At 42.0% G+C, this 144,179-nt stretch overlaps 1 protein-coding gene across 2 annotated transcripts; it reads right to left on the reverse strand.

Annotated features, from left to right (window-relative positions):
* Nucleotides 1-17,151: 17,151 nt before the first annotated feature.
* Nucleotides 17,152-89,855, reverse strand: LOC124551081. Of its 2 annotated transcripts, XM_047126007.1 has the most exons (8): nt 89,765-89,855; nt 89,606-89,671; nt 82,627-82,740; nt 73,428-73,513; nt 63,541-63,648; nt 37,172-37,478; nt 27,280-27,426; nt 17,152-17,405 (listed from the first exon to the last, which is right to left on the reverse strand). In XM_047126007.1, exons 1-8 carry the CDS (start codon nt 89,768-89,770, stop codon nt 17,328-17,330), a joined length of 912 nt encoding a protein of 303 aa, XP_046981963.1. In that variant the 5' UTR covers nt 89,771-89,855; the 3' UTR covers nt 17,152-17,327. The 2 variants fall into 2 exon arrangements, with proteins under 2 accessions (XP_046981963.1, XP_046981964.1); XM_047126008.1 differs by lacking the exons at nt 89,606-89,671; nt 89,765-89,855 and adding an exon at nt 89,182-89,380.
* Nucleotides 89,856-144,179: the final 54,324 nt, after the last annotated feature.

Here is a 144,179-nt window from a genome sequence, read left to right on the forward strand (position 1 = left end):
CACAGGCAATTCAGATGGAAGCTGAACGAGCCTCCAAGGGGTTTACAGTGAATGCTTTGTGTCTTAGTCTCACAAAGACTACTCCTGTGCAATTTCAAACTGGCAGTAATAACATGTTAGCAGTGGAAGTACTCATTAATGGTCATACACTACGTGAAACACGTTGCGTAACATTCCATCGCATCAAGTTACACTGAGTCAAAACAGAGTCAATATACTGATAAACTAATAGAGACCATAAGTTCATTGCAACTTGCCCTCAGAAGCATCTCTCACTGTGTTGACCCAAAGGCAAGAGTGTTGGCTTATTCTGCATATATTCACTCCCACTGTCTCATGGGATTATCTTCTGTGACAATGCACAGAAAGTAAATAAACTGTGGAGCAAAGAAACACATAAGAGACATTCTTCACACCAGCTTCCGAGTTCTTGCTCTTTTTCTAGTGGAAGCACACACATTCACAGCTTCTCCACAAAGTGTGCATTTGGGCATCAGTCTGATTTGTGTGTGTGTGTGTCTGTACTTTTAAAAGAAAAATAACGAGAGCTCAAAAGCTAGTGTGAATAGTATTCTTGTTATGTGTTCCTATGCTCCACTCATCAGTCTGCTGTAGGTGAATGGTTGCCTTTTCCTTATTTTACATACTGTTTCATATAGGAATTTTCGTTATTATTATTATAAAGTAAATAAAGTCTTTATTCAGAAGAAGTGGTCATAAGAATACTGTGTAAAGTAGATGGTGTACATTTTGAAGAAGCCTGTGTATGGATCTTCGAATCCAATACATTTACTCAAAAAGGTTTTAATTGGTTATGATAAAAATCAGTTTTACCTGAACTGGTATTCACAGTCACAATACAACACACAAAAATAATTTTCATTTGGATGTTGTCTCCTTGTCCTGTGTTCGGAATGGAGTTTCCACACTTCAGTGATAAGATGCTCAACAAGCTCCTGTCTATACATAAAGCAGGAAATCAGGAATCCCTACCATTTCAAAAAAAGAGTTAAAACATTCCTTAGTAACCACTATTTCAACATGTTATGTGAATATCTAGATTCAGTGATTGAAAAGTTCTGTTAGCTGCATTGCAAATCACTCTGTTTCTTGTAAGGCTGTATCATAAGTAGTAATGTGCAGTAAATAGGACTGAGTATTTACAAACAGGTACATATTTTCTTTGAAAAATATCACTGAAATCACGTTAACTATGAAGCTACCAAGCAAATAAACAGTGTCTTTCGGTGGTAATTGAGGAGGCAGCAGCTTTTTTCAAAGTAGAAACTTCGATTCTTATTTACTTGCTTCAGTTTAGATATATTAGTGTGAATAGCATTATGCAATATACAATGACCAGCATGAAAAATACAAAACCCAATAAATGATGTATAAACATTGTGTAATAATCTGTTTAATCAAAGTGAACCACTTCAACCAATTTTTTGAGACAGGGTAAGTTACTGGCATCACTTTGCGAGCAAACAATAAAGTGTTGATTGTTTATTGCATAAGCCTCAGTTGTTTCCTGCACAACTTGGAAAACAAATCACTGAATGGGAGTGAATAATGTTTTCACACTCTTGTAGTGCTTATTGTTGTACCCTGAGTTGTTTTCCTTCCAATCACACATTTTTGTAGGATCTATTCATGATTGTCAAAATCAGCTTTCTGGAGTAAGCATGCTGTTAAGCCCTGGACAAGCTGCGAAAGCTGTTGCCTTGGTGGAAGATGGCTGCAGCATGCATTACTATGAAGAGGTTTTGAGGACTACACCTTCCATGATTTCCAGAACTATATGAAGGTACAGTATGGGATACTGGAAGCTTTGCAAGCAGACCATGAACAAGCCCAAGAACATTTGAAGATGACTGGAAGAAGCCAGTCTTCAGTCCAGAAGACCTGCTACAGGTCTGGAAATCACTAGAGAGCATTGCACAGTTCCACTAAATTTCTCAAGGGAATTTCTTGACTGGACAGTACAACAGTGGGATCAAGTGTTGTTCATCGATGAGTTGTGATTTGGCCTCCGATCACCTGATGGAAGAGAGAGGGTCAGGAGAAGGCCAGGGGAAAGGTATTCCCCTCGCACATTCTCATCCATGATGCCCTTTCAGGGTGGTTCTGTGATGCAACGATGGATTTGGTCTTTGTGAGGCGTGGGATCCTTACCACACATCAGTATGTGGAGGAAGTCCTCCTGGAGCATGTTGTTCCTGTGCTCCATTTATTGGTGATGATTTTACACTAATGCACAACAATGCATACCCACATGTTGTGAGAACTGTGAAACAGGAATTCATGCTATGGGTTGGCCTGCTCAAAGCCCTGACTTGAATTCTATTGAGCACGTTTGGGACCAGTTGGGGAAAAGAGTCTGTCAGCACTATCCTGAGACCCTACAGGACTTACAGAATGCTCTCCTCGAAGAATGGGATATAATTCATCAACACGACATTACTTTGGAAATACACGCTTTTGAATATGTGAACAGAGGTCTGTGAAGTAAAGTCTGAAGTGTGCAACATCAAAACAGATGTGAATTACCTTTAGGAGCATACTCAGAATTTCCTTGAATTGCGCACCTCTGGCTTAAATTGTTAAATTTGTTTATAATCCTCTATCTTTTTTCATTGGTTGACACTCAGATGGGACTGTACCGCAATCATAAGATAGTGGACTAATGTCACACATTTAAAATAAATTTTAGTTTTTGTAAGAAATTGAAATGTTGCATTTTTCATCCCGGTCAATATACTAATAGTTTACTGTTTACTGCACATATTATGTTTGTATGAGTTTGTCATCTTTGGGCTAATATATGCCTTCGCTTGTTGCACATCCTTGAATGTTCTGCTCGTCAGTGGGATCTGCAGAACACAATGAACAATGAACAAAAATAATAAATTTTTGAAAATATGATGTAATTGGATGGATAAAAAATCTACTAACCAACTGGCAACATGAGAAAGGTTAAAGAAATGTGCAAGGTTTCGAAGCTAAAGGCTGGAGGCGTTGGTTGAGAAAGCTTGCACATTTCTTTAACCTTTGTATACGTTTTATCCTGCCCCGCTTGGTGAGTAGATATTTTTATCTATCCAATTACATTATACTTTCAACAATGAATAATGAGGACGATCTACAAATTTGAAGCTAAAGAATTTTAGGCGCATTGTTTTTTTGCATTTTTTGTGTTGCAGCATACTTTCAAAAATAATTGAATATTCAGACAGTAGCACCAGTCGTACAGAAAAATTTAATTAATCACTGATGTCCAGTTTACATTAAACAAGGTGATCATCATGGGGTGTCATGAGAAGAAACCAGAACACATCAAATACTTAACACAACTTCCAACATTTTGCTGGCACATTTGTTCGAACAAGACATAACCTGACCAATACAACCACAGCAACAACAACTACCTCGACAGTCTTCCACAAACAGATGACGGAGTTGAAGCAGTTACAAAAAGGACTGCAGTGGAGGGAGGGAAGATGAGCTGAGCAAGGTGGTTATAAGCCAGTGACCAAGTGTGGATTATTGCTCTTAATAGTTGGAGGACTTTGTGGTATGGCATTCCCAACCCGCGAACACTTTTCAAACATATTGTCCTCTGGAGCAGAACTCTGAATCTTCTAGTCCTCAGTCCACATTCATATCCCCTCTCCCCTTTCTTTTACTGAACACCATACTTTTTATATCAAATGTACTTTCACCTTGACTCTTCCTTCCCAATTGCATTTGGTATCGGAAACGCAGTTTGCCTCTCCACGCATTCTCAATAAATGAAGCGCCTTACGCACATATGACATTGCAAAAATACAACATAGCCAATTCTTCCCACTCCTCTGTATACCTTCTATTTATTGTACATTTTGAATTATTTCTTTGTATTCAAGTTCAAATGGTAACATCACACCATCATCATAAACCTACATCTGTCCTTGTTGTGGAGAATATTGAACTATTTATTCTCTTACACACTTATTTAATGTTGTTTATTAATTGCTATTGATTTCAAAGTGCTCATATGTTCATCATTGGTTTTAGCTGGTGTTACCAATTAAGAAAAGAGTCACACTCAATAACTATCCACAATTATAAAATATTTTGCAGTTGCACAGTACATCGGTCATCACCACGTGTTCTCAATGAAGCTGCGGCACCGACGATGACAACACGAGTATCAATCTGAGTATCGTCTTTGAACTAAGCTAAACATTATCTTTGTGCAGTTCCGCCAGCTAGATCTTTGTAAGCCTTGCTTGTGTAAAGAGGTGAATAAATGAACTATTGCAAAATGGGAGTATTGTTTGGTGTAACCGACCCAAACTTCTCCCTCACTGGTGACCCCGAGTTGTAATGTCTTCCGTTTTCGCCGTTTTACTGTGTCCATGGCCTTCGCGTTGGTTATTTTCGTGTGTGTTTCTTCGACACAGCATTCGAACAATGACTTCGGCCCAATGCCTAACGCCGGATTTTGTGATCGACATGCATCGTGTTGCGGGCAATGTACACCCGCCAGGACTGCAGCACGATGCCTCTCACTTGATGATTATGCCGATTTCGTAGGACGTTTTCGGGCCTGCAACAATAATTGAGGTTAGGAGTGTGCATGACTCCTGCTATCTGACGCCTTTGTTCCCACCACATGTGCCCTCCCTCATCGACGGTGCAGTTACCTCTTACAGATCTCCATGCAGTGCAGGACCAATGCCGATTTCTGCAAATGCTTCGTTCGACAACCTACCACCGACAGGACAACGATTTGCCACGCCGCAATCCGTGCAGTACCACGTGGATTCCTGCCACGTGGCCGGAACTGCTTTGTTCACAGGTCAACCTCCTCAGCATCCGACCACACCTGTACCTGCCTCGTTTAAGCATCAGCACATGCCTTCCTGCTTCGATACCTCGGCCTGCAACAGGAACAATAACTTGTTATCTGTGCCTGACCTCCATCTCCGTCCCACTGCTACGCCTCAGTGTTTTGTGCCACAACATTCACCTTATCCGCACACTGTTTTGAGTGGAGTGACTACGAACAGTGAACATTCACACATTCTGTCCGACATTCGACAGCATTTTCCACACTGTGCTTCTGGACAGACGGTACCAGTCGAGCTTCCGCTACAGTTCTCGGCACATCCTGGTGCCTCATACGCTTTGGTCTTCCGCGACGCGTCAATCCGAACACAATTGCAACGTGTTGAGCTTCTGCAACAGCAATCAACACAATAAGGTGTCTCACCCGTGCCGGCCTTCCGCGTCGCGACGGATCGCGCTCAACCACAACGCGTCACCTTCACGGTGCCACCCGGCCAGCCACCGTCGCCACATCCCCGGGAGTCACACTCTCCTGGAATACTACAGCAACAACAGCTTGTTTCAGGCAGTGCCCCGACGAATTCAACTCAACCGGTTCTTCTGAACATTCTACAACACTTACCGACGCTGCCGCCGTTTAATCCCGACAGCGCAACAACCTGTTTCAAATTTGTGGACGAAGTGTTCGACCATTACAAACTCGACGAGTCAGCCAGGTTTCTGTGCCTCATCACCCACCAGCACGACCAGGAGGACTTGATTGCTGACCTGGTCGACGCCCCGGACTCATCTACCCGGTACACTCTAGTCAAAAAGACAGTTCTACGTCGGCTTGCCCGCTCAACTGAGGCAGCAATATGGCATGTGCTCCACATCGAGCAACTAGGCAACGACAAACCTTCCCTGCTCTGGAAACGGCTACGTGCCCTGGTCAGCGCCGATCTACTCTCTGACACAGCTCTCCTCACTATCTGGTCAGATCAACTATTTCCTCACATCCGCTTTGCTCTGGCTCAGAGGTCTCCCGAACCTGTCGAGCAAACAGTGACAATTGCTGACAAGCTACATGATGCATCACTGCTCTACTTTGCCAGCCACTGTCTACCTGACAAGTCTCAGGTTCAGGCTCATCGTCCTGCGGCTGGACGTGGCCGGGGCCGCACTGTGCCGACCGTTCACCTCGCTCCAGAAGGCAGTAAACTAGCTACTGGGATGTCACCAGCTCCGCCCATGGTCATGCCCCCTCCTGCAACCGAGCCTGCTGCGACTACCGAACCTCGGCCACCACCACTGGCAACGAACGGAAATGCAACCGCACCACCCGTACTGTTACTTCCACACACGGTTTGGTGAGGTGGCACGGAACTGCAGACCACCCTGCTACTTCCCAAACACCTCCTGCACACAAAATGACATGCACCCGCCAGTGCTACATTCTGTCCAGGAACGACCGGATAATTGTGGACAACTTTACATTAAAGACATTTCGTCGGGATACCTTTTCCTAGTGGACACAGGCGCCGATGTTTCACTGCTGCCCACGTCCTTAGCGTCGTTGAACATCCGCCCTCATGATACTTCACTGCAAGCCGTGAATTCAACTAAACTACAATTCTCGGGTTCAACTTCACATGTAGTCTCACTCTCCGATAACTGCAAACTCGAGTGGACTTTTTTAGTATGCGAAATTGACGAACCTATACTAGGCATTGACTTCTTGCGACACCACAAGCTTTCACCGGACCTAGTGCAAAACACTGTGTTTCATCACCCGTCCAAGACTCACTTCCCTTGTGCTCTGTCGAGCAAACCCCCCTGTGACAAATCGATCCGGGCTCATCTCATCCATACATGCTCGTCTCTGACGACGGCGTTACAAGAAACCACGCATAAGTGCCTTACCGAGCTCGAAAACGTCACTCGCCTACGCAAGGAAAACTTCGAGCTCTCCCTCCGGCTCCATGAAATCAGCTCCAGCTCTCCGATGCAGCAAAGCAATTACAGACACTGCAGCACGGACAAAGCAAGGTCAGTAAGTGCGCTGAATCTGCTTGCAGTCCCAACAATCGAGCCTCCGCGTCCTTACCTCCCGCTACCCTTCGCAACTGTGCTATCAAGTCTACCATAACGTGTACTGACAGTTCCACAGGACCACACCCCTCTAACACGGCAGCATTTGACACTGGGCCGGACACGATTGCACATGCGTGACGAGTGTCACGTGTTCCCGAACTGACAGCTCCTACCCCTCCCCTTGTGGACAGCACCTCAAACTATCCAACTTCGGCTCCTGCGTGCCGCCATGTGACCGCCACTGACAACACAAACAGTGCACTCGCACGTAGCGCTTCGCCCGTGACCATGCTGCCACAGGCCGCGCCCTTGGTCAATGGACTCACGAACACATCACGAGCTCTACCGAGCTCACCCGACCACGGTGCCACTGCTTCAGGCTGGCGGCCATCTTGGCACGTTGACTCCTGGGACACTTCGCCGCCTCGGCTCCCATCGGATCCGCCGAGTGGCTCCGAACACCACAGACCACGTCGCACCTGCCCCGCCCATAACACATTGTAAACAAACCACCTTCCGTGCCGCCAGCAACATTTCTGTCATCACGACGGCACGGTTCACAAGCTTCGCCTCACACCAGGCCCCCCGATCTCCAGTAAACCACGTCGACTTTGTCCCGAGCGCTTCTCCGACCTTAAAAATCAGATTTCTGAACTTCTAAGCTCCGGCGTCATTGAACCCTCTGCCAGTAGCTGGTCTACGCCCATACATATGACACCCGAGAAAAATGGGTCATGGCGCATGTGCGAACAATTATGGACAAGTACCACATACCCAACATTGCCGACTTTACCAGTTCCCTCGCAGGTGTGACCACATTCTCTGTCATTGATTGCAAAGGGGCCTACCACCAGATCTCCATGGCACCTGAAGACATCGGGAAGACAGCAATCACCACCCCGATCGGGTTATTTCAGTTTCGATTCATGCCCTTCGGTCTGAAAAATGCAACCCAGAACTGGCAACGCTTCATCAACGAAGTGCTATTCAAACTAAATTTCTGCTTTGCATATCTTGATAAAATTCTTGTGTTCAGCTCCTCCAACGAGGACAACATTGAACATGTGCCAACTGTTACCACTCTCGCGGCAGCAGGCATCGAGACCAACCAGGACAAATTGCAGCTACATCAACCCGTTGTCACTTTTCTTATGTTTTCGGGTCTCTGACGGCGTTTCACCGCCCCCTGAGAAAGTACAAACAATACTAAACATACCTTCATCATTCAAAGAGCTCCGGCGCTTTCTGGGGACAGTTAATTATTATCGCCGACATCTACCTCAGGCTGCGGAGATTCAGGCTCCACTGACGGATGCCTTGGCAGGCTTCCACACTTGTGGATCTCGGACCGTTCCATGGACCCCTGTTATGAATGACTCTTTCACCACCCTCAAAAATCTTCTTGCCGAGGCCTGCACCATTGCGCATCCTCATCCCAATGCGCAGCTTTTCATCACCACAGACGCGAGTGATACTGCAATCAGTGCTGTCCTTAGCCAGACAGTCGACGGCCAAACTTCGCCTCTGCAGTTCTTCTCGCACAAGCTCACCAATGCACAACAGAAATATTCCGCGTTTGACAGGGAGTTGCTCGCGGTCTACGAAGCGATCAAGCATTTTAAGACTGACGTTCAGGGACGCCCTTTCTGTGTTTTCACGGACCACAAACCCCTGGCTGTGGCCATTACAAACCCGCCAGCGGACCCGCCTCCTCGCCGCTTCCGATACATGGATTTCATATCTCAGTTCACCACTGACGTCAGACACATAAAGGATGCTAACAATATAGTTGCTGATTTCTTTTCACGACTCGATGCCATTCATTCGCTGCTAGACCTCTCTGAACAGCCTAACCTCCAACCTGCTGACGAGGACACACAAGACCTGATTTCAGACCCTACCTCTTCACTACACTTCGTCCGCACCACCTTCCCTGGCATTTCTGGTGCGACGACAGTACGGGCACATTACACCCCCTAATCCCAACCATGCTCTGTCAAGCTGTTTTCAATGCACTGCATAATTTAGCCCACCCCAGTGTTCGTGCGTCTGCCTGCCTCGTTGCGGAGTGCTGTGTGTGGAGAAATGTCAACAAGGACTGCCAGCAATGGGCATACTCCTGCGTCGCGTGCCAACGCTGCAAAGTACACAAGCACACTCCATCCCCCCCCCTCGGAGCCTTTTCGATCCCTCCTGGGCAGTTTCAGCATATTCATATTGACATTGTTGGCCCTCTTCCCCCCTCTAACGGCTTTCGTTATGTCCTCTCGTCTATCAACCGAATAACTCGCTGGGTCGAGGCTGTCCCCCTCCCCAATATTACGGCAGAAACTGTTGCTCGAGCTTTCATCGAGTCATGGGTATCGCGTTTCGGATGTCCAGCTATCATCACGACTGACCAGGGCAGACATTTTGAGTCAGCCCTGTTCAACGAGATTTGTAACATCTGCAGCATCCATCGCATCCATACCACAGCACATTACCTGCAAAGTAACGGGCTAGTTGAGCGTTGGCACCACACTTTCAAGGCGGCCCTTTGATGCCATGACTCTCTATGGACTGAGGCCCTTCCCCTTGTGCTATTCGGCATTCATGCGATCTATAAGGAAGACCTCAAAGGCACAATAGCCGAGTTCGTATACGGCCAGAACAGTGTTCTTCCTGGCGAACTTGTGAGCCCTTATGCTTCTCTCCCTCAGTCTGACTTACTTTCCTTCGTGGGCTGCGTCAGACGCCACTTCATCAACCTCCACATCCCCCTGCCCGCCGACCATTCCCACCCTAAGGTTCACGTCCCGAAATCTCTGGACAAATGCGAAAACGCCATGCTCCGAGATGACACTGTGTGCTCCCCTCCAACCTCCATATACCAACCCGTACTGCGTTCTCCGGCGCTCATCCAACACCTATGACATCCAGATAAAAGATTCAGCTGTTACAGTCTCTCTCAACAAACCGAAGCCTGTTCATGTCAAGCCCGCTTCTACCCCCCTTCAGGCCACAACCATGCCACTCACTGTCGTGGCTCACAAAGCTGCAACCACACCCTCCACGTTGGACTTACACACTCGGTCGAGTGACTGCAATCGTCGAGCTCTTCTCCGACCTCGCCCTCTACTCTGGTCTCATGCACTCCGTCAAGCGATCACATGCTCCCCACGTCGAGCTTACCTACAATCACGACCTCACCGCCGGGCCCTTCGTTGGTCCCTTCGACCTCTCCCCCATCATCTGCCTCACCCTGTCGAGGTTTCTCTCACCCCCCCATCTTGAACATGCCCTCAGTCGAGGTGTTTGTGCCTGTCCCCCCGGACATAATCCATGACATCTCTATAATACAACGTGATGACACACTGTTCATCGTGTGTGTCCCTTCATCTGGTGCTCATGACACAACCTCCGCCATTCCCTGCCACCTGGTGAAATGCGTTCCCCTCCCGCCCAACGTCGACCTGGACATGCTTCATGTGCTCGCCACGCCCACTGGAGACACCATCGTCGTCGCTCCATTCCACCAGCAAACCGCCAACCTCCCTGTCGCTGCACGACCAGCACGCCCAGTATGACGCGCTTCAATGACTTCCAGGTTTGGTGGCCGAACCTTGCTTCACGACATCTACCGACACAGCTCCCGGACGACGCTGTCGAGCTGACTGTGGTCTGGCTCCCGCGGACCACCCCTGCCGACACCATAGTCACCCTCCCCCCTCCCGGCCTCTTAAGAGTACTCTGTACTGCAGGGGCTGGGGGGTTGGGGGGTGGGTGGGGGGGAGCTATGTGGCGCCGAGGATGTCGACACCAATATCAATCTGAGTATCGTCTTTGAACTAAGCTAAACATTATATTTGTGCAGTTCCGCCAGCCAGTTCTTTGTAAGCCTTTCTTGTGTAAATAGGTGAATAAATGAACTCCTGATAATAAGGTGTAGTTTGGTGTAACTGACCCGAGCATCCACCACAAAGCCTTTGGTGCTTTGAAATTGGTAGTGGTTAATAAGTGACATTAAACAGAGGTTTGTGAAGCTCCATTTAATATACCGAGAGGATAACTAGTTCATTATTCTCCAAAACAACTGACCCACCAATTTCTTCCAGCAAAATGGAGCTTGTAGGACTGGAGCTGATCCATTCCTGCTGTGAACCGTACCCTTATCAACAACTAATATTCGCAGTCCATTTCTTGTGGGTCTGGTATCACTGATATTCTAAAAATTTCTAGATGTTAAAGGGCATTTGGGTCAGCAGAAAGGGATTCCCTAGTGGACTGCACACACTTTGAGCTGGTTGATGCAGGTGGTGGTAAGCAGTTGACGGTGATAGTCGCACTGCAGCCTACACATGTGCACAGAAAACTAATATTCACAGAGGAATATTTTGAAGGTAATAAGAAGTGTTTTGAGCCAAGAGATGAGTGAGAAGTCATTGAAAGGTTTTTTTAAATAACTGTGGAGCATCAGGGCTATTGTCAGTTGAAGAATGTTGATTGACATGTGGCAGCCATTTGTAGTACTTAAGAACCTTGTTTATCTAGACTAGATGGGACTGGATGTAATATTAAGATAATCCACAAATATTCTGCTAAATGGAAAAGTTATATTATGTACCTCAATACGCAAATCTTATTTTGGCACTAACAAGCAACACTTTTTCGACATTTTAGTTTACTATAGTCTACTCACATTTGAAAACTTGAAGGAAATAGGAATCCAAGTGCTATTTTCAACATTTCACAGAAAATGCATTTTTGTCCATTTGGTCACTATATGATTTTCCTTTTCTAATTGAAAACAGGTTTATGTATTCAATTTCAGACACTTTACACTGGGCTCAATCATTAAAAATTCATAAATCAACTACGTACAATTTAAAAAATTGCAAAAATCCGAACATGCAGTCAGTGCTATATCCACAGTAGAGTAGGCTGTAAGTTGTCTATTCTTGCATATGATGATAAGAAAAGCAAACCAGTGAAACAAAAAGTTACACCATTTTAGAGTAAAATCCAAGTTTATTAATACACCACTATTGAAATACATTAATAAAGTCACAATGGAATCATCAAAACATTCTGAACACGACTTGAATTTTAAGATGTTATGCATTTGTAAAACAATTTGACTTCAGGTTTTACCAAAAACACAGTCATAGTTTTTAAATTAGCCTCATCTTCTGTGAAATGTGATTTGCACAACATAGGTATTGCTGCTTCTGATATGTTCTTGTTATTTTCCACTTTCTCAAAAACATTCATTTCAGCCAATTTTTCAAGTTCATTGAAGGCCCTTTTGTTAACTTCTGCTGCTTTAATAACTGTGTTTGCTGCAGGCGGAGGGGGGGGAGGGGGGGGGGGGGAATCAGCCATGCTTAGTACGTTTATTTTTAATATATTTGTCAATTTAACATTTTGTCACAGATTTTAAGTATTCTGTAACTTTGCATTTAGCAGCTCTTTTTCATTTTTCAGCAGCAGAAAAATCACGGTCGCAGTTGAGGAACGAGTGTCCCCAATTATGAACTGATGGTTTTATTTATTTATTTATTTAAATGTCAAGTTCGGTAGGACCAAATTGAGGAGTAAATCTCCAAGGTCATGGAATGTGTCAGTACATGAACTTACAACATAAAAAGTAATAACAGATAAAAATAAATGTTCATGAACCTGAAAGAAAATCAGTCCATAAGTTTAAGCAAACGCTATCAGCAATACAATAAGAATCATCTTAATTTTTCAAAGAACTCCTCGACAGAATAGAAGGAGTGACCCATGAGGAAACTCTTCAGTTTCGATTTGGAAGCGCGTGGATTACTGCTAAGATTTTTTAATTCGAGTGGTAGCTTATTGAAAATGGATGCAGCAGTATACTGCACACCTTTTTGCACAAGAGTTAAGGAAGTCCGATCCAAATGGAGGTTTGATTTCTGCAGAGTATTAACCGAGTGAAAGCTGCTTATTGTTGGAAATAAACTAATATTGGTAACAAGAAATGACAATAAGGAATATACATATTGAGAGGCCAATGTCAAAATACCCAGACTAGTGAAAAGAGGTCAACAAGAGGTTCGTGAACTCACACCACTTATTGCCCGAACCGCCCGTTTCCGAGACAAAAATATCCTTCTAGAATGGGAAGAGTTACCCCAAAACATAACACCATAAAACATAAGTGAATGAAAATAAGCAAAGTAGACTAATTTACATGTTGAAATATCACTCACTTTCGATACCGTTCGAATAGTGAAAATGGCAGTATTTGAACAGTCTTTGAACAAGATCCTGAACATGGGCTTTCCACGACAGCTTACTGTCTATCTGAACACCTAGGAATCTGAACTGTTCAGTTCCACTAATCATATGCCTGTTCTGTGAGATTAAAACGTCAGGTTTTGTTGAATTGTGTGTTGGGAACTGTAAAAACTGAGTCTTACTGTGATTTAACGTTAGTTTATTTTCTACAAGCTATGAACTGAGGTCATGTACTGCTCTACTTGAAACCGAGTCAATGTTGCACACAACATCCTTTACTACCAAGCTAGTGTCATCAGCAAACAGAAATATTTTAGAGTTACCCATAATACTAGAGGGCATATCATTTATATAAATAAGGAACAGGAGCGGCCCCAACACTGATCCCTGGGGCACCCCCCACTTGACAGTACCCCACTCAGATCCCACATCACAGCCGTTATCAACATTGTGAATAATGACCTTTTGCTGCATGTTGCTAAACTAAGAGGTGAACCAATTGTGAGCTACTCCCCTTATTCCGTAATGGTCCAACAGCAATATTGTGTGATCAATACAGTCAAATGCCTTTGTTAAATCAAAAAATACGCCAAGCGTTCGAAACTTTTTGTTTAGCCCATCCAATACCTCACAGAGAAAAGAGAATATAGCATTTTCAGTTGTCAAACGACTTCTAAAGCCGAACTGTAAATTTGATAGCAAATCGTGTGATATAAAATGATCAATTAACCTTACATACACAGCCTTTTCGATAACTTTTGCAAACACTGATGGCATAGAAATAGGTCTAAAATTATCTACATTATCCCTTTCTCCCTTTTTATAAAGCGGCTATACTACTGAGTACTTTAATCGCTCAGGAAACTGACCATTCCTAAAGGAAAAATTACAAATATGGCTAAATACAGGGCTAACATGTGCAGCACAGTACTTTAATATTCTGCTAGGCACTCCATCATAACCATGAGAGTCCTTAGTCTTCAGTGATTTGATTATTGTCTCAATCTCCCTCTTGTCTGTATCACAGAGGAGTATTTCAGACGTCAACTCGGAAAGGCATTTGCTAAGAAATTTATATGATTTCCTGTAGATGCTAAATTTTTATTTAATTCACCAGCAATGCTCTGAAAATGGTTGTTAAATACTGTACATGTATCTGATTTATCAGTAACAGAAATATTATTACTGCAAACTGACTTTATATCGTCAACCATGTGCTGCTGACCAGACACTTCCTTCACAACTGACCATATGGCTTTAATTTTATCCTGTGAATTAGCTATTCTATTTGCATACCACATACTTCTTGCCTTGCTAATAACATTTTTAAGCACCTTACAATACTGTTTGTAATGGACTACTGTAGCTTGATTGTGACTACTTCTAACATTTTGATATAATTCCCACTTTGTTCTACATGATATCCTTATCCCACTAGTCAGCCAACCGGGCTGTCCATTACTGCTAGTAGCCCATTTAGAATGTTCTAATGGAAAGCAACTCTCAAAGAGCATGAGAAATATGTTATGGAAAGCGTTGTATTTATCATCTATATTATCGGCACTATAAACATCTTGCCACTCTTGTTCCTTGACAAGTTTTGAAAAACTCTCTATTGCTGTTGGATTAACTTTCCTACGTAGTTTGTAATTAAATACGACATTGGTTAGAGTACAAAAACCTTTTAGTGTTAAAACTTGTGCATCATGGTCTGAAAGGCCATTCACCCTTTTACTTCTGCGTACATTTCAATTTCAGTTAAATAGTCATTTTATGTTTATTTTGTCCAACAGCAGTTATCACTCCACACACTGAGTTTGTCTGCAGGTTCAATTTTTTTAAGCATTCGAAAGAGACAGGATGCACCTTCATTCCTTACCCTACCTGATATTCCTTCATGTCACATATTCATCATACTGGTATTATTTTGGAAACGGGTACAGAGGTTGATATTTGAAAGTTACCTTGGTACTACATGTTCTACGAGTTAAGGCCTGTAAAGACAGTACTTTTTTTCCTAAATCAAGAGCAAATGTCACACTAGAGCCACTAGAAATTTCACATTCATTAAAATCTTTATTCATTTCTTCTTTTACTTCTCCAGCTTTCAAATGATAGAGTTTCAATTTATTTCTGAACTGTGTTTTAGCTTTACCACATGATGTTCCAGTTTGACAAGATAACAAATAACACAAACACGTCTTTTGTAGGATGCTACTTTGAAATGCTTATGAATACCAGATAATAAAAATGGTATGACACAGTGCACTCAGGATTTTGTTTCTTAAAAGCCTTTTACAACAGGAGTATGTTAAAATCCTGGCAAAGATATTTCTTCCCTGAATCCTGCCTTCCATAGCGGCTTACATCCTGTGGAAATACTTTTATGTGCTCACAAATATGAGCGTTGTCATAACGAGTAAATTATCTATCAATTCTCCAGAGTAGCTACACAGACTTGGGGAGAGCATACCACAATAACGAGTTTTCTATCCTCTCAGCTGATCCATACCAACCATAAGCAGTATTTTAACCACAGTTTTTAAACATTGATAATTTACATGGAATAATATTCACATAATGAACACACTTTGATGTATTAAATATTTTAAAATTAGTGGTTTATAATACTCAATAAAACCGTATTCCAGTACTAGATTAAAAGCAAAGAATTCCATAAAATTTTCTGCGATTTCCCTAATTTTTCCAGGTAAAATGTAATTCCCTGCGAATCCCAGGTTCTCCAGAAGAATCGCCACCCTGTTTCCTTATCATCCCTTTCTTCAACATACAATGGGTTAGCGTCTGCATGTGTTTTACTAAAAGCTGGAACCTTTTATCGGCCACTGCAAAAATATTGAAGAAATTATTCTTACAAACTTGCACAATTTTTCCCTTCGTCATTTGGAACAGTGCACATCATAGTTGCTTGATGCCTCCTTTCGGGAACACCTCCATACATATGCCGCCTATTGTCTGACAACATGCTTAATTTGCATTAGGCAAAGAAGAGTTTTATTGTTTACAATGGTTTAATTTATAAAAAAACCATTAAAGTGTAACCATTTTTGGTCTTAATGTATATGCTTGCAAGTGTATTTGCACTTACATTCAGTTTGTCAGGATGTGGCACCCGTCGCTTTCACTACAGTTTTTGTAGCTGTAACACAGACCTCACTGACATATCTCACCTTCTTCTTCTCTTCTGACAGTCTTCTTTCTCCTTCCTTCCATTACTTCTTAACCCTTCATATGCCACAATTTACAATGAACAATAATGATAATTATTCTAATGATCACAAAACACTAGGAAGACAACAGGCTGCACCATAACCTAATGAAGACGAGTGAACACCGAGTAGGGGACCAGCATGTCAGGAGTTAGACCCCGTATACATGTGACTGCCTGGCACATACACTTAGCAACTTCTGTTATGAACCTGTGTAACTAACAGGAACAATCTTGGCACTTAAATCTCCTATTACGTTGTTGGCGTTAGACCACAGATCCCTTTTTTGGCATACTTTTCATGCAAATGCTACTTAGATCCCTATTTACTTCAACCCTTGTTTTATTTACTGAAAGTGTGTCTAAGGTTCTTTTGTTTCAAACTCAAGTGGCATTAGAGTGCACCACAATTGCATAGAAATTTCACTAACATCAGCTCGCCTGGAGTTGTTTCTGGCTGGTATTCTCTTTTCTCACTGAATCAGACAGACAATGCTTCATTCAGTGTTTCATTTCTTGCGTGCTTTATTGTACTGCACTTCTGCAAACTATCTTCAGCCATATTTTTGAAGCAGAAACCTTCAATCTCTTCACTACTGTTCTCACAGTATGCCACAGCTGATGCCCCTACACCATATTCTCTAAGAGACACATCTATTCCTGTAATGTTTAGAACAATAATCAATGCCCCAGATTTAGTGAAGAAATCGTCATGGCAACAACATGAAATCATCTGGACACACAACAAAGAGAATAGAAAGAACACACTACAAAAATTACAAAATATAAACATGTTTATTGATAAAATACTTGATTACAGGGAATCCAGACGTTATTATACATGCACCTGTTCAATTTGTGTCATCTGGAAGTCATTTAAAATCTTCAGAAACACATGTCAGTCTTCCAGTCATAAAAATTCCTTTTTACATTTCTCTCATACATTGTGATGCTACAGAGAATATCGATGTACCAGTTCCTCCTGCCAACTACGTCGTAGTTTATGAGGAGGGACGACTTCCGGTTTAACCTGTCAAAAAGGGAAGACATTTAACACTGACAGTATCTTCACTGGCACAAAACTGTGAGAAGAAAGTTTCATTCAGACAGCAAATCCTGAACAGATTATGACAAATGACACTTCGAATGCTGGAAACTGATAAATGGAGAGCTTCAAAACATTTGTGTTAAAAATTAAGAACATTGCCAACAAGTTTGCCTCAAAAAACTGTAAAGTGTTCTGCTGTCTGTCTGAACATTAGTTCAACACAAGAATAGAAATAATATGTTGACGGATCACTGTTAGTGCAAGCATTGATATCAACAGGAAATTTTCAACTGTTATGAAAAAATTAACCCCTAAATTTTCATCTTTTTTGTCAGAGAAAGAAAACAAAAGTCAAATAAGAATATTAAGTAATTCATTTTTTTGAGGCTATTTGAAAAAAAAATTAAGGGGGTGGCAATGGCCAAAATCTGCAATGCTTTCAAGATTTTTAGTTCACACAATAAAATACAAGTTTTGGTATTACATATGCCTCTTGGCTGTAATCACATGGTACTTTTTTTAACAAAATGTAAGTCCACAAAATCTGACAATTCAATTTGAATAATACAGCAACCACCAATTTGCACGACTCAGAAAGACTCCAAGGAAGAAAGATTACGTTTAACATCCTGTTGAGGTCATTGGAGACCGAACACAAGCTCAGATCAAGGACGAATGGGGAAGAAAATCGGCCATGCCCTTTTGAAGCGACCATTCCGGCGTTTTCTTTAATCTATTTAGTGAATCACAGACAACCTAAAACAGGATAGCCAGATTTGAATTTAAACTGTTGCATGTCTCTGCAATGCAACATTTGTTTTGGTGGCTGGGAAACTCACACTCTTTCATAAATATTTGTAGTAATTCTGGTTATGGAAATTACAGTGTGGAATGAAAATAATGGAAAAAGTCAACGTAATCGTAGTGACCAGTGTAGATGCCTCACACACAATCCTGGTGCTCAGTTCTATGGCACACGACAGAAGTATGAAGATGCTAGCACTGGCCGCCACTCTTAGATGCATGCGCAGGTCCTCCGCACTGCAGTCTACTGGCCAATCGACGGCTTATAGAGTCCTCCCCAGCCAGGCTCACTCTCAAATTACATGTTGAGATTTGGTCCATGTTTATTGGACTACTAGTGTATCCACCCTGTGGGAAATGTCTTTTGTACAAGTTATTCTAGATGTAATAAAGTGTTGTGTCAGTTATTATCTGTGAGTTCTTGTAATCAGAAAACACGGGTGACAAATAAGCTCCAAGGTCTTTGTTCTGCAGTTGCTTTTTGTATCTTCTTTTGACACAGAGCCTCTGCTTCAAACGTTGGTGCAACAACAGATGGAACTTCCTACTGCCATGTGACAGGCTATGCCGGTGTTGCTCTCTCCCTCTTCATCTCCAGTTACGTTCCCTCCTCCTCTCCTGCCATGTGTCAAGGCAGCAGAAGATTGACAAGTGTATGAATATTGCCTACAGCAAATTTCCACACCTTGCACGTTTCGGATGCGGGAGTATGTCGTGCGCTGTTTTTGTCACAGATTTCATCCTCTATCAGACATTGCGGCAATTGCCCCATTGCAGGAACCTTCCTCAGTGACGTCTGACAATTTATGTTTGTTGTCATCATCCTAATATCCCCACTGCACACACGTCATCACAGCTTAGGGTCGAATTCTACAGATGCGAGAAGCAGCCTCTTCAGTCTTATCATGCCTGGGCTGTGAACCTCCACAGCCTTACTCGCAAGTGAAATTTTGTCACAGCCAAGTCAAAAGAATCGTATGCAGATGTCACAGTTCACAATATTATCATCCGCTCTGCCCCAGATAAGGAAGTCAGGCAACGGGCCCTCCAATTAGAAAACGCCTCCCTTGAAGAGGTTTTTCAACTGTCTAGTTGTATGTCTCTCACACTGCTGGTCAGCAGCTAGAAGTATGGTGTGAAGGCACGGGTGCACGGAGTGGCCCAGCTGCATTCGCTGCATCCCAGGAGGGTGACATAATGGTCGTGCGACACAGCCGATCCACTGGCTTCTACACAGTACGTAAAAGGCATTCCAGCCACTGCTCCCTGTTGCCGTTCTGTGCCTCTTGTTACTCCAACATGATAGATCAGAGCATCCCACCATTGGCCCGTCTGGCATTAGGTGTAAAAAAAAAAAAAACTGATCAGGATTCCTACAAACTTTTTATCAAGGTTTTGATTCACTCATGACAGATGCACCTGAAAGTGGACAATGGTGTGGCAGTTTCTTTGCTTAATGCTCAAACATATTTGGACCTCAGCTCTCCACCACTGTTGTTGGTAAACACGTGCCTATGCAGATATGGTAAACAGCAACTACCCTTGCTTGGCCAGTTCACTGCCGATTTTACCTGTAGGTGACTCACCAACTACCTCTATTGTCATCCATGATGCTAGTTTAGCAAACCTTTTCGGGTTTGATGGATTGATGCCTTTGGCGTTTCAGTCACAGACTCCATACAGCTGCTATCTGCCGAAGCCCCTATCAATCATTGGAATCTCTGTGCTCAAAATTTCAGGATATTTTTGTAGGGCTAGGGCATGCCACAGACTTTCCATGCCCACATAACCAGCTCACCCTAAATTTTTTTGAGCTAGGCAGATTCCTATAGGCCTACACTCCAAAGTCAATATGGAGCTGGATCAGCTCGTATCTCAGTGTTATGGTTCGCATTTCCTCTAGTGAGTGGCACACCCCTTGTCATCGTGAGGAAACCCTCTGATAAATTACGACTTTGTGGCAATTTTAAGGTCACTGTGAATTCACAGTCTGTGGTTGACAAATACCCACTGCCATGTCCACACACTTAGCAAGGAGTCAGTTCCTTTACAAACCTGATCTTTCTGATGCGATCGCCAGTTACCCTTGGATGAGGAGTCTAGTCTTTTACAGTTCTTTATCTGCCTTTCAGACTGTATTGATATAAACAGTTGATGTCTGGGGTAGCAACTTTTAAATCCTGTCTGGAACAGGTTATGACCACTATTCCATACTGTATCAACTACCTGAATGACATTGTCATGGGACATTCTATGAACGACCATCTGCACAATCCCTATGCTCTTTTTCGAAAACTCTGCACTGTGGATCTGGGTTGCAGTCTGCAGAAGTCCAAATTTTTCCAACTATCTCTTGAGTATCTGAGCCACACCAATCATGGCAGGACATCCAACTCCTTGTGAATCTTGTCAGTGCCATTGTAGATCTGCTGTGTACCCAACTGTTGCAACAATTACAGGCTTCCTGAGTAAAATTGGCTATTATCATTGATTCATTCCAGGTCATCCAACATTGCACACATCCTCTCTGCCTCCTTTTCCACAAGGGCGCTTCCTTTGTCTGGTCTCTGGAATGCAACCAGCCCTTCCCCAAGTTCAAGGGCCCCCTCAGATCAGCACTGTGTCTAGCTACTTTTGATCCCAACAAACCACTGGTTTTGGCTAAGGACATCTCGTAGTATGGCATGGAGCAGTCCTCGCCAATTGGAATGCAAATGGCTCCAAGCAGCCACTGGCAATTGCCTCCAAAACTCTCAGTCCAGCACAGGTCCACTACAATCTGGACAAAAAGGAGGCTCTGACCATTGTGTATGCAGTCACGATACTTCACGTTTTCTTGTGTGGCACAAAATTCAAACTCATTATGGACCAAAAGCCATTAGTTTTGTTATCTCACCCATCCAACTGGGTCCCCAATAATGCTACCCACAGGCTGCAGTGATGGGCCTTATTCCTCTCCAAATACCACTATGACATCCATTTTTGCCCCAATGGGCACCACGCCAATGTGGATCCCTTATCCCAGCTGCCAGTCGGCTTGGACCCCAAACTTATTCGAGTGGAGCTCTTCTCTTTTTTCTTTTAGTGGCTATCTCCTACCGCCCTGGTTTCTGAACCATGGTAACAGCGTCCGACCCCATCCCCCAACTAGTCCTTGTCCTGCAGAGTTGGTCTTCTCATCCTCCAGATTGCGCTTCCAATCAGTTTCGTAACTATTTTGTTTTGTGTCACTGTCTCTCAGTTGCAGATGGGGTCCTCCTCCTCCTCTCCATGGATGCTGCTGCTTCCAGGGTGGTTATTCCTGGGAGTTTGGGCCAGGAGCTCGTGCAGGTGTCACATGAGGGTCACCGGGATGTTTTCTGCACCAAAGCATTAGGTTTCAGACACGTTTACTGGCCCGGCATTGACTGGGAGCAGGAGAATTTGGTTGCTGTGTGTCCCCAAAGCACTAGTCACGGGCGGCTCCCAAGGCTTTGTTCTCCCTATGGCCTCCAGCAACCCAGCCCTGTGAATGCATCCATGTGGATTTTGTGGCTCTGTATTTGAATGTGTTTTGGCTGACTGTCACTGACTGGTTTTGCATTTCCCGTACTTGGTCTGGTGCTCCTCTGCCACTACTGAAGACACTATGTGGCTACCACAAAAATTTTTTCTGTACAAGGTCTGCCAGTTACTCTTGTCTCTGACAGTAACCTCAGTTGATGTCCTAGGCATTTTGCAATTTCTGAGAGTGGCCATGTTTTGAGTAAAACATACATTTCTCTCGTTGCTATATTAAAATTTGCTTCTTTTCCGAAACATACAGGAGTTCACACAATGTCACCTCACTAACATGTTATGCAGATCCAACAGTGAGAGAATTCTGAAACAGCTGTATTAAGTTTCATACATGAGAAAAAGAGGAAAAGTAAGGTCAACAGCTCATGAAAAAGCACATCCCTGGTACAAAAATAAACATATAACGTCTTCACTTGTATTGTTCCAAAACGACAGCATTTCTCATTTCACCAGCAATTACATTATTTATCGAAAAAGTCCTTAGCTAAGGGAATAATGTGGCACATAATGAAGTTTTCCATGATAACAATATGGCAAAATGCTCTCCTCTTTGCGTGCTATCATTTGCCATACTCTCATTTCCACATGTCAAACTATTTATGAAATATGATGAATATTCTTGAAATCTCTTTCTGGCTTTACCGCTGGCGTGCCTGATCACGAATGAGAGTGCTACATTGGATCAATTTTCTCCAGCCTGGTTAAAGATAGAGACCTCCATACAAGACTAAAGAAAACTTTAATATGTAAGCTACACTACTGGCCATTAAAATTGCTACACCATGAAGATGACGTGCTACAGACGCGAAATTTAACCGACAGGAAGAAGATGCTGTGATATGCAAATTATTAGCTTTTCAGAGCATTCACACAAGGTTGGCACCAGTGGCGACACCTACAATGTGCTGACATGAGGGAAGTTTCCAATCGATTTCTCATACACAAACAGCAGTTGACCGGTGTTGCCTGCTGAAACGTTGTTGTGATGCCTCGTGTAAGGAGGAGAAATGCGTACCATCACGTTTCCGAACTTGGTAAATGTCGGATTGTAGCCTATCGCGATTGCAGTTTATTGTATAGCAACATTGCTGCTTGCGTTGATCGAGATCCGATGACTGTTAGCAGAATATGGAATTGGTGGGTTCAGGAGGGTAATATGGAATGCCATGCTGGATCCCAACGGCCTCGTATCACTAGCAGTCGAGATGACAGGCATCTTATCCGCATGGCTGTAATGGATCGTGCAGCCGTATCTCGATCCCTGAGTCAACAGGCGTTTGCAAGACAACAACCATCTGCACAAACAGTTCAACGACATTTGCAGCAGCATGAACTATCATGCTCGGAGACCATGGCTGCGGTTATCCTTGTCGCTGTATCACAGCAGGAGCGCCTGCGATGGTGTACTCGACGACGAACCTGGGTGCACGAATGGCAAAACGTCATTTTTCAGATGAATCCAGGTTCTGTTTACAGCATCATGCTGGTCGCATCCGTGTTTGGCGACATCGCGGTGAACGCACATTGGAAGCGTGTATTCATCATCGCCATACTGGCGTATCACCCGGCGTGATAGTATGGGGTGCCATTGGTTACACGTCTCGGTCACCTCTTGTTCGCATTGACGGCACTTTGAACAGTGGACGTTACATTTCAGATGTGTTACGACCGGTGGCTCTACCCTTCATTCAATCCGTGCAAAACCCTATATTTCAGCAGGATAATGCACGATTGCATGTTGTAGGTTCTGTACGGGCCTTTCTGGATACAGAAAAATGTTCGTCTGCTGCCCTGGCCAGCACATTCTCCAGATCTCTCACCAATTGAAAACGTCTGGTCAGAGGTGGCCGAGCAACTGCCTCATCACAATACTCCAGTCACTACTCTTGATGAACTGTGGTATTGTGTTGAAGCTGCATGGGCAGCTGAACCTGCACACGCCGTCCAAGCTCTGTTTGACTCAATGCCCAGGTGTATCAAGGCCATTATTACAGCCAGAGGTGGTTGTTCTGGGTACTGATTTCTCAGGATCTATGCACCCAAATTGCATGAAAATGTAATCGCATGTCAGTTCTTGTATTATGTATTTGTCCAATGAATACCAGTTTATCATCTGCATTTCTTCTTGGTGTAGCAATTATAATGGCCAGTAGTGTGAATTCCATATACAGCAATATATTATGTAATATGCACCAATTGCAAAATCACAGTAACCGATATTTTCCGTTGAAAACTTCTTTGAATTTCACGTAGTTTCTGACTTAAATGCGTAAATCACAGTAACTATGACCATTAACGAAATGATGAGGTTGACATTTCAACCTATTTGTAATGCAAAAATGAGAAAAAAGTTTACTAAGCATTCTCTGTAAAATTGAAGGCGTATGACTTTATTTCATTATCACAGCTCATGGCTGACAAAATAGGCAAACAAATGTTGGCCTCCCCTTCTGAACAAAGGGATGAACTAACCCAGTGCTTAGGACATGGAAACTGGTCAGCTGCTGGATAAATTAAATACTATTATGATTTACTTACAATTCATTTCAACAAAACTCATTATACTCTTGCATTTTCTGTATTTGTTATGCAGACATGCCAACTTTCAAAAGTGAAAAATCAGGAGAATTTTAGTGCTGTACTATTGTGAATTATAACACATCCCTGACAAAGTTGCAATAATTCAGTATCTGTACCTGGCACACCCATATTGTTTCACAATTTCAGAATCGGGAAACATTTTGAGAAGCAAAGGCCCAGCATGGTCAGTACAGGTTATAGTCAAGTTATGCTCTACAATAAATGAGGTAAATAAAGCCTCGGCATTCGTCACAGAATCTACATTTTGAGGTTTACACGAAAAGTTAAGTTTCTGGTTCCGTTCTACACAATGGACACTCTCCTTGTGTTTTTTAGTTTGAACATGTTCAAGAATGCCGCATTTCCCGCCATGAGCCACTGAAAAGTCACATCTACATACACCACAAAATGCGTAACTTTGTCCCTTCCTCGATTCACTTAAACATGGAAACTCTTCCTTATAACCGTTTCTGAACACTGCATCGTATTTCTTCGCCATCCTGCACAAAAAATTATCAACACCTCCATGATACGCAGCCAACAACTACTACAGAGTACACAAATCACACAGCAGGACCGAGAACACAATGGTCCTACGTTCTAGACAATGGTCATGTAGCAGTGGTGCCAACCCTGGTGCACCATTTCCCCCTATACTGCACTTCAAATTCCCCTAAATAATTTGTCACACTGTAGGGTAAGCGAGTGTGGGGTGGGGCTGTAAAAGGGAGTCAACAATGAAATTGTCGAGTGGAGGGGCGGGGAGGGAGGAGTAGTAACCCTAAATATTTTTCCCCCCCTGAAACATTTATCCCTCTAATTTCCCTCAGGCAGGCCTTTGGAAAGGACTGATATTTCTGTGGGACTAAGGTTTCTGGAGGAAAAATTCATAACTGTGTTGCGGGTCTGTTTAGGTTCTGGGTTGTGTGTGGTGGTAGGTGGGAGTTTTGAAGGGTGGGGTAAGTGGTCTTCATGACCAGCTATATCCTCACCCACAATTACTTCTCCTTTGAAGGCTTTACCTACAAACAAATCAGCAGTACGACTATGGGCACCTGCATGGCACCATCCTATGCTAACCTATTCATGGGCCATCTAGAGGGATCCTTCCTAAAAACCCAGAATCCTAAACCTCCCACCTGGTTCAGATTCACTGATGACATCTTTGCTGTCTGTATTGAAGGTGAGGACACCTTATTCACATTCCTCCAGAACCTCAACAACTTCTCCCCCATTTGCTTTACCTGGTCCTACTCAACCCAACATGCCACCTTCCTAGATGTTGACCTTCACCTCAGAGATGGCTACATCAGTACCTCCGTCCATATCAAACCTACTAACCACCAGCAATACCTCCACTTCGACAGCTGCCACCCGATCCACACCAAGAAGTCCCTTCCGTACAGCCTAGCATCTGCAGTGACGAGCAGTCCCTCTCCAAATATACCGAGGGTCTCACTGAAGCCTTCACTGACCGTAATAATCCTCCCATCCTCGTACAAAAACAAATCTCCCGTGTCTTATCTTTCCAGTCTCCCATCACCTCTCAAAGTCCCACAGTCCGGCCACAGAGGAGCATTCCCCTCATACCTCAGTACCAGCCGGGACTGGAGCAACTGAATAACATTCTCTGCCAGGGTTTCAATTACCTCTCGTCATGCCCTGAAATGAGAAATGTCCTGCCCACTATCCTTCCCACCCCGCCTACCATGGTTTTCCGCTGTCCACCGAACCTACACCATATACTCATTCATTCTTACACAACCCCTGCTCCCAATCCCTTACCTCATGGCTCATACCCCTGTTATAGAGCTAGATGCAACACCTGTCCCACATATCCTCCTACCACCACCTACTCCAGTCTGGTGACTAACATCACCTATCCCATCAAAGGCAGTCATGATTTACAAGCTAAGCTGCAACCTCTGTGCTGCATTTTATGTAGGCATGACAACCAACAAGCTGTCTGTCCGTATGAACGGCCACCGACAAACTGTGGCCAAGAAACAAGTGGACCACCCTATTGCTGAACACACTGCCAAGCATAATATCCCTCACCTTGATGACTGCTTCACAGCCTGTGCCATATGGATCCTTCCCACCAACACCAGCTTTTCCGAATTGCGCAGGTGGGAACTTTCCCTGCAATACATCATATGTTCCCGTAACTCTCCTGACCTGAACCTTTGTTAGTCACTATCCTCACCCATCCATCCCCCTCCCTGTTCACATTCCAGCACTACACAGCCGTCATTTCACAGCCACACCCAGTCTTTTATTTTCTCTCCTTTCCGCTAATTACCCCCTCCCCCTCCACACCATCTCTCCATCCCTCCGTCTAAACTGCAACACTTGACTGTCCGCCACTCCCACCATACTATCCCTCCCCTCCCTACCCCACCCCAGCCTCCTCCTTACCCCCACCCAGGTGCCACTCCCATCATGCACTGGTGCTGCTGTTTGCAGTGTGGTCTCAGCTCTCTGAGACTGCAAACGTGTTTGCAAGTTGCGTTTATGCGAGTGCGTGTGTGTGTGTGTGTGTGTGTGTGTGTGTGTGTGTGTGTGTGTGTGTGTGTGTGTACTGCTGACAAAGGCCTTAATGGCCGAAAGCTTTAATTGTGTGAAACTTTTTATTGTGCCTATCACAACTCAGCATCTTCGCTATATGGTGAGTAGCAACTTTCCTTCTCTGGTATTGTTACATTCCACCCCGGATTTTCCATTGTTTGAAAATGTAAATATGAATTACGGAAGGAAAATGTATGCACCATACAGTAACAGATGGTAAGGATGTCACTTGCACTCGAGCTAAAAATGGTAACGCAAGGTCCTGAAACTACCATGCAGTCACCTTCATAATTATCAAGCACCTATAGAAAAATTATGTACATGCAATACACTTATAGTTACTTACCGAGTACCTCGCTTGCGCCTGGCGAACAGCCCACCCCACCGTTTCGTTAGTACCACGCCATGATGGTTGTGCCACTGGAGAGAGAATATGCCTCTGTTGCTCTGAGGGTTGTGTTTTGCCTAGTTCCTCGTATCTGTCCAGTATACTCTGGAAAAAAATTAAATAAATAAATAAAAAATTATATAATATAGTATTACCATATTTAACTGGAAAAAATCATATTTTAAGGAGTGTGCGTGATGACAACCACAAAATACAGCAGGGCATCAGTCTGTCACTCTAACTGAGAACTTCCTCGCCCAGTACACTGAAGGTCTCAGCAAGGCCTTCACAGACAGGCAAGTGAATGACATCCTTCGCCAGGACTTTGATTAGTCATCACCGTGCCCTGAAATGAAGGACATCCTGCCCAAGATTCTTCCCACCCCTCTAAAAGTGGTGTTCCATCACCTATCCAACATTCACACCATCCTATAGTCTGTTCAGAATTACTTTAGGATTGACACTTGTCCAGGAGCATTTAGAGGAGAACAGTTGCCACATCCCCCAAACAGCATACACGCAATCTTACATTTCATTCAACTCGCTCAACAGGCAAACTATTCACTTTATAAATATAGAAATTGCATCAATGCATTCCAAAACAGTTATACTACATTTTGATTTTAATTTTAGCTGCAGCAACAAATTGTTAAGATGATATAAAGGCAGCTTACGGAAGTGCAATTCCTCACAACGTAACTAAATTTTCGACATGTGGGAAACTTTTTTGTTATTGAAGTTGGGTGAATACATTACGCGAATGAAATTTCAAGAATACATCACATTTCCATATGTTCGAAACCGGAACTCTGTTGGAGATCTCTAATATGAGATAATTTGAGTTAAATATGATGCACAATTGTCCGCTAATCGAGTGCCCGTACAGTTTTGGCATGAGAAATGGATAGACATAGGTTTGTAATGAAACTGTTATAGATTTTCTGATCCACCTACTTAATTCTAACACAACCAAAAATATGATTAAATATGTTTATCACAGTGGGAAAACTTATCTTAAATAGTACATCATCTATTATTCAGAAAGAATATAGGCGATACAAATAACACGGCATCTGTATTATAGCAGTTATATAGTAAGCAATAATATTTGTGTGTGTGATGCATACTGAATTTCTGAGATGAATTTCCTATGAAATTAGTAGCTGTTAAGGCCCTCTTATTAAAATTTCAAAACTTATGACGATATACTTTTGTTATGTAGGCACTTACAGATGTAAACTGCGCATGCCAAGCACATAGCTGGCTCCGCCTGTGCTCCATTTCTACGGGGATAATGGAGAAATTCTAGTGAAGTATCTCTCGTTGCTATGACAGATTCTTGAAGTGTCACTGTCACTGTCATCATTTAATAAATTGTCATCTCCTCCATTGAATTTTCCGAAAAATCTTCATTCTGCCATGCACTTTCCATAATGCCCTGCGTACGTTTCACCACAGCCTTCTTCCAATCTTCAGCGCTGACATTCTTGACAGCTCTTGTGAGTGCTTCAACTGCAGAGAGGGTCACAATTTATTACGGCCCCTGGCAACATAGCTTTTAATTTGGGCCCACACTAACTTTATTGGGTTGAAATGGCAGTGGTAAGGTGGTATGTATGCCCATGTTTTCTTGCAAGTTCATTAATTTTGTACAGGGGGAACTGTGGTTTATGGAGTGATATTTTTTCTACAAGCTCCATCTTTTTAAGGTCATCAGTTACACTGACATTATGATGCTGAAACCAATCAATCGTTTCCTGCTTTCTGTCTGCCATGTTACATGTGTTGTCAACAACAACTGAATGGTAAGGAGCATTATCTAGTAGTACTGTTCACTGTTTTCCAAGATTTGATATTAATGAATCTTTGAACCACTTTGTAAACGTAATGTGGTTCATTTCTTCGTGATACTCTATTTTCTTTGATTTAAAAAGCAGGAGACTGTTTTCAAGAAAACTCTGGGAGGTGCCTGCATAAAAAAGAATAAGTCTGTCATCCTTACCAGAAGGCATTGCCATTGTTCCTTTAATGGGTTGTTTGTCCAGGCCTGCTTGGCAATGTGACCAGATTTTGCCCACATTTCGTCAGGCCACGCCACTTCACCAATATTTACACTACGGATGTCCTTAAAAATTGGCTTTACCATGGAGCTATATTCCCCCTCTTCATTAACAGCTTATGGGCACGGAAATGTCTATAGTGAAAGCCAAAGTTGTGTAAAACTGTGGACAAGGTTGTGCGACTGTGTTGAAAAAGTCTCGATTCTTTAACTGTGACCAATAAATTCCTGAGCACCAGATGTTCCTTCCTGAGATAATAACCATAAAGATGATGACAAATTGCATCCTCTGCAAATGAATTGATGTTGGTAATCCATTTATCCATACGACATTTTCCCCTCCAGAGGTGTTAAGTTTTTATGGTTCTTCAGGTTCCCTTTCTTTGTCGAACGTTTCCTTCCCAATTGTCACAACAGTGTTTTTCTTTGTATTTAAAACTGAAACAGTTATATCACCTTGGCAACAGAGAGCAGTGGGCCACAATTAAATTCTTCATTCTCACTCAAAGTAGTCACATAACGCATAAACCATTTCTCTTGACTGCCTTCGTATGCCAATCCTCTGGGCAGGAGAAGGACGTCAAACTTTTCCACTTATTACTTCTGATGAACTTCCTGCTGACACTGTTGAGAACCACACAACGAATAACTGTAACAATGAACAACAGCAAAAATTCCTACAACTGTGGAGATGAACAAGTCACGAGGTGCAATGACCAGACAGGACAGCAAGCTGGCTACAACTGAAGCCCACCGCAAGCACGTAAGTGTTGTGTGGGGTAAAGATTTGGGAACTTCGGGGATTTACTCCATCTTCAGGTAGTGTGGTACTGGCGGAAAGTGGCCCTGTGAATACCAGAATTTGGTCGGTTGGTGTAGTTCAAGTCCCTGGTCAATGCAACTATAAAAACTATTTGCTTTTAATATCCAAAACTACAGATATCTCAACTTCCCAAGCTTACAGTCTGCTGGTCCAGAATTGGTTTTTAGTTTTTGCAACAAACACCAGTAATATGACTTGGAACATATGTCGGCATTAATGTTTAGCAAATTAATTTTTTCCTTCCAATTGCCATCAGAGAACATTTTGTTCGGGAGTGAGCACGCCTTCTGTTGTAAGTGTGTATAAGTTATCCATCACATGTTGTTCAACACCAATCTAACACTGTAAGCTGTCTCAGAAATTCTAACTACAGGAGTTACATACAGGGCAATTCAAAATTAACACAGCAATTACAAATAATACTTGTGTAATCATTGTGTACAAGCAGACAAAGAAAAAAAAATTTCCCAGATTTCCAGATTAAAAGCACTTTTTCCAGGTTGAAAACACTTTTTGTGTGTTAAGTGACAGTATACTTTTCCTCAGAACTATAAAACTTATCAATCCTTTGAATGGTTGTAGAATTTTCTGGCATTTTAGACAACAAAACCCAGGGAAAAACACGTTTTGGAAAGATCTTTGGTGTGCAGAGCTTGTACACTGCATATTTTCGTATTATGAAAGTATAAATTCGAATTCCAACAAACATCGTATGTTACTTTCCAAAGCACTGAAATCGATAATGCGATGTGCCTTTGTAACCCAGTCACAGCTCATGTCACATGACCTCACCAGCCGATGACAGCAGATATTCAGAGCATAGGACATGTGATGTAGTCAGCCAACAGCAACATCACTGTTAAGTAGTGCAAACACACAACTAGGAAAAGTTAATGGTTTAAACTAATATACACGGTGTTGCTACAAGAAAGGAAAAGCTTTCACATATAACGTTGGTCTCAAAGATTAATAAGCTGCAAGAGAAGCTAAGCTTTCACATATAATGTTGATCTTTTTTGTGCATTTTACATTTTAAGATACATCACACAAATGTGTCAGTAAAATTTTTAACAATGGCATAAATGTCTGATCTGAGCTCGAAATTCTTCTAAATGGTCATACTCAAAGAGTTCATTTTTAGATGAGAGTCAGACGCCCTGTGACTTAAGAAATTCATTGTACATTCTCGCACACAGTTCATCTTGTGTAGAAAGAAATTTACTTAGAACGTAAAACTTTTCAAATAACCATTTGCAATATTTTCCTGCGGCCTGTTAGATATAGGTCCGTTTCTGCAATTGCCACAGGGGGCCAAATAACAGATGTCACCGCGCTTGCGCAGCTATGATGAGGCAGGAAGCCCGTATGTTCATACATGTAAAACATTAAAAGATCTTACATTATATCATAAAAGAAACATAACAGCAGAAGATACTCCAAGAGCATCAGAATTTCGTGAACCATACTAAAAAGCAATATTCGGCTTAAAATGCACATTCATATGTACGAGTGCGGTTCAGAAAGTAACCTCCGATAGGTCACAGTGCGGGTTGTGGGGGGAGTAGCAACGCCATCTGTGCGTTCACGCACTCAACAGGTCAGTCGGCATCAAGTCGTGGTCGAGTGAACGTCGTACCTGCGCTAGTTTAGTTTTTGTGGCAGTTTGAAATGTGTGCTGCAATAGAAAACCCCGCCAAATGTGAAGTGCGTGCTGTCATAAGGTTTTTTACAGCCAAAGGATATTCTGCAGCAGCTATTCATCGTGAGCTTTGTGCCGTGTACGGACCAAGAGTTATGAGTGAAGGAGTTGTCCGTGAATGGGTACGTTTATTTAAAAGTGGACGAGAAAACGTTCATGATGAAGAGAGGAGTGGTAGACCATAATTGGTGACTGACGAACTCGTTCAGACAGTTGATGCAAAAGTTCGTGAAAATCGACGTTTCTCAATGTCGGAGTTGTCTACTGGTTTTCCACAGATTTCTAAGACTCTCTTGTACGAGATAGTGACAGCAAGATTGGGTTACCGTAAGTTCTGTGCACGATGGGTGCCCAAAATTCTTACCGACCACCACAAAACTCAAAGAATGGCCTCTGCGTTAGACTTTCTGTCACGTTATGAGGACGAAGGAGAACCATTGTTAAACAGAATCGTGACCGGTGACGAAACCTGGATTAAGTACGTGAACCCTGAGACAAAAGAACAATCAAAGATGTGGGCACATTCAAATTCGCCTACCAAACCAAGAAAAGCCTCGCAAGATTTTTCTGCCAGAAAACTGATGGCAACGGTGTTTTGGGATGCCAAAGGGGTGTTGTTGGTTGAATTCATGGAACGTGGTACGACCATTAATCAAGACGTGTACTGTGAAACAATAAAAAAGTTACGACAGGCTATACAGAACAAACGCCGTGGTATGCTGACTTCCGGTATCGTTTTTTTTGCACGATAACGCCCGTCCTCACTCTGCTCGCAGAACAACGGCCCTTCTTGAGTCCTTCAAGTGGGACGTTATCAACCATCCACCTTACAGCCCAGACCTGGCGCCAAGTGATTATCACCTCTTCATGCATTTGAAGAAATGGCTCGGGTCACAGCGGTTTGATGACGACGAAGAGCTCAAAGATGCGGTCACAGGCTGGCTCCAGGCACAAGCGGGTGATTTTTATGCAGAAGGAATTTCCAAGCTTGTGAAGAGATACGATAAGTGCCTCAATCACTATGGAGACTATGTAGAAAAATAGTGCAAAGATGTAGTTGTAAGATGTATATATTAAAATATTTTTATTTAACTTGGTGTATTTTTTTAAATCAACCGGAGGTTACTTTCTAAACGGCCCTCGTAAATTTTCTTGGAGTATCAGTACCATATTATCTCATGTTTGGTTCTTCGTTGTGGCATAATGCCACACATACTAGAAGATAAGAATGTGCATTTAAAACGCAGCAAACAACCAATAGTTTGGAATTAAAAACTTAGTTTAAAATAAATTGACTGCCTCAGCAGAAAAGATTAATAAAAGACAAATTTCTGTAGCAAGCTGACAAAAATAATTTCATTGTTCTGCAAGGTGATTAATGCTTGAGGTTCAGAAAGGTGGAAGTAAAATAAAATCTTAAAATAATAACATGTACTTTTAATCCACTTGATGGCTTTTCATTTGATCTGAGAGCAATAAATGAAGAGGAAACAGCAAAATCACTTAACGTAAACACAGGTCACTCGGAGACTATCCACCTCTCTACTGTAACTCAGACTGCTCCGTGCATCAGCCCTAGATCTACGATATTTCAGAATCAAGGCAATACTAGATAGTGGCACGCCCCCCACCCCCACCCCACTCTCCCTCGAGAGTGTGAGGTAGGATGCCAAAAATTAAAAATCGACTTTTCAAAAATATGTTCGTTTTGTAGTGCACATCTTACTGAAGATGTCTGATACATAAAACATACGTGTTCGAGGAAAGGTAGGACATGTTATTTGTGTTCAGGACAGTGGAAATTAAAATGTCCTGTGGTGTCTCTCCTGCTCCCAGTCATACAGTTTGACATCCTACCCCTCCTCCCCTTTTTTTTATATAAAAAAAACCAAGAACTCTTCAGAAAAATAGCATTATTTCTTGCCTATTAGCTAATAACTTTGTTTTGTGTTACATAAAATTAAATATAGGATACATAAATCCAGTAAAGACGAGACAAGCAAGATAGTATTCATTTCTTCAATCCTTATGTCCTAGCATTTTTTTCTCTCTAATCTTACAACACCTTTACTTGGTGTGCTTTCCTTTCTGGGAAAGGATCTATTACCTCATCATCAAAGATCATCAACCATATTGCTACATGAAAAAATGAAATGTCATTGCCTAATATTGTAAATCTGTTAGTACAAATAGTACCCCTGACTGGTGTGGTTTCTTGATCTGATTACCAGTATTTTGTCACTGTCTGCTAGATAAAACAAAATAGGCCAGTCTAATCTTGTGCACAACAACTTTAACACACACCAAATAAGCAAGACGGTTTTGGCACAAATGGTCAGTTTTATAACACAACGGAATGTCATTCACGAAGTACCAACATAAAATGCCTATTAGGCCTACTACAAGCAAAAAGCTTTACATCAGGAAATTGTTTCACATTTCATTCATACGCTCCAGCTTCTCAAGCACGAGATCGAAATGTAGTAGTACAAAATTTTTATATAAATTTGGAATCTTCATATTCTTCCGTAATTTGTGTTGTGCCCTGTTTCTTCTTCTTCGTCATTGTAACAATCAATCTTGTCATCACTAATTACATAACTATTCCTTCCAGTATCAAAACTTATTCACCAGTTAACTACACTAGCCCTGCCACAATCACCGGTTTAGTTACCCCATGTTTATTCTCTGGTTAGGCGTTATTACGTGTTTGTACAATGCGTTTTCCGTGCTTCTCACAGGACAGAACTTAAGCGGATGTTAGCCAGGGACTGTACAACTGGCCCTTACTAGTGTAGCCATTTGGCCAAAAACTTTCAGTCAAAATTTCATTCTCTTGGATACACCGAAAAGTTAATACGTAATTTTTCATGCCTTTTATTCCTGTTAGTCATTTATTCTCACTCTGATAGACTCTACGGATTTCATTCATAATTATAACAATGCTGATCATTTGCAAACCCAGTCAACATAAACAGCGACTGACATTCACCTGTTCGGCTTTATTCTGCTCAGCTCCTGTAGCCCTGTCCCCTTTTGTCTGCATGAAAGTTTATTTCGACATACGACGGGGATTCCTCTGCCAGAGACATCATGTACACTATGAACGAATTCAAAAATCAACTTACGATTCATCCAGAAATCAACTTGGGATGTGTTCCAAATTAACAGGGATGAGTTTCCAAACCATACGAATAATCGATAGACCAATGAGCGCTCGATGCTCGGCGCTTTGTGAAACAAGGCTTTTTTCCTCAAGAGTATGAATTGGTAGCTAATCATCAATTAAAAATAAAAAGGTATTATTTTCAGTAAAAAAGTTATGATTCAATAACAGTTATCATTTTCATTTGACATGTGCAGAACTCAGATAAAAGTAAACAGAAGACGTGTCTGGCAAGAATTGAACTGTCAATCTCAGGATTTTAATACTATGCACGCACCTACAGGCAGCTATGATAAAAGGTTTGAAACGTTTTTTACGTGACACAGATCAATCTTTAAAGTCAAATTTTGCAAATGTCCTTGGAGGAGGAGGAGGAGGAGGAGGACAGTGTGTAAAGTTCCACTGACAACATGGTCATTAGATATGGAGCACAAGTTCACGTTGGGAAAGGGCAGAGAGGGAAATCAGCCGTGCCCTTTCGAAGGAACCATCCCAGTATTTGCCTTAAGCAATTTAGGGAAATCGTGGAAAACCTAAATCAGTATGGACGGATGGATGGATGGATGCGTGTTTGAACAGTCATCCTCTTGAATGCGAGTCCAGTGTGCTGAAAACTGTGCTACCTCACATGGTCAAATGTTAGGAAAGTTCATTGTACTGCTTTATGAAACGTGTCCAAACACTCTTCACCAAACCCTGGAAATATGGAGAAAATCACAGAGGGCAGAGCACCTGTTAGGTCTGTTCCCAAGCAGCCCATCTGGGATATCATATGCACTACTTCAACCCAGTTGTAGCACAATTCAGTGAGTTGTGGATAGCAAGTCATTTAGCCATGGATCGGGATCACACCTCATTGCTTTCCATGTTTTGGGGCATCCATGTTGTTTCTGTGATTAGGGTGGAAGGGACTGCTAAACATTATTAGGCATGTTGTTGTTGTCATCGTCGTCAACTTTATCCCATGCCATCCTCATTATCTCTGCGCAATTACTTCAACCCACATCCTCCGATCCCACTTACCACAGTCAAGCATCTGTTTTCACCCCCCCCCCCCCCACACACACACACATATTCTCTCTCTCCCTCCCCCCTCCCCCCTCCAATCCTCCATAATCAAACACTGTTGATTCCTAAATGCCTCAGAATATGATCCATCAACGATCCCTCCCTTTAGTCAAGTTGCGCCATAGATTTCATTTCTGCCTAATGTGAATCAGTACCACCTCATTAATTATTTGATGTACCCCACCTAATCTTCAGCATTCTTCTAACAGACATTATCAAAGCTTCTGTTCTCTTCTTGTCTGAACTGTGTATCAACCACATTCCATTTCTGTACAAAGCTAGACTTGTTTTGTTGCCAATTCTGGTGGGCTCTGTGAATCAGCATGGGAGTATACAAAATATTCACAATATAGTACTTATAATTTTATTAGTTTTCCTTTGTACAACTCACAGCTAAACAAATTTGCTTCTTTGCTCATAATAATTTCAAGTCTGCTAATTTTGCTCTCTTTCCTGGCGCCAACAGAAATGTAATAACAAATTTTATTTATTATTCCTATGCACACCTGTACATAGTTGTATAGGATGAAATGATCGTACGGCATTGTTGGCCAGGAGGCCCCATGCGGGGAAGTTCGGCCGCCGGACTGCAAGTCCTTTAACGCCACTTCAGCAACTTGCGAGTCAATGATGATGAAAGACGCACAACACCCAGTCATCACGAGGCAGATAAAACCCCTGACCCCGCCGGGAATCGAACCCAGGGCCCCGTGCACGGGAAGCGAGAATGCTACCGCAAGACCACGAGCTGCGGACGTTGTATAGAATGATCTTCAGTGAGTCAGCACCCAGTAGCTAACACCAATGAAATACAGAACTTTGTCTATGAGTGTAGCATACCAAAAAATGTGTGCTGCAGTGTAGTGTATGTTCTTTCACAAACGCCAACCCACCACTTAATAACAGGAGCAAGTTTCAGGGCGAGAGAGAGAGAGAGAGAGAGAGAGAGAGAGAGAGAGAGAGAGAGAGAGAGAACTGCAACCAGATCAGGCAATTTACAACACTACACAATTTTTCAAATGAATCTACACTCACCTGATTGGTGCACGGTTCTGCACGAATTGGAGGTCCCTCAACTGGCATCTCGAGAAGCCCGCCATTGTTCCTCAGGAGGCGAGAAGCAAGTTCTGCTGTAACCATGCGGAGATGCATCTTGCGGCCTCCCATGACAGGGCCAGCCACCTCACATATTGACCCCCTGCCACCTCGGCAGACATCCTCCACGAGACGCAACACCCTCCGCCGCCCGAGAAGCGATGGTGGCACTCCGAGCACTGTGACCCACAGCCGTGCCCAGTGGCTGCGTTTGTCCAGGCCATTTGCCTCTGCCGCATTGCTCGACCTTTGTTGTGGAAAGTAATTACTGTATTAACAACTGAAGAACTGCAGGAATTTGAACAATATTACAAGCTATGTTCACATGTTACACATACGAGGTCCATTAGAAAAGTATTTTTTTTTTCTGCAGACACCTGATGGATTAGAATCTAGTACACTTCCACGAGCCGACCTTGAAGCTCTGTGCACACATGTGAATTTTTCCCACCTGTTGCTGGCAAGCAGCAGTTGAGTGAGGTACCGTGCAGTGCTTGTGTCTTATAATGGAATGACTGGAGCAGTGCTACTGAATCAAATTTTGCAAGAAACTGGGTGACAGCTAGGTAGAAACCAGTCGGAAGACACAAGATGGCTTTTTATGAGGATGCTATGGGCATCACACAGATAAGGAGTAGTACAACCGGTTTAAAGATGGCTGCACATCGGTGGAGATTAGCCACACTCCAGTCATCCATCAGCTGACTGCTTTCTTTGACTCCCACGATTTGGTACACCACAAGTATGCCCTACAGAGTCAATCAATCACCTATGAGCACTACAGGGATGTCCTCTGTCGCTTACATGATGCTGTGCAGTTCAAGAGACTGGACTTGTGGTCATTAGGAATTTGATGCCTCCTTCACGACACACTCTCGATATGGCCTCCAGTGACTTCTTGCTGTTCCCCAACTCAAGAGGCCACTGAAAGGAACACGATTTCAGACAAGAGAGGACATTATGCCAGCAATGACAGCCAAACTGAACTCCATTCTGAAAGAGGCTTTTTCGGCATGCTTCCAACAATGGTGGCAGCACTCCGAGAAGTGTGTGGAGTCCCAAGCGAACTACTTTGAGGGTGATCAGATGTCCAATACTCCAAGGTAAACCAGTCTTCTTTTTCTTGGCCAAAGGTCGTATACTTTTCTAACAGATCTTGTATGAAGTGTGTCACACAATTCTTTATTAGTCACTTGGGTAGAGCCTCACCTTGGGAAGATCAGTTTGCATCCCAGAGAAATGTAGGAACGTGGAAAATAAAACTGAGTCGACGACTTGTAAGACGGGGTAAAAAAGCCAATATACTTTCAGGTTTATATATACAGTTTTTGCCACTGTTGACTTGACTACTCTCTTTGATATTCTGAAGATAGAAGGGACAAAATACAGTGGGCAAAAGGAAACTCACAACTTATACAGACACCAGACTGCAATTATAAGAGATGAAGGCCGCAAAAAGACAATAGTAGGGTAGAAGGGAGTGATACAAAGTTGCAGCCTATCCCCAATGTTATACAATCAGTACATTCCGTAAGCTGCAAAGGAAACCAATGATAAATTTGGAGTGTGAAATCTATCAGTGACAGCAAAGGACTTTGAAGAGCAGCTGAATGGAATGGATAGTGTCTGGAAAAGAGGTCTCAAGATGAACAACAACAAAAGTAAAATTAGAGTATTGGAATTTATTTGAATTAACTCAAGCAATGCTGAGGGGATTGATTAGAAAAAGAGGTATTAAAAGGAGTAGATAATTTTTATTTGGGCAGCAGAATAATTCTTGAGGGCTACGGTACAGAGGATATAACTGCAAACTGGCAAATGCAAGAGGTGCTTCTCTAAGAAAAAGAAATTTGATTTACACAATCACAATAAAGATTGAATTGGTGCCAGTTTCTTTTCACTGCCCAGTTGCGTATGATCTTCAGAGCCTTTTCCAATGCATAAATACCCATTATACAAGTAACTGGTCATTGCATCACACAAGGACATAAGTTATAAGCTGTATTTACCAGGCTTCTCGGGCACGTAGACCACGAAAGAGCATTTACCACCGTAGAAAACTAGTTTTTCATGTACAATAGCACATGTGCTTAAGCTGTAACATTTATGGGAATTTTCCACAACTTTTCTAAACAGAAAAGAAGCCACTGCTTTTCTTTTGACAAGTAATCAAACTGCAAGCAGTTCAACAACAAAATGAAACAGTTCCTAGACACGAGACATTTTATTATTTATCAACCTGAATCATCAGTTGGAAATACATAATTTACTTTTTTTTGATTGGATTTAAAATCAGAAGGAAACATCATAAGTCTCAAAAGCCAAACGTTCATGCAAATACAGGTTCAATAGCTCAGCTTTGCTTCTGTCAGACATAATCTATTTCAGCATTTGTCCATAGTAGGACGTGATCAAGAACTTAATTGAAATATTGATGCCGTACTGAAAAAGGGTCTTTTGAATTGCCTTTAGTCAATTTGGTGGATGGAAATTTCATGATAATGTTGTGGTGATGACTTCTAGCAGCTCAGGTTGGAGATGCTTTGGCTCAATCATACTTGTTCTTGCCGTAGAAGAGATTTTTGCTTTTGCATTGGTCATCACATGGATCACTACTTTCATCACTCATTTTCTGTTCCACTTTGCTCTGAAAAAAGTGTCATGCTCGCTCACAGTGGGTCCAGATTCTTCAAGATCATCATCTTACTCACTCTAATCTGATTCCTCTAACCATCTGCTCACAGTTTCCTCAAATTTAGGGTCTGAAATGTTCACACATTGTTTTCTATTTGAATCAGATCCTTTAACTGCAGAATTCCTAGGTTCCTACATATTTTAAATGCTACGAACTAGAAAATATCAAGACTACGCAACAAAAATAAAAGCAGGAAAAAAAAGAAAAAGAAATGCACAAGCAATGTAGTGCTGTCAAAATGAGTACAAGTGATTTTCAAACAGATGTCACCAACATTATAGAAGCTCTCGAAGAACACATCACTCTCTGCCAATCTGCTCACCAACTAAACTCAAAGCTAATGAACCTATGGACGCAATAATGGGAAGGGAACAGACTAAACCGCAACAGTTGATAGAAGCATGAAGTCAAAAAGGCCACACCATGTTAATCAAAGGTGAATTGTAAACATCTAAAACACTTGATGAATAGTATAAGATTAAGATTGTATGCTATATGCTTGCCTACATGGCATTGTGGCGACAGTTGGTCATCTTGGTTTCAATGACAGTAGTTATTAAGATTTTGGGGATTATTTAAAGTGCCTTGGAATCATTGCTGTTTTGCTCCAAGTATGTCTCAGGCCAGTGCTAGACTCGTTGGGTGTGGGTTGTCACTGATTGTATGACAAGACATTAATACAGTTGCAGATGAGCATGTTGCAGGTATCTAAATTGTAATTAATGTATGTACTATATGAGAGCAGCAACGCTTGGCCTGAAGCATATTGCATATCAACCAAGAGAGATACCAGAACAGATCGTGCTTTTACATAAATGAGCCAGCTGTTGTTTGCTGGACGGAATATAGAAGATGTTGTTTGGCCCACCTGTTTTTAATGAATACAGATGATTAACTGTGTTCTTAAATTTTATGGGGTGTTAAATTGCATTTGTGAAATTTAACCTGATAGATGTTTTTAAACAGTAAATTGTTCAAAGTGCCTCTCTGCACTTAGTTTAAATATTTATCTTTCTTGTGATATAATATTTCCAGGAAATTTATAAAGTCCTAATACAAACCACACAATAGGCCACAAAAATAAAATAAAATATTAAGAAGGCACAACAATACAGAATCCACTGCTATAACACAAAAAAGTGTCCCTTAGGCTAGGTTTACCTCCCAGTTAGCAGGCAACACCACTGAACGCTTTCTTCCTGAAAACTGTTGGCAAATACGAGGGCGGTTCAGAAAGTAACCTCCGATTGGTCACAGTGCGGGTTGTGGGGGGAGTAGCGACGCCATCTGTGCGTTCACGCACTCAACAGGTCAGTCGGCATCAAGTCGTGGTCGAGTGAACGTCGTACCTGCGCTAGTTTAGTTTTTGTGGCAGTTTGAAATGTGTGCTGCAATAGAAAACCCCGCCAAATGTGAAGTGCGTGCTGTCATAAGGTTTTTTACAGCCAAAGGATATTCTGCAGCAGCTATTCATCGTGAGCTTTGTGCCGTGTACGGACCAAGAGTTATGAGTGAAGGAGTTGTCCGTGAATGGGTACGTTTATTTAAAAGTGGACGAGAAAACGTTCATGATGAAGAGAGGAGTGGTAGACCATAATTGGTGACTGACGAACTCGTTCAGACAGTTGATGCAAAAGTTCGTGAAAATCGACGTTTCTCAATGTCGGAGTTGTCTACTGGTTTTCCACAGATTTCTAAGACTCTCTTGTACGAGATAGTGACAGCAAGATTGGGTTACCGTAAGTTCTGTGCACGATGGGTGCCCAAAATTCTTACCGACCACCACAAAACTCAAAGAATGGCCTCTGCGTTAGACTTTCTGTCACGTTATGAGGACGAAGGAGAACCATTGTTAAACAGAATCGTGACCGGTGACGAAACCTGGATTAAGTACGTGAACCCTGAGACAAAAGAACAATCAAAGATGTGGGCACATTCAAATTCGCCTACCAAACCAAGAAAAGCCTCGTAAGATTTTTCTGCCAGAAAACTGATGGCAACGGTGTTTTGGGATGCCAAAGGGGTGTTGTTGGTTGAATTCATGGAACGTGGTACGACCATTAATCAAGACGTGTACTGTGAAACAATAAAAAAGTTACGACAGGCTATACAGAACAAACGCCGTGGTATGCTGACTTCCGGTATCGTTTTTTTGCACGATAACGCCCGTCCTCACTCTGCTCGCAGAACAACGGCCCTTCTTGAGTCCTTCAAGTGGGACGTTATCAACCATCCACCTTACAGCCCAGACCTGGCGCCAAGTGATTATCACCTCTTCATGCATTTGAAGAAATGGCTCGGGTCACAGCGGTTTGATGACGACGAAGAGCTCAAAGATGCGGTCACAGGCTGGCTCCAGGCACAAGCGGGTGATTTTTATGCAGAAGGAATTTCCAAGCTTGTGAAGAGATACGATTAGTGCCTCAATCACTATGGAGACTATGTAGAAAAATAGTGCAAAGATGTAGTTGTAAGATGTATATATTAAAATATTTTTATTTAACTTGGTGTATTTTTTTAAATCAACCAGAGGTTACTTTCTGAACGGCCCTCGTACATTTTGTTCCATGCACAGTGTGTGAATGCCAGCACATGAAATCACTGTGTCTGTGGCATTACATGTCAGTCTGCAACCATCATTGTAGTTTAGATGATACCAAGTACCATTTTTTCTTTGTACATGGATTTTGTTGTCTACTGGCACTGAGAAGTGTTCCAAAAACAACATAGGTGAGTTATTTTTATTTTATTTTTTTTTAATTTGGGGGGGGGGGGGGGGCGGCAGCAGAGCACATAGGCTGGAATAAATGCTATTACGTGTTCTAATTGTCTGCTCACACTATTTCATTTCTATCCTGACCAGTGGCTAGAGCTCACTGGGTATAAACTGAATGCTTATCCTAACTGCTGCTGTTTTTTTATTCAGTACTAGCTGAGAAATCTGTTGTTGCTTGGGTATTTGTTTATAGCTGTACACAAAATTCATACACATGGAATTTAATTTTGACTTATAATACATTTTTCGTATATAACATTTGAAGAAGTGTTATCAGGGACATGATAAAGAGCTTATGTGCTTCACCAATATCGGGGAGAGCCACCTAGACCTGGCTGTGAGAAAAGCAGCTAGCACTAAGGTCCACGCCCACAAATCGCAGCATCTAGCCTTGTACTTTGTTTACGTTCGTGGCATAATATAAACTCAATAGGGTGTGTACACATTTAAAGCAAAATGGGTAATTGTTAGAAATAAGAGGAATTCGGGATAGAAAAACTTTTACACCTGAGCGACTTTGTGTCAAAATTTCTACTTCTGTGAAATTATATAGGAGCGTAGCAGCTTTCAGGCTCTGTTAGAGAATGGTTCTAAGAAGTGAGATAGAGCGTGACGTCCCCAATCAGAGTTATATCACGTCTTGCTTTTGGAAGGAGCTTCTTAAGAGCAAGCTAGAGCCTGATTTTCTCAAACGGCAATAAGTCTCGTCTCATTATCTTCATTGGATTCTGGGGGGCACAGAGTCCTCAGTTTTTTACCCATTGTGGTGTAATCAGAAAGACTTCTCATTTTCTACACATTTTCATTTGTAACAAAGCAAAATCAAATGCAGTGAGCACAAAAATCACAAAGCAAGCCCAATCAATTTGTTTTTCCTAGCAAATAATATAAATGACAACGTTTCGAAAGAAGCAAAGTGATGTCAGAAGTTTTTAATGCACAAAGCAAAACAGTAAATCTGCAAACCTTAGAGAAGTAAATTCACTTTTGGTTTATATTCATAAAGATAAGATTGTGGTGTTTAATTCTGTCACTGATGTAAACTTCTGAAAATACATCTGTCACTGAGTTAAAAAGAAAGTAACAGTGCCTTCTATTAGTGACCTGTAATCCTACATTTAACTTTCCAATACTCACGAATGATAAAGTACTGTATAGCTCAACGACTCTGTGTATTTCTCATTTATTTTCATGTGGTCAGCCACCTCGAGGGGTGGCATGTGTCTTCAAGGTGAGTTGGTGGCTACAGTAACGTCACTAGAGGAAGTACCAATGAGGACACTTGTGTATGCTACATGTACAGCTAATCCAGGCTGAAGTAGTGCGTCGAACCAGGAATAAAAGCCAAAGCTGAACAATGATGTGACTGACTTTGGAAGACAAAGGACTACTGTATTCTATTTGGTATGCTGAGCTATGCAAGAGAACTGTCAAGCTGAGATTACAATTACATTCACATTCTGCATTACAATGTGGCTGGTAATTTTCTTGTGGAACCAACTGTTTATCATGAGTATGTTATTATATTACACTCTAAGACTATATGGCATATATCTTTAGATGTATCATCCTGTCTCAGTCAGGAAAATAGATGATATGGTCTATTATGTGCCAGCTTGCACTGCATAATTCATTGAAGATGTCTGAGCTTTTATATCTGCGGTCAACCACAGGCAAGCTTAGTAATATTTAGCATTCCCTGCTCGAGACAAAGTTAAACTTTGATAAAAAACAATTAGAACATCACAACTAATGCAACCTATATTCACGAAATATAGTTTTCAAGCATGAATATTTTCGCGTCCAGCGAGTGTTCTAGACACTTACTGACACAGGAAGCTGAGGAGTCAGTCCAGTTAGGTGATGTTGAGATGGCTATCTGAATATTTTGAAGAAGTCAAAGAGCTCTGCAAGCAAATACACTCCTGGAAATTGAAATAAGAACACCGTGAATTCATTGTCCCAGGAAGGGGAAATTTTATTGACACATTCCTGGGGTCAGATACATCACATGATCACACTGACAGAACCACAGGCACATAGACACAGCCAACAGAGGATGCACAATGTCGGCACTAGTACAGTGTATATCCACCTTTCGCAGCAATGCAGGCTGCTAGTCTCCCATGGAGACGATCGTAGAGATGCTGGATGTAGTCCTGTGGAACGGCTTGCCATGCCATTTCCACCTGGCGCCTCAGTTGGACCAGCGTTCGTGCTGGACGTGCAGACCGCGTGAGACGACGCTTCATCCAGTCCCAAACATGCTCAATGGGGGACAGATCCGGAGATCTTGCTGGCCAGGGTAGTTGACTTACACCTTCTAGAGCACGTTGGGTGGCACGGGATACATGCGGACGTGCATTGTCCTGTTGGAACAGCAAGTTCCCTTGCCGGTCTAGGAATGGTAGAACGATGGGTTCGATGACGGTTTGGATGTACCGTGCACTATTCAGTGTCCCCTCGACGATCACCAGTGGTGTACGGCCAGTGTAGGAGATCGCTCCCCACACCATGAAGCCGGGTGTTGGCCCTGTGTGCCTCGGTCGTATGCAGTCCTGATTGTGGCGCTCACCTGCACGGCGCCGAACACGCATACGACCATCATTGGCACCAAGGCAGAAGCGACTCTCATCGCTGAAGACGACACGTCTCCATTCGTCCCTCCATTCACGCCTGTCGCGACACCACTGGAGGCGGGCTGCACGATGTTGGGGCGTGAGCGGAAGAAGGCCTAACGGTGTGCGGGACAGTAGCCCAGCTTCATGGAGACGGTTGCGAATGGTCCTCGCCGATACCCCAGGAGCAACAGTGTCCCTAATTTGCTGGGAAGTGGCGGTGCGGTCCCCTACGGCACTGCGTAGGATCCTACGGTCTTGGCGTGCATCCGTGCGTCGCTGCGGTCCGGTCCCAGGTCGACGGGCACGTGCACCTTCCGCCGACCACTGGCGACAACATCGATGTACTGTGGAGACCTCACGCCCCACGTGTTGAGCAATTCGGCGGTACGTCCACCCGGCCTCCCGCATGCCCACTATACGCCCTCGCTCAAAGTCCGTCAACGGCACATACGGTTCACGTCCACGCTGTCGCGGCATGCTACCAGTGTTAAAGACTGCGATGGAGCTCCGTATGCCACGGCAAACTGGCTGACACTGACGGCGGCGGTGCACAAATGCTGCGCAGCTAGCGCCATTCGACGGCCAACACCGCGGTTCCTGGTGTGTCCGCTGTGCCGTGCGTATGATCATTGCTTGTACAGCCCTCTCGCAGTGTCCGGAGCAAGTATGGTGGGTCTGACACACCGGTGTCAATGTGTTCTTTTTTCCATTTCCAGGAGTGTATATGAATGAATAGGTAAAACTTGAATAACTACCTTTTTTAATATCTGTCTGAGCAAAAAATGAGTAAGAGACTCGAATGGAAGTACACTATCCCTGATTTTAAATTCCCCTAGAGGGAATTAAGTATGAATGCGAGCAGAGCCAGAGCGAACATTACAAGTCCAGGCCCCAGGCCTGACCTACATAGATGTCCATCCTGAACAGCTGTCTGAACTGAACTCACTCTCAGACACTGTCGCCTTAGCCTTTATACTGCGTGGCAGGATATGCCATCCCTTTCACATCAGCACTTCCGACACTGCCTTGCGGGGCCTCATGTGTGACTGTATATGGTTGTCGCCAGCCCATGCCACACCTCACGGCTTCTTCGTGTGAGCTCACCTGATACGCAATGAGTCTATGTGACATTTCAACCAATGCCTAAAGTGACCCCTTCGTGTAGCATTTCCTCTGTACTATGAGTACTTTCTAGAAAGCTTATTCATTCTGCCTTCCATTCTTTTACCTTTCAGGCACTGCATTCTTTAAATATACAATACCTCCATCCCTTAGGGAACAATTTGCAGATACTGTCCTAGCATCTATATACCAAATTCTTTACAGTTCTTCACAATAGAAATACATATAAATCAAACTTTTCCTGTATGAAATACATTTAAATTTTTACAATATCATTGTTACATTCTGATACCTGAAATAAAGGCCTCTTTCACTTTACAATATTGGACATTTCATTTCATATAATATTACTATTTTCTTTTCTGGTGGGATAGGTATACATTTTTATTTTACAATAAACTTTACAATCAACAGCACTTCACACGCTGATGCACGCTCCATAACATAATTACAATTTTAATATATGAAAGAGAAAACACTTTATCTAGCTTTCACACTTTCTTCCAGTGTTATCTTTCTTCAGCATTGGTCCATTTTTGTTTTAACACTCTGATAAACACAAACTTTATATTACTTTACATATGTCTGCAAGTCACTGGAGATTTACCAAAACTTCTCTCTTAACTGTCTCGAGACGTCCTAGTAGGAGGGTACCTGACTATGTCTCTCTCTGGGCACTTACTGACATTAGATTTTTCTACAACTGTCACTCATTTTTTTGAAAACAGACTTAAACAGTCTTTGTAACATTTACAGTATTTACATAGACATAGACAGCTATGATCTCTATCACATCTGTTTCTTTAGCGTCCCTTTCCCTAGGGAAGTTACCACGAACTTAATTGATGTATACATTAGTGCATGTTGCGATAACACTTATTATGTTTTCATCCACGAACAAATTCAGAATTTCTATTTCTGTCTTTTTTATACGAGCTTGATTTTTTGGTCCCGGCAAATGTGTAATAAAATTACAAGGTAACTGCAATCAGTTTCAATACGTCTAAATTTACCCACATGAAAGATCGATTGAATCTATGAAAACAATAAAGTAATACAGACTAACTTTGTATCAGATTGTGACAGCAGAGCTCGTGCGGATGACAAGTCTCCTCCAGACTTTAATAATGTTTCATAAACAATGTATTTTTCGTAACTGAAAGACAACAATGACTGGAGCTAACAGCCGGAGAGCTAACAGAAAGGTACTGAAAATAGCGCGAACTCAATCCAGCCCTGTCAGACTAAACTGGGCGGGAAAGTCATGTGGATGACGAGTGCCATCCACGCGAGCAACGCAGGGTTAAAAAAAAGACACTATTTTAAAAAATGGATTTTTTTAATTTTTCCATTTTGTGGCCTGCAACATCTTTGTTGGGGGACTAAATAAAAATCTGAAAATTTCACAGTTAATAGACCTTTACGATATCAAACTCCCTCAGACTTCAAGAAGAATGTAATAATTCCAATCCCAAAGAAAGCAGGTGTTGACAGATGTGAATATTACCGAACAATCAGTTTAATAAGTCACAGCTGCAAAATACTAATGAGAGTTCTTTACAGACAAATGGAAAAACTGGTAGAACCCGACCTCGGGAAAGGTCAGTTTGGATTCCATAGAAATGTTGGAACACGTGAGGCAACACTGACCCTACGACTTATCTTAGAAGAAAGGTTAAGGAAACGCAAACCTACGTTTCTAGCATTTGTAGACTTCGAGAAAGCTTTTGACAATGTTGACTGGAGTACTCTCTTTCAAATCCTGAAAGTGGCAGGGGTAAAATAAAGGGAGCGAAAGGCTATTTACAATTTGTACAGAAACCAGATGGCAGTTATAAGAGTCGAGGGACATGAAAGGGAAGCAGTGGTTGGGAAGGGAGTGGGACAGGGTTGCAGCCTCTCCCCGATGCTATTCAATCTGTATATTGAGCAAGCAGTAAAAGAAACAAAAGAAAAGTTCGGAGTAGGTATTAAAATCCATGGAGAAGAAATAAAAACTTTGAAGTTCGCCGATGACATTATAATTCTGTCAGAGACAGCAAAGGACTTTGAAGAGCAGTTGAACGGAATGGACAGTGTCTTGAAAGGAGGATATAAGATGAACATCAACAAAAGCAAAACGAGGATAATGGAAAGTAGTCGAATTAAGTCGGATGGTGCTGAGGGAATTATATTAGGAAATGAGACACTTAAAGTAGTAAAGGAGTTATCCTATTTGGGCAGCAAAATAACCGATGATGGTCGAAGTAGAGAGGATATAAAATGTAGACTGGCAATGGCAAGGGAAGCATTTCTGAAGAAGAGAAATTTGTTGACATCGAGTATTGATTAAGTGTCAGGAAGTCATTTCTGAAAGTATTTGTATGGAGTGTAGCCATGTATGGAAGTGAAACACAGACGATAAATAGTTTGGACAAGAAGAGAATAGAAGCTTTTGAAATGTGGTGCTACAGAAGAATGCTGAAGATTAGATGGGTAGATCACATAACTAATGAGGAGGTGTTGAATAGAATTGGGGAGAATTTTGTGGCACAACTTGACTAGAAGAAGGGATCAGTTGGTAGGCCATGTTCTGAGGCATCAAGGGATCACCAATTTAGTGTTGGAGGGCAGCGTGGAGGGTAAAAATCGTAGAGGGAGACCAAGAGATGAATACACTAAGCAGATTCGGAAGGATGTAGGCTGCAGTAGGTACTGGGAGATGATGAAGCTTGCACAGGACAGAATAGCATGGAGAGCTGCATCAAACCAGTCTCAGGACTGAAGACCACAACAACAACAACAACAACAACAACAACTTATTTAGCTAGAGGTTCTTGAAGTGTACAGTTGAAAAATGGTGTCGAGTCATTCCATGTCAAATCAACACACTTTAAATACAAATTTTACCTCACCCTCTTAGATTTTGCTGTAAGTTGGTATACTTATAGTGGGTGCTGAAACTAAGAAAAATACCAAATTTCAATTTTTTACCTCAAACCACTCCTGAAATATGATCATGTAAACTTTTCAAAAACTGGCCAAAAATGTGTGAACGGACTTTTTTTAAATTGCCCTAGGAGTTGCCCTAACTGAGCTAGAGGACTGGGAAAGGTGTCATTTTGCAGCATTTTTCATGCTCTTTACAGTGATAGACAAAAACATAGCTTCTAATTAATAACCTTTTTCATAATGGTAATTAATATTTTGATTTAATTTTTTTTTACAAAAAGTATATAATTGAAAATTTTCAAAATATTTCTGTAACTACTTCATACTGTTGTAAATCATATGGCAAAATATAAAAATGGGATGATGATGGGTTCATTTAAAAAAAAAAAAAAATTATTCCGGACTCTTGGTTTTCACTAACGGCCCTAGTTTGACCAAACTGACCTTTAAGGTTGTATGCCAGTAGAGGACCGTATACATAGGGCTTGATGTCTGTACAATAATTCAGAGACTATAGCCATTGTTGAAATGATGTAGTCTGCATTGCTACCTTCTAAGGCTTTGTGTGCCTACAGCATTATTGTGCACTGTGGTTTTAGTGCAAATCAGTTGTTACCTCTGTGTTGACCAGTCTGTATCTATTATATTTAATAGTTCATTTTCAAGAAAATCTATACATTGAAGGACAGTTTATAAGTGGTTTTTGTATAAATATGGAACCAAGTAAAAAGTGCAGTGCTGCAAGAGTGCAGTATTGTAATCCATTGAAGAAGTCAAATCATTTTATTAGAGACAGAAAAAAACTGAGAAATGTCACAACATGGATGCCCAAATTATTTCCTCAAATACCAAGTGGTGCCAAGATGTAGGAAAGATGTAACCAAATTGAAAAATACACCAGAGCCCATCAGTGATGAAAGTGTTGAAGAAGAATCTTCTGGATCAGAGATAATCATCCGAGACCAAGACCCTGACTTCACGACAACTTCAGTAGCTGTTAAAACATTTAACACAACACTTCAAGAACTAGGTGAGTCCCCAACTGACAAGAGAAAACTAACATCTAGGCATTACGCCAAATCAAAAGTGAAGAAAATCTCATCAATGGCACGTAAACTTTTTGTTGCTCCTGAAGCTACTTCATCAGATACTGATACTGATGAATCCGTTGTTGAAAATCTTAAAAGAAATTAAAAATTCTATAAGTAGAGCAAAAAAACTAATGATTCTTACAAGTTTACCTGAAAAGTGGAGTGTCAGGAAAATAATGAGGGAATTTAATGCTCCTAATTACATTGTTCGGCAGTCCAAAAAAATTTTGAAAGAGAAAGGCTTCATGGAAAGTCCAAACCCAAAACCAGGGAAGTGTTTACCAACAGAAACTGTCAAAACTGTACATTCATTTTATGAAAATGATGAAGTTAGCAGGGCAATGCCAGGTATTAAAGATTGTGTGACAATTACAGAAACAAGTGGAAATAAAAATATCAAAAAGACTTATTTTGTGTAACCTTAAAGAAGCTTACAAGCATTTTAAAGACAAGTTTCCTAACATAAAAATAGGTTTCTGTAAATTTGCTGAGTTGAGACCAAAACATTGTGTACTAGCTGGCCGGAGTGGCACACACGCTGTCTGCGTGTGCACAACTCACCAAAACATAAAATTAATGATAGAAAATGCCAAACTAAATACAGTAACAAACAGCAGCTTAAACAATTATAAGCAGTGCATTGCAAAAATGCTTTGCAACCCATCATCAGTTGATTTGCAACACGGGAAACTGTGAATACTGCCCAGGAGAAACTGTCATACGTAAAATTTTAAAAGACTCTTTTCATGAAAACTTAATTGAACAAATTCAGTTCCGACAGTGGATGTCAGTTGACCGATGTAATCTGGAAATTGTTCAGAAAACTTCTGAAGAATTCATAGATTTATTTTGTAGTGAGATGTTGACTTTGATTCGGCATGACTTTTCATTGCCAAGCAACAACGAACATTCCTGAACTCCATAAGAGAAAACCTTATGGAATCTGAATTTGTTGTCATATGTGATTTTTCAGAAAATTATAGTATAGTTCTACAGGATGAAGCTCAGAGTTTCCACTGGACAAGACAACAGATTACTATTCATCCTTTTGTTATATATTACAAACAGCATATGAGCTTTGTCATAGTTTCTGATTGCCTGGAGCACAATACAACTGCAGTTTACACCTTTCAAAAGAAGCTAATTTCGTATCTGAGAAATAAATTTCAAAAGATTCCAAAAAAGATATACTATTATTCTGACGGTTCTGCCACTCAGTATAAAAATAAGAACAACTTCCTGAACCTTTGTCTTCATGAGGAAGACTTCAACATAAAAGCTGAGTGGCACTTTTCAGCCACTGCACATGGGAAAGGGTCTTGTGATGGAGTAGCGGGTTCAGTAAAGAGACTGGCAGCTCGTGCAAGTATGCAAAGGCCATACCAAAATCAGATCCAAACTGCACGAGATCTATTTGAGTGGGCAGTAGATAATATCACAAATGTTGATTTTGCTTTGCATATTCCACTCAAGAAGACTACGCTGCTTGAGAATTTTTCTTAAAAAGCCGACTTGAAGAGGCATCGACAATCAAAGGAATACAGCAATTTCATTCACAACACTACATCAAAATTAATAGTCAAATACTTCTCAGGTGATATGCAGAGTTGGGAGAGGAAAGTAACCACATCACCAGACAAACTGAAGTTACAAGATGTATCAGGCTATGTCACCACTGTATATGGCAGAAACTGGTGGCTTGGGTATATTTTAGAAAAAAACAAAGAACTTGATGAAGTGAAAATAGCTTTTCTTCATCTATGTGGACCAGCTAAGTCATTCTCTTGTCCTGCACATGCAGATGTCCTGTGGGTGTCAGTTGTGGATGTTCTCACAAAAGTGAATCCATTTACTCTGACGGGGAGAACATACGTTCTTAATGAAAATGATGTAAACCAAACCCAGTCAGCTTTATTAAAATGTAATATGTAAAGTTCCAAGACAATTTATCGGGAAACTGCTTTCAACTCAAAACTTAATTTTTGTCTCAGGTTAGTGTTAATGTATATTTTATAGAAAGTTGTTTCAAAATTATTGTTAGTACCTATTGTGTTAAATTTAGCTATGTACAGATACCTGTTACTCAAAAACAAGCATTACATATTTAATTTGTTTAATAGTTCCATTTCAAACATCATGGACCAGAACTATTATGTAAATACTTGTACTTGTTCATACTTGTTTGAAGTTAAATGCTCAATTTCTTGTTTTTGTTATATCGGTTAATATACTGTTAGTGAAGTTGTATGAAATTAAAATAAGCAATCAACTTAATTATAAAATATTCTGATTAGTTTCGGTTTAATAAGGTGATGTTTTGATATTTCTAATACTTTTTTTACTTACCTTTCAGTATATTTTAAAGAATTCCTGTTTGTTAAAGGTCAATTTGGTCAAACTCTTGTAAATACCTAACCATGTCCAATATCCTTGTATATATTCTATACATATAGAATTTGAAGGACTCAATAAATAAAACTTGGGCCGTTAGTGAAAAACAAGAGTCTGGAATAATTTTTTTTAACAATGAACCCATCATCATCCCAGATTTATATTTTGCCATGTGATTTACAATAGTATGAAGTAGTTATGAAAATATTTTGAAAATTTTCAATTATGTACTTTCTGTAAAAAAAATTAAAATTAAATCAAAATATTAATTAGTATTTTCAAAAAGGTTATTAATTTTAAGCTATGTTTTGTTGTATATCCCTGGAAAAGACATGCAAAATGACACCTTTCCCAGTTCTCTAGCTCAATTAAGGCAACTCCTAGGACAATTTAAAAAAAGTCCGTTCACACATTTTTGGCTGGTTTTTGAAAAGTTTACATAGCCATATTTCAGGAATGGTTTGAGATAAAAAAATTGAAATATGGTATTTTTCTTAGTCTCAGTGCCCACTATAAGTATACCAACTTTCAGCAAAATCTAAGAGGGTGAGGTAAAACTGTCTCAGTGTTCTGTTGGTGTTGTTATTAATGAAGCGTGTCGAAAGTGTGTGTGAAGTGTATTCTAAAGACATTACTTTAATCGAAGATTAAAGTTGAAGAAGAAAAAGTGTTGTTTCACTAATTGAGTTGGCCCAGAGGTCTAATCAACATGCAAGTACCATGAAATGAAATACTTAAAAAAAATTTCCATCACCTTTTTGGTCAGTCTTGCATGGACCCTTTTGAGAAACATGCGAAACCTATAATAAAAGGTCTGCGAGAAATAACATTTGATCATTATTCTAACAATAAAAGCCCTTTGTCAATCTCATACCAGGAAAATCATTGTGTCCAACATGTTATTCTAAGATATTTGTAATTCACAAGAAAAAGGATAGTGAAACCTCAGATACAGAATTTTATGACTTATCAGCAACCATTAAAAGAGTATATACTGCTTGTGAAATCCTGGTTATATCACCTGCTAGTAAAATTAGAAAACTAATCCAAGATAAAGGACCAAGTGCCTTGAATACAAAAATTGAGAAAGTGGCAGCTACAGTCAAAAAAAATTTGGAAGTTTCATTTCAAAATACAATTTGTACTAAAACAGATGGAAGTTCTGTAACTTCACCAACCGAATATGATAATTTGACAGAAAAACTAAAAACTAAATGTAGTACTTCAAACAAAGAGGATAAAATTAAGATTATCAGTTTACTGCCGAATTCTTGGAGTCGAGCAAATGTCAGTGATGAATTTAATGTGTCAGAACGTCTTGTTAAGTCAACAACGCAATTAGTAAAAGAACAGGGAATTTTACCAGCATTACAAAAGAAAAGTGCATCTAATTTGGTACATGAAAACACAATCAATAAATTATGCTTATCCATTATGGATATTTTAGAACCGTGACTGTATATTGAATACTTTTTTCAATAATAATACTTTATTACACAAACCGGTTTTCGAACCTTTTCAGGTTCATCTTCATATGGTTTCGGGAGGATCCGGGAAGTTACATCATTACTGGTAGTAGCATAATGCTGGGTGCTGGTTCTATGGCAGAAAGATGGGTCACGCTTTAGTGTATCGCCATGACTATAGCTTATCTGTTGATATGGATGTAAATTTAGTTTTTACTTACTGCGACAGTATAGGCGGCTTTTTTCGTATCTGTCTGCCTCGATTTTTATGTCCAGAACACTTTCACACAAACTATATTAGTTTACACTTTGCCAGTGACACTTTACCAGCATCCAGCATGCGCTTTACAACTGTTGCTTGTAACAAAGATCTTGACAGAAAGATATGGCATAGGCCTACTTTGTACAGAGATGTAATTTGTTGTTCTTTACATGTGTTAAAGTCGATATAAGGGCAAGTATTTTAATCAGAATGGCGATAACATGAGAGCACAAGATAAAATAAACAAATTTCAGGTGATCTGGTATCTTATTTCTACTTGTATATTACAGGCAGGTTGTTTTTTTTTTTTTTTTTTTTATGAATCCCAAGGAATCAATAATACAGAGTTATTGTATCTGCATTGAGGTGCCGCTGTCTGTATGACTAGGACCTGTATATTTAAATTAATAACAAATCTTCAGATGAACTGTTGGCTTATTTCTGTTGTTACGTTAACATGATCTGGGGTATTATCAAGAGCAGATTCTGTTTATTTTAGCTAAAGGTATATGTATAAGAATTACAGTGATTGTAATGGATTAAAGCTGTTTGTATGGCTGTACATTTAATATTTAAAAAATCATGAACAAAAATTCTTTAACTGTTGACTTATTTTTATTCTAACATTAGAGTGATCTGGGATATTGGTAAAGGCAGCTTCTGTTTGTTCCAGCTGGAATTAATATGTATAAAATACTGATTTATGTTAGCAATGGAGGGCTTTAACATTTAGAGATATGGTACATGTCTTATTCAGTGGTAGTATATTACATTGACACCGGTGTGGTTAGGATGTAAGGAGAGGGAGGGGGTGGGTCATTGGGAGGGGGGGGGGGCGGGGGGGTTTGGGGAGCCGGTGTAGGGTTCGTTGGGTGGTTACTTGTTTTGAACTAATAGATCTTCAAAGTTCTGAAGGAAAAATTTGTTTCTCAGTTCAGTTTGATCATTGAGTAGGTAGTCAGGTGCTGTATTTGTGTAGATAAATATTTCAATTCCTTCAAGAAGGTCAAGTATTGTGCCTTTGTTGGCAAAACGTAGTATTCGGAGATTCTGTTCTATGTTGTTTGCAGAATGATTGTGTTGCGCAAGATGTGAGGCAAAGCTGGACTTGTTCAGGTTGTTAAGACTGAGTGCATCTATGTGTTCTTTAAATCTTGTTGTGAAGCTTCTACCAGTTTGTCCAATGTAGAAGCTTGGACATGAGCTGCAAGTGAGCTTGTACGCACCTGACTTTTGATACTGTTGTATAGTGGTTTTGGTGCTGTGTATGATTTTATTTTGTATTTTGTTGCTGGTGAAGAAACTTATTTTTATGTTGTATGTCTTGAAGAGGTTGCCAATTTGGTGAGAAATCTTCCCTAGGCAGGCTAACAAATGTGGTTTTCTTGTTTGTGGGTGGTTGTTCAGCAGTTGGTTTATTTAGTTTTGCTGTATGGATTACTTTATCTATTATTGCAGGGTTGTACCCATTGGTAGAGGCATTTGATTTAATAATTTCTGTTTCTTTTTGTCTTTCACTTGTGTCCATTGGGATTTTAAGCATGCGATTAACCATTGTTCTGAAGAAAGCTTTTTTATGTTGGTCTGGATAGCAAGAGGATTTGTGTATGGTAACATTGGTGGTTGTTGGCTTTCTGAAAATTTGAAATTTATGTATTTAGATTAAAGTTCAGTCTTGATCACGTTATGTCTGTTTTAATGAGCAACCGGTTTCGGTTTTTTCTATAAAACCATCATCAGACCCATTGGCTCCCTTGGGTTGAACAGGAAGTAGTTGTGCGACAATATGAGTTCCAGGATCTCTATGAGTTCATAGATTTCAGCTCTACCCATTGTCCCATGTTTCAGTAAGTTATTCCTTATTAAACTAATTGTTTCCTTGACAGGTATGTTTGTATATAGGTTTACTATGTCAAGAGATGCAAATTTAGCTGTGACTGGGATGGGGATATCTTTTATACTATTGATGAGCTCATAACTGTTTTTAATGGGGTAGTTATTTTCAAATACATATGCCTTGCGGATAATATCATTAAGTTTTTTGGTGATTTTATAGCTTGAGCTATTGATAGAGTTCACAATGGGATGTATCGGACATTCTGGTTTGTGGATCTTAGGCTGTGATCTCAGTTTTGGTGCTGATGGGTTCATCACTATACAGCGCTTTGCTTCTAATGGTGTTAACAAGAGGTTGCAGTTTTTAAGTAACTTTTTAATTTTATCATGGAATTTGGGAGTAGGGTCATATGCTATTTCCTTTATATTATTCTTTCTGAAAAATTCACAGGTTTTGCTAATATAGTCTGATTCATACATGACAACAGCTGTGTTACCTTTGTCTGCTCTGGCAATGAGGGCATTTTCAACTGAAAGTTTCTTATTTATGCCACATAATGTCTTATGTTTGGTATTCATCTTATTGTACATTTTGTTCTGGTGAATGTTTCTCATAATGATGTTGTTTGCCTTATGAGCTACAGCATTTTGTTCATTGTGCTATTTTTGTGTTAACTATGAGGTCTTTAATGTCGCTTTTATTTAGTGAGGGGGTAATGATGTGCTTAAGGCCTTTGTTTAACAGCTTCAATTCCTTACTACTGAAGCATATTTCTGTAGTATTTATCACTTTATCAAAAAATGTGTTTCGTTTCAGAAGAGATACTGGGGGACCTCACTGCATTCTTTGAAATTAGAGCATTTATCTTTTTCTCGTGACTGTGTGAGATGATAATACGTTCTTTGTTTACATATATATTGACATAGTCTAAGAAGACCATGAAGACATGAGCAACAAGTTTATGGTTAAGTTCTATGTGCATATGATACAGCTTTGAATTGAGCAGATCTTTCTTTTTGTAAAGAGACCTGATTTCAGTTTTTAACCAAATAATTTCACATCGTGCTTTTGCTATCTTGGCTGACATATTTATCTACACAAATGCAGCACCTGACTACCTACTCAATGATCAAACTGAACTGAGAAACAAATTTTTCCTTCAGAACTTTGAAGATCTATTAGTTCAAAACAAGTAACCACCCAACGAACCCTACACCGGCTCCCCAAACCCCCCCGCCCCCCCCCCCCCTCCCAATGACCCACCCCCTCCCTCTCCTTACATCCTAACCACACCGGTGTCAATGTAATATACTACCACTGAATAAGACATGTACCATATCTCTAAATGTTAAAGCCCTCCATTGCTAACATAAATCAGTATTTTATACATATTAATTCCAGCTGGAACAAACAGAAGCTGCCTTTACCAATATCCCAGATCACTCTAATGTTAGAATAAAAATAAGTCAACAGTTAAAGAATTTTTGTTCATGATTTTTTAAATATTAAATGTACAGCCATACAAACAGCTTTAATCCATTACAATCACTGTAATTCTTATACATATACCTTTAGCTAAAATAAACAGAATCTGCTCTTGATAATACCCCAGATCATGTTAACGTAACAACAGAAATAAGCCAACAGTTCATCTGAAGATTTGTTATTAATTTAAATATACAGGTCCTAGTCATACAGACAGCTGCACCTCAATGCAGATACAATAACTCTGTATTATTGATTCCTTGGGATTCATACAAAAAAAAAAAAAAAAAAAAAAAAAAAAAAAAAAAAAAAAAAAAAAAAAACCTGCCTGTAATATACAAGTAGAAATAAGATACCAGATCACCTGAAATTTGTTCTTGTAGTAATTTATTTATTTTATCTTGTGCTCTCATGTTATAGCCATTCTGATTAAAATACTTGCCCTTATATCGACTTTAACACATATAAAGAACAACAAATTACATCTCTGTACAAAGTAGGCCTATGCCATATCTTTCTGTCAAGATCTTTGTTACAAGCAACAGTTGTAAAGCGCATGCTGGATGCTGGTAAAGTGTCACTGGCAAAGTGTAAACTAATATAGTTTGTGTGAAAGTGTTCTGGACATAAAAATCGAGGCAGACAGATACGAAAAAAGCCGCCTAAACTGTCGCAGTAAGTAAAAACTAAATTTACATCCATATCGACAGATAAGCTATAGTCATGGCGATACACTAAAGTGTGACCTATCTTTCTGCCATAGAACCAGCACCCAGCATTATGCTACTACCAGTAATGATGTAACTTCCCGGATCCTCCCGAAACCATCTGAAGATGAACCTGAAAAGGTTCGAAAACCGGTTTGTGTAATAAAGCATTATTATTGAAAAAAGTAACTGGCTGCAGTTGTGTATAACTTATTTACATACAATCAATAAAGTTATTAAGTATTATGACGATGACAATAACAGCCGTTTGATGTCTGCGAAAAAAGACTGTGTTTCATGAAAGAAAATGGTTCTAAGATTCAAAGTCAAAAAAAGTTAATATTGTCTAATTTAAATGAACGATTCACTGAATTTACAAAAGAAAATCCTGACATTAAAATTGGAAAATGAAAGTGTTTCGAGTTGAGACCAAGATGATGTCTTGTTGCAGGGGCATCTGGCACCCATAATGTTTGTGTTTGTTTGTATCATCAGAACGTAAAGTTGATGAAAGATGGGGCCAATCTTAGAGTTGACTATAAAAGACCTTTCGGAAGTTATGGTACGCAATATTGACAGTTACAATTGTATAATAAAGGGAAAATGTGAAGATTGTCAAAGCAAACAAGCCTTACTTGACATGTTCGAAGAATCCAAAGACGACGATTTGATGCCTGAAAATATAAAATACAAACAATGGGTGACAAGACAGAACTGAGATGGTGACAGTCATAAAATCACGAGAAGAGTTTTTTGAAGTATTGGTGGCTAACCTTGAAAATCTGAAAATGCATCATTTTATTGCAAAAGCTCAAAGTAAATTTTTGAAATACAAAAAGTGAACCTTGGCAGCTGATGAATGCTTAGTTCTTGCTGACTTTTCGGAATATTATTTCTTTTTTGTTCAAGATGAAGTAACAAGGGCACCACTGGGTAAACAAACAGGCCACAGTTCATCCGTTTGTATTCTATTATAAAGATGAAGATAAACTAATGAGCCACAGCTTTTGTGTCATAAGTGACTACCTTGAACACAGCACTACAGCAGTGCACATTTTTCAACTACAATTACCAAACTACATTAAACAGCACCACCCTTCTATAAAACAACTGATTTACTTTTCAGATGGGGCAGCAAGTCAATATAAAAACAACAAAAAATTATTAACATCTCCTTTCATAAAGAAGATTTTGGGTTTGATGTAGAATGGCACTTTTTCGCTTCATGCCATGGGAAGAATGCTTGTGATGGTGTCAGGGTTACAACAAAACGAGCTGTCACAAAAGCAAGTCTGCAGTGGACCGATGACAATCATATCATAACACCTCAAGAAATGTTTGAATTTTGTAAAATTACCTATGTATTTGTACAATGGGAGGAAATATAAGAAGTCTATGACAGTGTCTTGAAGGAAACGTACAACACTTGTCAGAAGATTAAAGGCACTCGATCTTTTCATTGTTTTGTACCCCATTCACACAATTTACTGAAGTGTAAGATCACATCAATTTCGCCTGATAGTGAACTTCAGCAGTGTGGAAAACTTGTACAACTGGTTCTTCAAAATAAAGACATAGTGGCTTGTCTTTACGATGAACAGTGGTGGATTGGAGAAGTTGATAACATTGACTGTCAAAACCAAGATGTACATGTTATATTTTATCACCATCCAGGACCAAGGACATCTTTTAAAAAAATTGAGAAGGATCAAGTTTGGATGCCACTTAAAAATGTACTAATGAAGCTGTCTCCCATGGAATTTACAACTGCGACAGGGCGAACTTATAATCCAACACCCCAACTGAGTGAATAAATTTCTCAAATGTTCAATGAGAAATGTACTAAAAACAAATAACAAGAGAACAATATAATTTAATTAGTAGGCTTATTTTCAATAAAAAAGTAAGTAATCCTAGATATGATTAAATTATATACTGTAACTGATATATTTTATACCATAAGCCTAGATATCGCAGATGTTAGAAAACGTATTTTTGACTTGTGTTTGCAATTTTTTTCCATAACTTACAATTTAATCTCAAAGCTGAAATTTATACTGAAGTTTGATATCATAAAGGTCTATTAACTGTGAAATTTTCAGATTTTTATTTGGACCCACAACAAAGATATTGCAGGCCACAAAATGGAAAAACTAAAAAATCCATTTTTTAAATTAGTGTATTTTTAAAGTGTAAACTGCTCATCACTGATACTCTATAAAAAGTAACTATACTACATAGTGTGATAGCAGAAAAAATATTAAAGCTGAGAAATTAATCTTTCTTTGGGAAACTACTGTTCAAAAAATGAGTTTTTTTAATTTGTGGCTGATAACTTTGAACTATTAAAATATATTAAAGAATACATTGAGCTAAGTGATAACGATGTTAATTTGTAGCCCAGTGTGTGTTGAACTAAACGCATTTTATCCGGAAGGCTTAGGACAATCCACTACTGAATAATTGTAAAAAATGTAGATACTTGCAAATACGAAAAAACGCATGCAGCCTGGAACAAATACGGCTGCCATTTCAAAATAATAAACAATAAATTAAAAAAAAAAAAAATACTTTTGTCAATCCCTGTTGCCTGCCTCTGCTGTATTTTGACAGTTAATGACTTTCTGTCCATACTCACTCTCACCTTTCCATGCGTTTCTTACTTTGCACTTAATCCTTTCTCAAAAGGGCCTTCTCTTTCTGTTGAAGTTACTGTACGAAGCTCACCCTGTGACTCTGTCTTCATCTCTTGATGCACCTTTTGCTTTTTCCTTGAAAAAGTCTTAGCCCACCAGCCTGTTAAATGGAAGAACTACACCTTCTTCAATCACGAGGAAGCAATGTCTCACTTGGATTCCACTTCTCATTCATAATCAAAGAGTTAGTGTTCTCTGTCCTTGTAGTCATATTAGTGATTCCCCAAATCCTAATACACTTGGCTGCTTTACATCATCTGTGATTTCTCAAACTAGGCTTCTCTGCACTTCACTATCCACGAGAAACCTCAGGCGATTATTAATGCCTTCCTGACAGTCCAGTTGTGTAAACTCATTTTTGCTTTCACAGTCAACTGTTAATATCTTTCCAGGTAACTGCTTTCTAACGCTCTTACTTAGTTTTCCTGGCTTTCACTTTCCCTATGCGCAGTCTGTGCACGGAAAGCGCACTCTGTGCAGTCTCTCACATAATGACCAATTCATTTGAATTTAAAGCATTTTATGGATTTAGGCTGCACACACAGGCCTCTATGACTTAGCCATTTACATTGTGATCATCTGACTATTCAAGATGTTTTCATTTCCTGGCATTTTACTGATACAACCAGCCTAACTTTTCCTATTCTTTTAGCTGTGCGACAGTCTCATGTGATATGGCATGGCTTCCTGCAACTGAAGCATTCTGTGGGCTCCTTTACGTTTCGCGGCACTGTACCACTGCCTTGGGTGATCATCTGTTCTCTGACCAAGGCTACCGGCCTCTCCACTATCATAGTGATGTCTGTAACCTCTGCTAACATTAACTGCTCACCACACGCTCACACTGTGGTCTTTATACTGTCTTCTAACTCTCCTTCTTGCATGGTACTTCTGATAGCTTCCCTGAAGTTGCATTGCATTGTGCCCAACCTAGAGCCCCACTGTTCTATGCTTTCCCCACATTCTTCCCCACTTGCAAACATCTGACCAGCAAGGAAGTAAAGTGTCCTTTTGCTGGCATATTTAACTACTAACATGTCATGCACGTCTCACCGAGTAATTTTCGAGCCTATAACCAGCTACCTGCTGCATGCTGAATCCACTATCTTAGTTTTAACAAATTTCGAAGGGGTATCACATTGCTCTGAGGCAATAAATTCAAACACAAATCGCAATTTGCTCAATAACATAAAATGCCTGAAAAGTAGTGAAGCAAGTTTCAACTATAATTTAAAATCATTTCTCCTGGACAACTCCTCCTATCAATTAACATTCAGTTAATGCAGATGAGTAGGAAAAAAACCTGCAACATTTGGACACAGCATTAGTAGTGTCCTGCTTAACACAGTCATGTCACTTCAATACCTGGCTGTAATGTTAAAAAGCAATATGAAATGAAACGAGCATGTGAGGACTGGGGCAGGAGGGGCTAATGGTCGACTACGGTTTATTGGCAGAATTCTACAAAAGTGTGGTTCATCTGTACAGAAGACTGCATATAGGACATTAGTGTGACCTATTCTTGAGTTCAGCTCAAGTGTTTAGGATCTGTACCAGGATGGATTAAAGGAAGATATCAAAGCAATCCAAAGGCGGACTGCTAGATTTGTTACCGTCAGGTTCGAACAACACGCCAGTGTTGCAGAGATGCTTCGGGAACTCAAACGGAAATCCCTATAGGTAAGGCAATGTTCTTTTCGAGAAACACAGTTGAGAATACTTGGAGAACTGGCATTTGAAGCTGACTGCTGAACACTTGATTCCAACATACACTGCGCATAAGGACCATGAAGATAAGATATGAGAAATTAGGCATATACACAGATCATATATGGGACATGTAACTAACTAATGAACATTCAACAATAAACAAAGGGCTCTGTACAAAATACAGTAACTAAAGGGCTCGGTGGAAAAAAAATGCTAATCCTCCATTTAGTGAAGTTTACTCTGCCTACGTTACCTGTTGTACTTTCAAATGCACCAGATGCTGATAATGCGTAGCTCCATATATATAGCTAAAAAGAGCATTCATATTTTTGAATAGCAAGCATCAACCTGAAATTCATTCTTATGGATTAGCACTTTCTTTTACTGACCTCCTCAGTTATTACATGGGGTGAAATGAAAATGATTTGAGTGCAAACACATATGCTATTTTCATTCTCGGAATTATTTACAGGTAAGATACAAAATAAAGAAAATCAGCAGCTTTTAATATATACTTACAATCTATCAGTTTCGATGTCCCATGGCTTCTTTGGATACCATGGTGAATATTCAAAATTGTAATTTTCAAGTAAGTCATTCTGTGTCCTTACTGGTGGCCATTTAGGTCTGTAAATATATTAAAGTGTGTTACTGACAACAAACTGTGAGACATTGGAAGAGTATTCTTCCTATAGTGAAGAACATTGTCATATTTACATTCTCAACAAACAGTTAACAATGAATCAAAAGCCCTGTATACTTTCCCTGAAAAATTTCATATTCAGAATAGTGATTAACTTAAAATACCAAGACAGGTGGAATTAAAGAACTGGTAAGTTTGTGAAGTTAACACATTTTAGATTTCTGCACTTTTAACAACAAAATATATCGACAGGTAGAGGGTATAGCTACAGGCAACAGTCTGGCTGGCATTACTGCATTTTCTGAAATGTGTACCATATCCTAAAAACCAATTTACTTAAAAGAGCAAAAAGAACAAGTCCGAAAACTATCATGATTTAACCATTTTGCAAGTCAAAAGTAAACATACATAGCGCGACATATGTGACAACTGAATGGTCTTTATGCAAAACAAATTTAAAACTTGCATTCAATGTAAAATTGTTGGGAAAGTTAGTATAAATCAATTTCAAAATTTTTAACAAACAGACGAGAAAACAGCCTAATAAAAATGTGTAATAAACTGAAGGGAAACACAAGAGATTGGAATGTATACAATAAGTAATGAACGGTACTGGGTGCAAGTGTTACTCTTAGATGAAAAGGTTAGCACAGGAGAGCAAGCTGAGGTGATAAAAAAAAAAAAATACCCAAAAATTTTTTACTTTCGACCTGGAAATGACATAAAAGTTCTTCACAGGCAACAATACGATGATCTCTCTTAATTCAGCAGACAACCAACGTCGCATCTGTCTTGGAGACACTTCATTGAATTGCAGTATGTCATGGGCAATCTTGGGTGCTGAACCAACACCAATATTCAAAACAGTGGCTACTTCATTTGCAGTAAGGCACCTGTTTCCTTCACAAGCTCTTTAACTGCAATAATGTTTCTGTTCATCATTATGTCATGTGTCTGGGTCAGAAGTTTTTAAACTTCCTGTAGCACTTGCACACTTTTTGCAGGGGCACACATAAACCCTCATACTGTGCTTTCATCCTGTGATGCATTCCCACAGGTTTAACAGCTGCACTTCTAAAGTAATGTATCATAGATCATTGCTCCACTGCAATGCAAGGCGAGAATGGGACGGCCATCTTTGCACTGACAACTTTTCTGCACTGCAACAAGTTTCTGTCAACTTTGATGATTTGTCCAAACAGAAGGATCACACCAGCCAAATGATAAAGCAATAGTACAAGTTCTAGTAATTTTATTGCAATTTTAACATTTTCATTTGAATCACCCTTCTATTTTGATGCAATTTATTAACGTTTGCTTACACTTCCATCGGAACCACAGATCTAGAAGTGTCCAACCACATATGCTGACAACTGGTCCAAAAGAACTTACTGTCTCTTGATTTTGAATTATTACAGTTAAATACAACACTCATCACATTCTTTGGACACATCCTTAGAATGGACCAGTGGAGGTTGACACATTACATAATAGAGTTTGTTGTGTACAAGAGAACCATGGTACACTGGATCCAGTGGAGAGGGGTCTGAAAGAAATGGTATTACAAGAAGCATGTTTACAACACGTGATTTTCAAATCGAAAATTCAGGGTGCCATATGTTTCCAGACAAAATAAGTTTAGGATGAAAATATCATGGACAGAAGTGTGAAGAAGGTTACAAAATATAAGAATGACACACCAGATTACCAGATTCAACAAAATACTGCTTGACATCTAACAGCTCACAGTCACCATAAATTCACACTTGCTCAGTGTAAAGTTGCACACGGAGTCATACAAGTGACTATGTTGTTGTTGCTGGTTGGTTGGTTTGGGGGATGAAAGGGACCAGACTGCTATGGTCATCGGTCCCTTTTTCCAAAGACAAAGAACACCCACAGAGAATAAAAACGAGGAACAGAAGAGATCACAGACGATACAGGACAAGAGAAACTGAGACAAAGACAAGACAAAACGAACTAAAAGCACACAGAGTGTGACGGTGGTTGGCCGACCAGAGAAATAAAAAAGGAAAAGCCAACCACGGGAAACACATTAAAAATCAGTTTAAAACCGGAGGCCAAAGGCCAGAATCAACACAAAACAATAAGATAAAAACAGAAACACTCAGAGTAAAGAATAAAAACCCCCTGCCCGAATAAAACGTAAAACTAAGTCAGCCATAGCCGGGTCATCTGTTAAAAGGGCAGGGAGCGAGTCAGGCAGTGCGAACGACTGCCTGAGCGCAGCTAAAAACGGACACTCCAATAAAACATGAACCACGGATAAAACGGAGCCGCAGCGACATAGAGGCGCATCCTCACGGCGCAATAAGTGGCCGTGGGTAAGCCGAGTGTGCCCAATGCGCAGCCGGCAGAGGACAACAGACTCCTTGCGAGAAACCCGCAAGGAGGAGCGCCACACACCGGTAGCCCCCTTGATGGCCCGAAGTTTGTTGCGTGAAGGCAGGGCGCGCCGTTCAGTGTCCCAAAGGTCCAGAATTTTGCGGCGTAGGAACGCCCGCAAATCTGTCTCCGGGAGGCCAACGTCCAGAGATGGTACACTAGTCGCCTCTTTCGCCAGCCGGTCAACATTCTCGTTGCCGGGGATCCCAACATGGCCTGGGGTCCACACGAAGACCGCAGAGCGGCCGCAACGCGCAAGAGTATGCAGGGACTCATGGATAGCCATCACCAGACGGGAACGAGGAAAACACTGGTCGAGTGCTCGTAAACTGCTCAGGGAATCGCTACAGATAACGAAGGACTCACCTGAGCAGGAGCGGATATACTCTAGGGCTCGAAAGATGGCGACCAGCTCAGCAGTGTAAACGCTGCAGCCAGCCGGCAAGGAACGTTGTTCGGAATAGTCCCCTAGAGTGAGCGCATACCCGACTCGACCAGCAACCATCGAGCCGTCGGTGTAAACAATGCCAGAGCCCTGATACGTGGCCAGGATGGAATAAAAGCGGCGGCGGAAGGCCTCTGGAGGGACTGAGTCCTTCGAGCCCTGTGCCAAGTCTAGCCGAAGGCAAGGGCGAGGAACGCACCACGGGGGTGTACGCAGAGGTGCCCGGAAAGGAGGTGGAACAGGGACAAGCCCAAGCCCGGAGAGAAGCTCCTTGACGCGTATGGCGATCGGACAACCCGACTGGGGCCGACGTTCCGGCAGACGGACGACTGACTGCGGGAACAGGAGACGATAGTTAGGATGCCCGGGCGAGCTTAGAACATGGGCAGCATAAGCGGCCAGCAAACGTTGGCGCCGGAACCGCAGTGGAGGGACACCTGCCTCCACGAGTAAGCTGTCCACAGGGCTGGTGCGGAAAGCACCAGTGGCAAGGCGTATCCCGCTGTGGAGGATTGGGTCCAGCACCCGCAACGCAGACGGGGATGCTGAGCCATATGCCAGGCACCCATAATCCAGACGGGACTGGATTAACGCCTGGTAGAGCCGTAACAGGGTAGAGCGGTCGGCTCCCCAGCTGGTGTGGCTCAAACATCGCAGTGCATTGAGATGCCGCCAACACGTCTGTTTGAGCTGCCGGATATGAGGCAGCCAAGTCAACCGGGCATCGAAAACCACCCCCAAAAACCTGTGTGATTCCACCACCGAAAGAAGTTCGCCGTTAAGAGAAAGCTGCGGCTCCGGGTGGACAGTACGTCGCCGGCAGAAATGCATAACGCAGGTCTTGGCTGCCGAAAACTGAAACCCATGCGCTACAGCCCAAGACTGCGCCTTACGGATAGCGCCCTGTAGCTGACGTTCAACAGCTGCAATGCTGGGAGAGCTGTAATAAAGGCAGAAGTCATCAGCATACAGGGAAGCGGAGACAGAGTTTCCCACGGCCGCAGCAAGACCGTTAATGGCTATTAAAAACAGACAGACACTTAAAACGGAACCCTGTGGCACACCGTTCTCCTGGACGTGGGAGGAACTATACGAGGCCGCGACTTGCACGCGGAAGGTACGACACGACAGAAAATTGCGGATAAAAATCGGCAGAGGACCCCGAAGACCCCATCCATGGAGCGTAGAAAGAATGTGATGACGCCACGTCGTATCGTACGCCTTCCGCATGTCGAAAAAGACAGCGACCAGGTGCTGACGGCGGGAAAAGGCAGTACGGATGGCCGACTCCAGGCTCACCAGATTGTCGGCGGCGGAGCGGCCTTTACGGAACCCACCCTGAGATGGAGCCAGAAGGCCCCTAGACTCCAGTACCCAATGCAAGCGCCGGCTCACCATCCGTTCAAGCAACTTGCAAAGAACGTTGGTGAGGCTAATGGGACGGTAGCTGTCCACCTCCAGAGGGTTCTTTCCAGGTTTCAAAACGGGGATGACAATGCCTTCCCGCCATTGCGACGGAAACTCCCCCTCGACCCAAAGACGGTTGTAAAGATCGAGAAGGCGCCGCTGGCAGTCCACTGAAAGGTGTTTCAGCATCTGACAGTGGATGCCATCTGGCCCAGGAGCAGTAGCAGGGCAAGCAGCGAGGGCACTGCGGAATTCCCACTCACTAAATGGAGCATTGTAAGATTCTGGGTGGTTGGTGCGAAACGAAAGGCTCCGACGTTCCATCCGCTCTTTAATGGAGCGGAAGGCCTGGGGGTAATTCGCAGAAGCGGAACTCATAGCAAAATGCTCTGCTAAGCGATTGGCAATGACGTCGGAGTCAGTACAAACGGCTCCATTCAGTGAGAGCGCAGGGACGCTGGCAGGTGGCCGATAGCCGTAGACGCGTCGAATCTTGGCCCAGACCTGCGAGGGAGTGACATGGAGGCCAATGGTGGACACATACCGCTCCCAGCACTCCTTCTTGCCTTGGCGGATAAGGAGGCGGGCCCGCGCACGCAGCCGCTTGAAGGCGATAAGGTGGTCGAGGGAGGGGTGTCGCTTGTGACGCTGGAGCGCCCGCCGGCGATCTTTAATCGCTTCAGCGATCTCAGGCGACCACCAAGGCACAGCCTTCCGCCGAGGGGACCCACAGGAATGGGGAATGGCAGATTCGGCGGCAGTAACGATGCCGGTGGTGACCGATTGAACCACCGCATCAATGTCATCGGTAGAGAGAGGCTCAAAAGCGGCAGTGGAGGAGAACAAGTCCCAGTCAGCCTTATTCATAGCCCATCTGCTAGGGCGCCCAGAAGAGTGGCACTGTGGTAGTGACAAAAAGATCGGAAAATGGTCACTACCACACAGGTCGTCATGCACACTCCATTGGACAGACGGTAAGAGGCTATGGCTACAGATTGAAAGGTCAATGGCGGAGTAGGTGCCATGCGCCACACTGAAGTGTGTGAAGGCACCATCATTTAACAGCGAGAGATCGAGCTGCGACAATAAATGCTCAATGATGGCGCCTCGACCTGTTGCCACTGACCCACCCCACAGAGGGTTATGGGCGTTGAAGTCGCCCAATAGCAAGAAAGGTGGCGGCAATTGGGCGACCAGTGCAGCCAGAACATGCTGCGAGACATCACCATCCGGTGGAATGTAAAGACTGCAGACGGTAACAGCCTGTGGCGTCCACACGCGTACAGCGACAGCCTCTAAAGGCATCTGGAGAGGGACAGACTCGCTGTGCAGAGTGTGAAGAACATATATGCAGACGCCACCAGACACCCTTTCATAAGCTGCTCAGTTCTTATAATAACCCCGATAGCCACGGAGGGCGGGGGTTCGCATTGCTGGAAACCAAGTTTCCTGGAGAGCAATGCAGAAGAAAGGGTGAAGGCTGAGAAGTTGGCGGAGCTCAGCTAGATGGTGGAAGAAACCGCTGCAGTTCCACTGGAGGATGGTGTTGTCCATGGCTGGGAAAGGCGTGACGGGACTGGGAAGGCAGATTACGCCGCTGGGTCACCTGCTGCCTCCAAGTGAGCACCTGCGCCAGTGCTTTCCATGGCGCCGGAGGGACTGGCGAGATCGAGGTCCTCAGCGGACGCCAGGATCTCCACCTCGTCCTCAGACGCAGAGTTTGAAGGTGGCGGTGGGACAGGTGCCACCGCAATGTCAGGTTGCTTGGGAGCCTTTTTCTTCAACGGCTTCGCACGCTGTGCCTTGGGAGGGTCTGACTGGGAGGGCCCCACTGGGTCAGTCTCAGGGACGGACGACGACCGTGAAGCCCTATGACCAGCGACCGGTTGTTGTTTCAGAACTTTTCGTGGGTCCGCTTTGACACTGGGCAAAGCCTGGGAAGGGAGGGCCCCAAGGGACCCCTTCCTGGCTGGAGTGGCCGAAGAAGCCCTACGCTTCTCCGGCTGGGAAGGGGGGACGAATGTCCCCGATGGTTGGGGTGGTGTTGCTCCCGGAGTAGATGGAGCAACAGTGGGCGAAGTGCCCCCCACAACCAAGGGGGCCGGTGCATTGAGACATAGCTGAGAGGCAGCAGTACGTGACGACACGGGAGAGGATCGGACTGCTTGTGCAGCAGCGGCATAGGTGGATGTCATGGGCACGGGATGTAGCCGCTCATATTTCCGCCTTGCCTCGGTGTAGGTCAGGCGGTCCAGGGTCTTATATTCCATTATCTTCCTTTCCTTCTGGAAGATCCGACAGTCCGGTGAGCAGGGGGAATGGTGTTCTCCACAGTTAACACAAATGGGAGGCGGAGCACATGGAGTATCAGGATGCGAAGGACGTCCGCAATCCCGACACGTGATGCTGGAAGTACAGCGAGATGACATGTGCCCGAACTTCCAGCATTTAAAACACCGCATCGGAGGAGGGATATATGGTTTCACATCACAACGGTAAACCATCACCTTAACCTTTTCGGGTAAGACATCACCCTCAAAGGCCAAGATGAAGGCACCGGTGGCTACCTGATTATCCCTCGGACCCCGATGGACGCGCCGGACGAAGTGAACACCTCGTCGTTCGAGGTTGGTGCGTAATTCATCGTCGGACTGCAGAAGAAGATCCCTGTGGAATATAATACCCTGGACCATGTTGAGACTCTTATGCGGCGTGATGCTAACGGAAACATCCCCCAACTTGTCACAATTGAGCAACCTCCGTGACTGGGCAGAGGATGCCGTTTTGATGAGCACAGAACCAGAGCGCATCTTGGACAGGCCCTCCACCTCCCCGAACTTGTCCTCTAAATGCTCCACAAAAAACTGGGGCTTGGGCGACATGAAAGATTCTCCATCAACCCGCGTACACACGAGGTACCGGGGTGAATATTCTCCACTGCCTTCTTTAGCAAGTCGTTCCTCCCATGGAGTAGCTAGGGAGGGAAACGATCTCTGATCCAATTTCTTTACGTTGAGGTTAGACCTCGATCGCTTAGAGACTGCTGGTGGAGGCCCACCAGCGATAGATGATGTACCACGCTTCATTGCGGGTCATCCGCCCTGATGCCACCTACTCCGACCAAGGGCTCTCCCCACGGGCGCCACCCAGCCACAGCAAAGGCCACCTGGCAGGATGGCCATTGCCGGGAGTCCTGATGCCCCAGGGAGATGGGCATCTACTCCTTGGCATACGTGGGGAGTGAACGGCGCAGGCATCAGTAGAGCGATCCCTGTGTTGTCAGGGGGCTACAACCAAGAGGGTACATGGCGACCCCACCACAACGGACTGGCTACCGTGCTGGATCTTAGGTGCAAAAATGGCCAAGGTCGTCGTCGCAGCTAAAAGAAACACTGCAGAGTGCAGCGTGGTAATCGCCCAAGAGATCGAAAACGAGCGGGACACCATTGCAACGATGAGAAAGACGGCTATAGGTCTAATTGCACGAAGGATACAGTGCACCACGTAAGGTGCCCTTCCCCAATTGGCTCGCTCTTCGGAATAATTTAGATAGATGGAGGTCAAACCCGAGAGGGGACCATCACATAAAGCCGAAACGTTTGAGACTCCTTTTAGTCGCCTCTTACGACAGGCAGGAATACCGCGGGCCTATTCTAACCCCCGAACCCGCAGGGGGGTGTTGTTGTTGCTGTTGTTGTTGTCTTCAGTCCAGAGACTGGTTTGATGCAGCTCTCCATGCTACCCTATCCTGTGCAAGGTTCTTCACCTCCCAGTACCTACTGCAACCTACATCCTTCTGAATCTGTTTAGTGTATTCATCTCTTGGTCTCCCTCCACAATTTTTACCCTCCACGCTGCCCTCCAATACTGGGGACATAAGTGAATGTTCAATTAAAATTTCAACGAAATCTGTGATGATCAAGCAGGGAGGCGAAGGTTAGTTGCTGACATGAAATGATCCATCTGATTTCGATATATATTTACTACTCAACTTGGAGATATGAAAATTTGTGCCGGATGGGGACTCAAATCCAGACTTCTCCCTTATCACCAGCAGTCATCTTAACCACTTCAGCTACCAGTGCATGCATTGCATGCATGCGCGGGTAGTAGGTCTCTACATCATACAGCTGATGTCAAGGAATTCTCCACTAGCAAATTAATTTCCAAACAAAAATGTGTCTGTGTGTGCGCCATAAATAAGAAGTTACGGAAAAAGAAATAAAACACCTTTGGCAAAAGACTACAGATTCACATGTATACTGCAGAGTTATTTAAAATCTAATAGTTTCAATCTGTGGCTGAGGGTTATTTTTCTGTCTGTCAACAACAAGTGGTTGTGAAAGGACAGTGAGCTAATTGGTCATATTAGAGGGTCTGAAACATTTACATTGTACTTCTTATAAAGTATTATGTTTTGTCAGGGTTGTACTGAAATATGATATTTATAAAATTAAGTTTTATACAGAGAAAAACTTTTAAATGAAGACAAATGTGTTTATTTAATTAATAAATAACTTAATAAAACAAGAAGAAGAAGAAGAAGAATGGGAGTCTTATAATTGAGGTACTGACAGCAATGTTGATGACAGCAGGTAAGATTAATTTGAAGACAGGTAAGGTTGGGGTGCAACTCAAAGCAGATGATGGCTCCCCACGGCTCACCTGCACTGACACACACCTTAAACTTCAGTGGGTCTACCGACTTCGTAGTTTGTACTGTGAACACCAAGTGTTGTTAGTGGCTGGCACTGATGAAATATTCATTACTGCTGAAAACTTTATTACTGTCACATTACAGTCATTAACTGACTTGCGCGTACTCCTTAGTGGACTATGAATACCCAATTTCACTTTGATATCCTGTTTTATCTGTTTGATTGTCATACAAATTGGCTGTGAAAGAAATTTAAACCATAATATCATGTGTTTACTTATGTATTTGAAAATAATAAATATCTTTCAATTACTTTCCCTCAAGAAACAGAACTGAGTTGGAGTTCCATCTGCATATCCAGTTTCGACACTCAATAGCAAAAATTGTGTGTTAAAGGCAGAAACTCCAAAAAATGTTACAAATTTCGAACTATAGTTTCCCACAAATAACTAATAACTTCTGAAAAAAACACACATTTCAGCCACCCTGCAGGTACCAGCAGGCACCTACGAGACCAGCACTGTAAGTGCTGAGCTTCGCAGCTACCCTTGTACTGTTTGAGAGGCTAAGACACTGTGCTTAGGTCTTTCTCCTGCTTTCATTCTATAGTCATCAATTATACTAACACAAGAACACCACACAATCACTTGTCACAGCCACCCACCTGATGCAAAAATACTTTCGGGTGGAAACTGCCACCAGCAATTACCTTCCATGCCATGAAATTCCTACTCCACATCAACTGTCAAATGAATTAGTATAGGTCTAATGTGTAACGTGTAATCTCTGATATTGGGGAGATTCATACGGTAGGTGAATAATGCATTCTGAAAAAGAACTAGACTTACTTCTCTGACTCAGGTGTGGATGCTGTGAAAGAGCCATCAGTTTGCACTTTCTCTTCTTTTGGCTTTGTTTGTCCACTGACTGAATGCTGTAAAAAAATACTAACTGTTAGTTTTAAATGGTTTATACAGAACCTTAAATATTGTAACTTTTACAGACAGGAAGTGCAGCATCTATTTCATAACAAATAGCTGTAACACACAGTGTGTCCCAGCAGGAATGGTCAATATTCAGGGGTATGACAAAAACGATCATTTGAAGCAAGGAAGTCTGGTCAACATGGGCTCTAAAACATGTATCTTAAAGAGTTATGAGCACTTCTTATCACTCTTAAGGTTTGCATTTTAGTGCCCATGTTTACAAGACTTCTTTGGTTGAATGATCATTCATGTCATACCCCTGAATCCCAGACTGTGGCTGTGTTTTTCGATTTGGAGAAAGCCTACAATACCTGCTGGAGGACTGGTATCCTCTGCACTCTCTACGCGTGGGGCTTCCATGGCTGCATGCCTCGTTTCGATGAGGAATGCATGGAGGAGGGAAGCTGCAAGCAGTTGTTTTGCTTGAGAATCAGAAGTAGTCTCTACGAACAAAGTGCCATTTCGTGAACAAGAGCAGGATTTCACAGGGTTGGCCATACCTTTGTGAATACAAACGGATTTACCGTAGCAACTGACACCATCTTCAGTACATGAAACCACGAGGAACCGTGGTGCAGCTGGAAGGGTATTTGAATCTTTAGCCTCATTACGCTTATGTTTAGTAGACATTGATTCTGAAGAAGATGATAGGCTCATTGCAAGAAATCCCCCAAGATTGCTTGCATCTCCGATGGTGCACTCCTTCCTACTGCGGGGCCCCCCCTCAGGAGGAGGCACACGCACCTTAGGTGATTGTTCACACCTCTGATCACACCTCCCAATCATCTGACAGAGGGACCAATCAGCAATTTAGGAAGGTAGCAGCTCAGGCAATCACTGTCCCTGGGCTTGGCCTTTACCAGGGGTATGTGCAAACCCTACCTGTTAACCTGGGGCTGAGAACAACATGTTACCCAATAAACTGTTATATGTCAGATGCATGGGCTGGCCTTCAGGAGCGCACAGGGAGCAAGAAGAAAAAGAGGAACCTCAAACGCCAAAGCGAAGGAAGAATAGGAGAAGGGGAATGAAAAAAAGAACGAAGGAATAAAGGACAGTGGAGAGATTGTTCTAATATCAGTGACTGAATATGCAGTAGGCATTTGCACGTGTTTCCCCAGAGAGGGGAAAGAATATCAAGAGGACAGATACGTAGCACAGAAGGGAAGAGCTCCTGGTGTGTGTGTGTGTGTGTGTGTGTGTGTGTGTGTGTGTGTGTGTGTGTGTGTGTGTGTGTGTGAGAGAGAGAGAGAGAGAGAGAGAGAGAGAGAGAGAGAGAGAGAGAGAGAGAGATTGTTCTTAGTAATAAAGGCAATGGAAGATTTGTGAAGGTTTAAGTGAAAACATTTACTAACTTTTTAAAATAGGGAGTGGGCATATTATCCCATCCCTTATTTTAAATGGTGTATTGTACATTCTAGCACTAAATCTTTAAAAAGTATTTTTTATAAATGACCAGATTTTGGGCATTTAAAACTGCTTTTGCAAATTCCCCGGGCAAATGCTCATTTATAAATGCCCGGTCCACATCACTACTCATACCCTGTCTCCTGTGTAGAAAATACAGAATCTGGCATTAATCGTCCACTTGACTGTGAGTGGCGTGTCAATAGTAGATCTAGGTGTGCCGAACATAGTGGATGACCACTATGGAGGACACAGGATGTTGCCCTGATCCCCCCAACCAACAAGCTTGAGGTGCTATCTTTCACTGAAACTGAGCCAGTGGGACTGACTTCTCCGGTTTCAGAGAAAACATGTTTTGTCCGGTGTCAGGAGGCGGCAAACCCAAAAGGGTAGGGATTCATTAATCGTCGGCAGTTCAAACGACGGTGAATTATGGTCCCCCTTAGTGAAATGATAGCAAGACACAGGAAATGACACCAGGTGCACCCATTGTGTGCACCAGGGGGCCTCATTCAACATGTTTAAGAGGCATTGAGGGAACAGGGTGCAATGAACTGCAGTTTGTGGTGCACATTGAAACAAATGATGTTTGTCATCTGGGCTTCGAGGTCATTCTTGGGTCATTCCAGTGACTGGCAGAGCAGGTTGAGAAGACTAGCCTAGCGCGTGGCGTTTCAACAAAGTTCACAATTTGCAAGATTGACCAGAACTGATTGTGGCCCTCTGGTTCCGAGTCGAGTGGAATGACTGAACCAAAGACTTCGAAAGTTCTGTGACAAGCTAGACTTGTGCCACAGGGTTGAAAACTGTAGAGTCCCCCTAAACAGGTCAGGTGTGAACTTCATATCAGAGGCTGTTACTCATGTAGCTGACAGTGTGTTGGGTCCACATGAGTTTTTTTTTTTTTAAATTAGGTGATTCTCCATCCAATCTAGATAACAATAGCTGTAGGAAACCTACAAATATCAGTGTAAGATCAAAGGAGATGCCATCCACAGTTGAGAGTATTACGATCCTAGCAGTAAACTGTTGAAGCATTCAAAACAAAGTGCCAGTGTTTGAAGTGCTCATGAAAAGCAGTGAAGCTCACATAATACTAGGTACAGAAAGCTGGTTGAAATCTGAAATTTATAGCAGTGAGATTTTTGGGGAAAATTTAAGAGTATATCAAAAGGATAGGCAAATGGGGAATGGAGGTGGTGTATTTGTCACGGCAGACAAGAAACTCAAACTACCAAGGTAGAAATTAAAGCTGCATGTGACATAGTTTGGGGAAGATTCAGTATCAGGGATGGGCATAAAATAACAACTGGATGCCTCTTTTGTCCAACAGGCTCATCTCTTTATGTTACCAAAAACGTTAAAGAAAACCTCAGTTCACTTGTACACAAGTTCCCCAATTGTACTGTAATCATCGGTGGAGACTTTAATCGTCCAACAATAAATTGGGAAAATGACCATTTTGGTAGCTGTGGGTATGATAAAGACATCGAGCAAAACTGTAGTAAATGCCTTCTCTGAAAGCTACATAGAACAGATAGTTAGGAACTGCACCCATGATGGAAGCGTATTGGAGCTAGTGCCACCAAATAGCCCTGACGTCTGCGGATGACCACATCGAAACTGGAATCAGTGACCATGATGCGGTTGTGGCAACAATGATTACTGAAGAACAAAGGGACAACTAAAATAAGCAGAAAGATATATAAACTCAGTAAACTAGATAAAAAAACTGGTAGTGTCATTTCTCAATAAGACACGCGAGATTTCAGAACAGGGAAGGAGCATGTAGAGGAACCATGGCTCAAGTTTAAAAGAATAGTTGACCACACACTGTACCCAGTAAACCAGTCCATAATGAGAGGGAACTTCCGTGGTACACAGTCACTGCAAAGAAACGGCTAAAAAAACAGATTATACTGTATAATATGTGTACAACAGAGTGTAGGGCTATAGATAGAGAGACGCTGAATGAAACACGTATGGCTGTCAAGAGAGCAATATATAATCGCCTCAATGACTACCGTAGCAGAATATTGTCACAGAATCCAAAGAAATTCTGATCATATGTAAAGGTTGTTAGTAGCACCAGAGTTAATGTCCAGTCCCTAGCGAATAAGACAAGAACTGAAACTGAGGACAGTAAAGCAAAAGCTGATACGCTTAACTCTATTTTCAAATGCTCCTTTAGCAAGGAAAACCCAGGAGAATTGCCCCAATTTAATCCTCGTACCACTGAAAAGATGATGGAAAAGTATTAGTGTCAGTGGCATTGAGAAACAGCTGAAATCGTTAAAACTGAACAAAGCTTCACAGCGTAATGGAATCCAACAGATTCTATACTGAGTTGGCAGCTGAGTTAGCCCCTCTTCTAATTAAAATATATGTTACATCCCTCAAACAAAATCCTGTGCCCAGGTCATGGAAAAAGGCACAGGTCACACCCATCTACAAGAAGGGTAGTACAAGTGATTCACAAAACTACCATCCAATATCCTTGACACTGATTTGTTGTAGAATCTTAGAACATACTCTTGCGCTCAAACATAATGAGGTAACTTGAACAGAATGACATCCTCAATGCCAAAAACACTGATCATGTGAAACCCAACTCTTACTTCTCTCATATGACACACTGAAAGTTTTGGATCAAGGGAATCAGGAAGATGCTGTATTTCTTATTTTCCAAAAACCATTTGACTCAGTACCACACAAACACTTCTTGTCAAAAGTACAATCATATGGAGTATCAAGTGAAATTTATGGCTGGATTGAGGACCTCTTGGTAGGACGGACAAAACATGTTAGGCTGGATGCAGAGTCATCGTCAGATGTAGAAGTTACTTCGTGTGTGCACCAGGGATGTGTGTTGGGGGCTCTTGCTGTTCATGTTGTATATTAATGAACTTGTAGAGAATATTAATAGTAACCTCAGACTTTCTGCAGAGCGTGCAGTTATCTATAATGAAGTACTACATGAGAGAAGCTGCATAAATATTCTGTCACATCTTGATAAGATTTCAAAGTGGTGCAGAGATTGGCAACTTGCTTTAAATGTTCAGAAACATAAAATTTTGCATTTCACATAGGCCAAACTCGTGCAAATACCTGCGTGTAACACTTTGTCAGGATATGAAATGGAAAGATCACAAAGGTTCACTCATGGATAAAGCAGGTGGTAGACTTCAGTTTATTGGTAGAGTGCTGGGGAAGTGCAATCAGCCTACAAATGAGACTGCTTACAGATCACTCATGCAACAGTTCTAGAATATTGCTCAAGTGTGTGGGACCCATACCAGATAGGGCTAACAAGGGATACTGGATGTGTACAGAGAAGAATAGTCACAGGTTTGTTTACTCCATGGGAGAGTGTCAAAGAGATAATGAAGGAACTGAACTGGAAGATTCTTCAGGATAGGTGTAACCTACCCTGAGAAAGTTTATTAACAAAGTTTCAAGAATCGGCTGTAAATCTATGAGTATACTAGAACCCCATATGTATCACTCACACAGGGATCGTGAGGATAAGATTAGAATAATTACTGCAGGCACTGGGACATTCAATCATTCCTCCTGTGCTCCATACATGAATGGAACAAGAATAAACCCTAACAACTGGTACAAAGGGACATACCCTACGCCATATACCTCACAGTGATTTGCAAAGTACAGATGTAGATGTGGAAACATGAATCCAAAGCCTGCCATACTCTGAAGTCAGTTCAAGCTGCATACACAGGATCACCTGATTAGTCTGTTGGTCAGTGGGATAGGCAGCACCCATTTTTTCTTTAAAATAGTAAAGATTTAATCAACAAAATTCAATGATGCAGTGCAAAGCTGACACTAGGTCGATTTCGTATGATATTTTAGTTCCCGTTCCTGAATTGATACAACTATAGTTCTAATAGAGAAGAATCTGCTACAACAAATAAAAATGTATACAGTTTGGACTGGTGAACTAACCAGTTTACTTAAAGTTGTTCTTCAATGTAATTACCTCACGTTCAAGAGCAACATGAACAAAATGTTTAAATATCGATTCAGAACAACATCAAAAAATTAGATTTTATGCATGATATGTTGTTGATATTATCATTGGGTTTTACGATAATGATCATGAGTTAGAGCTCCTTTTCAGTACTTTCAATGACTTCCATGAGTAAATCTGCTTCACAAAAGAAGTTCAAAATTAAGAACATGAAATCAATTTATTCGATTTAACAATTTTTGAACAGGAAATGATCATATCAATTTTAATATCTTCCACGACGAAACATGTTCGGGCAATGTCATCCCAGCTGACCTCGCTCATCCAAAAGCACAGAAACTAAATTTCTTTTTTCCCCCATGCACTGTAAGGTAAACACTCCTTTATTGACTGCCAATCACCAATATGAACTAAACGTGATTAAACCGACATCTTTCAAAAATAAGGATGCTACTAAATTCATATTTATTTCATTCTTAGGAAATGTTTCATATGAGATTAAACATCTTCTACTGAAAAATTATAACTGTAGTGTTTCCTTCTTTAGAGACAAGAATTTAAAGAAAAAGCTTCTGAGTAAAGTGGAAAATACTTGTGATTGTTTTCCAAATCAGGAATCTATAAACTGACCTGTAATGACTACCCATGCTGTTACTTCAGTCAACAGGCAGAGCTGTGAAGACGAGATACAAGGAGCATCTGTTACGTAAAAAAGGAGTGAATGTACATAATTCTACAGTTGCTGAACACTTACCAACTACTAATCATACCCTGAAAAATTTGGAAGAGACAGTTATTTTGTACAGAAAAGTCAAAATGTGCAAATTGGATCTTTGGGAAGAACTTGAGACCTTTCAACACCCATAGCTCAAGGACAGAAATTTACTGAATGACCTGCTGCATCTTGTTTGCAGACAGTTTTTTTAAGGCTTCAAACCTATATTGTGCATAAAATCTTCGTGTGTTTGCCAGTAGCCTTTACAAGCCGCCCAAACCTCAAAATTCTAATATACATTATTTGTTCACATGTGTTTCTTTCCCCCATTATATATCTTGTGGAGATACTGATTTTACCCACTCTTGTTACTCTACATTTTTCACTATACAATGACCTATGCACGCATCTCTCGTCACATACATTTATCACAGCATGTTTACATGTTAACTTTATTACTATATGTATGATTATGTGTTTGTGGCCTTATAATAGTTTTAATGTAAGTTAGAATACTTTACTTTACAATTGCATCCTCCAACATTCTTTATTTTTTACTGTACTCACACTCCTCCCTCCACTTTCCTCAACGCATTTCCAGTTAAGGGGAGTTGGAACAGTAAAAAAAATTTTTTTCATTTTTGGATTTTTATTTCATGATAAAATTTGCAGTTTCCTGAATAAAATGATATCTATATCACTTATAAACTCACATGGGAAGTATTTTATTTTAATTTTTAAATATAATCTACACCGGTTGAAAATGTTAAAATTTTTAGGTGTATTACTTCAACATCTAATAAAATTGGTAATTTTTTTATATAGAAGGTTGTGGATTGCTGTGTTATAAAGGTTAAATTATGTGTTTATATTGGTAGCACTGTCAAAAACAGTATCGTATTGTTTCATAGTATAAACATGCATTGTATGACAAAGTGCTAAAGTTTTCCAGAGGAAAAACGACGAACAGATTGGTAAATTTCTCAAAAAGTACAGTATGATGCCAAAATCAAGTGTTTTTATGAAACATGGGTTTCACGGTAATAGATATTCGAATAAAGGGAAACACTGTGTTCAACATACGGGGTGTGAAGTTACGGACAATGAAATAGAGGCAAACTCGTCATTATCTAGAGAAACACCCATTAGTGCTTCAAAGATTAAAATCGCTGTGATACACAGTTTTCTCAAAACGAAAGTGATGTAAATGGTACGTTAGGTTATATCCTGATAGATTTTCACATCCTAACAAGGGTGTAAAGTGAATGTGTTGTAGTGCCCCCAGAATTTTACGAAAGTCTGGAGACACTTTTTTTTCAGCCGTTTCGAACACGCGTTATTTTAAAGCAGGGCGTAAGGATGAGCATGAGATACTGCACCCATTTATTGTTTGTGCAGGTGAAACTGGAAGGGAGATAATTTGACGGCACCGGCAAGTGTTCAGCGCTAGCAGAAGACATCGGCGCTGAAAGAAAGCAGAACCAGCATTCTTCAACAAGTAAGTCCACGAAAAAGTTTAAGCTGTATAGAGAGAGCTTAACATTACACCAGGCCACCGCAGTGTGTTTTGTGAACTATGTACAGGGCCAGTTAGTTCACAAAAAGACAGTGAGGTAACAAATGGACAAGCAGGAAACTTATTACTTATTGTGCCAGTTGTAAATATACTCATTCAGTTTGGAATTCTAATAAGTGTTAAGACAATTGTTTTGAAGTAAATGTTGGGTGGTTTTATGGATTGAGAGCTATTGGCAAAGGACACTCTGCAGCAGGAACAATGTGTGCCGTGACGAATATGCCACGCCCACCTTGTAGAATCGACAAGTATGCAGGATAATGTCCTGTAAAAGTTTCATGTCAGTGGCTACAGTGGTTCCTGAAATACAGCGCTGCCAAGTCACTAAATTTAACATTGTTGGGCTAGGGCGTTCCAACTCCCCTTAACACCTTTTTATGCTGCAAATGTACACCGATCTTGGCACATATGCCACCTGCCTTGTTTTCCTGATGCTCACACTCTCCATTTCCCATCAATCGGCAAGAGGCACATAACAAGATGCGACATTTTATTTGATAGGTTTCATTTCTGGACTTTAACTACTCTTACTTGTCAAGCCCTGACCATATGGGCCACTATATTTCATAATGTGCACTGACAGCATATTTTCCTTGGACTAATGTCAGTTCGTTTCATTACTTGGTGTTTTTCCAATGTGAAATTGTGAAATTCTGTAAGTACATTCTACTTTTTATGCTTTCAGTTATATTTTATGATATATGTGACATTCCCAACCCTTTGTGGGGGTCCAGTCTCTGCATGACACTAATTTTTGAGATCTAAGTTTCTAGGTTTGTAGCTACTGCTGTTACATTTGCTCCAGCTTACACATTTTTCTGAAGATGATGTGTTTACATCTATCGAAACCATAGTAAAAGGTTGCATAAAGCCATCTTGTTTTAAAAAAGCATTTGTTTTTTTGTCAAGAGTATTTATTGGTTTTATTGATACACAGCTGGTTTTGGTGCTACAACACACCATCTTCAAGCTCCCAGATACACCAAACACATCATTTATCAAACTAAATAAAAAACAGCAAAATAGTATCATAACATCTATAGGTACTTTAAAATAATAACTACATTAGACTGAATTAATACAATTTACATACATTCATGTGAAGATGGATGTACAGAGAATAAATGTAATTTTTCTTCAGAAATCATTGGATTGTTTGACAAAATCTCATTATTCTGAGGTCATGCAAGTGTACCATATTCCTACAATTCATACATCATGCAGTGGAAATGATAATTATAAAAGTAGCAGTTTACATTGTATCCTTGTTACGTAAGGAAATTTCTTGAAATCTTAATTTGCAATAAGTAATAATGGGAAAAAATTTTATTCAAGAAATGGATATTGTCTTTCCAGTATATGAAAGACTTACCCTTGCTGAAGATTCTCCCAACAGGAAAGGTGGAAGCAAAACAGGATTTATAGTTTGAGACCTCGTAAACTGCGAGCAATCGATCTTCCCAATTTTTGACTGAGAAGAATCAAGCTGCAAAGAGCACACAAGAACACCAAGTTGAAAACTGACATGTACAGATTGTGTGAAACATAATTCAAAATTAATGTTAATTTAACAATCCTTTATTTCATTTTACACACACACACACACACACACACACACACACACACACACACACACAGAGAGAGAGAGAGAGAGAGAGAGAGAGAGAGAGAGAGAGAGAGAGAAAACAGTTGTCAGATGCAGCCAACCTTGTAGGTAGGGCAACCACAGGCACACAAGATGTCGGCAGATGCATATTCTTTGGTGTTTTGGCAGACATTTGCGATTTCATTCCTGCACCATCAAAATTAATCAGATTAGTTCAAACGTGTATCGATGAAACTTTGTGTCACATAAAGACACCGGTAGGAGAAACTGAAGATTTTAAGGTGTACACTGGACTGAGACAAGGGGATGCCATTTCACCTATTTTATTTAACCTTGTCCTAGAGAAGATTGATAGAGAATTTTCTAAAACCAGTCCACAAGGGATCCAGCTACAGGGTGTGAACATTACAAGACTTGCCTATGCAGATGTAGCACTAATAAGTAGTTCCAAAAGAGAATTAATCAGAATGATGCAAAATTACTACAAAATTGCCGAGAAAACAGGATTACATGTTAATGAAGAAAAGACAGAATACCTGCCCATAAGAAAGAAAACCAGAAAAGATGCATCTCTGACTGTAGATTTATTCAATTTCAAGACTGTTGACCACTTCAAGTACCTAGTAAGTATTTTTAGTAATAACAACAGAACAGATATAGAAATAGATGCCCGTTTATCAACAGCAAACAAGACACATTTTAGTTTCATCAAAATTCTAAGAAAAAGATCACTTAGCAGTAACTTCAAAATCCGCTTATATCAATTGACCATTATACCTGTGGTGTTATATGGATGTGAAACATTAATATTTAAAAAGAAAGATGAAGAAAAACTGTTAACATTCGAAAGAAAAGTACTAAGGAAAATTTTTGGACCTGTATACGACAAAAATAACATGGAATGGAGAATAAGAAGAAATGAAGAATTAAGAGGGCTGTACAAACACCGTAACATCGTCGAAGTGCTCAAGAGGAGAAGGTTGAATTGGGCAGGCCATATAGCAAGAATGACAGAGAATAGACTACCTAGAATGGCATTCAGCAGAACAATAGAAGGAACGAGAAGAAGAGGGAGACCCAGAATCAGATGGGGGGATAACATTCGGGAGGACACAATGAGGACGAACAGCAGCAGCAACTGGACAAACAGCGCATTGGACAGGCAGACGTGGAAGAGGCTCACAGAGCAGGCGTACAGTCGATAAGGCCCATGCCACATTTAAAGTAAAAGTAAGTCGCTGCAGTCAGCCCAAGCAATTTACTCAATGTCACATTTTTCATGCAACACCCAGTGTCAACAGAAAGCATTGTTTGTTTCCGTTGCAAGCAAAATTATTTTTATAGCAAAATTTTACACAGACTTTCAACAGAACACTCCCAAATTAACCTAGTGTGATATTTCTTTTACTGACATGTATTAATAGGCACAGTAAAACATGAAGAACAAGTAGTAATACAGGAGCAACTCTGTAGCACTGCATGTTTGTTTGAAGCTGCCAGTCAGCACGGCACAGGGCAGTGCTGTCGCTGCTGGAGTACTGGTTATTCCACAAGTTCTACTCTCCCTGGTAAGACATGTCAATAAAACAAATATCCTACGAGGCTAATCTGGGACCACTGTACCAAATGGGCACATAAAATTCTGCTTTCAAAATAACTTTGTCTGCAATGAGAAACAAACTAACATTTTCTAGTGAAGCTGGGTGCTGTACGAAAGACGTAATGACCACTATTTATTTTGGCTATCTCCAGCTACACAATGAAAAAACAAAATTACAGATATTTGATGAAGCACAAGAGGAAATACGGAAGCGTCCGATCCCGCCCGTCTGCTTTGACCCATGATGTCACAAATATGGCGCAAACAACCATAAACCACGATTCCAATATGGCACATATAAAGTCGTTAAATACACATTATGAGGGCGAAAATACATCGAAAAGCAAACACACACACTTTCCAAAAAAGCCTAATGACACTAATGGGACAAACGCGGGAAATGGGGTGGTTTTGGGTGGGGGCAAACTAAATATAAACAAATTTCGACACCCACCTGCATACAAAACCACACAAAACAACTCCCCAAGTACCACTAAACACAATATAATCTGGAATCGGACACTTCCCTTGAGCTATATAGCTCAACAGCAGCTTCCGATACCATAAATTAGGATCAAACACTTCCCTTGACCTATATAGCTCAAAAACATCTCCCGATACCAATACCAACACACACAGCCACACTTTGGGATCGAACACTCCCCTTGACCTGCGCAGTGTTAATTTTATCCGTCATATCCATTCCTGAACAAAAACAACAACAGATTAATTTTACTGAAATTACCACACGACATACAGCGAGCAACACTAAATTAACCTTCACACAAAAACGTTAACTCACTGAAACGAATTCCACTACAAACACAGCCGACACTAACAATTCTTGATAATGAGCAAAAGCAAACTGAGCCCATTACACCACACAAACGAAAACCCTGAACATACCACCAGAGAGCACAACAAACCACAACACGGCGACATCTACAAACACGCCACACTCACAAACCAAACTCTGTACCATCATGACGTCACACACGACAACACCCTTACGTCATGGGTCAAAGCCGACGCGTGGGATCGGACGCTTCTGTCGACCCGCACAAGAGGAAATTCACCTGACAACTTAAGAAGGGCACCTTATACCCAAGTAGAAAGCATTGAGGATGTGCATTAGAATATTGTTACACATATGTACTACCTTCAATGTTCTCAATGACATAAAATAGTTTTAGACAGAAGTCTAAATCCTCCATCTCATGCTGTTAAATGAACGGAATTCAACCTATTACCTCCCAGAGAAACTTCCAGAGATCTCTCCACACACACAAACTTGATTATTAGGTTCTATAAAAGGAAAAAAACTAATTTTCCATTTGGATAGCAAATGATATGAAAGCAAACCTAAACACAACATCCAATGGAAAACAAATGATACAGTTTGCAATATAATGGAAGTAATTGCCAAGAACAAATAAATTGCTAATACTAAAGTCACACTAGTTGCTGACTGTTTTCTAATCTTTAATAGTATTCGTGATGTAAAATAATGAGTAGTAGTTCCACCATGTGGAAGTCTCAGACCTCTCCCTCTTCAGTACCATGTACTCTCCACCTTCCTCCCCCACAGCATTCTTAGTTGATACCTCCCTCTCTTCACCTTAACCATCCTTCAATTCCTTGTTGGAACAGTTGCTGTCTTCTCCTCAAGGGTGGGGGGAGGGAGACTAGCCAATCTCTCTTTCTCTTCCTTATAATGTTTACATGGTTCCCGTTCTCCCTAATTCATTTCAACATCTCCTCATTCTGTCCTCCCAGTTCTCCCATTCCCATTTCTTTCCTCATCTTTTTGGAATGTCAGGATGTCTGCCCTCCTTATGAAACTATCCTCTGAATGTAGCATTTGGCCAATTGTATACTCAGGTTTTTATTCCGTGATCTGAATAAAGATGCCCCCTTTTTTGTTAAACACTTCCTTGACTATTGTTACTATCAATCTTATTTCTGTGTCATATATTAGGTTCTCTGCAATACATCCCACGTGCTCAAATTTCATAGCTTATATATCTATCGAGATTTTGGGCTTCTCTTTTGCTCCCAGGAATGTGCATTGGCCCTTTGTTTTCATTCCTAGTTCTTTCCATTCTCCCAACATGACACTTCGATCATAATAATAACTGGCTACTATGCGGACAAGAAATCAATAAGTTCACATATTTTATGTCATACAGGATAGTATTTTCAGGTAACTCTTCACTTACACAAGAAGTATTTGTTGCACTAAAGAAACTAATCAGAATTATTGTGCAGTTCACATATGCACATCTTGCAGTCATGTATTTCAAGAATAATAACCACATCTTCACTGCACACTTATTCACCAATGAAACAGGTTGTCAACAATTTTTTGCAGACTGAGAGTATCAGAGACATTATCCAATACAATATTAGAAGGAGAAATGATCCACAGTTCCCACTATACATCGAATAAAATAAATGTGAGACTGATAGACTGCAGTACAGGTGACAGGGAGGGGGCAACCACACCTGACAAGGCTCTGTAACTACCTCCAAAACAGGCAATAGAGCGTACATATGGTGCTCGAGAAAGAACTGCGATTGGTTGGCCCTTACCAATCAGTTCACTGACTTGTCAACTGCAATGTCAGTTCAAATTACGGTGAACTAACTTTGGCACAGAAAGGAATGAAATATACAGCTCTAAGGCTCTTTAATCATCCAATCATGAAATTAAATGTCTGACGTAGGTGATGGGTTTTAAAATTTATATTAACATTGCTTCTCTGAAACTTCTATCCCATAGAAGAATTCTTAAACATAAGTAAGTAGTCAATTCCAAACCTGTAAATAGCTGGCACGTAGCCACATAAACAGCTTTTGGTCTATGCATTCTTTCGAAGACACATTCCACATCATAACATTTAGTGTGAAGACGATCTAAGATTTAAATAATAAAGTGCAGCACCAGTTTTGGTCCTTCAAATGTAGCATATGGAATACAGGAATTTATTCCCATTTTCAAGTACCAAGGTACTGTACTACAATTCTGCATAAAGCAAGTAGTGTTAGTGACGGTTTGGTTGTGTGTCTGTGTATAATATTTGCTTAATGAAAGAGGCACAATACATTACCATAAAAAGATTACTGCAGGGCAAGAGAAAAACTTAACTGGTGAAGTATTTCATTATTTCACAAATGTATGCTTTTCAAGAAAACTATTCATCAAGGATGAAATTAAAATATGATCTGTGCAAAACACAACTAACTTAATTTCAAGCTGAAATTTCATCTATAAATTGGTACGGCTGCTGCTAAGATCAGAAAAGGTTGTCAGTGATACTTGTCACTGATTGCAGTTTCTTCTAATAGGTATATGTGAATAATTGGATATGGGCTTCATCAAAAATCACAATGGGGGGGGGGGGGGGGGGGGGGGGGGAAATCGTGAAGTTACTGTACACAATGAATAAATACATTAGCATACTTCACACCACCACCCTGTTTTGTACATTATAATTGACTGATCTCCTGTTCTTGTACTACTGGAGAAAAAGATATACATCAGAGAGCATATGAAGTTACTGTACACAATGAATAAATTCATTAGCATACTTCGCACCACCACCCTGTTTTGTACATTATAATTGACTGATCTCCTGTTCTTGTACTACTGGAGAAAAAGATATACATCAGAGAGCATATGAAAATGGTAGATCTGTTAGTCCGCCTCCGTAGCGCAGCAGCAGCGTTACCACCTACCACGCAAGGTGGTCCGGGTTCGATTCCTCGCAAAGGGACTGGTCCATCATCATTTTCATCATCACTGACTCGGAAGTTGCCGAAGTGGCGTCAACTAAAAAGACTTGCAACATGGCGGCCGAACCCCAAAGGGATATCCCATCCAATAAATTCCATACAATCATTTCATTTTTTTCTGGGCAAAGTCTTGCATCATTCAACACTCTGCTCTGGAGGGGCACGGTTCGGGACCCTGCTCAGGTCTCCTGAATTTGTGGCTTTCATAAATCATTCTGATTGAATGACAACACAGCAATGGCCTTACTTTCAGTAATCTTATCAATCAAACAAATCGGGAAACAGATCATATAGCATGATTGTCACAACATTTAAACAGGCACTGTACAAATACTGTGCCAGTTTTACTAACAGAACCAAGTTGAGTCTCAGTAAAATACAGGAGAGATTGCACAAACTTGAACTTTATGTAACACTGAAGTTCTGTGCACGTGTGTTACGAGTTATTAGTTATAGAAAAATTAACTGTAGTGAATAATCTAGTAATCCAAATTTAGCAAAATACTGGTTCTAATCATATCTCCAAAACAGGGCGATTTTTCTTCATGTACTTACAGCGGGTACAAAATTTGATGAAAGATTAATACACTAATAAATCAGTATTTAGTTTTATTTTCTTTCCACACCCTACTAAATTCCACCCAACTGCACTGCAAAAATAAACAAGTATTTTAGACAGTTTGTACACTACACGAAGACTGTACAGAATATTAACAGTAAGTTATTCTGAGAAGGCATCAATTTAAGATCTCTCTTTTACTCGCAGATAAGACACAAACTGCATTTCAACATATATGAAAAAAATACAGTTATTTGACTTGTATAAAGTATTTTGCGATTTCAGTTAGATTGTGACCACTATTGTATAGCATTACTCTCTCAATAATTTTCACACTCTCACATACTTATTCACTGCAGAGCTATACCTTAGCCTGTAGTTTTCTTGGACGGAACATAACTATATCGTTGGCGTACTGAACTGCATATTATGATAGGTTATAATTCTTTCAAGCAAAGCACTCCCATCAGAAGTCTCGGTAAAATAACTGAACTGTATAGGAACAAGATTATGTTTCCATCTACTGCCATTCCATCACCTCAACTAAAAACAAAAAGACTCTTGATTTCGGCAATATGCTGCAAAGAACTGTCACACTACGAGTCCGTCATGTTTACGTCTATGAATACTAACACCAACAACTGAGGAGGCTAATTCTGAGGAACAACGATGTGTGAGTGGTTTCTGTGACAGTGGAAGTGGTTACTAACCTTTGCGGTAGATGTTAACAATGTTAGCGTCTTTTAAATTAGATTATAAAGATTTATTGGTACGTGAGACAAACTACTCACCTCCCCAGAGAGTGAAAAATTCAAACTGGAATCGTGCAACTCTCTCGAATCATTTAGCCCGTAGCTCTGCAAGGAAAATGTTATATTACATATTTTAAACTAAAACTGTACGGTACAACATTCATACAATTATTTTTGTTGTTGCTAAAAACAAGTTACCATCATTTCAAAATATCGCTCCCACCCCCAAAGATAATACTGTGTACTGTGTAGTGTATTGCTGTACAGTGTACTGAGTACGGTATCGAATGTAATTCATGTTAAACATCGAACTAGGATTTTGACTTTTCTCTGGTAGATGACTCATACTTCCAGTTCCATAATTTTGCCAGAGGACAGTTTACTGAATTCAGTTCCAGCGCTGAAAGAAACGAAGCGACATAGTCAAAAATCTAAGGAAATAAAGAAATCTTAGCCTCTTCTTCACTGAACATTCAGTTTTAATGTTCCTGAAAGGGAACTTCTAAAATAAAATAGGTTATTGCTCCAAAACTGGTATTATGAAGAACTTTGTCTGAAATTGTATGATAACAATAATAACATAGTTTAGTGTGGTGATTTCACATGTATCCACAGATTTTCTCTTACATGTGAGAACTTCCACAAAAAATTACATAAAATTTGCATATGACATCTGTTCCAGATGCCACAATCACATGTAAAAAGGAGTCCGCTTCTATTTGCAATCTGTATGAAGGACTTGGCCCAAAAGCGTTCAGGAAGACTTAACAATACCCCAATACTGTGTGCCGATGGCACCAATATATTACTTTCCTGTCCTCATCGGCGAAGCGACAAAACTGCCGACCCAAACTGTAATCTTATAAACTGGTTAAATAAAGTTTATGTTCTGTTCAATAAATATGATCTATACCAATTTTCGCGTGTCAAAAAAAGATATCATCAATGATGGATCATGTCAGGATGGTGAACATGTCCATACACCAAAAACTAGCCGTTGGAGTGCGAACATACAACATGCTATAGTGGAACATATACAAAGCTAAATTATTATGCGGAATGAGCAGTCCATGTCATGCGTTAAATAAAGTATGTGACACAGAAACAGTAAAACGTCCCTACTTAGCATTAATGCACTCAAAAATCATGTACTGCATTCCACTTTGATGCAATTTCTTCAAGAAGATGTTAATTACACAGAAACAAATAATTAAGACAATGAAACAAGTGCCTTTCCGTCCCACAACTAGTCATCTCTTTAAGGATCTCAATATCTTATAAGAGCTTTGTATCTACACTAAAACGACAATGTTTTTATTCATGAAAATGTGCACATTTATGCAAAAAATGAAGATGTTCACCATCACGAAACTCTGAATTCTAAAGGCATATTTATAATTCATCAAGGGCTTCGTGAAAACAAAGTAGTGTATGGCACATGGGGGTACTTTTACACAAGCAGTCACTTGAGAGTTAAGTCTTATCAGAAAGAAATCAGACCCAAAATAAAATCAATGATACAGAAACACTGCTTTTGTTCTGCATAAGAATTTATTAGTGCTAGTCTAAAATGACTTTGTTGACTGTATCTTAAATATGCATGTGTTACCATTTATACCTTACTTTTATCTGACTTATTTGTATCATTTCATAGTTATAACTGTTGGTTCTTTGTCATGACTTATTTGCAAATATGACAACATAACGTAGTTAGTATATACTTGTATCACATTGAATTTGTATCTGATGACTTTATATAGAGACATATTATAAGAACAATAAGTGTCTATGAACAGTGAGTCCTATGTAACTGAATTCCCCATAACTGTTTATATGTATATATTTCAGTGTTTCCTAGGATTTCTCCTATGACTACATGTATCAATACAGCAAGATTTCTGAAATCAATAAAAAATAAAATCATTTCTTAAAGCATGATTTGGAACTCTGAAACTTGTGAGTAACTTGCAACTCTTCTCTGTTAAACAGCAATCACAATAACATTTCATGGCTGCTGAAATTTGCATTTGTTTCTTGCTAAACCATTTCCCATTACAAGACATTTTGGGAAAGAAGTCCAAGTTTTGATTGAGAAAGTGCAATTTCAAGCTTTTGTCACAAGCCAGAAATTTTAGCAATGTGTTAGCTTCATTCATCATATAATTAGAATTACAAAATAAATACTCTATGCCAAGTGGTAGGAACTATGTTCTACCAACATCTCCATGATGTCATTATTGGTAATGTTGTTTCCCCTACATACATAAACTATAAGAAAGTTCAAAAGCTGAATGTCAAATCTATGATAAAATTAACTGAGAATGATGTGAAAGCAAAGGTTCAATTAGAGTACAGCCAGATAACCAGAGATGTAAACACAAAAAATAAACAAACAGTAAGTTAAGAAATAATTCTTATTTCAGTATCATAAAAGAGTATTTCTAGAAAATTATGATACAGTGACATTGGGTATCAAAAATAAAATAAGTGTTCTATATTTCCAATATAAAAATAAAATTTGTACCAGGAATATCTTTAAAACAATTATATAAATACAGTAACTGCTTTGTTGTATTCTCTACTTTCTAAATCTATTTTCTTTTTAATTCATAATTTTGAGAATAAAAAAAATCAGAATCAGGAAGTAAGAAATCTGAAAAATATTTTTTTAAATATATCAGGCTTTATTAAGTATAAGTAATGCTTACCTTCTTCCTTATTTCATATTTTTTGAACAAACATTTAATTTTTATATAAATATTTATTTTTGGCATATAGATTTTGTTAGGTTTTTCTTAAGTTTTTTGTTAATTCCTTTAAGCATTTGTCTATTATTTATGAGAATAAGAAATTTTTCTATTTTGTTTATTTCATCAGAGTTTTGGAGCAAAGTTCTTTTTAAACAGTGTATTGCTGCAAATATTTTCTCTGTTGCATTTAAATATTTTTTCTGTTTTAAAAAATCAAGTTGATAGCTTGAATAATTTTGTATTTGCTGCCACTGTTTTGATGTATATTTTTTTAATCTTAATAAAAATTTCTCTGTATAAATGGAATGCCTTCAGAAGAATCTCAATACTGCAATAAATTCTAATTTGTTTAAAAAATTAAATAGCTACAGGTAATTTTTTGTATGGGGCCTATTAACGACTTTAGCATTCTTTTACCAAGCACATATTTGAAATTAATGACTAATTGAGATTTTCAAATTTTTGAAGGTCAGGTTAAATTGAGATTCAATGAAGTGAAGAAGATGAAAAATAATGATAATGAATTTCACAATTTGGTACTTTTAGCTTAACTGAATTTTTTTAGTATCATTACTCTTATTCACTGCTGTGCTACTGCCCCGAGTCGTTATCTTTATCCCAAGCAATGGTCTTTTTTTTCTCCCCCAAGTGCACTTAATGTACCCACTTACTACTAGAGGGATTCTTTTTAGGTACTAACCAAAGCAGATCTTGAATAGTCAAATGGTTCAAATGGCTCTGAGCACTATGGGACTTAACTTCTAAGGTCATCAGTCCCCTAGAACTTAGAACTACTTAAACCTAACTAACCTAAGGACATCACACACACACCCATGCCCGAGGCAGGATTCGAACCTGCGACCATAGCGGTCCCGCAGTTCCAGACTGTAGTGCCTAGAACCGCTCGGCCAGTCCAGCCAGCTTGAATAGTCAACATGTAGTTGTGAGCATGGAGTTTCTCCACTTAATATTTATAAAAAATTTGAACTAAGGCTTTAGCTTAGAATGGCACTTCTCCTCCAGCACTCGGCATTTCCCCTACAGTTCTTGTCCTTAACCCTCAACACCATTGCTGCCCCAACACATGCCCTGCCGATTGCACATCTACTGGCTGTGTTATTTTGCGCACACTCTAGCTATGAAGGCATACTGAAACACAATGCCTCGGAAGTTTTTATGTGAAAACTCGAAGCTTTTCAAATAAAAAAAACATTATTAACACGTTAAATTTTTTTCTTTGCACCCACACATTTGCAACCCTCTGCCAATAGAGAGTTGCTAATTGTAGCATGTAATAAGGCCGTGTGTAATGTAATCATGTTGGTGTGTGTGAAACAGCTCAGAAAACTAAAAGTACTAATGTGAAAATTTTCTTCACACATGGTGCGCCCTCTTTGTCAGCATGACAATGTCAGACTACATGCAAGCCCTGAGAGATTTGCAACAATCTGACGCCTTAATTTCTTAGTTTCTCTGTCACTGACCATCCTAAATACAGTGCAGTCTTGGCACCATCCGATTTTCGTCTGTTTCCAAAACTTAAAGAACACACCTTCAAGGACTTAGCTTTGATAGTGATGAAGCAGTGCAAACAGAGATGAGATTGTTGTTCCATCAATGAAGTCAAAGATTCTACAGTGTTGTATTAATGAACTGGTCTCTTGTTGGGAGGATTTGTTCATCAGCAGGGTGACTATGCTGAGCAATAAATATGTACACATGAAGAATGAAGACACAGAATTTTAGTTAAATAGTATTTAAAAAGCTTTAAGAGTTTTCAGATAAATAATTCGGAGGAATTTCTTTTCAGCTCACTCTCATATGCTACAGTTTCTTGCTACTGGCAGAAGCTACGAAGACCTCTAATTCACTGCAGTTGTATCCTCACAATTATTGTTTAAAATGATTCTTGAAATCCGAAAACTGATGTATAGTTGAATGACGAAATACCCCTTGATAAAGCAAAGCAAAAAAAAAAAATTACGTTCTTGTGAACATTCTGTCTAGAATAACAGATGTCCCCTAAAAGTTCTAGAAACCCACTTAAAATTAGATGAAGAAAGATTAAAACTGGTGGTGATGCACATTACATAGTAAAGACAGCAAAACAAGTATAAGAAAGGAAGCGCGTAACAAGAAACTCTTATAACCATAAAAATGTCGTACACTTTGTTCTTCATAGCAGAAGACATAGCGATTGGCTAGATTTTTTTAACATTCCTAACAGTACAGCAAGCATATTTTATGAATAAAGTCAGTGGACTGCCTGTATTTCGGTTTTTGTGTTTTCTTCGCGATATGTATCGGAAATTAATTTAAAATCTGTCTGTATTTTGTTTTTTAGATTTCATTTCTGAAGAATTTCGGAAAAAAAATTGACATCGAAATACAAATAGTCGAAGGGTTATTATTCTTAAACTTTATATCTTTCACTGTCTCTGTGTGCCACATTAAACCATTTAAGATTCGTTAAAAAATGAAACTACTGCTTTACTTCTTGCATCTCTATTGCCATACTCCTCGCATGATATGTCTTATAAGCATCTGCAATATTTAAACTTCTCCAGTAATTGTGTGATCAGAGTTTAGTCTGTCTCGCACTCTGTCGTGTTAGCCATATCTGAACAGCGTTTATTGCCGGCCGCTGTGGCCTAGCGGTTCTAGGCGCTTCAGCTCTTAACCACGCGGCTGCTCCTGTCGCAGGTTCGAATCCTGCCTCGGGAATGGATGTGTGTGATGTCCTTAGGCTGCTTGCACATTAAACGGTTTTGCCCTACGGGAAAAAACCGTACGGGTTTAAATCGTAATCGGTTGATTTTCACACTGAACGATTTTTAAATGTTAAACAAGAACATTAATTCCCTTCAAAGTGTAACCTGGTACAGTTCTTATTATGGATTGTGAAGAAGTCATTGCATTATGGATACTGTATCGACGTCGGAGAAGACGAAGGCGCAATCGTCTTCACTGGGTTCATCCAATTAATCTGAGATGTGAGGATGTCAGGGTTTTCTACACATTATTTGCAGACCTGAGAAACGACGACTAAAAGTTCTTTAACTACTATCATATGTCAGTTGGCTGCTTCGATGAATTGCACGGGAAATTGAAGAACGTTCTGCAATGCCAAAACAAGCAATTCAAAAACAGTATACAGCTTATTGAAAAGGTGGCTATGACTTTAAGGTAAGTTTTTAAATACAGCTTTGTTATTACTGGTGTTTGAACAAATATGCCACTGAAGCTAAATAATACATGTATAAACTTGTTGCAATGTCATGTTATTCATTTGTGTTTATTCTTGTTTACTGAAAAGTGTAGAAGAATGGAAGAAATTGATACTGAAGTTTTGATAACCTTGGTGGAAGTGTTCTGTGGGACAAAACTCTAGATGCGTATAAAGATCGTATTGCTACAATGAATGCTTGGCGGGAAGTTTGCGTAGCACTGAAGCAAGATTTTAATGAGATGGAAGACAAAGATAAAAATGCGTTTGGTGAGTATTTATTTAAGATTAAATTTTATATGTTTTAAACAGTATTTATTTAACGTTATAAATTTTATTCTAAAAGTAAAAGGTTTGTTTATAAATAAATTACTGCTACCAGTCACATTTTTCTCTGTGTTGTCATCATGTGTGGTGTCTTTTTATGTGTCAGGTCTTGCATTCTGTTTCCTTTACTGTAATATATAAGAGAAACAATCGCAAGACCTCACACATCAAAAAAACACCACACGTAATGACAACTTAGGGAAAAAAACGCACTTGAAGATGGGAATTATTTCTCGAAACGCGCCGTGCAAAATATAAACAAAACTAATAAAAATGTGAGTGGTAGCAGTAATTTATTTATAAACTAAACTATTGATTATACAGTCGCAGGCTTTCACAAACCATCTACAAAAAGTAAAAGGCTTGCTAATTTATATCTTTGACATCTGCTATCACATGCTTCCAGCATTTGTCATAAAATATTTACAAAGAGTGTTCTTTATGGCGTTGGCTGTCAGTCCTCCTCTTATGTTAGTATCTTGGGGCAAGTCTTCCAAACCAGTGATGGATGTGGTGTCTTCAATTATAAATCCATCTCTCTGACATACAAAACACATTCCACATACCTCCTTGCTCTGCACAAACGGAAATTAAATACACGTATCTTAACTGTCAAGTTTTTTCCCCCAAAAGGCCGGAGCAAATGTGATTGTAGGCCAAATGTGGCCGGCCGAAGTGTCCGTGCGGTTCTGGGCGCTGCAGTCTGGAACCGCGAGACCGCTACGGTCGCAGGTTCGAATCCTGCCTCGGGCATGGATGTGTGTGATGTCCTTCGGTTAGTTAGGTTTAACTAGTTCTAAGTTCTAGGGGACTGATGACCTCAGAAGTTGAGTCCCATAGTGCTCAGAGCCATTTTAACCATTTTGCCAAATGCTGCATCTCCCACGAAAAAGTAGGGTACTTTTGGACCTTCCGTACCAGGCAGACATTTGACGTCTGGAAATTCCAGGGCATTACTTTCTATTGACTTCCATAAACTGGATCGTCTGAACACTGAAGAGTCCCAGTCTTTGCCATAACTTCCTACGTCGACATAAATGAATCTGTAGTTCGAATCCGCTACAGCCATCAGAACCACAGAAAAGTATTCTTTATAATTGAAGCACATTGATCCGCTATTAAATGGGGCAGTAAGACGGATATGTTTTCCGTCCATTGCTCCTAAGCAGTGGGGGAAATTAGCAGTACGTTCAAATCCAGCCGCTATTGATTCCCATACCTCTTTGGTCGGTCTTTGTATATATTCTTCCCGCAGTGATGCCCAAATTGCTGTGCATACATCATTAACCGCTTTACTTGCTGTAGAAATCCCAATTCTGTACTGGAAATGTAAGTCAGTGAAGGAACAACCGCTCGCAGGTACCTGAACAAAACAAAAAAACAGTGACATTTAGTTTGCAGTGGACTTTTTGTTACAGTTTTGCTTTTTTCTATACAAAATTAAAATGTTTTCATACAGTTTTGTTTTCTTTTGACGTAGGTAAAGAAGTAATACGGAGGTGGACCAATCTACGAGACTCCTTTGTGAAGTCAAACATAAAAATTCAAGCTACGAAAAAAAGTGGCTCAGCAGCAAAGAAAGTGAAAAAGTATGTAGATTCTGATCAGCTGCAGTTTCTAAAAAAACTGTATGATGTTCGAGAGACGGAGGGCAGTTTTCAGTCGGAACGCACTGCCAGACTGGAAGGAGATATAGAAACGCAGGGCTCTGTCGAAAATACTGGGAATGTTTCTGAGCCATTTGATACACCTCCCACACAACAAACATCCAAAAGCGAGCGCCATACAAACAGAAAACAAAGAAAACCTGATGCAATCGAAATGAAGATATTAAGAGCTCTGGAAGAAGACAAACCTTGCAGCAAAATGTCATTTTTACTTAGTCTGAAGACTCACCTGGAAAACCGAGTGAGGTGGCGCAGTGGCTGGACTCGCATTCGGGAGGACGACGGTTCAATCCCGCGTCCGGCCACCCTGATTTAGGTTTCCCGTGATTTCCCTAAATCGCTCTAGGCAAATGCTGGGATGGTTCCTTTGAAAGGGCACGGCCGACTTCCTTCTCTGTCCTTCCCTAATCCAATGAGACCGATGACCTCGCTGTCTGGTCTTCTCCCCGAAACAACCCCTCACCTGGAAAAATTTGATGAACAGGATTATCTTCAGTTTCAGATGGGAGTACTCAAAGTTATAGAAAGTCCATATGAAAGGATATTGACAGCTCAACCTCCTCCATTTACCCATCACACACCTTCCATGCCCTACAATAATCGATTTCAAGCTTATTCTTATTCACCTATGGAAAATGCTGCTCCAATATCCTCTTACCATGCGCATCAGATTCGTCCTCCTCCAGCGGCACCAAACCCAACGTCTTCTCTGGATCAACCATTTCAGACTTCTCAAGGTCGCAGTTCTTATCAATAAAGAAATAAAATGGCATCACCATACCCTTCGCCTTCCACTAGTAGCCATGAAGGCCCACCATCAACAACGCAGTTCAATCTTTTCGTAGAGAGCCTGTTGCCATAAAGTGAGAGTACAGTCAGTCCTGCTACAAACTCTTTGGTTTCAACTGCTGATTATGACACTGACTTTTCTACTTCACAATCTGAACGTAATCAAAATGTAAAACACAAATAAATAAGTAAATAAACAGAACTAGTTTTTTATGTATTAACTTACCTGAACGTGGTAGCCAGCATTTGAACAGGTTGGATGCAATTTCGAAATTGTGTTTTGTCGTTGTAACACATCCTTAAGTTTTCTATGTAATTTGTCAAAAGAGGTAATAGACATTCGGAAATAGTTAAAGAATTTATTTCCGTCGTTCCTAAAATCTTCAAACAGTGTATAAAATAAACCCACTTCCTCTCTTCTCTGGTTAATGGGGTGTACCCACAAAAGGCTAAGTTTTCTTTTGCGGCGATGAAGCAACCACGAAGCAACAGTTCGTTTACGGTTCATCTTCACACACACACATTAAGCAAACTAAATAGACACCAACAACTGGTCACGTCAAAAAACCGTGTAATGCGAAAGCAACACAGTCACGGCTGAAACTCGTACGGCTTTTTGCCGCACGGTCAAAACCGTGTAGTGTGAAAGCGGCCTTAGGTTAGTTACGCTTACGTAGTTGTAAGTCTAGGGGACTGATGACCTCAGATGTTAAGTCCCATAGTGCTTCGAGCCATCTGAACCATTCTGAACAGCGTTGTGGCCGAGCGGTTCTAGACGCTTCAGTCTGGAACCGCGCGACCGCTAAGGTCGCAGGTTCGAATCCTGCCTCGGGCATGGATGTATGTGATGTCCTTAGGTTAGTTTGGTTTAAGTATTTCTAAGTTCTAGGGGACTTACGACCTCAGATGTTAAGTCCCATTGATCTCAGAGCCATTTGAACCATTTTTTTTAACAGTGTTTATTCTCGCGCACAGTTACAGAAGACGAACTTCCGTCCAGTGGCTGGCACGACAGCACTACACACGACACGATTTGTCGGGTGATTCACAATCGAAAGCTCGACGGGAAAAATCGGTCGGTAGATTGGCCAAAACGCGTACACGTCCAATTTGTCGGTTGGTGCGTGATAGGGCCCTTTAAATAGCCAACCTGCAAATAGATCTGAGTGAATTTATCGGCCTACCGACCGAGCGACCAGTTTCGTGTCAGCCTACACACGTCCCGACCGATTGAACTCAGCGATTCCGGCGTCACTCTGTTGTCCTGTTCAGTTTATCTTAAGCTTGTTGATTTTTTTTTGTTTTACGAGATCGCCTTTTGCTATGCAAAGAAACAAAAATTGGGTTTTTACCTTGTTGTCTTAGCTGTTTTAGAGATAACAAGGCAAAAAAAGCCGAGAGAAAGCTATAGGAAAAGATGTGGCTAATGCAAAGAAACACAGATTAAGAAAGAAAAATTATCGTTATACCGTAATAGCAAAGAAAGAAATTCACCTGCGCTCTGTTACTTAAGGAGCTGCGACCTGATGATATTCGTAGATATCTAAGAATGGATGGAACATGCATTTCGGAGCTGCTGAATATTAAGAAACTATTCTTATGGGAAAACATGAGAGAGGTTGTAACCTGTGAGGAGAGGCTGTTAGCTACATTACAGTTCTAGCCACTGGAAGAAGTTACGAGATCCTCAGAGTCAGTGCTGTTGTATCTCTACAGTTATTACACATATAATTCCTGAAACCTGCTACGTGATTCATGGTTGTGTGAGGGAATACATCATGTTAAGGCATAATAAACAAAACAAAATGTGTTCGTGTAAACTTTGTTAATTTATTTATATACGTAGCATAGAAGATTGCCAGTAAGTTGAAGAATCTCTTTTCAAAACAGACGAAGAGAGACTACAAATGGTGATAGCGCCAATAAGTACAACAGCAGATACAGGGTGTTTCAAAAATGACCGGTATATTTGAAACGGCAATAAAAACTAAACGAGTAGCGATAGAAATACACCGTTTGTTCAAAAATGGTTCAAATGGCTCTGAGCACTATGGGACTTAACATCTTAGGTCATCAGTCCCCTAGAGCTTAGAACTACTTAAACCTAACTAACCTAAGGACATCACACACATCCATGCCCGAGGCAGGATTCGAACCTGCGACCGTAGCGGTCGCGCGATTCCAGACTGACGCGCCTAGAACCGCTTGGCCACACCGGCCGGCCACCGTTTGTTGCAATATGCTTGGGACAACAGTACATTTTCAGGCGGACAAACTTTCGAAATTACAGTAGTTACAATTTTCAACAACAGATGGCGCTGCAAGTGATGTGAAAGATATAGAAGACAACGCAGTCTGTGGGTGCGCCATTCTGTACGTCGTCTTTCTGCTGTAAGCGTGTGCTGTTCACAACGTACAAGTGTGCTGTAGACAACATGGTTTATTCCTTAGAACAGAGGATTTTTCTGGTGTTGGAATTCCACCGCCTAGAACACAGTGTTGTTGCAACAAGACGAAGTTTTCAACGGAGGTTTAATGTAACCAAAGGACCAAAAAGCGATACAATAAAGGATCTGTTTGAAAAATTTCAACGGACTGGGAACGTGACGGATGAATGTGCTGGAAAGGTAGGGCGACCGCGTACGGCAACCACAGAGGGCAACGCGCAGCTAGTGCAGCAGGTGATCCAACAGCGGCCTTGGGTTTCCGTTCGCCGTGTTGCAGCTGCGGTCCAAATGACGCCAACGTCCATGTATCGTCTCATGCGCCAGAGTTTACACCTCTGTCCATACAAAATTCAAACGCGGCAACCCCTCAGCGCCGCTACCATTGCTGCATGAGAGACATTCGCTAACGATATAGTGCACAGGATTGATGACGGCGATATGCATGTGGGCAGCATTTGGTTCACTGACGAAGCTTATTTTTACCTGGACGGCTTCGTCAATAAACAGAACTGGCGCATATGGGGAACCGAAAAGCCCCATGTTGCAGTCCCATCGTCCCTGCATCCTCAAAAAGTACTGGTCTGGGCCGCCATTTCTTCCAAAGGAATCATTGGCCCATTTTTCAGATCCGAAACGATTACTGCATCACGCTATCTGGACATTCTTCGTGAATTTGTGGCGGTACAAACTGCCTTAGACGACACTGCGAACACCTCGTGGTTTATGCAAGATGGTGCCCAGCCACATCGCACGGCCGACGTCTTTAATTTCCTGAATGAATATTTCGATGATCGTGTTATTGCTTTGGGCTATCCGAAACATACAGGAGGCGGCGTGGATTGGCCTCCCTATTCGCCAGACACGAACCCCTGTGACTTCTTTCTGTGGGGATTCTTGAAAGACCAGGTGTACCGCCAGAATCCAGAAACAATTGAACAGCTGAAGCAGTACATCTCATCTCCATGTGAAGCCATTCCGCCAGACACGTTGTCAAAGGTTTCGGGTAATTTCATTCAGAGACTACGCCATATTATTGCTACGCATGGTGGATATGTGGAAAATATCGTACTATAGAGTTTCCCAGACCGCAGCGCCATCTGTTGTTGAAAATTGTAACTACTGTAATTTCGAAAGTTTGTCTGCCTGAAAATGTTCTGTTGTCCCAAGCATATTGCAACAAGCATATTGCAACAAACGGTGTATTTCTATCGCTGCTCGTTTAGTTTTTATTGCCGTTTCAAATATACCGGTCATTTTTGAAACACCCTGTATATAAGAAATGAAGCATTAATAACTGAAAAATAGGAGCAACATTTTTCTTCTTACAGCAGAAGGTCTGGATACAGGCTGGACTTTTTTAACGCTTATAAAAATGAAGCAAGTATATTTTAAGTATAAAAATTCATTGGCTCTATATTTCGGTTTTACTTCCTGCACGTGTCAGAAATGAAATTTAAGATCTAATCTGTCTGTATTTCGATCTTTACATTTTATTTCCGGTAAGTATCGGAACTAAAACTAAATACCGAAATAGAGGAGGTCGACAGACTTCAGTTCTTAAAATATTTAGCTTTCACTCTATGTGCCACATAAACCGTTATGGGTTCCTTAAAAAACTAAACAAGTGCTTCATTTCATGCATATCTATTGCCATATTCCTCGCATGACGTGACCCACAAACATCTCCAGTCTTTAAATTTAAATTTCAAAGTTTCATATTCTATAAAACAGCATTGAATCAAGACGTGGGGGAGGGATGGGGGGGTGGGGGGAGACGACTGTCGGGTGGTCCTACCCGCCCGACATCTCGACAGGGAAAGTTTGTCGACCCGTCTCTCCAAACGCCTGCACTCGTCGAATTTGTCGGTCAGCCGGTCGGTCGGTCAGTTGGCGTATGTGTAGGAGCCTTAAAGTACCTCGGGATAGTCGTTTAGTAATATAATTACGATTTTACTTTTTTTGTATTAAGCTGTTGACAGTATGGGGTAGTCGCTCCGTAATATAAGTAGGTACGATTTTTACATTTTTTTATACTAAGCTATTGGCAGTGAGGTTCAATGAAGCAAATAACAGAAGCATAGGACATTGTTTGGTAGAAGTTACTCGTCCAGCCGTGGCGAAAGCGTTATCTGTGGAAAGCTGCCTATAAACAGGTGTGTGGAACGAGTCTGTTTCCTTCCTCCGTTAGGTGACCAGGCGCGTAGTTAGTGGAGAGGTACGGCGTGTCTGTCAACATGTGCTCCATACTTGGCGCCTTCATATTAGGCTACGATTTCAAAATCGTGGTCGGCGGCATGGGTGTCGTAAGTAATTTCTAGTCATTTAAGTTTGACTGCACAATCTAAGTCTAGCGCATATTGTCAGTCGGTTGGTTGGCTGACTCGCCCTCAGGACATGCTTTGAGTGGTAACTGCAGTTCGCACGACGATGATTTGTTCTTTTCTGCCGGTCTTGCCGCTGTTAGGTTACAAACTAAGCTGAAGGGACATCCAAAAGCAACTGATTTAGTTGTTCCACGATTAAGAGAGAAAAATTTGTACCAACGTGGAGTACGAATATTTCTTTAGAGGAAAGGGGACATTCAACTTGCATGATGAATCATGTGACTGTATACGGTAGTCAACGTGTCTTGTTCAGTCTTATCTTAGAGTGTCACAAATATTTCGATGTCTCTTACTACTGTTAGTGGCGATTTCCGAGACTGTGATCAGCTGAAATGAAATTCATAATCTTGGCTGTCACAAGTTTAGTAAGCTACGTAGTGGACCTCCCTCGCTTTACACTTTTGTAGCTTATGTAATTGAAGTTATGAACGAAACACGCAATGGTGAAATATTCTGCAATATTTGTTTCACAACCTAGTTTTGGCTGTTACAGGTTTAGGTACAAAGATAAGTACGTATTTCAGCCGTTCGATTCACGTATGGTTCGCGGGAAAAAGTGGCTGTTAGAATGCCTCTGTGCTTGCTGTAATTATTCTAATCTTGTCCTCACGAGCCCTATGTGAGCGATACATATTCCTAGAGTAATCATTTAAAACCAGTTCTTGAAATATTAATAGTCGTTCTCGAGATAGTTTACGTGTGTCTTAAAGAGCCTTCCAGTTAAATTCCTTCAGTATATGAGACACACTACCACGGAATAAACCTGTGACCATTCGTGCCCTTCTCTGAATACATTGAATATCCGCTATTACTCTTTTTGGTAAGGGTTCCACACACTTAAGCAATATTCCAGAACTTGTCGCATGAGTGATTTGTAAGTAATCTCTTTCGTAGACTGATTGCACTTCCACAGTATTCTGCCAATAAATCCGTCAACCATCTGCTTCACACCGACTGAACTTGATCATTCTTTTTATCACCACAAATCGTTACAACCAGGCATTTGTATGGGCTGGCTGTTTACAACAGTAATTCATTCCTATTAGTAATAGGATACTAAGTTTTTTCGTTTCGAGAAGTGCAAAATTTTAAATTTGTGAACATGTAGAGCAGAGTCATCAATTTCTGCACCACGTTGAAATTGATACTGAATATATATGCAGTTTTTTCAGGTAGCACTTGAGTGTAGATAACTACGTCTGCAAAAAGCCTCGTGTTATAAATATTGTCTGCACGGCCTTCAGTATACAATATGAACGGCAAGGGTCCCAGCACACTTCCCTGGGGCACACCTGAAGTTACTTCTACGTCTGAAGATGTTTCTATTCAAGATTAACATACTGTGTCCTCCCTACAAAAAAGACCGCAATCCAGTCACTAATATTTTATACCCCAGCGTAAGCGTAGGTGCGGTACTGAGGCAAATGCTTTTCGGAAATAAATATGGCATGTACATTGTTGCCATGGTCTAAAGCTTTCAGTATGTCATGTGAGAAAAGTAAGAGTTGGGTTTCACTTGGTCGTTGTTTTCGAAATCCATGCTGTTTGGCATTGAGGTCATTCTGTTAGATACCTCGTTATGTTTGAGCTCAGAATATGATTTAAGATTCTACTAGAAAACGGTCAAGGATATTGGACAGCAATTTTGTAGATTATTTGTACTACCCTTGTTGTAGACCGGTGTTAATGTGCGTTTTTACAAGAATTGGGCACTGCTGTCGTTCTCCCTAGAACGACACATTAGTTAAAAGAGGGGCTAACCCAGCCGCAAATTCAGTATAGAATCAGACAGGAATTTCGTAGGAACCATGGAGCTTTCAGTCCAAACGATTTCAGCTGTTTCTCTCAACCCACACTAATAATCACGTTATTCATCTTTCAGTGGTATGAGGATGGAATTGGCAGTTCTCCTGTATTTTCCTTTGTAAAGGAACATTTGAAAACAGTTAAGAATTTCAGCGTTTACATTGCTACCCTCGGTTTCAGTTCTTGTCTCATTCACAAGGGACTGGACACAAACTATGGTGCCACTAACAGCCTTTACATACGACCAGAATTTCTTTGGGTTCTGTGACAATATTCTGCTATCGTAGCCATTGAAGACATCACGTATTGATATCTCATCTAAATGCATTTCACTGTGCGCCTATCTATAGCCCAACGCTCTGTTTTACACATGTAGTATAATCTGCTTTTTAGAAGTTTCTTTAGGAACTATACAACATGGAGGTTCCCACCCATTATAAGCTGTTCTACTGGGTACATATCTATCCAGCGCATAGTCAACTATTACTATTCTTTTAAACTTGTGCCAGAGCCCCTCTACATGTTCCTGACCTGTGCTGAAAGTTTTAAGTTCCTCACTGAGATATGACACTACTTATTTTTTGTCTCGTTTACGGAACGTACATATCGTTCTGCTTGTTTTTTTGTCCTTTTTAGTTCGATAACCATTGTAGCCACAAATTGATTATAAATGATTATAATGAATCCGCCTCGATTGCAAATAGAAACCGGATGTTGACGTAAGTTTCGGCGCGGATGACCACGCCTTCTTCGGAACACTAAAACTACAAACTGCCTAAAGAGGCATGGTCCAACATTAATACAGAACGCCCAAATGAAACAGGGTCACTGATACATTTCGATGTGGACATCCTCAGAAGTCACGTTTCTTTGTTGCCATTAAAGCCAATATATTTCCATCATGAGTAGGATTCCTAGCTATATGTTCTAAGTAGTTTTCAGAGAAGTCATTTACTAATGTTTCACCAGAGGTGTTTATCATGTCCACAGCTACCAAAATTGTATTTTCCCAATTTATCTCCCCTGCGGGTTCGGGGGTAAGAAAAGGCCTGCGGTATTCCTGCCTGTCGTAAGAGGCAACTAAAATGAGTTTCAACTGTTTCGGCCTTTCATGTGTGGTCCCCATTAGGGTTTGACCTCCATTCTTCCAAATTCAACAGAAGTACGAGCCTTTTGGGGAAGGTCACCTTATGTGGTGCACCATAACTCCTCTGTGCCCTAGGACATTGGCACTCTTCATCGTCTTTGCGTCGTAACTGCTCCCACCATCCATCATTTTGGGCATACACGCCTGATGGGTTGCGTAAGTTACACCCTTAGTGCGTCATCATCTGCACCCATGATAATTATGGACTTCCCATGGCACCCAACATCCAGCACGGCTAGCCAGCCCGTTGTGGTGGGGTCGTCATGTACCCTCTAGGTTGTAGCCCCCTGACAACACAGGGATCGTACTGCTGATGACTGAGCTGCCACCTCCCCACTTAACCCAAGGAGTAGCTGCCTGTCTCCCTGGGGCATCGGGACTCCCGGCAACGGCCATCCTGCCAGGTGGCCTTTGCTGTGGCTGAGTGACACCCATGGGGAGAGCCCCTGGTCAGAGTGGGTGGCATCGGGGTGGATGATCCGCACTGAAGCGGATGAAGTCTCAATCCGGTGATCGAACGACCGCCAACGTCTCTGAGCGTGGTAAGGTAAACTTTAACACTGTGACGTATCACCCCAAATCGTTCCGTTCCCTAGCCACGCCATGCGAGGGACGTAGAGCTGTGGACAGACAGGAGCTGTATTCACCGCGATACCTTGTGTGCAGCAGAACCGATGGGGATTCGTTTTTGGGGACTAAGCCTCTCTTCTTTGTGAACAATTTTGAAGATAAGTTTGGGGAAGTGGCATCTCTTTCCAAAATGAGGAACGGGACCATTCAGATTCAAGCAGCTTCATCTGCACAGTCACGGGCATTACTCGCCTGTGAGAAGCTCGGTGACATACCCGTTAACGTCAGTCCCCATAAGTCCCTAAATTTGGTCCAGGGGAATATCTTTCATAAAGATCTTCTGCTACAGTCTGATGACGAGCTGCGGGAGAAAATGGCACGACGAGGTGTACACTTTGTCCGTTAAGGCTTTCGGGGGCCCAAGGATAATAGCATTGCTACCAGTGCTTTCATCCTGGCCTTTGAGGGCGACTGCTGGCTCGAGAAGGTCAAGGTCATGATCTACTGGTGCGATGTCAAGCCCTATGTCCCGCCCCCTATGCGATGCTTTCAGTGCTGGAAGTTCGGACACATGTCCTCCAGATGCACTGCCAGCCCCATGTGTCGAGGTTCTGGACGACCTTCGCATCCCAATGCTCCACATGCTCCACCTCTCACCTGTGTTACTGTGGGGAGCATCATTCTACCTGATCGCCAGACTGTGCAGTCTACCAATGAGAGTGGAAGATACAAGAAATTAAGACCCTGTACCGTTTAACTTACCAAGAGGCAAAGAAGAAACTAGAACGACTCAATCCCAAACCTATGTTGAGGAGTTATGCTGCTGTAACACTGCCGCCACCAGTTCCTGCAAAGACTCCTTTCTCAGTTGGCCCACAGAACAGTCAAGTTACGCCTGCCCCACCGCTACTCCCACAACACCTGGTTTGGGAGCAGTGCGCCCCAAGCAACTGGGGACATCCATCCCCATCTCTCAGCTGGATAAGCGACAGCCTTCTCCGGCCGAGCAGCTGGAGAAGCAACAGCCTTCTCCAGCCGAGCAGCTGGAGAAGCAACAGCCTTCTCCAGCCGAGCAGCTGGAGAAGCAACAGCCTCCTCCGGCCTCACTCATTCCGAAGGGGTCGCTTGAGGGAGTCCCTTCACAGGACTTTACAAGTGTCTCACAAGACACTAGCCAGTGGCTGAAGAAGTCACCAGCTGCTGGTCGAAGGGCTTCACGCTCTTCCTCTGTTCCTGACAGTATGTCATGAAAGCCCTCCCAGCATGTGAACCCTCCTCCCAAAGACAAGAGAGAGAAGAGGAAGCTCTCTAAGAAGAATAAGGATCCAGTGGTTTCCGCACCACCGCTTCCTGTCAGCTCAGTCTCTGAGGATGAGGTCGTGCTCTTTGCATCCCCTGATGACCTGGATCTCGCCGACTCCTCAGAAACGATTGACGTTGCGACGTCAGTCACTCAGTCAGTGGTAGCATGTGACCCTGTGAAGTAATTTGCTTTTTCAGTGCCGTCAGGCCCCTACACGACATGCTTTGTACAATCCTCCAGTAGAATTGCGGCGGTTGTTTTAGCTATCTACCTGAGCTACATCAGCTTCAAAGCATGATACCTGCTTTCTGCATTGCCCTCCAGGAAACCTGGTTCCCAGAAATGCGGACCCCTGTCCTTCGTGGCTACAGGAGCTATTACTGTAACTGTAGCATTTACAATAGTGTGTCAGGTGGAGCCTGCATGTATGTCCTTTCCTCTGTATATAGTGCTCCTGTGCCCCTTCACACATCAATGGAAGCTGTGGCTGTCAGAGTAAGGACTACCCAGGACATAACTGTCTGCAGTGTCTGTCTCCCTCCAGGTGGTCCAGTCCCCCTGACCAAATTGGCTGCACTTGTCACTCAACTCCCCAAGCCTTTTCTTCTCCTGGGGGATTTTAGCGCACACAAACCCCTGGGGGGGGGGGGGGGGGTGGAACGAAGATTATTGGCTGAGGCAGAGATGTCGAGAATCTCATCTTCCAACTCGACCTCTGCCTCTTAAACACTGGCGCCGCCACACATTTTAGTGTGGCGCATGGCACGTTCTCGGCCATCGATTGTACCATCGGTCCACTGGAGAGTCCATGCCGACTTGTGTGGTAGTGACCATTTTCCCATCTTCCTTTCACTACCCCAGCATCGCTCCCCTGAACGCTTGCCCCGATGGGCATTTAGCAAGGCAAACTGGAAAGTGTTCTCCTCTGCTGCCACTGTTGACTCTCTCCCCCACGGTAACATCGATTTGGCAGTTGAGACAGTGACTACAGCGATTGTTTCCGCTGCGGAACGTACCATTCCTCGTTCGTTGGGGTGCCCCCGGTGAAAGTGCCTTGGTGGTCGCCAGAGGTCGCTGAATCCATTAAAGAGCGTCGGCGGGCTCTTCAGCGCCATAAGCGGCACCCGTCTTTGGAGAACCTAATTTTCTTCAGACGTATCCGTGCTCTGGTCCAGAGGCTCATCAAAAGACGGAAACAGGAGTGCTGGGAGAGGTACGTTTCCACCATTGGTTCCCGTACTTCACCCTCCCAGGTCTGGATGAAGATTCGGCGCATCTTCGGATTGCAGCACTCTACAGGTGTCCCAGGACTTTCCATCAACGGGGCGCTATGCACCGATGCCGATGCAATCGCCGAGCATTTCGCTCAGCACTATGTTCGGGCCTCTGCGTCGGGGAATTACCCGCCCGCGTGTCATGCGCTGAAACGCCAGGAGGAAGGCAAACGACTTTCTTTTGCTTCTCGCCACCCTGAGGCGTATAACGCCCCGCTTAGTTCGTGGGAACTCCAAAGCGCCCTGCCACAGTGCCCCGATACAGCCTCTGGGCTAGATGGCATCCACAATCAGATGCTCAAACACCTGTCCCCAGACTGTCAGCGATGTGTTCTTGCCCTCTTTAACCACATATGGGGCGATGGTGTCTTTCCATCGCAGTGCTGAGAAAGTACCATCCTTCCGGTGCTGAAGCCTGGTAAAGACCCGCTTAACGTGGATGGCTATCGGCCCATCAGCTTAACAAACGCTCTGTGCAAACTACTGGAACAAATGGTGAGTCGACAACTGTGTTGGCTGCTCGAGTCTCGGGGTCTCCTGGCTCCGTGCAAGAGCTGCTTCCGTCAGGCCCGTTCCACCACCGATACTTTGGTCTTCCTTGAGTCTGCAATCCACACTGCTTTTTCCAGGCGCCGACACCTCGTCTCCGTCTTTTTCGACGTCTCCAGACCATATGACACGACATGGCGGCACCATATTCTCGCCACATTGCATGGGTGGGGTCTCCGGGGCTCTCTCCCCATTTTTATTCAGAATTTTTTATCTGTTCGGATATTCTGCGTTTTACTTGGCACTTCCCATAGTTCCCTTCATGTCCAGGAAAACGGCGTTCTACAGGGCTTTGTATTGAGCCTGCCACTTTTCCTTGTGGCCATTAATGGCCTTGCAGCAGCAGTGGGGTCGTCTGTCTCACCCACATTATATGCTGACGATTTCTCCATCTTTTTCAGCTCCTCCACCATTATTGTTGTAGAACGTAGGTTGCAGGAAGCCATACACAAGGTGCAGGCGTGGGCTCTCGCCCAGGGGTTTCACTTTTCTCCTGCGAAGACTTGTGTTATGCACTTTTGTCAGCGTCGAACTGTCCATCCCCACCCTGAGCTCTATCTTCAGGATGCCATGCTCAGAATTATTGACATTTACCGTTTTCTGGGATTGTTGTTCGATGCCCGGCTTACATGGCATCCACATATTCGTCAGCTCAAGTGTCAGTGCTGGCAGCATCTGAATGCCCTCCGCTGCCTTAGCAACACAACTTGGGGTTCAGATCGTAATACGCTGCTGCAGCTGTAGAAAGCTCTCGTGCTGTCCCGACTCAATTATGGGAGTGTGGCATATGGCTCAGCGTCACTCTCAGCGTTGCAACTGCTGGACCCCGTTCACCACTGTGGGGTTCGACAGGCGACAGGAGCATTCCGCACCAGCCCTGTTAATAGCCTGCTTGCTGAGGCTGGGGTTCCTCCACTTCGCGTCCAGCGTCAACAACTCTTAGCTGACTATGCTGCATGCATCCTTTGTTTGCCCCATCAGCCTAACTACCATCTCCTTTTCGCTAATGCGGCAGTCCATATCCCAAACCGGCGGCTGTGATCAGGCCATACAATTGGGATCCATGTTTGGTCATTCATTAGTGACCTCAAGTCTTTGCCTCTTCCCTCTGCTTTCCAGGTCCACCCACATACACCACCTTGGTGTATTCATCAGCCACAGCTTCAGCTAGACCTCTCACGATGGTAAAAAGATTCAGTTCCTCCTGCAGTCTTGCGCCGCCAATTTCTCGCTCTCCTAGACGCATCCCGTGACTCAGAGGTTATCTATACCGATGGCTCGATGGTTGATGGCCGTGTTGGGGTACGCTTATGCTCAATCGGACTGTGTAGACCAGCGCTCCTTGCCGGAAGGCTGCAGTGTTTACACCGCAGAGCTAACAGCCATTTTTCGTGCCCTTGAGCATATTCGTACCCAGCACTGGAGAGTCCTTCGTAATTTTCAGTGACTCTCTCAGTAGTCTGCAGGCTCTTGACCAGTGTTACCCACGCCATCCCATTGTTGTTGTCATCCAGGAGTCCCTTCACGCTCTTGAACAGCGTGGACGTTCGGTGGTGTTCATGTGGACCCCGGGACACGTTGGGATAGCGGACAACGAACTCGCCAACAAGTTAGCCAAAGAGGCTACCCGCAAACTGACGCTGGAGATCGGCCTACCGGCAACTGATCTCCGAAACGTGTCTTTGGGATGTGGGGAGACTACTGGCGCACTCTGTCTACACTCAACAAGCTGCGGCGAGTAAAGGAGACCACCACTGTGTGGGGGTCCTCCTTGCGGGCCTCAAGCAGGGATTCTGTTGTTCTCCGTAGGCTCCGCATTGGTCACTCTTGGCTGACGCATGGTCATCTGCTGCGTCGAGACGACACTCCTCATTGTCGCTGTGGTGCAAACATGACGGTGGCCCATATGTTGTTTGAATGTCCTCTTTTAACCGTCCTCAGGCGAAATTTTAATCTCCTGGGTGATTTATCATCTCTATTAGGTGAGAATTCCTCTATGGCAGATCGGGTTTTAAGTTTTATTCGCGAAAGCGGCTTTTATAGGTCCATCTAATTTTCTTGCGTCGCCATCTTTTGTGGTGTATATTTTACTTAGTTTTGTGTTGTAATTTGACTCCACCCTAAACTTTTAGGCTGGAGGTTTTAACGTGTTGCAGAGTGACTGGCTCCTCCTTTTATTTTCGTGATCAGCCAGCCACGGTTCTCTTAATTCTTTCTGCCTTTCTTCTATGTGTTGTTTTTGTCACTGTGCTCCATTTTCCATGTTGCCTTACCGTTGACCCTGGGGCTTTTCTTCACCCAGTTTTTTTTAGTGGTCAGCTTGACTGGTGGATGGTTTAAATATGCTCTGTGTGTATATGAAACAAGGGACCGATGACCTTTTTAGTTTGCTCCCTTTAATCTTTAAACCAACCATCCCAATTTATTGTTGGATGATTACTCTACTGGTGATTACAGTAAAATTGGAAATTTGTGTACAAGTGAACTGAGGTTTTCTCTGAAGTTTTAGATTACATCATGACATGAGGCTGGTGGACAATAGAAGGCTCCAGTCACTTTATGCCCATCCCTGATACTGAATCTTGCGTGAAGTGTCTCACATGCAGCTTCAATGTCTACCTCAGTGGATCTATCTTTTGGAACAAATAAATCACCTCCATTTTCCATTTGCCTAACCTTTCAAATGGTTCAAACAGCTCTGAGCACTATGGGACTTAACTTCTGAGGTCATCAGTCCACTAGAACTTAGAACTACTTAAACCTAACTAACCTAAGGACATCACACACATCCATGCCCGAGGCAGGATTCGAACCTGCGACCGTAACGGTCACGCGGTTCCAGACTGTAGCGCCTAGAACCGCTCGGCCACTCCGGCCGGCCCTAACCTTTCAATGTAAACTGAATTTACCCCAAAACCCCACTGTTATCAATTTCAGGTTTCAACCACTTTCCTGTACCTGGTATTATGTGAGGTCAACTGCTTTTTACGAGCGCTTCAAACTCGGTTACTTTGTTGCGAATGTTTCGGCAGTTTACAATAGTATGGAAAACCTGTTGCCGGTGGTTTATCACTGGTGGCAGCTATTTCGCCTTATTTAGCTATCTTCTGTAAACGTTCCCCTTCCACCTAACACAGCTTTCCTTCTCTTTGTCACAGACAGCGCTGCAGTGCCTACTATCGTATCTTTTATTGTGGAAACTTGAGCTTAAGCTTTGATTAAAAGCAAACCAGTAGCTCTACTGCAAAATTTACACTCCTGGAAATGGAAAAAAGAACACATTGACACCGGTGTGTGAGACCCACCATACTTGCTCCGGACACTGCGAGAGGGCTGTACAAGCAATGATCACACGCACGGCACAGCGGACACACCAGGAACTGCGGTGTTGCCCGTCGAATGGCGCTAGCTGCGCAGCATTTGTGCACCGCCGCCGTCAGTGTCAGCCAGTTTGCCGTGGCATACGGAGCTCCATCGCAGTCTTTAACACTGGTAGCATGCCGCGACAGCGTGGACGTGAACCGTATGTGCAGTTGACGGACTTTGAGCGAGGGCGTATAGTGGGCATGCGGGAGGCCGGGTGGACGTACCGCCGAATTGCTCAACACGTGGGGCGTGAGGTCTCCACAGTACATCGATGTTGTCGCCAGTGGTCGGCGGAAGGTGCACGTGCCCGTCGACCTGGGACCGGACCGCAGCGACGCACGGATGCACGCCAAGACCGTAGGATCCTACGCAGTGTCGTAGGGGACCGCACCGCCACTTCCCAGCAAATTAGGGACACTGTTGCTCCTGGGGTATCGGCGAGGACCATTCGCAACCGTCTCCATGAAGCTGGGCTACGGTCCCGCACACCGTTAGGCCGTCTTCCGCTCACGCCCCAACATCGTGCAGCCCGCCTCCAGTGGTGTCGCGACAGGCGTGAATGGAGGGACGAATGGAGACGTGTCGTCTTCAGCGATGAGAGTCGCTTCTGCCTTGGTGCCAATGATGGTCGTATGCGTGTTTGGCGCCGTGCAGGTGAGCGCCACAATCAGGACTGCATACGACCGAGGCACACAGGGCCAACACCCGGCATCATGGTGTGGGGAGCGATCTCCTACACTGGCCTTACACCACTGGTGATCGTCGAGGGGACACTGAATAGTGCACGGTACATCCAAACCGTCATCGAACCCATCGTTCTACCATTCCTAGACCGGCAAGGGAACTTGCTGTTCCAACAGGACAATGCACGTCCGCATGTATCCCGTGCCACCCAACGTGCTCTAGAAGGTGTAAGTCAACTACCCTGGCCAGCAAGATTTCCGGATCTGTCCCCCATTGAGCATGTTTGGGACTGGATGAAGCGTCGTCTCACGCGGTCTGCACGTCCAGCACGAACGCTGGTCCAACTGAGGCGCCAGGTGGAAATGGCATGGCAAGCCGTTCCACAGGACTACATCCAGCATCTCTACGATCGTCTCCATGGGAGAATAGCAGCCTGCATTGCTGCGAAAGGTGGATATACACTGTACTAGTGCCGACATTGTGCATGCTCTGTTGCCTGTGTCTATGTGCCTGTGGTTCTGTCAGTGTGATCATGTGATGTATCTGACCCCAGGAATGTGTCAATAAAGTTTCCCCTTCCTGGGACAATGAATTCGCGGTGTTCTTATTTCAATTTCCAGGAGTGTAGACACATGTATTGATATGGAAGTCTCAAGTTATAGAATTTTCAATCACCCACAAAAAAAGTTCTTAGGCTTTCTCTGAAGTAACTTCTCTCAAAGATAAACACGTAATAAAAAGCGTGGGTTTCCTTTGAAGGTCGTTTCCTGTTGTAAGAAGCTACAGCAATTGTGTCCGTAGTGTGATACGGATTTTATAAAGAGTAATATTTGACTGGTTCAGTGCGTGCTGAGCCTCGCGGTAATAGATGCGAACCTCCAAGCTGTTGGAAAAACCTTTGCCTGTGGCTGGCAACTGATTCTGTCGCCGCACCCACTGTTATTCCCACGGTCGAGCACGCACAGAACCAGTTTTAAATAGTCTTAAATATCACTCCTCATAAAAACCGTATCACTCTTACGGTCACAATGGCTGTAGCTTCTTACAGCCACAAGAGACCTTCAAAACAAACCCATCCTTTTTGCTACGTCTTCATCCTACACTATGCAAAAGTTACTTCAGTAAAATCATAAATTGTTTGGTAATACAAAATTCTATGACTTGCGATTTCCGCAACCAATGTACGTGCCCATAATGTATTAAAATTTAACAGCGGGCAAATACATTTCACGCTATATAGTTCAAAAGTGGGCAGCAGTTCATAGAAGACGCTACAAAGCAGTCCTTGCTACAACCTAAATTTATATATAAACTTTAAAACCGAACTGCTCTACATAGCCTAAAGCAGAATAAAAGAAAAATATTGTAATTTTGCGAAAGGTACATTGGTTCACTTGTAATTAAAGATTAAACTCGAGTCTCTGTAATAAAAATGCAATAGTAGACGCGTAATCTGAGCGGTGAAACAATATTTCGTTTCATTTCTGAAGTTGACGGGTGAACGTAGCAGTTACTAGCATTCTCTGAAAGAACGTAGAAGTGGGTAAATAAATTTCATAAATGCAGCTGAGCGCAACGCTATGAAACATAAAATGTGTACAAAGCAAGCAATCTGAAATAGCATTCTCGTTGCTACAATAGTAATAGATCTGCAGCAGTGAGTCACAAATCTGTTCTACATACGTTAAGACTTCTAATTTTAAGCTGCATCACACACGTTTCTGTGTTCGTAAGCAACAGCTTGCGCTAACCGTTCTTTGTCTTCGTCGTTGTCTTCAGTCTTGAGACTGGTTTGATGCAGCTCTCCATGCTACTCTATCCTGTGCAAGCTTCTTCATCTCCCAGTAACTACTGCAATCTACATCCTTCTGAATCTGCTTAGTGTATTCATCTCTTGGCCTCCCTCTAAGATTTGTACTCTCCACGCTGCCCTCCAATACTAAATTGGTGATCCCTTGATGCCTCAGAACATGTTCTACCAACCGATCCTTTCTTCTAGTCAAGTTGTGCCACAAACTTCTCTTCTTCCCAATCCTATTCAATACCTCCTGATTAGTTATGTGATCTATCCATCTAATCTTCAGCATTCTTCTGTAGCACCACATTTCGAAAGCTTCTTTTCTCTTCTTGTCCAAACTATTTATCGTCCATGTTTCACTTCCATACGTGGCTACACTCCATACAAATACTTTCAAAAAAGACTTCCTGACAGTTAAATCTATATTCGATGTTAACAAATTTCTCTTCTTCAGAAACGCTTTCCTTGCCACTGCCAGTCTACATTTTATATCCTCTCTACTTCGACCATCATCAGTTAGTTTGCTCCCCTAATAGCAAAACTCCTTTACTACTTTAAGTGTCTCATTTCCTAATCTAATTCTCTCAGCATCACCCGATTTAATTAGACTACATTCCATTATCCTCGTTTTGCTTTTGCTGATGTTCATCTTATATCCTCCTTTCAAGACAGTGTCCATTCCGTTCAACTGCTCTTCCAAGTCCTTTGCTGTCTCTGACAGAATTACAATGTCATCGGCTAACCTCAAAGTTTTAATTTCTTCATGATAACGTGCTCCATTGAGCGTAGGTGGAAGAACGTGGGGCCCAATCAAGATATCACCAACAATGCCTGCCAAACGTTCACAGAAAGTCTGTGTTGATGACGTGATTGCACAATTGCGTGCGGATTCTCGTCAGCCCACACATGCTGATTGTGAAAATTTACAATTTGATCACGTTGGAGTACATACTGGCGAAACTGAAATGAGCTCGAACATGGAAATTAAGCGTTTCCGGACACATGTCCACATAACATCTTTTCTTTATTTGTTTGTGAGGAACGTTTCCTGAAAGTTTGGCCGTACCTTTTTGTAACACCCTGTAGACTCTCTATATACTCCTTCCACCTTTCTACTTTCCCTTCTTTGCTTAGAACTGGGTTTCCATCTGAGCTCTTGATATTCATATAAGTGGTTCTCTTTTCTCCAAAGGTCTCTTTAATTTTCCTGTAGGCAGTATCTATCGTACCCCTAGTGAGATAAGCCTCTACATCCTTACATCTGTCCTCTAGCCATCCCTGCTTGTCTTCGTATACATGGCCAAAGGCTGTAGATTGCATTTATGAAATTGATAGTGCCCTCATTGTGCTAGCGGCCCCAGCAAAATAACATTTCGAACTACATCTACATGATTACCGGTACTGGGCAATTCACAACTGCCTAACTGAGGGTTCATCGAACTGCCTTTTCTACCGTTCCACTCTTGAACAGCACGCAGGAGAAACGAATACTTAAATCTTTCCGTGCGAGCTCTGATTTCTCTCTATATAGGTGTTGTTGTTGTTGTTGTTGTGGTCTTCAGTCCTGAGACTGGTTTTATGCAGCTCTCCATGCCTATGTAGCTGGGCGCCAACAAAACTTTGTCATTGAGATTGAATTTTCACGAGATCGTTCCTGGAGCAGCGAAAAAGCCTTTGTTTTAAAGACTGTCACCCCAATTCGTATGTCCTCCATAACGCTCTGTAATTTCGCGTTTATACAAAACGAGCTGCCCTTCTTTGCACTTCCCCGATGTCCGCCGTTTATCCTATCTGATGCGGATACCGCATCACAAAGCAATAATAGGACGTACAAGCGTAGTGCCGGTATAGTCTTAGACCTGATGCATTTCAGTTACGACCTAAATCTAAAGCCTGTAAACTCGACTACATGCTTACGGATTACAATTCCTAACAACGTAAATTGGAACGATCACACAAATTGAGAGGAAAGCAAACCAATGACTACGAGACATACATAAATTACTTACGAATGGACGAATGTATTTCAGTATTTCCTCAGTAAAGTGGCTTCTCGTATTACAAGAAAGAATAATCTCTTGATAAATACTATACCTGCAGAAGACAGGCAAACTGTGATGTTGGGATTTCTTGGTACATGAGAGCTACTCCCGGTTACAACACAGCACTCGAATATCACACTGCACATAAAATAATTCCAAAAACGTGTGAAGCGATTTATAAAGCACCGAAGGGAATTATCTGAAGGTAAATAAATATTTAGTATACTATATGGGCAGTAAGAACTATTTGTTTTTGAATAATTGGTGGCATTTGTTCCAACAATCATAAAATTAATAAAGTACGAAAGAGATGAAGCACTTTCTAACTTGTGGCATCCAGAGTTTAAAAAAAAAAAGTGCAGTGGAAAGCTAAGAATTTTCTTTATTTTAGTGTGACCACATCCTCTAATCTGGCTTTATGAAAAAAATGTAGAGGTGGATGTCTAGTTGTGATTGTGGATATACTGTATGTCGTCTGCAGCATATTCCACCTGCCCATCAACACACAATTAATAGCAAGTTCATTAAGAGTCGAAGGAACACACCAACTGCGAAGCCATGTTTACAAACAACTACAGAGACGGCAAATAGCTGTAACGATGCCAGCTCCCTAAGCAGTTACATCTCACATTGCAGTGAACAGAAGACGAACGACTTTTGATCAAATCTACGGCGAGGCCCTAGATTTGATCATACTTATTTGACGACAGGCGAGATTTGACAGTTTCCTATTAAACCATCAAATTTCTTTGACATAAATATTTGACATACCAACTTCGACAAAGAAATATGGTAGTGTAATACAGACTTAAGTATGGAGCTACTGTATCAGCATAATCCTAAAAGAACATTATTTGTATGCGATCTGGACCGCAAGCCTTGCCTTTCTTAAATGTTTCAAGCAACTCCGCTATACCGACAATAACTACTTCTAAGTTACTCATGTTGGTAGTTGCTCTTGATTCGAATTCTGGAGTATTTCATTTGTGAATTCCTTGTGTTCTTCCACAAAAGTGCAGCAAACATTTGGGTCCCAGAGGAGTATAGATAAGTGCAATTCAAAGTAATATATCAACTTCTATATGAACCACCAGTGGGCAAAAACCTTAAGATTTTCGCCAGTCGGGTTGTTAAGTGCTATACAATGACTCATCCTGATATTTCAACTCCTGGACACTTGATTTTACGATAAATTAAAAATCGTGTTTACACGTTCTGGAACGGCTGTGCGCCTAGCATCAGTTTAGGAAGCAGTTTACTACAGCACCTACAAGACCCGATTTGTTCTTGTTTCGCTGTTTTTCTTGCGGAATGTGACAAGAGGGATGCGCTCATTTCCACTGTATAGCTGGCTTTCGTCCTTCACCCGGCCTTAGTGCACCTCGTATCCACTTCTAGCCCGCAAAATTGTTGCCGCAGACATTGCCGCGTGACGGACTATACACGGCTGCAATTAGGGGCAGTGAAAACCGATACTGGAATTTTAGTTCTGAATGAGCGGTATTTTTTGATATTTATTTCCTCTCTGTTATAACACTAGTTTATTTTTTACTAGCAACACAGTGAAAACCCAAATATCAATAGCCATAGCAGCGGTGCTAAAATTTTTCGTTTCTAAATAAATATTTCTTAAAAAGTACCTTTAATTCGTAAAATTTGCGATGGGTGCTGTATTACAGAATATAGGAAGAAGAGACCTATTTTAATAAAAACGCCGACAGAAACGAACAACCACGTAGCACAATAACTGGGACAGCGTTGATCAGGCACTCATGCCCCTGTTGCCTTAGGATAGAGAAGCATGGAGAGCAGTGTCAAACCAGTCTCTGGACTCAAAACAAGAACAACAACAACAACGTGTCTACGTACAAGACTGCCGCTCCCCCATCCCCCTCCTTGAACAACATGGTAGCTTTACTCCCTAAATAGCTAAACTCCTTTACTACTTTAAGTGTCTCATTTCCTAATCTAATCCCCTCAGCATCACCCGATTTAATTTGACTACATTCCATTATCCTCGTTTTGCTTTTGTTGATGTTCATCTTATATCCTCCTTTCAAGACACTGTCCATTCCATTCAACTGCTCTTCCAAGTCCTCTGTTGTCTCTGACAGAATTACAATGTCATCGGCGAACCTCAAAGTTTTTATTTCTTCTCCATGAATTTTAATACCTACTCCGAATTTTTCTTTTGTTTCCTTTACTGCTTGCTCAATATACAGATTGAACAACATCGGGGAGAGGCTACAACCCTGTCTTACTCCCTTCCCAACCACTGCTTCCCTTTCATGTCCCTCGACTCTTATAACTGCCATCTGGTTTCTGTACAAATTGTAAATAGCCTTTCGCTCCCTGTATTTTACCCCTGCCACCTTTAGAATTTGAAAGAGAGTATTCCAGTCAACATTGTCAAAAGCTTTCTCTAAGTCTACATGCAGGTATACGAGGGGAATTCAAAAAGTAAAGGCACATTTGTGAAAAGCTGTACTTATTCTAATGAGAGAAAACTGAAACATGCGTTATTTTTCTACGTAACCTCCCTGAACTTCAATGCAGTTTTCCCGACGTTTTACGAGCTTTTTTTATTTCATCAGAAAATACGTTTTTCGGTTGCGTCTGTAACCAATTTTGCACCGCAGCAATGACGTCATCATCGCTTTCAAATCTTCTTCCCTGTAGTGCTTCCGTTAAGGGTCCAAACATGTGAAAATCGCTTGTAGCCAGGTCTGGACTGTATGCTGTTCCAGCACCTCGAATCTCAACTCCTTTATTGCGTCGGCTGTCTGGCAGAATGTGGGCGAGCGTTATCTTGCTACAGGATGACACCTCTTCAGTTTTCCACGACGTTTGGATCTGATTGCAGGTTTTAGTTTCGTACGCAACACACTGCGTCCACCATACAATACAGACCTGGCTCTAAAGCCTCGTTTACGCTGCGGCGACGTCTTGCAACATTGTGGCATGCTACGGAAACGTGGCGTGCGTCGTCTTGTAGCATGCTACAACAGGAAACATCTTGCGGCGTATGTTGCATGCGGCAGGTTAATTTATACCAAAGCAACAAAATTTGCGCCACACGTGTGTCGGTCTTGCAGTACAATGGATGATAAAGTGACCGCAGCGTCGGTCTACTTGGTACTTGCACATGCAGCTAACAACGGAAATGAAAACCAAAGGAAAAGAAAACGATAGTGGAAGAGAAGAATATTTAAAGGAGGTCCACGAAATAGTGTTCTAGGAACTAGAAGCAGACGATGGTGCGTTATTTAGCAATTTTACGAGAATGTCGACTGAAGACTTTGATTACTTACTGCAGTTAACTACACCTCTTATTGTAAAGAAAGATAACAACTGCCAAGACAGTATTTCACCAAGAATTCGATGGGCCATCACATTACGATTTTTAGCCACTGGTAATTCATACAAGTCACTAATGTACTTATTTAAAGTATCATATTCTGCTATTTCCCTCATGGTGCCAGAAGTATGTGAAGCCATTTCATTGGTGTTGAAGACTTACATAAAGGTAAGCACGCAACATTCAATACTGATTTCATTTAAGTAATGTTTTATTGGCATTTTTTAGCAAATTAAAATATATATTAGTGAAGTGTTAAAAATACTTATTTCTAAAATCGAATTAATTCGAGCTCTTCTGTTTCTGTTTGAACAAATTCGTCACAATTATTATTGTCCACATATACAATTTCACAGCTAGGTTTTGCAACCAATGTTTCGATTCTCGGAGTTTGCTGTTCATACTCCCCCAAGGCCGCTTTAAAAAGAACATTTGAAAATATGTGCTTGACATATGTGGGAAGTACATATTCTTCAAGAGCTACATCGCCGTCATCTTTTGATACTGTGTCACCGTCTGAAAAATAGGGAAAGTAATGAGTATGTTTTACTTTTCAGATTCCAAAGGATACTGAAGAATGGCAGAAGGTAGCAAGAAATTTCGAAGTGAAGTGGAATTTCCCTCATAGGAGCCATATATGGCAAATATCTGCAAATTGTGTGTCCTCTGAATACTGGAAGTGAATACATCAACTAAAAAAAAAGGAAAGAGAAATTGACCTTAGTGAAGAGGAGAGTGACCGGGGGGGGGGGGGAGGAGGTGATAGAGGAGAGAAGCAGATGGACAGAGAGAAGGGCAGGAGAAGAGGGGGAGTGGGAAAAGGAGATGATGGACATAAGGGGAAGGTAAAGACATCCAGGCAATGCTGAGTTTATTTACCTCATTTATAAAATTAATAAATCTTCATATGTTGTTAATTAACAACTTTGTAAATGATTCATGTAATATACGATACTCAAACTATACTAAAATATGAGATGAATAAAATGTAAAATTAAAATTTTTGTGTTGTTTTGTGCTTAATTTTAACACTTTGAAATTATAAGTGAATGTTAATTTGTTAAATCATCGTATTATGACAAAGCCACAGCAAAGTGTGGCCGGTTCAGCTAGTACTACAGTATTTAATTGTCATTTTAACTTACAGAGTTTAGTTGAAGAGACAAGATGAATGAGACTGCTCCTGAAGATTCGAGGGTTTGCCTGTTGGTTTGTCAAGGGCGGTATGGTGCTGAGACTTGATCCGCCTTGCTGCAAATTTTTCTGCATCGAAGCAATGCAGTGGAGGTCCTTTTATTGAAATTAAAAGTAGATTTGAAAGTTACGGAATTTGTAAGTGAATTCTCTGATCAGTCAGTGTTAAATTCATGGCACTAAATCCGCGTTCACATTCAGCTGTAGATATAGGTATAACTTCGACTGCTTTCACAACTTCCTTCACAGAATTGGGCATGTCTTGAGGATTCTCTTTGTTGTTGTTGTTGTTGTTGTTGTGGTCTTCAGTCCTGAGACTGGTTTGATGCAGCTCTCCATGCTACTCTATCCTGTGCAAGCTGCTTCATCTCCCAGTACATACTGCAACCTACATCCATCTGAATCTGCTTAGTGTATTCATCTCTTGGTCTCCCCCTACGATTTTTACCCTCCACGCTGCCCTCCAGTACTAAATTGGTGATCCCTTGATGCCTCAGAACATGTCCTACCAACCGATCCCTTCTTATGGTCAAGTTGTGCCACAAACTTCTCTTCTCCCCAATCCTATTCAATACTTCCTCATTAGTTATGTGATCTACCCATCTAATCTTCAGCATTCTTCTGTAGCACCTCATTTCGAAAGCTTCTTTTCTCTTCTTGTCCAAACTATTTACCGTCCATGTTTCACTTCCATACATGGCTACACTCCATACAAATACTTTCAGTAATGACTTCCTGACACTTAAATCTATACTCGATGTCAACAAATTTCTCTTCTTCAGAAACGCTTTCCTTGCCATTGCCAGTCTACATTTTATATCCTCTCTACTTCGACCATCATCAGTTATTTTGCTCCCCAAATAGCAAAACTCCTTTACTACTTTGTCTCATTTCCTAATCTAATTCTCTCAACATCACCCGACTTAATTCGACTACATTCCATTATCCTCGTTTTGCTTTTGTTGATGTTCATCTTATATCCTCCTTTCAAGACACTGTCCATTCCATTCAACTGCTCTTCCAAGTCCTTTGCTGTCTCTGCAGAATTACAATGTCATCGGCGAACCTCAAAGTTTTTATTTCTTCTCCATGGATTTTAATACCTACTCCGAATTTTTCTTTTTGTTTCCTTTACTGCTTGCTCAATATACAGATTGAATAACATCGGGGAGAGGCTACAACCCTGTCTTACTCCCTTCCCAACCGCTGCTTCCCTTTCATTCCCCTCGACTCTTAACTGCCATCTGGTTTCTGTACAAACTGTAAATAGCCTTTCGCTCCCTGTATTTTACCCCTGCAACCTTTAGAATTTGAAAGAGAGTATTCCAGTCAACATTGTCAAAAGCTTTCTCTAAGTCTACAAATGCTAGAAACGTAGGTTTGCCTTTCCTTAATCTTTCTTCTAAGATAAGTCGTGAGGTCAGTATTGCCTCACGTGTTCCAGTATTTCTACGGAATCCAAACTGATCTTCCCCGAGGTCGGCTTCTACTAGTTTTTCCATTCGTCTGTAAAGAATTCGTGCTTTATTGATTCGACAATCTTTAACTAGTGACGCACACGTGCTTTCACGTAATTTAAAATCCACCTTATTACACAAGCGAGAAATTGACATGTCACCATAAAACACACGTTCATAATCTTCTGAAGGCCATGTATCTGAATTTAATACGGCTACATCCGAAAAGAAATCCAGGTCCTAAAAGCGGTTTTTTATATTGCCTACCAAAGACTAAAAAAATTTCTTCCGAAATGTCTGAAATCTGTTATATTCATCACAAGATGGTTCTTTAATTAATACCCCTTTGAATGTGCGCTTTTCCTCCAACTCTTGTACTATCATCCTAATTCGTGGCGGGTCATTTGTTTTCAGTGTTTCAAGAGTGCTTACAGCCACGTCAATTTCCTGTTTTGCTTTAAGGACTGAAGAATTTCTGTTCTGCATAAAGAATAATACTTGCAGAACTTCTAGGGCCTCATAAAGCATAACTAATTACCCTACAAGCAACCACTTTGTGAGATGTTTTAGTAAACCTTCGAATTTAGATCTCTCCTGAGTTGATCGGGGAAGCATCATGTCTCAGTTTTTCAAAAAGATGGACAAGAGAACTGTGACTTTCAAGAACAGCTCGAACAGCATTAAATGAGGAAGCAACCCAACGTACGCGAAAAATACGGCCTAGTTTTAATAGCTGCGAGGGTAATTCTTGTGAAACACTTTGTAGTAGTCTCTGATTTTTGGGCCTTCGAGAAAACACAGAATACAAGGAATCTAAAAAAACCTGAATATGGTATACATCTGCTACATGATTCATAATATCGTGGACAGCTAATTCCATTTTGTGGTTCATGCAATGAACGACAGTTAAATCCTTATGTAAATGACTACGTAGTAGAACGGCCACGCCTTTGTAAGGTGCAAGCATTGTTGAGGCACCATCTGTTGCGATACCTACAAGGTGGATTTTTAGTACATCATTTGTAATGCCATACTTCTCAAGAGCTGCTAACATTGTGCTGAAAATGCATTCTGTCCCACTTTCAAATTCAACAATGTCAAAAAAATAACTGCAAGCAACTCCCTCAAAGGACAAACGTAAATATATTATTAAACTACTGGAAACCGTTGTACTTCTATCCATCATGATACTAAAGTTTGTACCCGATTCTACAAGGAAGTGAGCAAGATTCTTATTCATTTCTTCTCCTATCAACATAATGATATTTCGGCATGCATGGTCAGAATAAAGCATATTACCGACTGATAAACCATTAAGCTTATGTAGTTCGATTACTGCAGGATACGATTTGAATGATAATTTCTGTTTAGCTATTACATTTGCAGATCTGAACAACGAAGCAGTTGCGATTACTTTTTCTTGATGCTGCTTTCCCCACAACTTTTCACTTTCACTCACGCATTTTTCTAAACTTTTCTTTTCTGCTCATGATTTCTACGCACTTCGTGTGTGATTTGCACTTTGCATGATCCCCGATTTTATCATTTAGTTTTTTTGGCGCTAATAGCAGAAACACCAGCTAAAAACGCATTATCGATACGCACACGTTCACTGCTTTCCACCTTAAGTTCACGAACTTGTGAAAACACTGTGCATATTATTAAATTTTTGTCATTTACGGACAGCCACGGCTTAGTCCTTTGCCAGTTTTGAAAACTTGATAAGGCAACACAATTTCCTACTATAATCTCAAGAGTACTGTTATTCCCATTCCTATCTTGAGACGTGTCACAGTTTTCAGTCACCGGAGATTCAGTCTCTTCCCCTGTATTAGCACCATCATTACCGTTTTCTTTTTTACATTCACTGTCTATTGTAACTCTTGTAGCACCACTGATAGTATCTTGACTGTCAGTTTGTACACGTATCAGGTAATGCACTGCTCGTAAGGAAATAAGAAATTTTGCTTTGTTTGACTGACATCCTGAAATCCCGTAGTTCTTACAGGCCCGGACGTACTCAACTCACTAATGAAGCTACTGAAGTGGGAACGCGAGAAGATCGCCGTGTGTTTGGCGGACGCGATGCAACGAACGAACGGCACCAATTAATTTCGAGTACGCGTTGCTGGGCAGTCTGTGTTAAGCTCCACCCACGTGGTTCGCGGCTAGCGGAGTCAAGGTTCGTTTGAGCAGTTACCAGAAAGCGCCAGACAACAGGCTGTACTGCGCATGCGCAGCTACGATGACGTAGGCAGCCCGTGCTTGGTGCTTGCTCTGCTCATACGCTTTTCGTCGTATTTCTGGTGGGGCATCACGTGACCATGTGTCGCCGTGCCGCCCGTGTGGCATGTTGTTGAGAGGACAACTGAGTTGTACTTTGAGCAATTGTTTTATCATATACCACACAGATAAAGGATGCAAATAAGGAAGCAGTTCTTGGCAAAATATCATTTCAAAATTAGACTCACCAGCTCGAAGTACCATAAAATTTTGCTAAGGGGTGACTGACAGTTTTTTTTTTTTTTTTTAATTCGTCCTCTCCAATATTGTTATGCAGCATTTCCAACAGGTTTACATCTACACAGCACTGCAAAAAGCTACTGGTATGGAATACAAGTTACTTGCAACAAAAAAAGAGACAGTTTCTTGTGTAGCTTATACCGGAATAAAGGACAAGAAATTTCATGACTATTTCAAAATGTGAAAAAATTAACATGGTTGTCTGCGAGGCAAAAAAACTCTACAACTGACAGTTTATATTCTACCCTAGGAATAAATATGAAGCCATGTGGGGAGTTAGAACGATAAAACATGGTATGCTGCCAGTCTAAAATTTAGCATAGAATGGAATTCTATAAATTTAAGACGTAAACACAAATTAAGAAATAACTTCAGGCCCAGAGGAAGTACTAGACAAGTGCCTTGTGATCGAAAAACACTTTCACAGAAGGCAGATCTATAAAATTCTGCTACAGCTGTCATTATATTTGAAACAAAATATTTAGTTCAAAACTACTGACCAAATTTGCCTACTTAGCTTCAAGTCAATGTTTACGTATGTTCGTACGTATATAGCATTAAGAGATCTTACAGTGTCATAAAAGGAACAGGACATCAGAGACTACTCCAGCAGCATCGGAATTTCATAAACCATTCTAAAATGCTTCATTCCGCTCTAATTGCACATTTCTATATCCAGATGGACTCTGAAATACTTGATATTCAGCTTTTCATGTGGTTCTCGTGATACCAATTTTCTTGGAGATTCCGTACAGTATTCTCATGTTTGGTTCTTTATTATGGTATAACGTCATTCGTCCCAGAAAATGAAAATTTGCACTTTAAACTGAACGAGGTTGAAAGTAGCCAATAGTGCGGAATGAAACGCTTCGTTTCAAATAAACTAACTGCCTCAGCGGAAAAAAATTAACTGAAGCAAATTTCTCTATAAAACAGACAGAAATAGCTTCATTAAGACATTAATGGTTGATTGCTAATAATGTGGAAATAATATAAAATCAGAAAATTGAAACTACTAACTTATTTTGGTCTTTCATGGTTATGAGAAAGTATATTAATTCACTTGATGGCTACCGGCCAAAGAAATCTGTTTTGTTTTCATTTGACGTGGGAGCTGTAAACGAAGAGACGAAACACATACATGGCTACGGGTCACGTGGGGAAGGACCCCCCCACTATAACTCAGCTTGCTCTGCGCATGCGCGAATCTGGCAGCTTGGGCGCGCCAGGAAAATTTTTCCAGGTAGCTTCTGGCTACTTGCTGCTACTGCTCATACACCAAACAGCCACGCTCCAAGTAGCCAGAAGCGGGAGGAAGGCACTGCTCGTACATGAATTCGGCTCTGCGCATGCGCACGAGCCCGCTGGCAACTGCTCATACAAAGCTTAGACTGTCCGTCCCGTCTGGTAGGTACCGTTGCTCACTTCGCGCTACTTTGTGCTTTCGTCCCATGCGCGTCAGTCCGCGCCATACCGTTGACAAAAGGTGGCCTAACGGTAAATGTTCGCACAGGTACCGGGCCCGTCACCACACTGTGTCAGGGCCCGGGTTGGGAATTCCAGCCCCAGCTCACCCAACTCTGCGGTACGACTGTCACACTACTTCCCTCGCAAGCTCGCAAGTAAACGGATGACGCACCTTAGACGAAAGCAACAATGACAACATAAGAATGATGATTTAGTTCTAAATGTTTTCAAATGCTTAACTACTACATAACACTTTTTCAAAATTAATAAGCAAACGTATTAATAGTAGTAATAGTAGGACTGTATTAAAAACTTTCAGTGTTCGGCTCCACAAATTTAAAGTATATGTAAAGTTTTACTCCAGTGCGTGGGAAATAAACATCCCAGGTTGGGATACATAAAGTAAAACCAGAGGAGGGGATGGTCTGATGCAGAGGGGGGAAATCCTCCCCACCCCCCACCCCCCCCTCCTGCAAATCGCACACTGCTGATAAGTCACAATTCTAATTTTTTCAGGAGACGAAATGTTAAGTTTAAAGACTAATAAAATTTTAGTTTTTCAAGTTATAATCTTCATTTTTGTTTTATACCTTAATATATCTTCCACGGAAAGAGTACTGCTGAAATTATACACATCTGAATAGGATTTACAATAATATGATGCATTTTCATTACGAAGGCAGGTCGTACAGAGGAAAAATATACGCCCATAACATATTGCAGGTAACTAAAAGATTTCAAATTCATGTTACAACAAATTATCTCATATAGTCATTTAATAATCTTCTATAAAAGGCCCTGTGCTTTTTCGATGGTGGATTAATGCAAAAACTATCAAAATACACTTGCACTTCACTACGGCAAAGTCTTTTCAAGTCTTGTAAATCTCTGTATTTCTCAGCAGATATTTTAAGATCACCTGCAAAAAATCAGAAACCCTTAATTTAAATAGCTATATGCCTAATACTAAAAAACTTATTTCAATAAATAAAAAGCTTTCAAATCATTGCTGTAAAAGAATTACTATACCTATATATTTAGCAGAGGATAGGCTGAACTTGCCTTCTTTCAGGCTGGAATCTTGCCTTTTCTTTCCATGAAGTAGTAATGAAGCTTGATCATATGCTCCATTGTAGCTTCTTCTATACTGAACCAGTGCTGCATGGTCTCGTGTGGCTTCCAATTCTCTTATTGGCCTAGACTGGAAAGAGAGTTTCTTCTTGTATGTTGTAGTATCCAGATGCTCTGTCCAGCATTTGATTATCTCTGGTTGCTCATCAACATCAATGATGACAAAAGGCGAAGGGTTTGTGCGTGAATTCAGAAAAACCTGACACCAGTCCTTTGGAATTTGACATTCCTGAGTTTGGTCTATCATACAAATATTTTTTTATCACATTCGATGTACGAATGACCTCTTATGGGGAATGTCATCTTCACATAGTCCAATCGTTTTTCTGTATGGACCAGATGGTGAAGGAATCTGAAAACAATGGCATTATTGTTTTGCCCTCCGCAGGAGTAACAGAAGATCTCCAGATGTCTGACTTCTGGATTTAGAAAATTGTGCACTAAATGATGAAGGAACGATGCAACTTCGTCTGCTCCTTTTCGGTTTGTGGTCTCTGGATACATGTAAAATAGCTGTCCCCTGTTGCCAAAACATGAACATTGAATATAAATACAGAAAGCTGTCGTTTATAATAAACTTCATTTGTCTTTATATTTGGACAAGGAGAGTTTTTGCTATAGTCCATCGTAATTGCAACCTTTGATGGATTTTTTTGACATTCCATCTTTGCCTTTTTTTCCTGTCATAGAACACTTTTTGTTTTCTGAGATGCAATTCATGGACTATTTCATTGGATCAAAGTTCGGAATGAAGCCTTACTTTATTTTCAACAGATGATATTAAAGTCAGTTGAGAACTTTTAACATTGCAGCGCATCAGCAATCGTGAATAATTTAATGATTATAAAGAATCCGCCTCGATTGCAAATAGAAACGAAGACAGCCGACGCATTCATGCGGTCGCATGGTGTCACGGATGGCCGGCTGGTGTGGCCGACCGGTTCTAGGCGCTACAGCCTGGAACCGAGCGACCGGTACAGTCGCAGGTTCGAATCCTGCCTCGGGCATGGATGTGTGTGGTGTCCTTAGGTTAGTTAGGTTTAAGTAGTTCTAAGTTCTAGGCGACTGATGACTCCAGAAGTTAAGTCGAATAGTGCTCAGAGTCATTTGAACCATTTTTGTCACGGATGGTCAGTTCGTTCAGTCACGCTCTAGGTTCCCTTAATTTTAGTTATGACGGCTGCCCTTACAAACGTGGGCACACTAATACAATACACGGTTTTTTTTTCTTTCATTTAACGCCTTATAATGAGCGATTCTTGTACATTTTCACAGTATTCTCACTTCTTACAAGCTCCAATATTTCTAATACGGTCCAAATAGCTATTCCCACGTAGTTCTAATTATCTAAGTTGAATATGGTGATGCAAGGATGTTTTTAGTCATATTCATTTCAAGCCCGAGTTCTGGCCTAAAATTAGGAAACAAAACCTCAACTTTTTTTAAAAAAAACGTTGAAGTGACGTACGTCTCTTCACGCAAATACACATAACTTTGCATACCATTTTGGTGACACCTGATAGCACTAGTCACGTTGACCTCTGTTGGTCAATAGATAAGGGCGATGAAAGCGACGTTGTACGTCCTTTCATGCATGTATATTAAGCCTGCTACATTATTGGACCTTTCACGTCAACCGCTATTAGAACATAAAGGTAGTTTGTCCGTTCCACGTTATATGCGTTCAGACCTCACTTAAGCTTCATGGTTCAGTACCTCAAGTACCTGATTTTAAGAAACTAGTTTAGCTTTAGGTTCTTTTTACACGATTTTGGTACATATCCGATAGCACTAGTCAAAATAACCTCTGTCGGTCATTAGACATTAAGGGCGATGAAGGCGACGTTTGTACGTCCTTTCACGCAATTACATTAAGTCTGTCATACTAATGTGACCCTTTCCTCGTCAATAGCGCTTAGAATTTAATATAGTAGCTTTACATGCTTATCCAAGCGTGGTCATCAAATACTATCATCGACCCCAAGTAATCGAAAAACGGGTTATTCATCCCCCATATTTTTAGCCTGCTTCTAGCTGATGCTATTTTGTCTGTCCTGCGTGCATGCGTTTTGACCATCCGTGGAATTTGCTATCCCACATATACAGGGTGTTACAAAAAGGTACGGTCAAACTTTCAGGAAACATTCCTCACACACAAATAAATAAAAGATGTTATGTGGACATGTGTCCGGAAACGCTTAATTTCCATGTTAGAGCTCATTTTAGTTTCGTCAGTATGTACTGTACTTCCTCGATTCACTACCAGTTGGCCCAATTGAAGGAAGGTAATGTTGACTTCTGTGCCTGTGTTGACATGCGACTCATTGCTCTACAGTACTAGCATCAAGCACATCAGTACGTAGCATCAACAGGTTAGTGTTCATCACGAACGTGGTTTTGCAGTCAGTGCAATGTTTACAAATGCGGAGTTGGCAGATGCCCATTTGATGTATGGATTAGCACGGGGCAATAGCCGTGGCGCGGTACGTTGGTATCGAGACAGATTTCGAGAACGAAGGTGTCTCGACAGGAAGACGTTCGAAGCAATTGATCGGCGTCTTAGGGTGCACGGAACATTCCAGCCTATGACTCGCAACTGGGGAAGACCTAGAACGACGAGGACACCTGAAATGGACAAGGCAATTCTTGGTGCAGTTGACGATAACCCTAATGTCAGCGTCAAAGAAGTTGCTGCTGTACAAAGTAACGTTGACCACGTCACTGAATGGAGAGTGGTACGGGAGAATCAGTTGTTTACGTACCATGTACAGCGTGTGCAGGCACTATCAGCAGCTGATTGGCCTCCACGGGTACACTTCTGCGAATGGTTCATCCAAAAATGTGTCAATCCTCATTTCAGTGCAAATGTTCTCTTTACAGATGAGGCTTCATTCCAACATGATCAAATTGTAAATTTTCACAATATGTGTAGGCTGATCAGAATCCGCACGCAATTGCGCAATCACGTCATCAACACAGATTTTCTGTGAACGTTTGGGCAGGCATTGTTGGTGATGTCTTGATTGGGCCCCATGTTCTTCCACCTATGCTCAATGGAGCACGTTATCATGATTTCATACGTGATACTCTACCTGTGCTGTTAGAACATGTGCCTTTACAAGTACAACACAACATGTGGTTCATGCGCGATGGAGCTCCTGCACATTTCAGTCGAAGTGTTCGTACGCTTCTCAACTACAGATTTGGTGACCGATGGATTGGTAGAGGCGGACCAATTCCATGGCCTCCACGCTCTCCTAACCTCAACCCTCTTGACTTTCATTTATGGGGGCATTTGAAAGCTCTTGTCTACGCAACCCCGGTACCAAATGTAGAGACTCTTCGTGCTCGTATTGTGGATGGCTGTGATTCAATACGCCATTTTCCAGGGCTGCATCAGCGCATCAGGGATTCCATGCGACGGAGGGTGGATGCATGTATCCTCGCTAACGGAGGACATTTTGTACATTTCCTGTAACAAAGTGTTTGAAGTCACGCTGGTGCGTTCTGTTGCTGTGTGTTTCCATTCCATGATTAATGTGATTTGAAGAGAAGTAATAAAATGAGCTCTAACATGGAAAGTAAGCATTTCCGGACACATGTCCACATAACATATTTTCTTTCTTTGTGTGTGAGGAATGTTACCTGAAAGTTTGGCCGTACCTTTTTGTAACACCCTGTATAGTTTCAGCCTATCCTCGTTCTATACTTCTATAAAATCGTCGCCGAGCTAGGACATTATACATACACACGCATTAACTTCCTGCGCCTTTGACCCCGTTATCGGATCAGTTTCGTAACACATTTTATGCCAATCACACGGAAGACGATTTCTCGGTTTGCGCATGCGCGTTCCTTTCCTACACTCTCACAGCCTAGCTGCCGGCGCCACCTCAGTTTACCTGAGAGCCCGCGGCCCACCGAACGTTGGGTGGGGCGAGGAAGCACGCTTCTGACGTTTGAGCCAAGTACAGCTGTTGACACGGTACACACGTACCGCTTATTTTACACTTTATGCGAGTATTTTGCCCTTTTGGGCGATCCGTACTAATGTTGGACCATGCCTCTTTAGGCAGTTTGTAGTTTTAGTGTGGTCCAAAGAAGGCGTGGTTATCAACATCCGATTTGCAATCGAGGCGGATTCGTTATAATCTTTAAAGTCAGGTCCTTCTCCGAATTTTGCTTTGTTGCTAGATACTCCGCGCAGAAGCCACAAGTATCAGATCGTAGATATCCAAAACTTATATTGAATTCTGAACCGAATATAGTGTGGTATGTTTCATACGACACGTTCTGACCCTGAAACATCTTGAACATATGGAACATTTTTTAATATTCAAATACTCTGGTAGGTAAATTTTTTCCGACTTCGTCAAACTGTAGTGCCTGTTGCGACCTTCAAATGATTTAATGTGCCGTCTTATTATTGCACGTGTTTCATCTTTCAAAGCCTGTGGGCGGGATATGTTTCCCTCGGCCGTCACGTAGAGGTTGGTCTCCAGATTCAAGTTTATTCAGTAAATGATCTACCTTGCCCTTCTTTATTCCATGTAACGGCATAAATGCTTGATTGCACACATGTACTTCTAAGACACTTCCATTAATGGTACTACAAACACTGAATTTATATGATGCATCACGAAACTTTGCTTCCCGCTCTTTAGGTCGCCTGCGCTGTACAGGGACCACTGTGATTAAACCACTTACATAGAGGATTATTTCATCATGATTTTGAAAGTGGTACATGTTATTAATAATATTCCTTTTATTTTCAACACTGACAATATCAAAACAATTGTTTTTGCACTGACATGGTTCTCCTGTTTAATGCGACTGCAATCTTAAACGTTTGGAGGCATCTCTAACGCGACCATACTTCTCCTTTTCTTTGTCAGCTTCTTTGATGATATTCTATAGTTTTCTTCACAAGTAGATGAGTCACTGTCTTCTTTATTCATTTTACAGTGACAGAATACAATGCTAGATCGAACCTCATTCACAAACTCCACAAAGCTTATAACAATGGTCAACTTATACACAACAATGACTGTGGCAACAATGATAAAACGATAACATCAGTGAAAACAGACCTGCGCGTGCTGGGAATCATTAAGTCATAAAATTTTATCGTTGCATTCTCTAGACTTGTCAAGATATTCCCCTGTTTTACGTGGACTTACATTTTTCGCCTGCACATGCTTCAAAGATATCAGAATATCTCTTGACTCATCAGGTTTTTGACCAGTTCCGTAAAACTAGCTAAACCTACACTGGCTGGTGTATTAAATTATAAAAATAACAAAATTTTGGACTTAACAGGTTTTTTCCCCTGGACTCTTCAATGGCTACATCTGCTTGTAACTCTTGAAAAAGGACAAATTAACACGAAAAAGTCCTTAAACCTTCCATCCTTTAGCAATGAACATCTGTGGTACCCAAATTGGGGTACAATCCCCGATACCCATTCTGAAGAGCGTTTCAAAAAATTTGAAACAGGTGAATGCTTGTGAACTTTTTTTTTTTTTTGTGGTATTTTAGAGAACAGCAGTGAACGGTGGTGGACCATGTTTATTTACATATTGAATTTAATATTTTGATTCTATTTTAATCTTGAAACTCAATTTTTCAATCTTCGTTAGATTTATACCTCGCAGGAAATAATAGGAATAAAATGCTGTCTCTTACTTCAGAGCCGGCCGCAGTGGTCTAGTGGTCCTAGGCGCTCAGTCCGGAGCCGCGCGACTGCTACGGTCGCAGGTTCGAATCCTGCCTCGGGCATGGACGTGTGTGATGACCTTACGTTAGTTAGGTTTAAGTAGTTCTAAGTTCTAGGGAACTGATGACCATAGATGTTAAGTCCCGTAGTGCTCAGAGCTATTTGAACCATTTCTTACTTCAGAAATTTCAATAGTTTAAATTGCTTACTCTGACGTGGAGAAATCGATATACACGAAAACCGGTTGTATCGGCGATGACAACCATCCCTAACTGCAGTTCGTGTGACCAGGCAACATTGTGGCGAAATATTTTGACAAATATGTAAGGTCTGTTGACCATATTCTAAACGCACCATAAAAGCTCAGCTTAAACTGTTAAGTGAAAATAAATAGTGATACACCGTCTTTTTTAAAGGATGTCACATGAAAACACTTACACAGCTTTGTTTCTAATAATTTGAGAAAAAATCACCATGGCTGTGGTAGAACAGAATTTTTCAGTTTTTTCTGATGTGCTATGAGCTCAGTGTTTTTTGCCGTTTTACCTTTTTGGGGTTCATTTTTCTGCCAGTTTGCACTTGTCTGATTGCACTGTGCTTAATTAGCTCATTTCGGCTGTTTAGTGTAGCTACTGGCTCACTGCTCTGCCAGTGGACATAACTGTTTCCTTGCTGCATTCATCAGAATATGTCCCATCCCCTCTGTATGTTCGTGGCATCTATCGGTACTGCTGTAATCAGCCGTATAGTGTGATTAAAATTACTTCATAGTTGACAGTTCACGCGTTGGAACTGATTTTGCTCCAATCAAAGCGCTAAACATAGAGCCGAACTGTTCGCTATTGCCGAACTGCCGCAACAATTGGTCAGTTCCCTTCCAGTTCCTTCTCCGACATTCTTTCTTGATGTGTTTCGATCCCGAATCATGGGTCTGGCACTTTCATTTCGTATTTCGTCATTCATGATAACCAAAGACACGAACCCGCCCCCCCCTGCAGGTCTGGGGTTAGAATAGGTCTGAGGTATTCCTGCCTGTCTTAAGAGGCGACTAAAAGGAGTCTCACACGTTTCGGCCCTATGAGTTAAGATACCATTCTATGGTTTGACCAGTCACTTCCAAATTCTACAGAAGTGTGGGCCATATGCGGAAGCACACCTTACGTGGTGCACGAATGCCCTTAGATTCAATCTCCTAAATATCTTGTCATGGCTTTGCATCTCCACCTGCAATTCAACTACTTGGACAAGGACACTTTCTAGGGTATGTCACCTTCTTCTGTTGTCTCCTGTCCTCTTTCACCCCCATGACAATACTGCATTTCTCTGCACCTCATATTCAGCATAGTAGCCAGTCCGTTGTGGTGGGTCAGTCATGTACCCATTTAGTGGTAGCCCCCTCACAACACGGGATAGCACTGCTGATGACTGGGCTGTAAACTACCCATGAATGCCAAGAAGTAGATGCCCGTCTTCCTGGGGCATCAGGACTCCAGGCAATAGCCATAATGCCAGGTGGCCTTTGCTGTGCCTGGGTGGTGCCTGTGGGGAGAGCCCCTGATCAGAGTGGGTGGCATCAGGGCGGATGAGTTGCAATGAAATGGACTGTTATCTCCTGCTGGTGACCGTACGGCACTAGCAGTCTCTAAGAAGGGCAAGATAGAATACAATGCCGACCCCCCCCCCCCCCCCCCCCCCCCCAGGGACTCACAGTCCTTCCGTGTGTGTGCATGGCGAGCATGGGGCCCTGAGCTATTGTAGTCTTCCTTCTTTCCTGGGCTGCATTTCCCTTCCCCTCCTTTCCTGTCCTTGCTCCTTCCCCTCCACCCTCTCCTCTCCCTCTCTTGTTTATGCTGGCCCCACTATCCTCCTGGTTATGTTGGCTTTGATTTGGTTTTGTTGAGTAATTGCCTCATCCTTTTGGCATTCTCTGGTCCCCATCTGGGGTTTGACCTCCATTAGTAAATTTCTATTCCCTAGTGTGAGCCATTTGGGGAAGATCACCTAACCTAGTGTCTCCAGTTGTCTGATGCTAGGATACATAGCCACCACGGTAGCCAGCGTGTGTGGTGGGGTCGCTATGTACCCTTTTGGTTGAGCCCCTGAAAACACAGGGATCACACTTCTGAAACCTTAGCTGCGACCTCCTCATGTAAGCCTAGGAGTGGTTGCTTGTCATCCTGGAGTACTGGAACTCCCAGAAATGGCTGCTGTGCCAGATGGCCCTTGCCTTGGTTGGGTGGCGCCCATGGGAGAGCCTCTGATTGGAGTGGGTGGTATCAGGGCGGACACTATGCAAATGAAACACATACAGGTCCAGAACTCTGGCCGTTCGTATACAGCGGTCTCTTTGAATGGAATGATTCTTTTAGTGGTGGTTCTTCTGCCCCTTGGGCCTTTCCTTCCATGGCTACCCCCTGGGAGGAGGGTCAGGCTCGTTGGCCAGGGGCGAAACCTTTCCCCTGGTATCTGGTTTGCACCAAGAGTGTTGGGAATAGTTTCGCCAGTACCAAACCTTTATTTTTTGTGGAACACATTGAAGACAAGTTCGGTGAAGTGCACTCTATGAGCAAGATGTGGTCGGGTTCATTGTTGATGAAAACTGCTTCAGCTGCCCAGTCTGCGGCCCTTAGTACCTGTGACCATCTTGGCACAATTCCTGTGTCCAGTACCTCCACCAGTCTTTGAATATGGTTCAAGGCGTAATTTTTCACGGGGACCTCATCCTTCTAACTGATTGGGAACTTAGGGGCAATATAGGATGGTGGGGTGTTGACTTCAGGTGTGTTCAGAAGGCCCAGAAGGACAATCATATTGATACTGGTGCCTTTATCCTGGCCTTCGAAGGGGATACCCTCCCTGAGGTCAAGATTGTGGTTTATCGATGTGGTGTGAAGCTGTATATCCCGCAACCTAAGAGATGTTTTAAGTGCTTGCATTTTGGATACATGTCTTCCCAGTGTTCGCAGATCCCTCTCTGTGGTGACTGTGGACGTCCACTCCATGAGGGGAGTGCCTGTGTTCCCCTCCTGTGTGTGTTAATTGTCAAGGCAGTCATTCTCCAGCTTATAAGAAGGAAAGATACAGGAGTAAAAGTCCTTTGATCGTCTAACACTGAGGCTCATAAGAAGTATTCACTTCTTCATCCTGTGTCCATGACGTCTAGCTATGCTTTAATTACATCTTCACCCTCTCCATTCCTTAGCTCAGTCCTGAACCCTTTTCCTCTCCCCATGTAGTTCCCACACCCTCCCCTCTGGGCGCCGTTCCCCCTACGCAGCCGGAGAAGTGTCCCACTTCTTCGACATCTGCTGGTCAAGGGCGCCCCTCCTGGATCCCTCTTACCAGCACCTTCCAGGCTAAAGATCTGCTGCCACACGACGACCACGAGAACCATGGTCTGTGGGCCCCCAGGTCACCCGCTCTCTTTCTGTTCCAGATCTTGCTGCAGCTCCTCGGGATTTTAATGCTCGTCATCCCTTGTGGGGCAGTGCATTTTCACCTACTCCAGGTTTGCTCATAGACCAGTTTCTTGCAGACCACCACTTGTGCTTTCTTAATGATGGGTCCCCCACCCATTTCAGTGGCGGTCATGGTACCTTTTCTGCCATTGATCTTTCTCTTTCTTCTCCCTCCCTCCTCCCTTCATTATACTGATCACCACACGACGACCCTTGCGGTAGTGACTACTTCCCGTTGACTCTCTCGATTCCTTCCCGCTCCCCAGTGGACAGGTTACCTCGTTGGTCTTTCCAACATGCCTATTGGCCTTAAGAGGCACGCATCAACTCTCAATCTTAATACCTTTAAATGCCTTCACGCTAAAGCCCATTACTTAATCAAACGTAGAAAACGGGTGTGTTTGGAATGCTTTGTTTCTTCCCTCGGTTCTACTGTCCCTATATCACTGGTATTGGCTACACTTCGCTCTCTCCAATGTTGCCATTGGCAGTCTACCCTCCCAGGCCTTCATCTCGTGGATAGCCTTTGCACGGACCCATTGATTCTTGCGGAACATCTTGTGACCCAGTTTGCATGAGCCTCCTATCAGACTGCTTTCCTTCACCAGAAACAGCAGGCCGAAGCTTCCGCCTTATGTTTTACCCCTTGTCATTCAGAATCTTACAACCAACCTTTTACTCAATGGGAACTTTTCCGCACTTTCTTCTTCTCATGATATGGCCCCTGGCCCAGACTCCATTCATAATCAATTGCTTCAGTATCTCAGTGCTCCACAACGGCAAACTCTTCTTCGGCTGTTTAACTGTATTTGGCTCCAGGATGACTTCGCTTCTCAGTGGAGGGATAGCAGCGTAGTTCCTGTCCTTAACCCTGGTAAGAACCCCTTGTTTGTCGAAAGCAGTAAGTCAATTAGTCTGACAAACGTTGTTTGCAAGTAACTTGAACAGATGGTAGCCTGTGGGCTAAATTCGGTCCTGGAATCTCGGGATATATTGTCCCTTTACCAGTGTGGCTTCCGAGGGGGACGGTCTCCGATCGATCATTTACTTCGATTGGAATCCGCAGTTCAGCAGGCTTTTTCCCAACGCTGCCATTTGGTTGCAGTATTTTTCGACCTTCGCAAAGCCTATGACATGGCTTGGCGGATCGTATCACACTTACATTCATAAGTAGCGTCCTGATTTTTATCCGCCAGTTCCTGTTCCATCGGTCGTTTAGGATTCAGGTTGGTACTGTTTTTAGTTCTCCATGGACCCAGGAGAATGGTATTCCACAGGGTTACATATTGACTGTACTTCTTTTCCTCATAGCTATAGATGGATTTGTGGCCTCCAGGACTGATGACCTCAGATGTTAAGTCCCATAGTGCTCAGAGCCATTTGAACCAATTGTGGCCTCCTTAGGTCCTTTGGTGAGCCCTGCTCTGTATGTGGAAGATTTCTGCATTTGGGTTAGTTCCTCTTCAATGTCCTCTGCAGAGTGGCAGCTCCAGGGAGCTATACAGCGTGCCTCTGCTTGGACCCTCTCACACAGGTTTCAATTGTCTCCTTTAAAATCGCGGGTGGTCGTCTTCTGTCGCCATACTATGGTCAACCCTGATCCAAAGCTCTTCCTCGATGCACAACGATTACCTGTGGTACCACAGTTTCGTTTCCTGGGTCTTCTTTTCGACAACAACCTCACTTGGTTGCCTCATATGACTTCGGAGGAGAGAATGTTTCTGTTAATGTCCTTCGCTTTCTTGCCCACACCTTTTGCGGTGCGGATCGTTCCACTCTTCTCTGGCTCTATCGGGCTTTAGTGCTGTCTTTCTTGGACTATGTCAAGTTTATGGTTCGGTTCCTCCTTCTATACTGTACCTCCTGGATCCAGTCCACCATTGTGGTATCCATTTGGCCACTGGTGCCTTCCCTACTGATAGTCTGCTGGTTGAAGCTGGGACCCCCACTTTCTGTTCGGCAGTCCCAGCTTCTGGTTTCTTATGCAGTCGCTGTCTGTTCCTCTCCCACTCATCCTTCCCAACCTATCCTGTCCTGAGGCCAAGGACTTCGCCCACCTGATTCCCACCCTCAGGTGGGTTTACCAGTTGTGCTCCACCTTGTCTCTTCACCATGATTTTCTGCTTCCTTCTTTGTCCTGTCTCCCACGTTCCCTCCCCAACACCCCCCTTTGTTAGTTCCTTGGCCCCGTATTCGGATATATCTCTGCCGAGGTCCAAAAGATTCTATTCTCCCAATGGTGTTCCGTTGTTTTTTCCTCCGAGTTTTATGGGAGTTTCAGGATGCTGTTGTTTTTTACACTGATGGATCTAAATCTGCTGATCGTGTGGGATATGCCTTCACGTCCTCTGTTGGCACGGAAAATAGTCTCCTGCCAACTACATGTGGAGTGTTTACTGCGGAATTGATGGCAATTTTCCAGGCCCCTTACCTCTATTAAACAGTCCCAACTCCTCCACATTTTGCTATGTACGGACTGAATGAGTGGCCTTCAGGATATTCTGTGTTTCTCCCGCCATCACTTGGTCTCTGCCATGCATGACAGTCTCGCTGATCTTCACCATGCTTCTTGTTCTGTTGACTTCCTTTGGGTCCCTGGCACGGTGGGTATCCCAGGTAATGAGGTAGCTGATCGTTTGGCTGGAGCAGCAGTCACTCACCCCCCTTCTCCGTAACTCCTCCTGTGGTGGATCTACGGCTTCATATCAAATCCCAGTTGGCACAATCATAGGACAACTCTTGGGAGGCTACCTCCCTGTCTAATAAACTTCGTAAATTAAGGTGACACCTGCTCCTTGGCGTTCTTCCTTCCACCTCTCCCGAAAGGCCTCGACCACCCTGTGTCGTCTCCGCATTGGCATACCAGGCTGACCCATGGTTTTCTTTGGTGTAATGACCCAGCCCCATTTTGTGGATTTGCCAGTAGACCACATTTTGGTGGAATGCCCCCCTCTTTTGGCTCTGTATGCTAAGTACAGACTTCCCCGCACTTTACCTTTAGTATTGGCAGACGATTTCCAGACGGTCGAACTGGTTCTCAGTTTCCCCCCGTGAAAGTGGTTTTTATTCTCAGTTTTAAGGTTTTTAATCTTCTTCTGGAGTAGGGACAGGTTGGTGAGTGTTTGGGTGTCTCCCACTGTAAGCTGTGTTTGGAGATTCCTGACTCCACTCCCAGGACAAGATCATCTTCTCTCTCCCTTTTACCCCCTTTTTATCGCTTTTTAGATTTGGTTAGTCTCCTTTTACAATAAGCACTTCTACATTCTAGCGGTTGAACACTTTTGAATAGCAGGTGGTCTTGCCTGTACGGCACCACAGGTGGGATATGTGCTGCCTCTAGCATAGCCTTGGGGTTGCCCACTTGCTGACTTCCTTGCTTTTGTTTTCACCATTGACAACACGACTGCACTTTTACGTTTTTTAGCCTTTCACCTTTTATCGTTATGACTCACCTAAGATGCAAATCCGTCCGAATGGACCACCTATGACACATGGGACTGTTGACCTTGCTGTTTGGTCCCTTAAACACCAACCAACCAATACAATGCAGGCAGGTATGACCCCTAAATCGTTTCCCTCCTTCACTTTACAATGGGAGGAACGTAGAGCTACTGAACTGAGAGCCATATTCGCCTTGGTTTCTAGTCTGTAGCAGAACCGATGGGAAATCTTTCCTTCAAGCCTCACTTTTTCGTTGAACACCTTGAGGATAAGTTTGGATAAGTGACAGCGCTGTCAAAGATGCAAAACGGCGCAGTCTTGATTCAGACAGCATCCCCAGCCTAATCCCGAGCGTTACTCGCATGTGACAAGCTGGGTGATACTCCTCTTTATCCCTCCCCATGGAAGCCTCAATATGGTTCACACGATTATTTTCCATTGTGACCTCGTCTTGCAATCGGACGACGAGCTTCGCGCCAATTTGGAATGGCTGGGTGTTCATTTCTTCTGGCACATTTACAGGGACCCAAAGACAACAGGGTTGCCACTGGTACCTTCATCTTGGCCTTTGAGGGTGATTCATTGCCTGGAAAGGCCAAGGTGATGGTTTACCACTGTGATGTTGAACCATACCTCCCCCCCCCCCCCCCATGCAGTGCTTTAAGTGCTGGAAATTTGGGTCCATGTCTTCCCACTACACTTCGAACACCACATGTCGAGACGGCAGACGTCCAGACGTCCACTGCATCCAGATGCTCCCTGTGTGCCACCACCCACTTCTGTTAACTGTGGAGAGCAGCACTCCCCCCTGTTCGCCAGACTGCCCAACACAAAAAGGAACGGAAAATCATGGAGTCAAGACCCTAGACTGGTTGACTTACACAGAGGCTAAATGTAAATTCGATAAATTACATCCCATTCAGTTGACGTAGACTTACGCCGCAGCTATGTCACCATCGCCATCCAAAGTGGGAGTGATTCCACACTCTGTGCCATTAACAGTAGGCCCTTCATGTCACCAGAATACATCTGGGGAGGTGGAGGGATTGTCAAAAATGAGATCTGGGTCAGTATTGATCAAAACTATGCCCAGTCATGCACGTTACTCGCTTGTGAGAAGCTGGGGGATGTTTCTGTAACAATCAGGCCCCATAAGAGCTTAAATGTGGTCCAGGGTATCATATTTCACAGGGACCTAGTTTTTGCAATGTGACGATAAGCTGCGAGCAAATTTAGAACATCGAGGTGTATATTTTGTCCGGCATGTCCAGCGGGGTGTGAGGGATAAACAGGTTGCCACCGGTGCCTTCATCTTGGCCTTTGAGGGTAATACATTGCCCGACAAGGTCAGGGTGATAGTCTACCACTGTGCTGTAAAGTCCTATATCCCTCCCCCATTGCAGTGCTTTAAGTTCGGCCATATGTCTTCCCACTGTACTTCCAGTGTCACATGCCGAGATTATGGATGCCCATCACATCCCAAAACTCCATGTGCCCCGCCTCCCATCTGTGTCAACTGCTGATAGCAGTAGCCAGACGGCAGGATTCTCCAGAAAGAAAGGAAAATCAGGGAGTAAAAGAACCTGGACCATCTGACCTACACTGGGTCTAAGAGGAAATTTGAACATCTGCATCCTGTACGTGTGAATCACTTCTGAGCTGGAAGACTACTCCTGCCCCCTTGATGGTTGGGGGGCATTTGTCTCCCTGTTGCTCTTGCACCACCTACTTCAGGAGCTACACCCCTCTCCCCCAACCATTGGAGATGTCCGTCCCCACTTCCAAGCTGGAGAAGCGTAAGTCGTCTCTGGCTTCCCTCCCCAGGTTTCTGCTTGTGGGAAAGATGACACCCACCAGTGGCTGATGAGCTCAAAAGCAGCTGGTCATAGTGCTTCACACTCATCCTCAATCCTGGAGACTGAGCCAGTGAAGTCCTCTCAGCTAGGGAAGCCCAAGGAGCAGTGTGAGGAATCCAAATAGAAGACCCCTAAGACGAAGGAAATTGCGGTGGCACCCACACCACTGCTATGTACAAGCTCTGTGTCCGAGGATGTGGCGGAGATTCTGGCTTCTGCTGAGGACCTGGATCTCGCAAGACCCTCAGACACAATGGATGTAGACCAAGAGAGGTGGCGTAGTGGTTAGACACTGGACTCGGGAGGACGGCGGTTCAATCCCGCGTCCGGCCATCCTGATTTAGGTTTTCCGTGATTTCCCTAAATCGCTCCAGGCAAATGCTGGGATGGTTCCTTTCAAAGGGCACGGCCGACTTCCTTCCCCCTCCTTCCCTAAACCGATGAGACCGATGACCTCAATGTCTGGTCTCCTTCCCCAAAACAACCAACCAACCACAATGGATGTAGACTGCTCAGGCAAAAAGTCGGTGGCAGCAGATAAACTGCCTCATTGAAAACATACATTTAACATCTTTAGAAAACCAACAGCCACGGACACAATAATACATTCCACATCCAATCACCCCCAAAGCCAGAAATTTGCAGCACTAAGACACATGTTACATAGATTAAACAGAATCCCACTCAGTAAGAGAAACTATGAACAAGAAGTGAACACGATCATACAAATAGCTAGGAACAACGGGTATGACACACATGTGGTACACAGGCTCAATCAAAAAATAAAAACACAAATAAAAAACAAACACAACATTTCCACAATACAAAAGAACTCACAAGCTGAAAACTTACAAACACACTCAACAAACACACACAATGACAA

The sequence above is a fragment of the Schistocerca americana genome, chromosome 9 (assembly GCF_021461395.2).
Source record: "Schistocerca americana isolate TAMUIC-IGC-003095 chromosome 9, iqSchAmer2.1, whole genome shotgun sequence".
Classification (NCBI taxonomy): Eukaryota; Metazoa; Arthropoda; class Insecta; order Orthoptera; family Acrididae; genus Schistocerca; species Schistocerca americana.

Coding starts and splice junctions, on each gene's coding strand:
- LOC124551081 (XM_047126007.1), bottom strand. Junction 27,427..37,171: donor CAGAACCGTGCACCAATCAG/GTGAGTGTAGAT, acceptor ATTTTTTTCCAG/AGTATACTGGACAGATACGA. Junction 17,406..27,279: donor AGGCGCAAGCGAGGTACTCG/GTAAGTAACTAT, acceptor CCTTTTTGACAG/GTTAAACCGGAAGTCGTCCC.